This window comes from Schistocerca piceifrons, chromosome 4 (assembly GCF_021461385.2).
Source record: "Schistocerca piceifrons isolate TAMUIC-IGC-003096 chromosome 4, iqSchPice1.1, whole genome shotgun sequence".
NCBI classification, from domain to species: domain Eukaryota; kingdom Metazoa; phylum Arthropoda; class Insecta; order Orthoptera; family Acrididae; genus Schistocerca; species Schistocerca piceifrons.
In genome coordinates this window covers 321,081,710-321,225,888 of record NC_060141.1, presented here as the reverse complement: position 1 = coordinate 321,225,888, position 144,179 = coordinate 321,081,710, and the positions used below count along the sequence as shown (strand labels likewise).

The following is a 144,179-nucleotide window of genomic DNA, read 5'->3' as shown; positions in this document are numbered from 1 at the left end:
GTGGTGCGGTACGTTTGTATTGAGACAGATTTCCAGAACGAAGGTGTCCTGACAGGAAGACGTTCGAAGCAATTGATCGGCGTCTTAGGGAGCACGGAACATTCCAGCCTATGACTCGCGACTGGGGAAGACCTACAACGACGAGGACACCTACAATGGACGAGGCAATTCTTCGTGCAGTTGATGATAACCCTAATGTCAGCGTCAGAGAAGTTGCTGCTGTACAAGGTAACGTTGACCACGTCACTGTATGGAGAGTGCTACGGGAGAACCAGTTGTTTCCGTACCATGTACAGCGTGTGCAGGCACTATCAGCAGCTGATTGGCTACCACGTGTACACTTCTGCGAATTTTTCATCCAACAATGTGTCAATCCTCATTTCAGTGCAAATGTTCTCTTTACGGATGAGGCTTCATTCCAACGTGATCAAATTGTAAATTTTCACAATCAACATGTGTGGGCTGACAAGAATACACACGCAGTTGTGGAATCACGTCATCAACACAGATTTTCTGTGAACGTTTGGGCAGGCATTGTTGGTGATATCTTGATTGGGCCCCATGTTCTTCCACCTACGCTCGATGGAGCACGTTATCATGGTTTCATACGGGATACTCTATCTGTGCTGCTAGAACATGTGCCTTTACAAGTACGACACAACATGTGGATCATGCACAATGGAGCTCCTGCACATTTCAGTCGAAGTGTTCGTACACTTCTCAACAACAGATTCGGTGACCGATGGATTGGTAGAGGCGGACCAATTCCATTGCCTCCACGCTCTCCTGACCTCAACCCTCTTGACTTTCATTTATGGGGGTATTTGAAAGCTCTTGTCTACGCAACCCTGGTACCAAATGTAGAGACTCTTCGTGCTCGTATTGTGGACGGCTGTGATACAATACGCCATTTTCCAGGTCTGCATCAGCGCATCAGGGATTCCATGCGATGGAGGGTGGATGCATGTCTCCTCGCTAGCGGAGGACATTTTGAACATTTCCTGTAACAAAGTGTTTGACGTCACGCTGGTGCGTTCTGTTGCTGTGTGTTTCCATTCCATAATTAATGTGATTTGAAGAGAAGTTATAAAATGAGCTGTAACATGGAAAGTAAGTGTTTCTGGACACATGTCCACATAACATATTTTCTTTTTTCTTTCTTTATGTGTGAGGAATGTTTCCTGAAAGTTTGGCCATAACTTTTTGTAACACCTTATATATATATATATATATATATATATATATATATATATATATATATATATATATATATATGAGCGCAGTAGATTTAAGTTAACTTAAGAGGTGGTAGGCTATATAAGAGAATGAGTTATGAAGAATAGAAAAAGAATGCATTGAGAAGTTATATGAAAAAGATTTGGGCCAAAATGAGTATTGTACAATGAGAAATAATTATTTTGAAAGAGGATATGAACAAAACAGTAGGGTTTAGGGACAACAGGCATAGATAGGACTTTTTGGGAATAATGATGAACGAAGGGAGATCTCCAAGAAGTAAAGAAAGTTTTGTTTGCAAAATACTGCAGTGAAACAAACCCTGTCCTTTCCTTTTGTGTTATTCCGCTGTGTATTTGTGTACCCTTGTGTATTAGTGTTCTTCCTGTCTTTACGTGTTTATCTGATAATAGTTATATTGTAGAAATTTTCTAATAATATGTTATTTACTTTGTAAAGATGTTCAGAAATTATTTATTCTGTTTTGTTTTAATGCTCATGTGTGAAGTTGATGTTTCGAAAGTTATTCTGATCTTTTATGTGTTTACCTATGTCATAATTCCTGTAACACTGATGTATATGTTATTTCGATTCTTTTGTAAAGCCCGTATTACTACAAATGTTATCTGTATTGTTATGTTCTTTAATGATGTATTTTGTACCTTTGTAATTGTATTCTCATGTCGTAAATTTATAATTGTATAGACACCAGATCTTCAAATTAAGTTTCGTTTCACTGCACACGTTTCTGTTGCTCATAGTATATGCACAATATATGAAAAAAATGGACTGTTAGTGCTCGCATGTGTGTTGATAATTCAGCAAGGGACTGGTTAACAGCATTGCTGGTTCTAAGGACATACCAAAAAGTTTGTGAGTGCACACGTGGTGGTTTATGAACTTGCTATATTGTCTGCAAGATGGTGATTGTGCACCTGCACAGTCGCAACAGATGTCTGCTGGCCATCTCTACAAGGACTATAATGGGTCTACACCTTTGATGATCCACCAATACCATTATTTCTACTAGGACTGCAGTGGGTCTGCACCTCTGGTGGCCCATCACTACCATAATCTCTACCAGGACTACAGTGGATCTGCTCTGTGATGACCTACCTACCAATATTCTTCAAAATTTCGACTGACTCTGCTGTGGGTTTGCTCTGTTGTGGTCTATTACCTGTCTGCACGTCAAGAGTCAGCATTGTCTTTCCGTTGGAAGGACAACGCTACTTCTTTAAGACTGCATGGAAATCCACTACTTGCATGTGCATTTTCTTTTGCTGCTCATACTTTGAGAAAAAAAACTACAATTACTACTGTGATGAATGATCAGGACCGTCTTTATGGACTGTGAGAAAATCTTTGCTTTTGACCAACAGTGTATCAATAAGTGTGTTCATTTGATATCTTTGTTATTGTAATTATCAAAAAAATTTTCATATCTGTATTGGCCACTGCCCAAAACAATTTGTAAAATTTTGTTGGGGTGCATGGGCCTATGTAAGTAGGCTGTTTAGGTTTTTATGTTGGTAACATCACGTAGCGCTCTGTATGAAAATCACTGGCCGTGCTGTGTGCAGTCTGTGGCTGGTTGGCATTGTTGGAATATTTGCTATTGTGGTGTTGGGCAATTGGATGTGAACAGCGCATAGCGTTGCGCAGTTGGAGGTGAGCCACCAGCAGTGGTGGATGTGGGGAGAGAGATGACAGAATTTTGAGAGCGGACGATCTGGACATGTGTCCATCAGAAAGAGTAAATTTGTAATACTGGATATCATGAACTGATATATATATATATATATATATATATATATATATATATATATATATATATTGGATGACTTTTGAACATTATTAAGGTAAATACATTACTTGTTCTCTATCAAAATCTTTCATTTGCTATTTATGCCTATCAGTAGTAAATGCCTTCAGTAGTTAGAATCTTTTATTTAGCTGGCAGTATTGGCGCTCGTTGTATTGCAGTAGTTCGAGTAACGAAGAATAACGTAAGAGGTTTATCAGCACAGTAATTCAATAATTTTTCTAAGGGGAGTTATTGTGCCTCGGTTGTTTATAGACACCAATTTTGAAGACGTAGTGCTACTGGTATCTTCGTCCTCGGCTGATATTTTCTGTTGCCGTATCGTTGGTCAGGCGGAAGGGAATTGATTAAGTTGCGGGTTGGTCCTTCAGCCGTCCCTGGTCGAGTTGCCATCCGATTATTTAACCTTACTCTCGGCTGCCTGTCTCACCTCACCTTACATTAGAGCTACCCCCCCCCCCCCCTCCCCAGGTCTGCCGTTGGAACACTTCTGAGCATAACTGTTCTGTTGGTTTTAGATTGTGATTTTCTTTTTAGTCTGAGGTATTGTGCGAGGCCTTCAGCTGTCTATTAATTTACTTTGTTTTTATTTTGAGATAAGGCCTTCAGCCATCTTAAATTAAAATTTGGAGATTCATTTGTTTAAAACTAATTTTTTTTAAAAAATGTGCTCTATCTGAATGTTTTTATCTAGACCCTAAGCCCTGAGTTGTTCTATGTCTTGTGTGTCGCCTGCAGCCGAGTATTTACGTGAAATATTTTTTAAGTAAGGCCTTCAGCCGCGCATATTCTTTAAAGCAATTTTTTTTATAACTTGTGTTCAGGCCCTCAGCCATTCTTGTTTTTGGTATGGTTTTGGGCCTTCAGCCCAGGAGGTATCTCAAGTTTTCTTAACTAGGCCTTCAGCCATATTGCTTTATTTTGATCCTTTTAAGACAATGTGTAATTAAGTGGTTCCTAGGAAAATAAAGATTTGTGTGTTTTGTGCAACTGATTATGGCCCCCTCCACAACCATAACCTGATCCACTCTATCCTGCGAAACCAGATTTCAATTATTTTTAAGAAGTTGGTTCTTTTTTAAAGTCACATAGAGAGGAGGAACGCATCCAGCGCTAGGAATGGAAGGAGAAGCTATGTTCAGCTTATATCACCTACGTAATCGTAAGTGCACAATCCTGCCCTCTAAGTTAGCAGTATGACAAAGCATCTTACATGTACTGTATTCTGATTATGGAATGTATTATTTTATATCTATTTTAAAGTAATCCTTAACAAGTAGAGAAAATAAAATAAATTATGGTCACTTCCGATTTTTGTTTGGCATTACAATTCCTGTTCGATATTCTCGACTCCAATCCTCTTTATCAGTACACCATGTAAGAGCTCTAGGCTCTTCTAGCTGCAGAACAAGTTACAGAGTGCTGACAGGGGATTAGGGGATCTTCCTTCTATGCTTTCTGGGAGCGAATTTCACTGCTGGACGCAGTTTACAAATGTTCAAATGTGTGTGAATTCCTAAGGCACCAAAGTGCTGAGGTCATCAGCCCCTAGATTTACACACTACTTATACTAATTTATGTTAAGAACAACACACACACCGATGCCCGAGGGAGGACTCGAACCTCCGGTGGGAGGGGCTGCGTAATCCGTGACTTGGCGCCTCAAACCGCGCGGCCACTCTACGAGACCACAGGACACCCTTTGGACAAAACGTGCTGGTGACAGGGGAGTGACCAACGACAATGGCAGATTTTGACCATAGAGTAGATATGAAGGGCCATTACCTACACTTTTCTGTCTATAATGCTTCTGAAATTAATGATCCAAACAAACAGAAAGAAAGTTCATCTCTAGCAAGAAGCCATATGCTTGAATATTTCTGGTATCTCAATTGCAGATTTTTCAGCGTTCATTTAACTATAGGACTCTGTATCTCACAATGAACAAAAATGGATTTGTACCACCACTGAAATAAGCCCTTCATATACCCTGACATGAAAAAAAAATTGGAACATCTAGAAGGAGTTGTGAGATATAAACGACAATTGATAGGAGTGTTTCTACGTATGAAAGATGATGTATATACAATTTCCCTTCAGTGACGCTAGTACCGTCACTGTGAGAATGCAAATCAGGTTTGCTTCAAACACACTCTGTAGCGGTCGTGAGTTTTAGTTCTGTTTCAGATTAGACAAAGATGCCATTACCAGCATCTGACTGTGTTTGAACAAGGTCGTGTAATAGGGCTACGAAAAGTGGATGTTCCTTCTACCGTACTTCAGAAAACCTTGGCAGTTATGTAGCCACTTTCCGTGATTGCTGGCAGCGCTGGTCACAAGAATTTATCGTCGCAAGAAGACCTCGCTCAGGACGGCCAAGTGGCACTACATAGAGGTAAGACTATCGTGTTCCCCGTATGCTTCTGATACATCACATTGCATCTGCAGTAGCAGTAGCAATTTGAGCAGTAGTTGGCACCGCAGTGACTCAACGAACTGTTGTAAATTGGTTACTTCAAGGATAGCTACGAGCCAGACGCCCTGTTGCGTGCATTCCACTGACCTCAAAACACAGCCAATTACGATTTCAGTGGTGTCAAGGGAGAGATCATTGGAGGACAGGGTGGAAGTCTGTTATGTTTTCTCATTAAAGCTGCCTCTGTGTAAGTGATGGCCGTGTGTTGGTTAGAAGGCCAGTTGAGGGCCTGTAACCCAACCTGTCTGCGTGCTAGACATATTGGGCCTCCATCTGGTTTTATGATCTGGGGTGTAATTTCATATTACGGGAGGAACACTCTCGTGATTTCCTCACATGGTTACCCCCACATACCCTGACTGTAAATGTGTGCATCAGTCTGGTGATTCGACCTGTTGTGGAGCCAATCATGAACAGCATTCCAGGGGGTGTTTTCAACAGGATAACGCTCGCCCCTATACCGCTGTTGTAACCTAACATGTTCTGTAGCGTGTCGACATGTTGCCTTGGCCTTCTTCATCACCAGATCCGTCTCCAATCGAGCACGTATGGAACATCATTAGACGACAACTCCAGCGACATCCACGGATAGCATTAACCGTCCCTGAATTAACTGACCAAGTGCAACAGCCATGGAAGTACATTCCGCGAACTGACATCAGGCACTTGTATAGCACAATGTGTACGCGTTTGTATGACTGCGTTCAACATTCTGGTGGTTAGCACCGGTTATTAATGTACCAGTATTTCACATTTGCAATGGCTTACCTCGCGCTTACGTTAACCTTTGATCTTGCCTGTTAATCACTTAAATATGTTATCCAGACAAATATATATTTCAAATTTCGTCACGCTATACTAATTATTTTCTGTTGTTGCGTTTTTCTTTTTTTCGTCAGTGAATCTGTCGATTGAGCGTTCACTAAAGCAGAATAAAATTTTTGTCTCCTATAAGTGTTACCTCCAGGGTCATGTACTTTTGATACAGCGTAAGGTTTGTTTTAACCGATCTGCAAATTTCGAAATGCCATTATATCGTTATAAAGGCAGATCCCTGTCAATAGTATCCTGGATTTTGTACAATTGTTTCTTAGGAATTTTAACAATTTGCATTCGATACCGGGAATGAACTTATGTACTGGTGTGAATGGGTGAGGGGATGGCGTTCTCTGATGGAGATGAGGTGGAGGTGCAGAAGATGTAGGCAAACAGTGGTTGACGAAACAATTTATTGACTTTCTTGTTAAAAAGGCGTAGAAAAGGTGAGTCCACAGGCGGTGGGCGTCAGGCGGAGAGAAGTTAACCTCCTATATGGACCGATTAGTATAGTCGCTTCCCGCCCACGCAGCCCTGCAGTGGGCGACGTTACTGCCCGTGCCTACCATACTACCTCGCAATGCCGCGCCAGACGGCGGCGCCTCAGCTCTCGTATCTGTGAGCCACATTCAGCCCAGCGGTAGTCGGCGGCATTGCCCAGGGTCAAAGCCCGGACCGGTGGCTGAAAAGCGGCGGCTGGCATTGGCGAATTCGAATGCCTCGGGGCTGGGAGGGCCTTAGTTCGTCCCTCGGCCCAAACGAGCTGCCACTGAATCACCAGTCGGCGGTCATGTCGAGATGGTGGAAGAATGTTGGCGACCTCACGGTGGAAGTCAACACAGGGCAGAAGCCGATTCGAAGCCCAGCTAGTCTCGTGATCGGCCTGGACAGACGGCTAGCTTTTCTATACGACAGTACAGTCCTCGTTACTGCAGGAGTGAGGTACACGGTTCGTCAAGCGCCGCCGCAACATCTCTAACGCTGTCCTTTAGCCCAGACACCGGGTCGTGGTTGCTGACTGCTGGCATCGCATTATGCCGAGCCAGCGCGTGACAACATGCGTCCGTCATCAGTGTCATTAATTAGCTTGAAACTATGAAGAGATAAACACAGTGGCATTTTGCTTGTTGGCGCCACGCGTCACAGCTCATAAGGGAAACTTCCACTCGCACCCCCTCAGATTTAGTGGTAAGTTGGCCCAGAGAGTAGCCCGTCAAAAACTGAACACAGTTCAAGCATGAAAACAGGAAGAAAGTGTATTGAACTGTGAAAAAAAATAAAAATAGAAATAGTGAACGGCCCAGGAACAACAAATGCAGTAAAGAGCATCCTGAAACAGCAATGGCGTCGTGGTTGAATATTTACGGTGTTGGACTGCCACGCGGGGACAGACGTGTTCAGAACTACCTCATGCCATTTATCTTTTTTTTCCAACATTATGAACTATCGGTCTGGTCATTGAAATGTTTGTTCTATTTCTGGAGTCTTGGCAGTTGTCATACTGTACATCGGTTACAGAATATGATGTACTGTCCTGCGGTCGGCAGGAAGAACTACCAGTCAATTTGAACACATTTTATTACAATTAAAGAAAAGACGCCTTCTTGGCATACAAGGCGTTTTAAACGCAGGACAAACAGAAAAAAAAACCAGAACTCTTTGGTGGCAAAACAGATAAGGAAACAAGACAATGGAAAAAAACTGATAAAAACTACTCTACAAAATACAACGTGCTACTACAAGACTACGGCGCGTGAATACAAGGCTAGGGCCAGCGTAAGTACTGGCCGGAGCTGTTCCTAGTGGTTGGTAAACACTGCCGGTCAGACAGCCTAGGCGTGCTTATAACGCCAGGTCGGCTTATTTGGAAAGTCTTTTGTTTCTGTCCGCTGACGATGTTTCTCTCCGCGCTCCTGAACAGGGATCGGCAACCCATCTTGCGAGTCGGTTATGCGGGCCCTCTAACAATAAGGGGCCGCTACGCCACATGAGTCATGAGGTAAGAATAGGTTACCGTCGCAAGTAAATGTGATGAATACTGAGAGCAGGCGAGATACCACATACACGTCTCACAGAAATGGAAACAACAAATAAACTGGTTTGAACTATGTTACAACAAAGGAATCCAAGAATCAAGACTTCCAAAACAGAATGCAACTTCAAAAACGTTAAAAACACATGTGATTATGAAACTGTTGCGTTCATTTGTTACAGTTTATTTGACAAATTATTATGTTTTCATTATTTCCTTGGGATTGATCACATTCACATTCATACGAACACCTATACCGGGTAAGGAGGCATATCTCACTCACTTACCAGTCGTACAAATTAAGTGCGTCGATAAGAGATCCTATCATATGAGACACGTACTGTCACTAATGTATGATACAGCAGACGTGTTTTCCGGTGGAAGTCTGACTTATTGCCTTGTCATCAAACGTTTGCGATTCCCATTCGAAAGCCACTTCCTTTTGGCTGTTAATGCTGTTGAGTACTTGTGCAAAATCAACTGTCATTATAGGTCTCTACCTTATTCCTTGCTGTTGCAAACGGACTTTACACCATGACAGAGACACAAATTTGAATGAAGCGTACAGCGAAGAAGGAAAAAGCAATTGACACGAAGGAGGTTTGAATACAGCTCGCCCGCTTGGCATTCCAACACCGTATCCACCTACCCAAGACGCCATTGTTGTTGCAGGTTGCTCTTTATTGCACTTCTTGCTCTTGAACCATTCACTGTTCCTGCTTTGCTTCTTTTCACAGTCATTATATCTTCTGTGTACTGCATTTTATCGTATTGCCAAGACTCTGTTTTAATTAATTATCCTGCAACAGAGTTCCTAAATGTCTTCCAAGTGCGCCAAAGTGAAAGCGTCCGGAAAATTATTGAATTTGGATCTATGACATGTAAAAAATAAGGATTTATAACACAATGAAATATTTTTAGGAAAGAAATTGTTCCGTTTACACATAATGGTGCCATAACTTAAATCTCCGTTCATCCTTAGAGGAAGTAAAATATTACTAGGAGATACTTATTCTCCATGTCATGCTTCCTCGTATTACAGTTTTCTGTTGAGAATACCTCAAAATAAGCGCAATTGGAGATCTGTGTAATTCGGAGGAAATGACTCGAGCCGGCCACTGTGGCCGAGCGGTTCTAAGCGCTTCAGTCCAGAACCGCGCTGCTGCTAGGGTCGCAGGTTCGAATCCTACCTCGGACATGGATTTGTGTGATGTCCTTAGGTTAGGTTTAGGTTGGTCTAGTCTAGGGAACTGATGACCTCAGATGTTAAGTCCCATAGCGCTTAGAGCCATTTTTTTAATGATTCGGATTATTATATACTTGGTGGTCAGAAACAGTCTGAAAAGCTTGCAGGGGTGTTGCACGGTAGGTTGTGCTGAGAAATTATTGTTAAGAAAAAAATTCGATGCGCTGTGTCGTTTCCGAGTTAATTAGAAGAATAGAATATTAGCCAGTCACGCTGTTGTGTGAGCAGTTTCAAGCAGCCTGCCAGAAACAATTAGTACCGATGCTCTCCTGCAACAGTTTCAGTGGAACATAATCACCCACCCACCCTATAGTACTGACTTGGCTCCCAGTGACTATCAACTGTTCCCTAGGTTAAAAGAACATTTGGCCGGAAAGCGATTCAGCTCCGACCACGAGGTGAAAGAAGAGGTTCATAACTTTCTGAATAGCATGGCGGCGAGCTTCTATGACATGGGCATACGAAAACTGCCACAGCATCTACAAAAATGCATCGACAGAAATGGTGATTATGTCGGAAAATAGCTAAATGTTCAAGCTGTGAACTGATGTAAACCATTGTAGAAATAAACAGGTCTATGAACCTATAAGAAAATAGAAGACCTTACTTTTGGGATTACCCTCGTATGTCACTTGTTCTCATAGCGTAGATAAAAACTCACGAACTGCTCAGCCTTTGGCTCGGGTTCGATCTTCACTCCCATGCTATGTCCAATATCTGTACCACTCTCTTGGTCGCTTTTACGAAACCAAACTAAGTACACGTTTGGCGACACCGTAACTGGCGGACCGCTTGAATTTCCGCTCCTAGCGACCCGACTGGCTAACTTCAATACTAATTCACTCGGAAACGGCGCAACGTATCGAATCTTTTTCTTGGCAGTCATATGTCAGCACAACCTACCCTGCAACAACCGCACAAACTTTTCATACTGACCAACCTGTATAAATATTATCTGCACGTAAAAACTGCTCTAAATCTGTATACTTTCAACAAATTTACTAATAGCGCTCTGCCAACGATCTGGCTTACCCATCAGTTGCGTTGTAACCCTGTGTCCGAACACTTATATAAGGCAGCCCTACAAATTTAGCTCTTCATTATATTGTGTCTCGACACACATAGAGCACCACGTAGAGAACCTCTTACTTGTGTGACGCAATTATACCTTTGTTACTTCACTATGAAAGGTGAAGTTTTCTCATTTGATGTTTTTCAGTTTGCATCCGTAGGAGCAACAATTATTCACAGTTTCTGCTACTAATAAATTAATGCGTAAAAGCGTAGCAAATAACTATAATATTAAAGTTCCGTTATTAGAACAAAACACAAAAAACAGAAGTCGCATGTCAATTGCTGTTTGATTTTGGCGGCATGAGCCGCAGACTGTTTTCGCTGCACAGATATTCCCAATCTGCGTCTGTAACAACAGGCAGAACCCTCAACGCTGCATCAGATCATTCACATACATCACTCGCCAAACGGCGAGCAGTCATAGCATGCAGAACCACCTCACAACGGGGTACAGCAAGTGAATTTAACCATACATCATTACATATTCAGATACTAGCGTGAGCACAGGAAAACAGTCACTGACTGCTCGAGACCTGAAAAAAGGAGAAAGAGAGAAATTATTGAGTCACTTGTGGGTGTTAACCGCCTCACAAAAAAGTGATGCACACGGAAGACAGGGTCGGATGTAATTGTAATATCATACACGTATACACCGTCAGTGCGTATGTAAATCATTAGACTCGCGGTTCTCTGTAGCATGTAGAACATCCAACAGAATGCAGCAGTGTTGTTTGTGTTTAGTGTTGTTACCAGTTCTGGTAGCGTATACACGAGGCGTGAACAGAGCCAGAAGCTAAGTGATCATTGTGAAGGACAGGGAGATGATGCGTACTCGTGTGCGGCAGCGTTATTAGCGCCCGACACAGTTTAAAAAGGGTCCGCATGTAGCTCTGCATTTGGCTGGTTGGTCGAATTGTGCAATAATCAGATTTGTGGGGCACTCGGATGAGACAGTTGCTCTACGTTGGACTGCATGTTCGCAAGCAGTTCAACATCAGGCCACTGCGAGGGTAGGCATCTAATACGTTCAATGTTGCAATCTTGGGCCCTTTGACAGATTAATCTAGTCCATGGCGAATTTGCCCAGACTTACAGGGACCATAAATTCTCAATTAATATTACTTACGAGCTCTACACATCTACGCAGGAAGCAATGCATTCTATCTAATTCTTCATTTTCCTTTAGTAGTTCTATGACATTAATGCTTCCTGTGGCAAATCTGTAACAAATCGGTAACAACAGAAAGTGTTCGTAGTTTAGTTGGTAACACCTTCATGAGGGGTGCGGCTTGCCTAATTTGTTGCAGGTATATCCCTCAATGGAAACAAAGGCCCACTAAGTTCTACTTTATACTGCCGAAGACTAATTTTGGCACGATGTTTCTCGAAAGAATGTAGCCCAAAAACTGCTGAATACCCGTCGCCTTCAGTGTACTCTTGGAAGTCTCTCGTTTCAGTATTGAAACTGAGGAATGTTCTATCCGCCAACTCTGCGCTATTATCACCCATTCCACTCAATTTATAACGTGGGGACCCCAGTCTCTTCCTGCCTATGAGGTACAGACTGATGACTGACTCGTTTGCACCTGTGTCCACCAAACGTTTATGTCTTTCATCTTTTACACAGCCTGAAAAAAATGCATTTGCACATCTTCTTATGCAATGTTACGTCCTCTTGGGAATGTTCTCCAAAGGTCAAAACCTCCGCTGGCATTTAACAGTTGCCATTTCTTCTCAAAGTCCTGTGGTCAGTGTCCAGTTTGGCCACGCTTTTAGCATCAGGTTGCTGACACTGCTTCTGTATGTGGTTTTAACGTCCTCTTCTATGGGGTGTCCCAGAAATGCAGCAAAACACTTTGAAGGGTTGTCAAGGATGCCTTGAGGAAGAAAACGAGGATAGAAACCTTTGTCCAGAAACCTCATTCAGTGACGTTACACAGGACCGAAATTATAGATGCCAGCCCCTGCCACTATGCCATCCCTTCAGCAGCAAACGTGACTTTGTGCACTGATGCACCACAGGCAGAAGGCCTTGTAATGTTGTTTCTTATTCAGTGATCGCGACTGATTGCCACGATCGCCAGTGAGAAGCTGATGTTGATGCTTATGTTGATTCTGAATCACCATCTGAATTGTTACTTTCTCACTGACAGGCGTTTTCATTTACTGCTATCACCACAGACGTACAATAAATCCAAACAGAACAGAAAGGAAAGGAAAAAAACACAACCTGCCTCCCCCAAACAAAACTTCAAGTCCACACTTACTTAAAAACTTTTACTGATTTCCACTGCTGCTGCATCCTCTTCCGTTGGTCGCCCACAACAGCCTCTAACAGTTGTTCTGACACCAAATGTAACAGGTTGTTGTTATGGGAAGATGCCGACAAGCAGTTCTCTGCTGGAGGCGGGTGAAGGCGCTGACGATGTAGGCAGTCAGTCTGTTGCCAAAACTCTTAATTAATAATCATATACGAACGTAGGGCAATGCATCTGCAACAGGCAGTCAGTAGATGTCAAGTGGTAGCCAAGGCTAGGCAAGCGAGTTCAATAGGACTACCCAGGCGATGAACATGGAGCTGCAGGCTGGAGAGTGGTGGTGGATGGCTGTCGTTGCTGGGTTGTTCAGAACTCGTGGCTAGGCCTGATCGACGGAGACGGTGATAGATGCTAGCAGCCCCAGGCTAAGGCAGTCACCTCTGGTCAGAGATTCATGGCCTGGAGACGGCAAATATAGCAGTGTCTTAAGTATGGCGGAAACTGGAACGGGCTGTATGTCATAGTAAGGACCAGTTGTGCCAATGACAACGAGATGGACCTGGGGATTTAAATACTGCGTTCCAGAGCTGAGTTTGTAGAGGAACAGTGTTTCTGTGTCGCCTAGAAATCTCTGGAATGGAGACCGATAGCTGTTGTAATATATGCAGTGAAATGTTAGCAATTCGTGTTGCTACTAATATTTGTCAGAGATAAAGTAACCATGCACAGGAGCTTGTAGTACGAAATGTGAATTTCTGTCACCTTCGAACATGACAATCTGGTCACTGAAAAATGTGATAAATGTAATTACGTCCATCTTAAATTCCCACTTCACTCCTGTTCTTGATAGCTTACGCTAATTATTGAATCAAGAGAGGTATATGTATTATTAAAGTGATAAAATATTTTACATTAAGAGTCTGTCACGCCTATGACAACTCTTTACCCATCTGCATTCCAAAGCCTCATAATATTTATCAAACAAAGCTAAGGAATTTAAATGCCAGAGAATGGAAAAGACGTCTTAACAATTTGTAGTGTGCTACGTGTCTTACCTGAATCGGAAGTTGTTTGGGACAATATAATCTCAGATCCATCAAGGCAGAAAGAGAGACTTGCAGTCTTGTTATTCAAATCAGAGATTATCTTTTATCGCAAAAGCTCCCAAGAGAATTGATTTCTCTGTTTTCTGTGTACCACCAGATAGGGCAACCAGTGGTAATATCTGTTATTTTGTCTGCTAAATGTTTGCATATTATAAACTATCGACCATGTCCAAAATATGTTTTGAGTTGTTGACGTATTTTGCAGTTTACAGCATTATAAGCTGGCTTGCGTGAACCTTTAAAAAAAACTTTAAGAAATTGGCGAACTGAGATATGATACGTTAAAGGAGTTTTGTAATCATTATTGCAATGTTATGCCAACGGTGTTGACACAGTGATAACACTGGTTCCCATCAGATCACCGAAGCTAAGACCTTGTATAGTCACCATCTGGGTCTGCGGAGTACTGCTGGCAAGTGGAGTGCACTCATCCCTTGTCAGGCCAATTGAGGAGCTACGTGACTGATAAGTAGCAGCTCCAGTTATGGAAACCGACATCGAATGGGAGAGATGTGTGCTGACCATGTGCCCCTCCGCATACGCATCCAGTGACACCTATCGTCCGAGGATGACACGGCGGTCGGTCGATATCATTCAGCCTACCGAGGTCTGTTTGTACAGAGTTTAACGCAATGTTATAAAAAATTCTATGTTTCATGATCTGTTGAGTGGGCAGCCAATAAAGGGAATACAAAAACTGTGGAACATCAAGAGAGGAGAAACGATTGTCTGTGGAGCATCATGTGCAAACTAACAAAAAGTTATGTTTGTTCTTAGTGGCTTACTTGCATCCAAACGGAATGCTTAGAACGCCTCAAAATTCAGTTAAGAGTGCTTTATTGGTTATTAAAGTAGTTTTCGTGTTATATTAATAATTTTCTGCAATTCAAGTGCCAAATTAGCAGTCTGACGCAGCAATAGGCCCAGATGCTTTTAGACTGTTTTTTCGTACGAACTTACCGAGCAGCTACCACCGTCTCGAAAAAGAGAATATAGTAATACGAGTAGATCACAGTATTAATTATTTTGGTATTAAACTCTTTCATTTTCCAATTTTTGACCAGCTCCAGGTTATAGTAAAGATTGCCAAGCAGATGATCATGGAACCTGAACAGGTTAGCGACATAATATTGAATCCTGAAGTGGGAGGAACTAGCACTCAGCACTAGCACTCAGGTAGTTGATGGATCCCATAACAGAACTTTTTAAGCAACTGCAATTAATGTTTTCGACGCTGACCAAATTGGCAAAAAAGCCGGATGCTAAGTCGACAGATATTTGAAAGATGTCTACTGAAACTACGGAGAGTTCAAAAATGCAGGAAGCTATTGCTATCGAAATTAGGGATAACTCAAAAAGACTGGAAGCTACATGTAGCGAAAATTCGAATCTTTCAGAAATCGCAGAAAAACAGAACACACACTAGTCGGGACTTATCGAACTTTCAGAAGGACAAAAGAATTTAGTAAAGGAGTTATCTACTGAAATATCACGATGAAAAGGACGCCCAAGCTATACACTTATTAGATACAAGGGGACATAATTGTTCCGATAGTCAAGCAGGAAATGAACTGTGTAAAAAAATTAGGGCTAAGTTTATCATTATTGAAAGATATTGTAAATAAATTAATAGGAAATGTTAAATGAGAGATAGAAGAAGTAAAACATATGAAAGACATTCAGTCCATTGCACATAGTTCTGTAAACAATTTTACTTCCGAACGAATGTTGATCTGGATGTAGCAAATGCAAGCTGTGCCAGCGACTACTTTATTGCACAATGTGCAGCGCAATATATGGGCTACGTCACTTTATGCCGTGATGTTACTAGAGAATAATTTAATGTGACGTTATCAATTTCAGAATTGTTACCAGACAAGAAGTCTATTCATCCCGTCAGATATATTCGCTTATTTCGTGGGACTATGCCAAAGTCCAGGTCAGATGATCAGAAAATACGTTTTTGTATGGCATTATTCAGGGCGAAGCCACGATGTCGGCCACAGAAGCTGCAAAATAGGACATACGATGAGTCTAAAAAAGCTTTTCTGGCAAAGTATTTGTCCGACAGAATACAGAAAAGTCTTTGTAAAGATGTATTCAACGCAGAACCCGTTTCAAGTCTATCAAGGCAACTTGTGCAAATAGTTCGGAAAATATATTATTAAAACAACATACTTGGATAATCCAGTATTTCACAGAGATGTGCTCCAGATAGTAAAAGCGATACTGTTGGTGCACAAACCGGAAAAATTAATTCCTGTGTCACAGACGAATATGGAAGACTTTTTATCAGTATTGACTTTATACAAGAAGACATTAAGGCCGTGTCCAACAATGGACAATTTATCAGGAATAGTAACAAGAGAAGTGCTTAGACCAGAGTAAAACGATGGTTGATGAGTGAGATAGCAGCGAAAAACTAATCAGTCCAGCCGGTATGATTCGAGGACAGACGTGACATCAGGGTCAAACTACATTCTAATGGTGCTAAATGCGATAGTTGGCGTATAACTGTACCACAGTCCCCTCTAATATTTATGTAGGCGACATCTTAACCACGATGGTACGGATGCTGGTTACCTCCACGTACTTATACTGAAGAATGCGCCAAAATATGCATGCACTCACTTTACCCGTTAACAATTTCAAGAATATGGGTGCAACAGGGACCACATCTGGGAATATCAAATGGCAGATTCGGGTAACAAGCAGAGGTTAGGTTGTGGCTCCATCATCAAAGTCAAACCTAGTACAGTGATGGTATCAACATACTGGTCTCTCATTGGGACAAATGTGTTCCTTTCTAGGGTGGCTATGTTGAAAAATAACCATGAAGTCATGAAGAATAAAGATTGAGAATGTAGACATTCTTTGATAGGCAATATTAATGAAAAATGACATACCATTACAATTCTTGTACGGGGGAAGGTTACTTTATGTGTTCAAAGTGATCTCAGTTAGCAGCCAAACAACGTCGATGCCGCTGAACTGTTGACCAAACTATGGCTGTCAGTGTTGCCAGTGTGACAGGCACACAGGAAACCTTGATAGTTTCTTTACAAGTGGCTTCAGTTAATAAATTTCATTTTTCAACGTCTCCCATAGGTAGAAGGCAAGACCTGTAAGTTTTGCAGACCATGGTGGGTATTCAATGGTTCCTCTTCGACCTTTCTGTCGTCCAGATAGATTTTCATCCAAGTAGGTTCTGACATCTCTGTGATAGTCAGGAGGAGCGCAATCTTTTTATGGTTGATAACTTTTAGTGTCAAACATCTCTCAGATGGCAGGTAAAATAGATGTCTGCAGCATATGAAGACACACCTCATCAGCTATGATACTTTCAAAGAAGACTGTGCGAATTAGATCATGCGAAGGCAAACCGCACCACACATTAATACCTGGTAGATTAATATGTTTGTCCACGTGAATGTGAGGATTTTCAGGAACCCAGTACACTCGTTAGTTGCGGTTTACGGCACTGTTCAGTTTAAATTGCTCCTCGTCAAACCATATAACCATCCCTGCAAACCGTTCCTCCTTATGAAGCATGCCTTCAAACCACTCACAGTACTCCAGCCTTTGATCTGTGTCGTCCTCGTTCATAGCAAGCAACAATCATGAAATGCACACTTTCCACTTTGTAGCCTTCAGAATTCGTAATATGCTTGATTGGCTTACCCTGCTTTCATGCGCACCCTGCTTCACAGGTTTCTAAGGTGACCTAGCAAAATGTTGCAACGCAGCAAATGTTGCATGGCCTGATCTTTCATTGAACATATCCTGAAAAGTGCCATTGGCTTAAAATTTACCCCAAATATGATAAATTGTTGTACATGTTGGTAGCTGAGTTCCATACACATTATGCCATTGCTGCTGTGCCTCCATGACTTCAATATAACCTTGCATAGTTCAAACAACAAACTTACTACATACATTGCTGCACTTTCATCCACTGGGAAATGTGCGCCAAGATCTGGTCTATGCTACGTCGCAAAACTGCAACGATATCTCATTGTATTCCAAAGATATTAATTATGGAAGAGTGTCTACATTTTTCTGGACCCCTCTGTCTGTATATATATAATGTTAAAGAAAAATAAGTTTATGGGTATATCCACATAATAGCAAAGCAATTAAAATAAATTTAGGCAGCAAGAATTATCCATTTTCCATGTAATAAGCTAGATACCGAGGTTTAGCAACTGCTGACTTTGAGTTGTTATGAGTCCTCAAAAGGACCTAAAGGTACTATCAGAATTTTGCTGGTTATTAAGAGGAAGTTCTAATTTTGTTGTACTGCTCAATCTTGCTGGTGATTCATTTTCTTGCTGGGATTGACACAAGTAGGTACAATAGAAAATACATAGTCAAATAACAAATAGCAGCCTATGTGTTCCATATTTAAACAATGCCTGTATGCATACTAGAGACCATCTAAGAGCATATGTAAACCAGCCCTAGGGCAGAGGTGCTTAAAGAGAATCTACATGCTTAGATTAAAAGAAATGCTTGTATAGGTAGCGTAATATTTCATTGGTAACAGGATAATTAGCAATCATGTGAGATTTTGGATAACAGTGTAACAGAAAATTATTTTGTGAGGAAATGATACATGTCAGAGAGATTTGTATATTGCAAATTGACAATATAAAAATCTAAAATGTTAACTAGTCTAACTAAATATATGTGAGCTGGTGCCATGCCATGGACCTGAAGGGAAGGCTTTAGCTGTGGACTCTAAAAATAAATTGCTAATCCAAGTTACTTGCAAGCAGTGGCCTCAATGGTGAAGGCATTTCTTCAGTGATGTATAAATGACAAAAGCACTCAGCCCATGAGCACACCTGCAATATGTCAAGAAGAGCTTTTCTACATGCCACATGTAGACTAAGTGTGATCTCATTACAGCAGGTAACTGTCAATCAGGTTACACGGTGTCATTGTTAAGGAGAACAGTGTGTGCTTCTGAGACTTTTAAATTTGATATTTGATAATGTACATGTGTTGCTAAGACTGCCAGCCAGTTTGCAGTCTTAGCAACACATGTACATTATCAAATATCAAATTTAAAAGTCTCAGAAGCACACACTGTTCTCCTTAACAATGACACCGTGTAACCTGATTGACAGTTACCTGCTGTAATGAGATCTCACTTAGTCTACATGTGGCATGTAGAAAAGCTCTTCTTGACATATTGCAGGTGTGCTCATGGGCTGAGTGCTTTTGTCATTTATACATCACTGAAGAAATGCCTTCACCATTGAGGCCACTGCTTGCAAGTAACTTGGATTAACAATTTATTTTTAGAGTCCACAGCTAAAGCCTTCCCTTCAGGTCCATGGCATGGCACCAGCTCACATATATTTAGTTAGACTAGTTAACGTTTTAGATTTTTATATATATATATATATATGTGTGTGTGTGTGTGTCTGTATGTGTGTGTGTGTGTGTGTGTGTGTGTGTGTGTGTGTGTGTGTGTGTGTAGCAGTCATAAAAAGTAATAAACAATTTGTAAACAGAGAGTGTGTTATACACCAATAGGTGATGGACAATAATTGTTTTTAACAAGGGGACAAATTATGTTATGACAAAACAATAGAATATAATGTAGACCTTACCTCCCTAAGATCACGACTCTGGCTTTGCTGCTAATTAATTATTGCTGTGCTTTTTCCTCCCTAGGAATCTGTTATTATTTATTTGTTCTTGCTGCCACAACCGATTGGTGGCACTCCCACCAGCTGTAGCCTTTGCTGCTGTTGTGAGAGTTCCTTTTCATGTGTCAATATGTACACCTTTGTCTGGAACAACAGAATGCTGATCCACTGACGAATCAAGAGGCCAACAACAACTCCAACTTAACATATGTAATTTAAGCAACTAATGAAAGAATTTGGTAAAACCCACGGCTTTCCCATAAAAATTACTTATCGAAAGAATAAACTTAAGAAACAGTTCAATGTAAGGCCAAAGGTCTCATTCATGATTTTGCCCAGTTTTCTATCGAACATAAACCAAATAGAGAGGTACAGTTAAACTGATCAGAGACTGTATGAGAAATCTGATCTTAAAATCTGTAATGTAAACAAGGATCGACAATGCAAAGAACTATGGACAAGAATGTAACATCAAACCAATCTCTGAAAGAAAAAATCCCATAAAAAAATAATCTAATAATATCCATAACCTAGGTAATCAAAACTGTATCCGCAAAAAAGAAGCTATGACCATATCTATCAGCCAAAAATAATCAGAGTTCCTGAAGAAAAGATAAAACTTGAACTTGGCCATATTAGCAACCATGTAACATGCAAGAGAGTAATGTCAGAAAGGTGTCAGCCTTCTTTATCCTATACATAATGTCTTCTGGCATTCACTTGCACTTCATGGACAGTGGTACAACCACCATCACTTTATATAAATCTTCATCTACAACTTGGTGCATAGTAACAGAATTACTTGTATTAGTGATATGTTTATTGTGTTATTCCTGGTTATAACAATAACCATGTTTAGAAGCTTGTAGCGTGAAATATGAATCTCTGTCACCTTCAAACATGACTCAGTGGCATTAAAAATATAATAAAAGCCATTACAACCGTTTTAAATTTCCACTTTGGTTCTTTCCTTGACAGCTACTGGTATTCATCGGTGCAAGGAAGGTGTATTTATTCTTAAAGCATTAAATTACACACTGATCAGCCAGAATACTACTGTCAATGTAAACCCATCTGAGCGATATCAGGGTCACCAAGTAAGAAATGATCTGCTAGTCAGACACACACATGGCGCATGTGGTATCAGTGAGCGAGCTGTCCATTTGTAGAATGGGCAAATTGCAATCTATCTGAGTTTGACTGAGGGCAGATTGGGATGGCCTGTAGGATCAGCATGTCACATCTTTGAGGAGTGCTGTGGTGAGTGTCCTCAACATGTGGCGAAATCGAGGTGAAACCACATCTAGACGTCGTTGGATCGGGCTGCCATCACTCATTACACATGGCAGATGTTGCAGGTTGGGCAGACTGTTAAAACAGGGCAGGCAGCGAACTGTGGCAAACATCAGACATTAATGCTAGGCAGAGTACAAGTGTATCTGAACACACAGTGCACCAAACACTCGAAACGATGGTCCCACTCAGCCAACGACCCACAGATGTGCCAATGTCAACATCATGACATCAGCAACTATGACTAAAAAGGACGCGTTTAGTACTGGACGTTGACGCAGTGGGAGAGCATTTTGCGGTCTGATGAATCACAGTGCCTTCTTCATCGTGCCGATGTGAGAGTGCTAATCCAATGTCTGCCAGGGTAACAGCACTGCTGGAAGGAGACAAGCTGGCAACGGACGCATTTTGCTCTGGGGAATGTTCACTTAGCCGTCCATGGGTCCAGTGGAGTTCATGCAAGGCACCATGACGGCCAATGAGTATTGTACACTGGCTGCACACCGGTTACACCCCTTCATGACAATCATGTTTCAACAAGATAATGCATCATGTCATAAGGCCAGGAGTGTGATGGAGTGATTCAAGGAACACAATGGCATGTTACAATTGATGTGCTGGTTCCCCAGCTGTCCATATCTGTAACAGAACAAACTCATCTGGGACGTGACTGAACATACGGGAATTAGGTGACTTGTGTGTGCAGATGTGGTGCCAGCTCTCTCCAGCGACCTATCAAGGCTTCATCGCTTCAATGCCCCGACACCCCGCTGCTGTTATCAGTGCAAAAGGTGGGCAGACCAGCCATTACGTAGGTGGTCATAATGTTCTGGCTGATGAGTGTAATCGTGTTAAAGCTTACATACATATTCTATATTCTCATTAGGCTCCTTCACGCCTCACAGTATTTATCAAACGAAACAACGAATTTAAGTCCTAGAGAACGGAAATGAATTTTCAAACAATTTCTAGTTTACTGTGTATTGTGTCTTGTCTGATAGAAGTAGCTAGAGAGGATACAGGCTCGAATCAGTCATGGTAGAAAGACGAACCTGCAGCCTTTAGTGGCCTTCACACACTCAGTATTTATTGAGCAATAATATTGTGTAACTATATTGCGAAAAACTGCAGAGACCATGAACGGCATAAAATTATTGAGTTATGTTTATGTCAGGACATATTGTTAGAACTCTGCCTTTGTGGTGAATGTGTTGCACTTGATGATGTAGAATTCACATGTACTGCATCTGCAATCGCTGTGTGCTAAGAAGAAAAAAGAAAGCATGACAATGGTTGAAAAATTGACTTGGTAGTCGTTCTGCACATGGCCATAATAATATACAGAGACCACTTGAAGCAGAGCCAGATGATTATAGAAAAATTTTAAAAATGATCTAGAAACCTCTCTGTGGATTGGTACCTTATGTAAAGATATTGTTGGCATATACCCGTCGGATTTCACTTTTTGTAATGCTGTGAGCAATCCATAAACATGAAAAGAGGAAGATACATTATTGTAGAGGATAGGTAGGTAGTGCCACTGTGTGTTCCTGCAATAAGCAATTCAAGCCTCTGAAATGAACAAATAACCGGTTGCAGTGTTACTTCCCTGCACTTAAACACTTTTGTTGAACGTTTCTATAGATAATTAGTGGATAAGTATTAAATATGTAATGAAACTTCTTCCCTGAACGCACTTTAACAGACGATTCCTTTCATCTGTCATTCCTGATGTACGCATATTCATGTGACTTTACTGTATCAGTATCCACAAATCATGAGGTCTCAGCAGAAACGGCCTTGTCCTGCACAATACCAGCCTAACACAGTGCAATGTACGATTATTTTACAATATATTGAGCGAGTGTCAATATTTTTAAAGCTCTACAGACTCATTCAAAAATGGTTGGTTCAAATGGCTCTGACCACTATGGGACTTAACTGCTGAGGTCATCAGTCCCCTAGAACTTAGAACTATTTAAACCTAACTAACCTAAAGACATCACACACATCCATGCCCAAGGCAGGATTCGAACCTGCGACCGCACTGGTCGTGCAGTTCCAGACTGTAGCGCCTAGAACCGCTCGGCCACTCCGGCCGGCTCCAGACTCATTCAATGCATCACCCAAATCGTCTATACCACTATCATACAGTAAATATTATTGTACAATACTCAGCATTGTGCAATAAATATTGAGTGCCTGAGGGCCCATTTACTAGTCACCACAGAGATTATCTTTTTTTGCAACACTCAGAAAAGAATTAATTTCCCTGGTTGCCATGTGTCACCAGATAGGGCAGCCAATGGTAATATATGTTATTTTGTCAGCTACATAGATTTGCACGTTATGCTGTGATCTGGCAGCTGTCATGGGTAGTTGGTCATACTGCATAAGCTTCCTGGCACTCCAGATCATTGGTACGCAAATGGATGCTGACGGAGAAGTGGGCAATTTCTACTAACTTTCAGGGGCATCGTCGGTGATGTATCACAGCAGCAGCCTGATTTCATTTCTAGGCTGCTTTCCATGCCGCTAGACATTAAACCGCTACATAAGTAACACAGCTCGATGAAACGTGAGCCATACACAGTAAGAACTACTACAGTACAGTATAGAAGATAACTGAAAGAAACACGCAATTAGACTAATAGAAACGACGCTTTTATTCAAAGACGATAATTACACTGCAGTCACCACGATTTATAATGGTCCCTGGATGTTAGAAAAGGAGCACATGCATCTTAATAGGATGTGTGTTCAACGCAGATGGCAATGCAATGTGCTTCCATGGTCTCCACAAGGTTGGTAAGGAGTTCTTATGATAGGGCTTCCGATTCCTCCACCAACGCATTTGACAACTGTTGAATGGCCGTTGATGCATGTGGATGTGCTGCAGTACATGACTCCATCACACCCTGCACATGCTTTATTGGATGTAAGGTGGATGAATCGGCAGGTCAGTCTATTTGCTGTATATCATCTTGTTCCAGTACCTCTTCCACCAGCATTACTCAAAGTAGTCGCAAATTTTCATCCCTAAAAGTGAAGTCATGGCTGTATGCTCCCCTCAAAACACACATGTAAGGCAGAAGTGAAGTATCATAATAACATTGATCAGTGAGTGTACGTTTTCAAACATTTGGAAGTCAGTATGGGCCTTCAACATTATGCCCCCTCCCCCTACACCATAACATCTGCATCACCAAAACGATCATGTTCAATAATGTTCCTGAGTGTATTTCATGTTCCTACCTCTTATCATGTGAGGGCACATCCGGAATCACTACCCACACTAAATACACTCTCATCTGAGAAGAGCACATGACCCTACTCTCCATTGGTCCAATCTCGCCAATGTGTGGGTGTCAAAAGAACATGACATAGCCAAAGAGGCCACCTGTGTGCAGGTCTGTGCCACTGTTTATTGTAAGATTGTGTGCCTTGCAAGCATGTTAAATACGTTCACAATAGCGTCGACTGTTTAACGTGGGTTCCTCTTTGCCTGTTGCTCAATGTAGCAGACATGTACTCCTGTAGTTAACTGTGGTCAGCCACCTCCTCTGTTTCAGACTGGAGTGCTACATCATCAGACTTCAGTGTGCTTCCAGTACCCTGGCCAGCTTCTCTGCTTCAGACTGGAGTGCTTCATCACCATACTTCACCCTTATTCCAGTACCCTGACGATTCTTCTCCATGTGAAGTCATCCAAATCTTCCTCTGGGCCATGCTGTTATGAGGAACGCTACCACAGCGCACCTTAACTGATCACTGACTGATAAACACTATCTTTTCCCATTCCTTCGAGTGCCTCGGTTTTCTGGACCAGCCTCATTTGGCTCTATAGTCACGCTGACCTTACGCCATGTGGCGTCTAGCTTCATGTGCACGACTGGGCGGCATCTGCCAACATGCTTCCACACTTTCATTCATTTCCACCAAGTTGTTAATATGTTACGTTACTTTATCTATCTTGTCCAAGTCTGGCAAAGCAGTAAATATACAAAAGAAATTTTTCAAGAAGGAATATATAATTTCTGGAATGGAACTACAGTAAGTCTAATGATTTTAATAAGATTTTATTCTGAACTGTTTTCAAATTATTTGGGTGTGCAAAAAATCTTTCTGTTCAGCCATTTTTGTGTTCTACTTTTGAAGATCTTCAGTGGGACATGAGTTTTCAGTGAAAGTTACGACCTAAATAGCTTTGTACTTACACATTTATAAGTATATCTTTAATGCTGATGTACAGAGTGACTTAGGTTATACCACTTATTGTTTTCTTCTGTGTGCAAAAGGTAACTGTTTATAAAGAGTGATAGGACCCATATTACATTTTACGTTTTAAGGTAAAGCTCACAAGATATTTTACTTTGAGAAACTCCAGACATATGTCTGATGGGCCTCTTCTGTTAGGCAAAAATATGTCTTTCCCCTGAAGGAATATGTGCTGAATATCATTCATTCATTCATTCATTCCCGTGATCAGGCCCAGTGAACCACATGCCACCACAGTTAGAGCTCTCTATCTGTCTCTGTCTTCTGCTATCTGTCTCTAGTTTTCCGTGACTCGCAGCCGCAACAAGTCTTCTCTCACTCCATCGATCCACCTGTTTCTAGGTCTTCCCACTGGTCTGCTGCCTGATAGGATCCAGTCCATTGCAACTTTGGGCCACCTTGTTGCCTCCATTCTACTTGTCTAGCCCATTGCAGTCTTTTGCTTCTCACCACTCCCGAGATGTTAGGCTCCTTGTATAGCTCTTCTAATTCTGTATTATGGCATCTTATCCATTCTCCAGTAGCCTCATCTCGGACTGGTCCAGATATTTTCCTGGGGACCTTCCATTCAAATGTAAGCAGTCGGTTAAGTTCTTGTTTTCGAGTGCTCCAAGTTTGAGAACCATAAAGTACTACTGGCATTATTAATGTCTTAGACAACCATAGCTTTAGTTGTCGAGTTTTAATATAGGGTCTAGAGAGTGATAGCATCTGTTTCCCAACTGCAGATGCGCTTTTATCTCTGCTTTAGTTGATGTTACTTCTGTAAAAATTGATCCTAGATATTTGAACTCTTTCACGTGTTTATGCCTGGTGTGGTTCACACTTAAATCTTGAGAGTTTTGGATCTTTCTTCCTATGGTTATATACTCTGTCTTTTGAGAGCTAATTAGTAGACCAATATTAGCTGCCAATAACTCGAAGGTCTGGATACTTCTTTTCAGATCTTTTTGTGTGCTGAAAATGGTGAGTGAATAATGGTTCAAACAGCCCCCCCCCCCCCTCCTTAGTGGGTCATTACCTGCTATACATGTGTTGTAACCTCAAGCCACTGCCTCACAAAAGTCTACCTGTTGATGTCTATAGGTCAATTCGCCCTGGACATCAATGGAACTGAAGGCAACATCACCATCAAATGGAGATGTGTTCACAGATCAAGGAACATCAAGACAGTGTGACTTCACTTATCCCAGTACTAAGGGATAAAACAGAGGTTATGAGACACCGTTATTGGAATGTAGTACGAAAAGTATGGAATTAACAAAGATAGAGTTTACTACTAGGCCTACTCAAAGCAAATTTATGTCCAATGTTCTAGAGAGAGGCTGTTTGTTAAATTTCCTGTATTCAGCTAAGAAGTGAAAGAATAGAAAAAGTGTTTTCTAAACATTTCTAAACATCAACATCTATTTGGTAGAGAGAATATTTACATTTTAAGACATTAATCATTGTGGTTTGTTCTCTTTCTGAGTATCAAATACACTCCTGGAAATGGAAAAAAGAACACATTGACATCGGTGTGTCAGACCCACCATACTTGCTCCGGACACTGCGAGAGGGCTGTACAAGCAATGATCACACGCACGGCACAGCGGACACACCAGGAACCGCGAAGTTGGCAGTCGAATGGCGCTAGCTGCGCAGCATTTGTGCACCGCCGCCGTCAGTGTCAGCCAGTTTGCCGTGGCATACGGAGCTCCATCGCAGTCTTTAACACTGGTAGCATGCCGCGACAGCGTGGACGTGAACCGTATGTGCAGTTGACGGACTTTGAGCGAGGGCGTATAGTGGGTATGCGGGAGGCCGGGTGGACGTACCGCCGAATTGCTCAACACGTGGGGCGTGAGGTCTCCACAGTACATCGATGTTGTCGCCAGTGGTCGGCGGAAGGTGCACGTGCCCGTCGACCTGGGACCGGCCCGCAGCGACGCACGGATGCACGCCAAGACCGTAGGATTCTACGCAGTGCCGTAGGGGACCGCACCGCCACTTCCCAGCAAATTAGGGGCACTGTTGCTCCTGGGGTATCGGCGAGGACCATTCGCAACCGTCTCCATGAAGCTGGGCTACGGTCCCGCACACCGTTAGGCAGTCTTCCGCTCATCCCCAACATCATGCAGCCCGCCTCCAGTGGTGTCGCGACAGGCGTGAATGGAGACGTGTCGTCTTCAGCGATGAGAGTCGCTTCTGCCTTGGTGCCAATGATGGTCGTATGCTTGTTTGACGCCGTGCAGGTGAGCGCCACAATCAGGACTGCATACGACCGAGGCACACAGGGCCAACACCCGGCATCATGGTGTGGGGAGCCATCTCCTACACTGGCCGTACACCACTGGTGATCGTCGAGGGGACACTGAATAGTGCACGGTACATCCAAACCGTCATCGAACCCATCGTTCTACCATTCCTAGACCGGCAAGGGAACTTGCTGTTACAACAGGACAATGCACGTCCGCATATATCCCGTGCCACCCAACGTGCTCTAGAAGGTGTAAGTCAACTACCCTGGCCAGCAAGATCTCCGGATCTGTCCCCCATTGAGCATGTTTGGGACTGGATGAAGCGTCGTCTCACGCGGTCTGCACGTCCAGCACGAACGCTGGTCCAACTGAGGCGCCAGGTGGAAATGGCATGGCAAGCCGTTCCACAGGACTACATCCAGCATCTCTACAATCGTCTCCATGGGAGAATAGCAGCCTGCATTGCTGCGAAAGGTGGATATACACTGTACTAGTGCCGACATTGTGCATGCTCTGTTGCCTGTGTCTATGTGCCTGTGGTTCTGTCAGTGCGATCATGTGATGTATCTGACCCCAGGAATGTGTAAATAAAGTTTCCCCTTCCTGGGACAATGAATTCACGGTGTTCTTATTTCAATTTCCAGGAGTGTAATGTCAAAACGAACTGAACTTTTCATCTTCAATAGATCTTTCTTTTTTCACTGTTCAAAAAGGATTTTCATTGAAACATGTTCCATTAATTTACATCCTCATTTGTGCACACACACCACTGTTGTAGAAGAATACTCATTTAAAAAAATCCGAGTCCTCAGGATACCTTTTGCAACATGTCATGGAAACAAATAGAACAGCAATATAAATATTTAAATAACGCAAAAGAACACAATTCACTATTATAACATGAACGAGTACAACGAGAATACGTCAGATGTTAGTAACTGAAGCCTGTCTCCCCCCCCCCCCCCCCCAACCAACGTCATAGTCAAAATTCTATTCCCAAAAATCGTTGATGTTTCCATCACGTTCCATTGCGATTTGTTGACCATTTGTGCCATTGCCACTCTTTGGAATTCAATGAGGGTTATTTTGACGTTTTGGTCACCAACATCTAGTTGGAATAGACCAATGTGACAGTACATTTGGCAGTAACTAATCGAACAGTCCCATGACAAAAAATCTTTTATGTGCAGACCTTATCACAATTCCAAGCATAACAGACATAAAACTATCTAAGCAAAAGTAGTTAAAGAAATATTTTATGCTCAAGTTCAGTCTTCCTGTGATATTAAGATCACTTCACAGTTGACATGAACGGAATGTCAAAACATTCCAAAATGCATTCCACATAGCAGCGTTCACATAAGCCATCAGTAGAAAGGAATGGGATGTCAACATCGAGGTCTCTCTGGGAGAAAGTAGGTACTGGTGGCTTTGTCTGCTAATATTGGAAATTAAGTGCACGTAGTGCTGACAACATCTAATAAAGTACTTTGTTTCTGTTGCTGACAGTTTGGTATTATCAGGTTTAGTAACCAGTTCAATAGAATATCTGAAACCAGGCCTACATATAACATTGGTGAAATGGAATTGACACTCACTTCTCCCAAACAGGTAGCATCTATCATAAAAACCTTAAAATCAAAGTATTCCAGTGGTTATGGTAAATATCAATGAAATTAAACAAAGAGTGTTCATAAGAATAGAGTTCTATCTTAAGTCATTTGTGTAGCCAATGTCTTATCAGCAGAATATTTCCAGACTGGCCAAAATATGCTGAAGTTACACCTCTTTACAAGAAGGGGATAAAGAAATACCATCAAATCATCGACTGATATTACTTTTGTCAGCTATTTTAAAATATTTGAAATGTTGTGTTCAAATTTCTTCTTAGGTATCTAACTGCAAAAATATATTGTTGAAGCCACAGTTTGGCTTCCTTAACAGTTCCGATATGGAGAAGGCTGTTTACACGTACGGTGAGAATGCACTTAATTCATTAGATAACATATTAGAGGGGATTGGCATTTTCTGTGACTTGTCACAGGCCTTTGACTGTGTGACTCACAGCATTCTCTTAAGTATATCAGAATGTTATGGTGTCACAGGCAGTGCCGCAAAGTGTTTCGAGTCTTACATAACTAACAGGAACAAAAGGTGTCATTGTACAGTACCTCTGGAGTAAGCAATCAGTCTTCATCTGATTGGGAATTAATTAAATATGGTGTTCCTAAGGAGTCCATCTTGGGTCTACTGCTTTTTTGTGTATGTTAACGACCTCTCATCTATTACTTTGCCAGATGCTAAGTTTGCTTTGATTGCAGATGATACAAACATTGCAATAAATAGCAATCCAAGTACAGATTTGGAAATGGCTGCTAATCAAATTATCACTGACATTAATAAATAGTTTAAAGATAATTCACTGAAATTAAACTTTTAAAAGACCCACTATATGCAGTTCAGAACCTGTAAGAGATTTCCTTCCAGCATATGTACAAAATATGAAGACATGCAGACAGAAGCAGTGGACAGTGTTAAATTTCTGGGATTATAACTCAATAGTAAACTCAGTTAGGAATGGCATACCACAAACTGCTGAAGCACCTAAATAGGTCTGTATTTGCAATGATAATGATGCCAGATCTAGGAGATATAAATATTAATAAACTTGCAAACTTTGGTGACTTTCATTCTATTATGTCATATGGGATCATACTCTGGGGTAACTCATCAAACCAAGAAAAAAGTTTTAGAGTGCAAAAGCATAGAGTGCATAAGACTCATTTGTGGTGTAAATTTAAGACCATCATGTAGACACCGGTTCAAGGAATTGGGTATTCTAACCACTGCTTCTCAGTATATTTATTCCTTAATGAAATTTGTTGCAAATAATATGTCTCTAATTCCAACCAATAGCTCAGTACATAGTATCACTATCAGGAATAATCTACATAAAGACCTAAAATCTTACCTTGGTCCAAAAAGGGGTCCAATATTCAGGAACACTCATCTTCAGTAAACTACCAGCAACCATTAAAAACTTGGTTTCAGGTAAAGTACAGTTTAAACAGAGTCTGAAAGACTTTTCAGTAGGCAACTTCTTCTACTGTAGATGAATGTCTTAACAGGGCCTGTTAGATCAGCTTAACTAAAAATGTCTGTTAGATTTCAGTTTTGGACGTAATTGGTCACAACAGTCAAGACTAGGTATTTTGTGTGTGATAAATTTATGAAAAACGTGTAATTATCATTTATTCTGACAGTGTACTAATTCTGTAACTATCAGCAGTTCTAGTTTAGTGTGACATATTCATGAATCTTCACAATCTGCTGATAAATGATCGGGGAAGTGGGCATTATATTCAGATATTTTATGTTTTTTAAGTTACACTTCCTGAGATTTTCCACATGCATGAGAATCATCTCATTTTTGAGTTTATGCAATGAAAACTGAACCTAGTCTAACCTATTCTCACGTCACTTATTCATGTTGCGGCAGTAGATTACATAGCTTCATTTCTTCTTTGTCTTCATTTTAGTGTTTGCTTTGTTTTTGTAATATGCTGCAAATATTTTTAAAACAAGAATCGAAAATTAAGAATTCGTCATTCATCATTTTACAACGAAACAGGCTTCTTCATTGTTGTATAATACAGGATGAAGTAATACTTATGGGTTTATAGTGATATAAAATAACTTCAATTAACTGTAGTACACATATTAAGCATTATAATAATAAAATAAACTTCAGGTAAATTTCTAAGAGCTAGTGTCTGTAAGTTATACTATAGTGTAGTATGGTACAAACACTTTGCAATAATAATTGGACAGAGTATGTAGGACATGATTATACAAAATATACAAGCCTAATTATACAAAGCATAAACATATCACATAATGATGTAGGAGATTATTGTTTAATGTCTCTTCGATAAAACGGTCATTAGAGATGGAGTACAAGCTCGGATCAGAGAAGGATTGGGAAGAAAATCATCCATGCCCTTTCAAAGGAACCATCCCATAATTTTCCTGTAGCGATTTAGGAAAATCATGGGAAACCTAAATCAGAATCTCTGAATATGGGTTTGAACCATCATCCTCACAAATGCGAGTTCAATGTGCTAACCGCTGTGCCACCTGACTCAGTGGACATAATGACATGGTAGATCATAGGAAAATTTGTTTAGTACTAATATCCTCTTCAAGCATCTAAAATAATTATTTAATATGATAAAATGGGTGACCTGATAATCAGATGTACCACATGATTGTAAAAAATTTTAGGTCCATAGACCGAACAGATTGGTACTTTCTTGAAAATTCTGAGTGTATTCACTTTGTGAGAATTTCCTGTACTTGTTAACCTGTATCTTGGTATATCTAAATTAGCCTTAGCTCTGCTGCTGTGTTCATGAGTTTCCCCCCTACAGCAAATCCTGAAATATTATATCTAACATAGAGAAAAAACACATACAAGCATAAATTTATAATTTTGAGTATTCTGAGCCTGGAAAAAATTATACATAGGACTTTTATTGTCTTTTTAAAATGTTCTTAATGTCATGGGATTGTCCCCATACAATCAGACTATACAACATACGTGACTGGAATAGTCCAAAGTATGTCATCCTAAGTTTATCCACAGCTATGTCTATGTGATATAAGGTCAATAAATCCTTAGCTTCGAAATAAAGTATGACACCCAAGACACTTTTTCCGATATGTGATTGATATGGAGTCAGCGGAGTTTGGAGTCAATGTAAATACTTTAAAGTCTTACTGACTTATTTTCTATTTCATTAGACATTCCGTGATTACTTGACTATTTTTTCCATGAGCATTCTTCTAGAGGCCTGATGGCAAAAAAATTATTTAGATATTCTATATTTGGACAAAGGAAAAGCCTATACTGTGTATAAATAAGAACGTAAATAGCGAGAAAACAGATCGATTGAAGTAGAAAGTACAGATGTTTTTATGTTATTCAGTACTTTAAAGAAAAAAATCACAATGGGTAAGCTATTAAATGCTCTATATTTTGGCTTATATATATTATCTGATGTGTCTGTAGGCCATGGTATATTTCCTCTATCAACAACAGCACGATGTTTTCAAATGTTTGGACAATACTTTTCCTATCGTTTCACTTCTCAGCACTTTGTACTACAAACTTCTCTTGTGTAATAGTGGAAAAGAATGAAAAAAGTTATTTAAATTTATGGCTCATCTTGATTAAAAGAAAGGATTGGTTATTGAGTGATGGAACACATCCTGAGTCATCTACGAATCGTCACTTTGGTAATGTAGGGACAGTGAACTAAAAATTAAAGAGGGGGGCAAAAGCTTGACTACAGTAAGCGGGTTCAAACGGATGCACGTTGTAGTCATACTCCTCGCCCTTGGCCTATGACATGGAACTTCAATGTTTGCAGAATCTTGTGTTGGTGGCAGTCAGTGATCTCTATAGTATGGCAGCTGTTGATGACAGAGTGGAGGCAAAGATCCAAACTTGTTTTCGTATGTATAATCTTTGGCACCACGGTGTTTGACTTTGCATGGAGGAAGGAGTTTATTTGTGGGCTGTATGTGTTGTGTACTGTAGAGACACTGAGTTGTTTTGAAAAATACAGTGAAGTTGTCTTTCGAGATACGTTCTTGTAGCATATTTTAGCCTTACCTGTTCTGTATGTGCTGTAATCCAATAGTAGTTGTGTTTCGTGAACATAACCTGTAGGCTTCATTTCCGTCACTAGTGAGCATTTCATTTAATCTTTGCCTTGTAAACAGCTATTAAGTTTTCAGTACCACATAAATATTATTATTTTAGTAAATGCGCGTAGTAATGTACACACTGTAATCACAAGTCTTCGTAGCGGAGGATGTGTTGTTATCGCTCACTATGAAAGTGTTATTAGCTAGATGAGCCTTTAGACATTCTGTCCAGAGGTGAAAATATGCAAATGCGGCCATGAAGGAAAGTAAGACGTTTCAGTTTGTTATTGAATTTCACAAAGAATTCCCAGGGTAAGGAAGAAATGAGACGATCTCGCCCATCATTCAAGTAAACTTAGTCAGTTTATGCAAACCTGATAACCACTCAGTTCATTTGGCACTAAAATCATTCATTTCGTATCAAAGATTATTTTTCGATGAGAATCGTGAGCGAGTGAATACAGTGTGGATTACCCATAATACTTATAGAACATTGTAGAGTGTGATATGTAATTTGCTTCATTTCTGTTATGAGATATCTAACTTATTACATACATTATGATTCCAGTTGTGATCGTTGTTGGAGCGCTCTTGTAACAATGACGTCATACTTGTCAAAAAAAGATGTAGAAGAAATGAAACCATATGTAGACAAAGCAGTCCAAAAGTTTTTGGGCTTTAGTGAACCATCAGTAGTGACTGCAGCTCTTAACTGTCTAGCATCTGGATATGACAAGAGAAAAACCTCAAGTAAGTATTAATATTGTATGATTCGTTCTGTACAAAGTGTTTACAGTGTTACATATCCCATGATTTATGTAATAAGAGAGAATTTAGTATCCATGAATGTTGTTTTTTATGTGTGTGGTATACTTACAGATAGAAACAAAACATAGTATTAGCAGATTCTGTGCTCAAAAGCCCAAGTAACATATATAAATTATGTAACATAAAGTAGGACCAGAGGTACCATACACACAAACTAAGTTGAACTCTGTGCTGTGTCTGATGGGAGGAACTATAAAGGCATTTCTCTTTTACGTTCACTCCCATCAGCCACTGCACCAAGTGGCAGTTTAGTGTGCATACATAGTACTGTTTATCACATCAGAAGTTACAGTGTAAACAACCATAGGCATACTTCACGACATTGATAATTTCGATGTGGAGTAATTACTGCCAGAGACAGGGATGGGAGCTGTGTTATGTATTACTGATTTCTATTATATTCATCAGGCATGAATTGGTTATTGTTATCCCGTGTATAACTGGGCCCACCTGTGTACTTCTTGATCTGGTGAGATGGGACAGTGGGTGAAATGCTGGAGCCGTTTCAAGTGTGCGACTCCAGTTCTTGACTTTGAGCCACGATGTCGCTGTGAGATTATGATTCAAAGGATGTAACTGACTTGTAATTAAATGTTATCAGTAGCTATCTTATTGGAAATACGGAAGTGTCCGATTCCACCCGTCTGCTTTGACCCATGACGTCACAAATATGGCGGAAACGACCATCCACTAAGACTCCAATATGGTGCCTATGATGTCATTACCTAAACATGACAACAAACACGAAAATGCATTGTAAAACCAACAAACACACCTTCCACAAAAGCCTAATCAAACGAACGGGACAAGTATGGGAAATTGGGAGTTTTTGGGTGGAGACAAACTAAATATAAACACATGCCACTACATCCAATGAAAAAAAAACACTAAAATAACAAGACACCATAACCTTCCCATATTCCACTACACATAAAATTCACTGGAATTGATCACTTCCCTTGACCTATGTAGGTCAACAGCAACTAGTGATACCACACTATAAATCTCAAAACTTTCACCACCACCACCACCACCAATTTCGGCCAGCAGTACAGGCATCTGCAAAAATGTTATGAGGGGCGTCGTGTTATCCCCCATCTCAGCATGTAACCACGAACTGTTAAATTTCACTGTCATATCGATCCCTAACAAAAGAAGCCACAAAATAAATTAAATGCCTTACCACATGACAAACGGCAAACCAATACACCAATTGACCTATCAGTCACATAAAAAAAAATAATTAATTGCTAACTCACTGAAACCAATATTCGTTCTTCAACCACAGTCAATACACATTAATTCACACTGTGACCAACGACACTCGGATGAGTCTAATACACTACATAACACGTGGACAATACACACACCACCAGACGACACCACCAACTGCAAGAAGGCGACCTCCGTTGACTCACATTTCCTACAATATACTACTGTATTGCTGTGATTCACGGGTACTTACAGTACATATTAATTTCTCCCCACTCAGAACCCCATTTTCTTGTGGGTTTCTTGTTAGTTTATATATTTACTAGCTGACAAACCTGGCATTGCCTGGACATTCATTTTGCCAATTTTCAAGTAGAAACGAAAACAAAAGAAAAACTGTATTTGTAGTGGAGTATTGAAAAAATTTCATGTGCCTGTAGTCATGTGAAAACCTTTGAATATAAGACAGTCACACAAAGAGATATATTCATGATGCATAAGTATGGTAGTCAGACAAAAAACATGATGCCACGAAGTTTTTGTACACTGGGTGCAGCTGCTTGACTTGTGTCCAGCAGGATTTTCTAAATGTCTGTATGGCAACACCTCTTCGTAGCTCTATAGACGGCTTTCACCATCAGCCTTTTGAGAGCTGTCAAAAGTGCAGCCAGGTGCCAGGCATTTCCTTTAGTTGGCTGAACTTAGTAGAATCTTGCTAGTAAAGAATAAATGTAGTACAACTTCATGCATGATGCAGCAGTTCTTCACACACCTCAGTGTTTATGACATCGTGTCTCCAGAACTATGAGAGGTAGGTGGTTTTTACCTCCACATTTATTGTTGCGCAACTGCAAGGGGTATGTGTACCAATTTTGGTTTAAATTGGTCCAGTGGTTCAAGAGGTACGCGAAAAGCATGTGTACGCACATGGCTACAAGAAGGCAGAGAGAGAACGTTTTAACCTCCACTATTTATAGGCAATTTAATATACATCTTTATCTTTTTTAATTATCATTGTTTGCTTTGATTTATACACTTGCCAACCATACATGTTATTTGCAAAATATAGATAGGCCTACATAATTATCACAGAAACATAAAAATGAAAAAATAATAATAATAATAATAATAATACAGATAAATGTTTCTTTTTTTTCACATATGTTACAATGATTTTGTGAATGTCTTGCCAGGAGACGTCACAAAACACACACAACACACACACACACACACACACACACACACACACACACACACACACACACACACACACACACAACAGACATTTTTATAATATGTGTAGTTTATTAAGAATTAAGTCCCGTGGAAACGTTTACAAATATTGGTCGCTATTTTCAAATCTTGTGCGTTTTGCTTCTTCAGGTCCGATATGATTTTTTCATCAAAGCTGATTTTGTCGGCTCAATTGAGCAGAAAAAAGCAGAGGTTCTGTTTACAGAATATATATGTAAACAGGCCAGACAAATGTGTGGTTCCTGAAGAGGGGCAGCAGCCTTTTCAGTAGTTGCAAGGGCAACAGTCTGGATGATTGACTGATCTGGCCTTGTAACAATAACCAAAACGGCCTTGCTGTGCTGGTATTGTGAACGGCTGAAAGCAAGGGGAAACTACAGCCGTAATTTTTCCCGAGGGCATGCAGCTTTACTGTATGGATAAATGATGATGGCGTCCTCTTGGGTAAAATATTCCGGAGGTAAAATAGTCCCCCATTCGGATCTCCGGGCAGGGACTACTCAAGAGGATGTCGTTATCAGGAGAAAGAAAACTGGTGTTCTACGGATCGGAGCGTGGAATGTCAGATCCCTTAATCGGCAGATAGGTTAGAATATTTAAAAAGGGAAATGGATAGGTTGAAGTTAGATATAGTGGGAATTGGTGAAGTTCGGTGGCAGGAGGAACAAGACTTCTGGTCAGGTGACTACAGGGTTATAAACACAAAATCAAATAGGGGTAATGCAGGAGTTGGTTTAATAATGAATAGGAAAATAGGAATGCGGGTAAGCTACTACAAACAGCATAGTGAAAGCATTATTGTGGCCAAGATAGATACGAAGCCCACACCTACTACAGTAGTACAAGTTTGTGTGCCAACTAGCTCTGCAGATGACGAAGAAATTGAAGAAATGTGTGATGAAATAAAAGGAATTATTCAGATTGTAAAGGGAGACGAAAATTTAATAGTCATGGGTGACTGGAATTCGAGTGTAGGAACAGGGAGAGAAGGAAACATAGTAGGTGAATATGGATTAGGGCTAAGAAATGAAAGAGGAAGCCGCCTGGTAGAATTTTGCACAGAGCACAACATAATCATAACTAACACTTGGTTTAAGAATCATGAAAGAGGGTTGTATACATGGAAGAACCCTGGAGATACTACAAGGTATCAGATAGATTATGTAATGGTAAGACAGAGATTTAGGAACCAGGTTTTAAATTGTAAGACATTTCCAGGGGCAGATGTGGGCTCTGACCACAATCTATTGGTTATGACCTGTAGATTAAAACTGAAGAAACTGCAAAAAGGTGGGAATTCAAGGAGATGGGACCTGGATAAACTGAAAGAACCAGAGGTTGTACAGAGTTTTAGGGAGAGCATAAGGGAACAATTGACAGGAATGGGGGGAAAGAAATACAGTAGAAGAATGGGTAGCTTTGAGGGACGAAGTAGCGAAGGCAGCAGAGGATCAAGTAGGTAAAAAGACGAGGGCTAGTAGAAATCCTTGGGTAACAGAAGAAATATTGAATTTAATTGATGAAAGGAGAAAATACAAAAATGCAGTAAGTGAAACAGGCAAAAAGGAATACAAACGTCTCAAAAATGAGATCGTCAGGAAGTGCAAAATGGCTAAGCAGGGATGGCTAGAGGACAAATGTAAGAATGTAGAGGCCTATCTCACTAGGGGTAAGATAGATACCGCCTACAGGAAAATTACAGAGACCTTTGGAGATAAGAGAACGACTTGTATGAATATCAAGAGCTCAGATGGAAACCCAGTTCTAAGCAAAGAAGGGAAAGCAGAAAGGTGGAAGGAGTATATAGAGGGTCTATACAAGGGCGATGTACTTGAGGACAATATTATGGAAATGGAAGAGGATGTAGATGAAGATGAAATGGGAGATATGATACTGCGTGAAGAGTTTGACAGAGCACTGAAAGACCTGAGTCGAAACAAGGCCTCCGGAGTAGACAACATTCCATTGGAACTACTGACGGCCTTGGGAGAGCCAGTCCTGACAAAATTCTACCATCTGGTGAGCAAGATGTATGAAACAGGCGAAATTCCCCTAGACTTCAAGAAGAATATAACAATTCCAATCCCAAAGAAAGCAGGTGTTGACAGATGTGAAGATTACCGAACTATCAGCTTAATAAGTCACAGCTGCAAAATACTAACACGAATTCTTTACAGACGAATGGAAAAACCAGTAGAAGCCAACCTCGGGGAAGATCAGTTTGGATTCCGTAGAAACACTGGAACACGTGAGGCAGTACTGACCTTACGACTTATCTTAGAAGAAAGATTAAGGAAAGGCAAACCTACATTTCTAGCATTTGTAGACTTAGAGAAAGCTTTTGACAACGTTGACTGGAATACTCTCTTTCAAATTCTAAAGGTGGCAGGGGTAAAATACACGGAGCGAAAGGCTATTTACAATTTGTACAGAAAGCAGATGGCAGTTATAAGAGTCGAGGGACATGAAAGGGAAGCAGTGGTTGGGAAGTGAGTGAGACAGGGTTGTAGTCTCTCCCCAATGTTGTTTAATCTGTATATTGAGCAAGCAGTAAAGGAAACAAAAGAAAAATTCGGAGTAGGTATTAAAATTCATGGAGAAGAAATAAAAACTTTGAGGTTCGCCGATGACATTGTAATTCTGTCAGAGACAGCAAAGGACTTGGAAGAGCAGTTGAACGGAATGGACAGTGTCTTGAAAGGAGGATATAAGATGAACATCAACAAAAGCAAAACAAGGATAATGGAATGTAGTCTAATTAAGTCGGGTGATGCTGAGCGAATTAGATTAGGAAATGAGGCACTTAAAGTAGTAAAGGAGTTTTGCTATTTGGGGAGCAAAATAACTGATGATGGTCGAAGTAGAGCGGATATAAAATGTAGGCTGGCAATGGCAAGGAAAGCGTTTGTGAAGAAGAGAAATTTGTTAACATCCAGTATTGATTTAAGTGTCAGGAAGTCATTTCTGAAAGTATTCGTATGGAGTGTAGCCATGTATGGAAGTGAAACATGGACGATAAATAGTTTGGACAAGAAGAGAATAGAAGCTTTCAAAATGTGGTGCTACAGAAGAATGCTGAAGATTAGATGGGTAGATCACATAACTAATGAGGAAGTATTGAATAGGATTGGGGAGAAGAGAAGTTTGTGGCACAACTTGACCAGAAGAAGGGATCAGTTGGTAGGACATGTTCTGAGGCATCAAGGGATCACCAATTTAGTATTGGAGGGCAGCGTGGAGGGTAAAAATCGTAGAGGGAGACCAAGAGATGAATACACTAAGCAGATTCAGAAGGATGTAGGTTGCAGTAGGTACTGGGAGATGAAAAAGCTTGCACAGGATAGAGTAGCATGGAGAGCTGCATCAAACCAATCTCAGGACTGAAGACCATAACAACAACAACAACATATGTAAACACTTTTTTATTGTGATTCTTCAGATTTTGAAGCATGAAATTAAGCTGATATTGTCATTTTATGTGATAATTTCAGAGCCTCTCTAATGGTCTTCCCACTCTCAGCTGCTCACGGAATGGGCTCTAGCAAAATGAATTGTGCAAGCTGTGTACTTAACATAGATTGTTTCTGGGTGGTGGCAGTAAGGTTCATTAATAATTTCCAGATAAATCAAGTGCCACATCTGCTGTGATACTTAAGTACAAAGTTTCACTCTTTGCTCATTAACTTGTGCAGTTGTGTAATTGTCATCATCATCTCCTTTATTATACATCTCCCAGGAGTTTGGCGCCTGCACATTCTTCAATTGTTGCTCACAAGTCAGTGATCGACAACAGCTGAGTCATTTGGTTTCTTAAGTCTGTTGTGATTTTGGTGTTGTTTATACCTTTTAAATTACAATTTTTTCTGTGTCTACATCTGACAGTGCCATTTTCACAATATCTGGCTTACATCAGGTGTTTGGGGACCATCTTCATCTTAAATGCAGCGCAACAGACAATTCAGTCCTGTTTTAGGACTCAATGTATTATAAGTCACATTTTTCAAGTATTCTACCAACCTACTTGGTGGTTGTGTGTGAGAGGTATGGGAATGCTAGCGCAACAGCCCACTTTTAGGTTTACGAACCTCTTTTAAACACTCCACCAAAGGATTTAGAACTTTGGAAAGTGCTCCACCCGTGGGCTTGACTTTTCCGTCCATCACTTGTAAACCCTTAGCAGTTCTGGTACCATTTCTATCATTGTGTTAATACTAAAAATTAGCATGGACTGATGCAAGTTAATTCTCAAAGGGAGTTCCAGTATCAGCAAAAATCCCATGCTTGCAGTGGACTTGGTTGACTTGACATGTTGACACAAAAGAAACTGATAGAGTTTTTAGATAAGCTGTATAAAAATGTACATTCCCATCATTTTTGAAAATTGTAACTTTTGATCAACATGGTGTAATACAATTTCTCTTGCCATCAAAAAACATTTTGGAGTTATGAAATAAAAATATGCTGTAAACTGAATATAAATTAATTTTGTGTATGAAATTTTGTATGAACCTATCTTGTATAATGTTGCCCATAGCTCAAAACATAGAAGAGTAAAATTGAGGTTGCTTCTAGAGAAACACAGCTATTTCTAGATAGTGTTAAATAGGGAACGGATTTTTATTTGCTAAAAAATTTTGAAATATTTTTGTGTGTGAAAAATATGCTTAAAAATGCACAGTGGTGGGTGGAAACAGTCACTGTTACAGTGAACTACGAAAATTTCCTCCAAGATTTCCATCATAAACCGATATTGATTGTCTCAAAACAACACACAATACTGAGAGAAGGACCTTCCATCATATGATGACAGCCTTCCATATTTCATCACAAGGATGTCACTGGCACACATATTTTCAATTTCACTGCCATCTACTTCCCCCTAGAAAGCCTTGCACAATTTTACACATAGTGTGAAATCCAATTTTTCTCTTTTTTAATGCACTTTTAAGTTTCGTTTAATAGCTTCCACTTTTGGACCTGTGAGTGAATTAATTTTTTTCTCAATGTCCTATACTTCATTAAATCTCTGAAATTAAAAAGTCAGTTGATGTTTCTAATTTATTGGTAGAGAGAAAAAAAAAGAAAATCAAATTAGCAGGTCTTAAAGACAATTCATTTTTTAGCCTTCTGTTGTTAATTTCTGAAGAATTTCAACTGAAGGAGCATCATCCTTATTTAGTTCATCAATCACTGATTTAAAATTTTCAAAATTGTTTGCTTCATACACTGCTGCTTTCAGCCATGCCCTCCAACTGGTAACTATGGGTGTAGGTGGAAGTGCAAGATCTGGACTTTTGGTTCTGAACAAATCAATTCTTGTCGGCATTTTCATTAACACCATCTTGCTATTTGAGATCAATTTGTCCACTTTAGGAAATAATGTTCGTATCTGCTCACGTACTCTATGTGAACCAGGAGATATACAAGTCATATTGTGTGGAAAGCTTACAGACAGGACTTTGGTTGCCTTCTTCATGTGTAGAGCAGCATTTGTAAGGAAGGGCAAAACACTATCAAACTTAACCCCATTTGGCCACAACAACTGCAGAGATTCATTAAATAAGCAAGCCATTGTGACATGATTCAGTGCCGGTATTTTTTTTACATGCTGAAAGAAAACACTGCTTGTAAACTATTTTGTCATTTCCTGGCATGCCTACCACAACATTTCCCACTTTCCTACTTTGAGTCTGATGATTCATCACTGCTTACCCAAATTATTTTCACATTGTGCACTGATATCTTCCTTAGAATTTCTTCATAACAAGTAGTCATATACAATTTTCTTAATGTTGATTCTTCTGGTGTTTCGAAATTTGTGTAATTCTTAAGAAAATTTCTGAACGCTGGACTTGTAAATTTATATAAAAGAGTATCACATCTAAGGAAAGTGTTGCATAAATCTGCATAATATTTGGAACTTTTTGGAACTAGGATATGTGGAAAGGAAGCTGCTTCACCTAAAACGTCATCTCTAGAAGATATATGTGAAGTGGTCATTCTGTGTTAACTACGACCGAGCGAGGTGGCGCTGTGGTTAGCACACTGAACTCACATTCGGGAGGATGGTGGTTCAAACCTGTGTGCAGCCATCCTGATTTAGGTTTTCTGTGATTTCCCTAAATTGCTTCAGGCAAATGCCAGGATGGTTCCTTTGAAAGGGCACAGTCGACTTCCTTCCCCATGCTTCCCTAATCCGATGGGACTGATGACCTCACTGTTTGGTTCCCTTCCCCAAATTAACCAGCTAATCAATGCTAACTACTTGCTAAATGCTGAAAGAGTTGAGATCATTTGGCTGCATTTACTGATTTCCCACATTTTTGGCAGAATAGAATTCTTCCATCATTTGCAAAGATGCCATTAAATTCGGCAACATATTGATGTATAAGGGTGCAAATACTTGACTTTACTTTCGTCTTGTATCACCAATCGTATCATTTAACATACTGTGCTATAATAAATGCTCTGTTTTGAACAAGATAAGGACAGTGACTGAAGACTTGTGCACATTGTGTCAGTCATCCACATTGTAAATAAGGGATTCCCCCAGTTAGCAAGGAACCACGTGTAGTGGAGGCCACTCGCTACGCAATACATTTATAAATGAAGTTCATTCAAATTATGTTCTCATAATATGACAGTATTTAGGAACCAGGTTTTAAATTGTAAGACATTTCCAGGGGCAGATGTGGACTCTGACCACAATCTATTGGTTATGACCTGTAGATTAAAACTGAAGAAACTGCAAAAAGGTGGGAATTTAAGGAGATGGGACCTGGATAAACTAAAAGAACCAGAGGTTGTACAGATATTCAGGGAGAGCATAAGGGAGCAATTGACAGGAATGGGGGAAATAAATACAGTAGAAGAAGAATGGGTAGCTTTGAGGGATGAAGTAGTGAAGGCAGCAGAGGATCAAGTAGGTAAAAAGACGAGGGCTAGTAGAAATCCTTGGGTAACAGAAGAAATATTGAATTTAATTGATGAAAGGAGAAAATATAAAAATGCAGTAAGTGAAACAGGCAAAAAGGAATACAAACGTCTCAAAAATGAGATCGTCAGGAAGTGCAAAATGGCTAAGCAGGGATGGCTAGAGGACAAATGTAAGAATGTAGAGGCCTATCTCACTAGGGGTAAGATAGATACCGCCTACAGGAAAATTACAGAGACCTTTGGAGATAAGAGAACGACTTGTATGAATATCAAGAGCTCAGATGGAAACCCAGTTCTAAGCAAAGAAGGGAAAGCAGAAAGGTGGAAGGAGTATATAGAGGGTCTATACAAGGGCGATGTACTTGAGGACAATATTATGGAAATGGAAGAGGATGTAGATGAAGATGAAATGGGAGATATGATACTGCGTGAAGAGTTTGACAGAGCACTGAAAGACCTGAGTCGAAACAAGGCCCCCGGAGTAGACAATATTCCATTGGAACTACTGACGGCCGTGGGAGAGCCAGTCTTGACAAAACTCTACCATCTGGTGAGCAAGATGTATGAAACAGGCGAAATACCCTCATACTTCAAGAAGAATATAATAATTCCAATCCCAAAGAAAGCAGGTGTTGACAGATGTGAAAATTACCGAACTATCAGCTTAATAAGTCACAGCTGCAAAATACTAACACGAATTCTTTACAGACGAATGGAAAAACTAGTAGAAGCCAACCTCGGGGAAGATCAGTTTGGATTCCGTAGAAACACTGGAACACGTGAGGCAATACTGACCTTACGACTTATCTTAGAAGAAAGATTAAGGAAAGGCAAACCTACGTTTCTAGCATTTGTAGACTTAGAGAAAGCTTTTGACAATGTTGACTGGAATACTCTCTTTCAAATTCTAAAGGTGGCAGGGGTAAAATACAGGGAGCGAAAAGCTATTTACAATTTGTACAGAAAGCAGATGGCAGTTATAAGAGTCGAGGGACATGAAAGGGAAGCAGTGGTTGGGAAGGGAGTAAGACAGGGTTGTAGCCTCTCCCCGATGTTGTTCAATCTGTATATTGAGCAAGCAGTAAAGGAAACAAAAGAAAAATTCGGAGTAGGTATTAAAATTCATGGAGAAGAAATAAAAACTTTGAGGTTCGCTGATGACATTGTAATTCTGTCAGAGACAGCAAAGGACTTGGAAGAGCAGTTGAACGGAATGGACAGTGTCTTGAAAGGAGGATATAAGATGAACATAAACAAAAGCAAAACAAGGATAATGGAATGTAGTCTAATTAAGTTGGGTGATGCTGATGGAATTAGATTAGGAAATGAGGCACTTAAAGTAGTAAAGGAGTTTTGCTATTTGGGGAGCAAAATAACTGATGATGGTCGAAGTAGAGAGGATATAAAATGTAGGCTGGCAATGGCAAGGAAAGCGTTTCTGAAGAAGAGAAATTTGTTAACATCCAGTATTGATTTAAGTGTCAGGAAGTCATTTCTGAAAGTATTCGTATGGAGTGTAGCCATGTATGGAAGTGAAACATGGACGATAAATAGTTTGGACAAGAAGAGAATAGAAGCTTTCAAAATGTGGTGCTACAGAAGAATGCTGAAGATTAGATGGGTAGATCACATAACTAATGAGGAAGTATTGAATAGGATTGGGGAGAAGAGAAGTTTGTGGCACAACTTGACCAGAAGAAGGGATCGGTTGGTAGGACATGTTCTGAGGCATCAAGGGATCACCAATTTAGTATTGGAGGGCAGCGTGGAGGGTAAAAATCGTAGAGGGAGACCAAGAGATGAATACACTAAGCAGATTCAGAAGGATGTAGGTTGCAGTAGGTACTGGGAGATGAAAAAGCTTGCACAGGATAGAGTAGCATGGAGAGCTGCATCAAACCAGTCTCAGGACTGAAGACCACAACAACAATATGACAGTGCACAATTTTTTGTTAAAGTTCAAAATTATAACAAATAAAAACGATAATTTGTTTTCAGAAAAATTATTTAAAATATTTATTTACATAAAATATTACAAAAAATATGTATTTTATGTGAAATAGAATTTAGTATACAACTGAAGTGTGCTGTGTCGGGAATTTCTGCCTTAGTTACAGGTTTTGATCTACAGAAAAAATATTTATTTACATAAAAATTGATTCCCTATTTTGCATGAGTTGCTTTAATTTCAGCCTTTCTGAGGTGTGATATCAAAATTGCCTAAATATCGGGGAAATATTTCCTCGAGAAGATTTTGCTTCCAGTTATCTTGAGAATCGTCCACTCCCGAAAGCTATATTGTGAAAATCCCATGAAGAAACTTAACAGAGAACAGTCTACTAAAAGCCATGCTTTCTGTGACAATTACTTCAGGAAGTAATTTTGTTATTATGAAATGTTTCAATGACTGAGTGCCCCCTGTACAATGAATGCCATATCAAAAATTGTATATCTTGTACTTTCCAAACTGGTGAACTAGTGTACCAACTCTTAGCTATATTATAATTGGATTGATGAAAGCAGTCTACTCACCAAGTGGCACCAGGATAAAAAACACGTAAAGGTTAAATAAATGTGCAAGCTTTTAGAGCTGGTGGCTCCTTCTGGCAGAAGGGTTGAAGTGGAAGGAAGAAGGATTAAGGCAAAAGGACTGCAGAGATGGAGACCTCTTAGGTTTCCAGACCTCATCTGATGCAGTCCTCGTGTGTGTTGTTCTTAGCATAAGTTAGTTTAAGTAGTGCGTAAGTCTAGGAACCGATGATGACCTCCACTGTTTGGTCCTTCAGTAATTCACACACACGCACGCGCGCGCGCGCGCGCGCGCGCACACACACACACACACACACACACACACACACACACACACACACACACACACTCCTAAATACCACCAGTCCTTTTGCTTCAGCCCTCTTCCTTCCCCATCAACCACTCTGCCAACAGGATGAGCCACAGGCCCTGAAAGCTTGCATTTCTTTAACATTTATATGTAAATTCTGGTGCTGCTCAGTAAGCAGATTTTTTTTTTATCTATCCAGTTATATTTTCAAAAATTGGATATTTTCATTGATGCATCAGAATTGGTATGTAGCTTAAATAGTCAGTGTAAGATGTCACTTGAAAAACAACAAAAACTTCTGCATCCTCATTGTACAATTTTGAAAGTCTTGACTTATGGGGATGCTAAAGGTCAGGCACTGCATTTTGAGAGCTAAGAACTTTTGGAATATCTGCAAAATGTACAGGCATTTACAAAATTTGAAGAGAATCTGAGATAGTAAGATGGAGATCACTGGACTATTTGAAATTGAAATTTTGATGCAGTTTTTTTAGAAAATGCAGAGATGTAAGTTTTGATGTCAGAAGTTAAAATGTTTGTGTTGTTGATATTTATTTCATCTGCACCGCAGTAATTATAGTTGGTACTTGGTATTGTGTGTGCCTCAGTGTAAAGAAATTAAAAGGTTTCCTTTCAGAGCATGCTGTTTACATATGTGTAGATAGTTGCAAACTTTATACTTTGAAGTATGACAGAAAGGATCCAACAATCATAGAACAACAGAATGACAGCGATGTTAACAACATGTAGAAATATTAACTTACAAGGAGAAGCCACAACGTTCGGAAAACGGATTTACTTCGGACATTTTACGCTACTAGTAGTCCACTGTGACAACGTAATGTGCAAGTAGTAATGCATACTACATAGGCAATTTTGAGAATATCACAGGAGAAGTTTTATATGTCAGTGATGCACTGGTGTGTTGTGACTTTGAGCACGAGATGGCGGTGGCCTTGTGGTAAGGATTCAAGCTCCATAATTGGTAGATTGCTGGATCAAGTTATCTTCATCGGCCCCCCTCACAACACTAGCGATATTGTTTCACATGTATTATGTTCGAAAGCTATGTTGTTGTTGTGGTCTTCAGTCCTGAGACTAGTTTGATGCAGCTCTCCATGCTACTCTATCCTGTGCAACCTTCATCATCTCCCAGTACCTACTGCAACCTACATCCTTCTGAATCTGCTTAATGTATTCATCTCTTGGTCTCCCTCTAGGATTTTTACCCTCCACGCTGCCCTCTAGTACTAAATTGGCGATCCCTTGATGCCTCAGAACATGTCCTACCAACCGATCCCTTCTTCTAGTCAAGTTGTGCCACAAACTTCTCTTCTCCCCAATCCTATTCAATACCTCCTCATTAGTTATGTGATCTACCTATCTAATCTTCAGCATTTTTCTGTAGCACCACATTTCGAAAACTTCCATTCTCTTCTTGTCCAAACTATTTACCGTCCATGTTTCATTTCCATACATGGCTGCACTCCATACAAATACTTTCAGAAACGACTTCCTGGCAATTCTATATTCTATGTTAACAAATTTCTCTTCTTCAGAAATCCTTTCCTTCCCATTGTCAGGCTACATTTTATATCCTCCCTACTTCGACCATCATCAGTTATTTTGTTCCACAAACAGCAAAACTCCTTTACTACTTTAAGTGTCTTATTTCCTAATCTAATTCCCTCAACATCACCCGACTTACTTTGACTACATTCCATTATCCTCGTTTTGCTTTTGTTGATGTTCATCTTATATCCTCCTTTCAAGACACTGTCCATTCCATTCAACTGCTCTTGCAAGTCCTTTGCTGTCTCTGACAGAATTACACTGTCACCGGCGAACCTCAAAGTTTTTATTTCTTCTCCATGGATTTTAATGCCTACTCCGAACTTTTCTTTTGTTTCCTTTACCGCTTGCTCAATATACAGATTGAATAACATCGGGGAGAGGCTACAACTCTGTCTCACTCCCTTCCCAACCACTGCTTCCCTTTCATGCCCCTCGACTCTTATAACTGCCATCTGGTTTCTGTACAAATTGTAAATAGCCTTTCGCTCCCTGTATTTGGCCCCTGCCACCTTGAGAATTTGAAAGAGAGTATTCCAGTCAGCATTGTCAAAAGCTTTCTCTAAGTCTACAAATGCTAGAAATGTAGGTTTGCCTTTCCTTAATCTAGCTTCTAAGATAAGTCATAGGGTCAGTATTGCCTCACATGTTCCAATATTTCTACGGAATCCAAACTGATCTTCCCCGAGGTCGGCTTCTACTAGTTTTTCCATTCGTCTGTAAAGAATTCGCGTTAGTATTTTGCAGCTGTGGCTTATTAAACTGATAGTTCGGTAATTTTCACATCTGCCAACATCTGCTTTCTTTGGGATTGGAATTGTTATATTCTTCTTGAAGTCTGAATGTATTTGGCCTGTCTCATACATCTTGCTCACCAGATGGTAGAGTTTTGTCAGGTCTGGCTCTCCCAATGCCGTCAGTAGTTCTAATGAAATGTTGTCTACTCCCGGGGCCTTGTTTCAACTCAGGTCTTTCAGTGCTCTGTCAAATTCTTCACGCAGTATCCTATCTCCCATTTCATCTTCATGTACATCCTCTTCAATTTCCATAATATTGTCCTCAAGTACATCACCCTTGTATATACCCTCTATATACTCCTTCAGCCTTTCTGCTTTCCCTTCTTTGCTTAGAACTGGGTTTCCATCTGAGCTCTTGATATTCATACAAGTGGTTCTCTTATCTCCAAAGGTCTCTTTAACTTTCTTGTGGGCAATATCTATCTTACCTCTAGTGAGATAAGCCTCTACATCCTTACATTTGTCCTCCAGCCATCCCTGCTTAGCCATTTTGCACTTCCTGTCGATATCATTTTGAGACATTTGTATTCCTTTTTGCCTGCTTCATTTCCTGCATTTTTGTATTTTCTCCTTTCATCAATTAAATTCAATATTTCTTCTGTTACCAACGGGTTTCTGCTAGCCCTCGTCTTTTTGCCTATTGGATCCTTTGCTGCCTTCACTATTTCATCCCTCAAAGCTACCCATTCTTCTTCTACTGTATTTCTTTCCCCCATTCCTGTCAATTGTTCCCTTATGCTCTCCCTGAAATTCTTTACAACCTCTGGTTCTTTCAGTTTATCCAGGTCCCATCTCCTTAAATTCCCACTTTTTTGCATTTTCTTCAGCTTTAATCTACAGTTCATAACCAATAGATTGTGGTCAGAGTCCACATCTGCCCCTTACAATTTAAAACCTGGTTCCTAAATCTCTGTCTTACGATTACACAGGGTGTTACAAAAAGGTACAGCGAAACTTTCAGAAAACATTCCTCACACACAAAGAAAGAAAATATGTTATGTGGACATGTGGCTTGAAACACTTACTTTCCATGTTAGAGCTCATTTTATTACTTCTCTTCAAATCACATTAATCATGCAATGGAAACACACAGCAACAGAACGTACCAGCGTGACTTCAAACACTTTGTTACAGGAAATGTTCCAAAAGTCTTCCGTTAGTGAGGATACATGCATCCACGCTCCATTGCATCGAATCCCTGATGCGCTGTTGCAGCCCTGGAGAATGGCGAATTGTATCACAGCCGTCCACAACACGAGCACGAAGGGTCTCTACATTTGGTACCGGGTTTGTGTAGACAAGAGCTTTCAAGTGCCCCCATAAATGAAAGTCAAGAGGGTTGAGGTCAGGAGAGCGTGGAGGCCGTAGAGTTGGTCCACCTCTACCGATCCATCGGTCACCGAATCTGTTGTTGAGAAGCGTACAAACACTTAGACTGAAATGTGCATGAGCTCCATCATGCATGAACCACATGTTGTGTCGTACTTGTAAAGGTACATGTTCTAGCAGCCCAGGTCCCCGTATGAAATCATGATGATGTGCTCCATTGAGCGTAGGTGGAAGAACATGGGTCCCAATCAAGACATCACCAACAATGCCTGCCCAAACGTTCACAGAAAATCTGTGTTGATGACGTGATTGCACAATTGCGTGCGGATCCTTGTCAGCCCACCCATGTTGATTGTGAAAATTTATAATTTGATCATATTGGAATGAAGTCTCATCCGTAAAGAGAACATTTGCACTGAAATGAGGATTAACACATTGTTGGATGAACCATTTGCAGAAGTGTACCCGTGGAGGCCAATCAGCTGCTGATAGTGCCTGCACACGCTGTACATGGTACGGAAAGAACTGGTTCTCCCATAGCACTCTCCATACAGTGACGTGGTAAACGTTACCTTGTACAGCAACAACTTCTCTGACGCTGACATTATGGTTATCGTCAACTGCACGAAGAATTGCCTCGTCCATTGCAGGTGTCCTCGTCGTTCTAGGTCTTCCCCAGTCGCAAGTCATAGGCTGGAATGTTCCGTGCTCCCTAAGACGCCGATCAATTGCTTCGAACGTCTTCCTGTCAGGACACCTTCGTTCTGAAAATCTGTCTCGATACTAACGTACCGCACCACGGTTATTGCCCCATGCTAATCCATACATCAAATGGGCATCTGCCAACTCTGCATTTGTAAACATTGCACTGACTGCAAAACCACGTTCGTGATGAACACTAACCTGTTGATGCTACGTACTGATGTGCTTGATGCTAGTACTGTAGAGCAATGAGTCGCATGTAAACACAAGCACCGAAGTCAACATTACCTTCTTTCAATTGGGCCAACTGGCGGTGAATCGAGGAAGTACAGTACATACTGACGAAACTAAAATGAGCTCTAACATGGAAATTAAACGTTTCCGGACATGTGTCTACATAACATATTTTCATTATTTGTCTGTGAGGAATGTTTCCTGAAAGTTTGGCTGTACCTTTTTGTAACACCCTGTATAATCTATCTGAAACCTGTCAGTATCTCCAGGCTTCTTCCACATTATACAACCATCTTTTATGGTTCTTGAACCAAGTGTTAGCTATGATTAAGTTGTGCTCTGTGCAAAATTCTACCAGGCAGCTTCCTCTTTCATTTCTTACCCCCAATCCACATTCACCTATTATGTTTCCTTCTCTCCCTTTTCCTACTGTCGAATTCCAGTCACCCATGACTATTAAATTTTCATGTCCCTTCACTATCTGAATAATTTCTTTTATTTCATCATACATTTCATCAATTTCTTCGTCATCTGCAGAGCTAGTTGGCATATACACTTGTACTACTGTAGTAGGCGTGGGCTTCGTGTCTTATCTTGGCCACAATAATGCGTTCACTATGCCTTACCCGCACTCCTATTTTTTTATTCATTATTAAACCTACTCCTGCATTACCCCTATTTCATTTTGTATTTATAACCCTGTATTCACCTGACCAAAAGTGTTGTTCTTCCTGCCACCGAACTTCAGTAATTCCCACTATATCTAACTTTGACCTATCCATTTCCCTTTTTAAATTTTCTAACCTACCTGCCCGATTAGGGGATCTGACATTACGCACTCCGATCCGTAGAACGCCAGTAGTTCGAAAGCTAATATGATGGAAAAGTTGCATGCATTTGTATGAGCCTATATTGAATTTTTAATTTTATTTGGTTCTTTGCATATTTTTACTATCAAAATGTCTATACATGCAGTCAAATATGGTACCAAGAACTGCTTTGCACCTGGACACTTGAATCTCCAGACACAGTTTTCATGGACAAGGGACAGGCTTCAAAAACCCAACTCAAACATTAATAAATAAAAGTCTAAGTAATTGTATTCCATAATACAGTGAGTTATAGTATACCAGAATATGAGGGTAATTTACAATTAATCGTCAGATGTGCTTTCAAGATTACAAGCTGCAGGATGATATTTTCACAGACTTGGGCAACATAAATTAAAATGACAACTACTGCATCGAATGAATGCGTTTCCTCACATGCATAACGAACTTCAGAGTTTGTAAGGAACAACAAAGTTCATTGACATTTTGAAAAATTTCTCTTTCTTCTGACTATTGGAAGCAAAACATGTATAAAGCACATTTACTTACATATCGGTGCCGAAAATCGGTGATGTCTGATTCAATGTCTCGCGATAGCTTCTTCACGAGAAGCACTTTCTTGTTTGTTGTCAGTCAGAAATGAATAAGTTTGTAGGTACGTGATAAAGTTTTTAACTTGGCTATAGAAATAAGTCACATAATACTTGCTGTAATAATAAAAACTGTTGTTGGTGGTGGTGTTGTGGTCTTCAGTCCGAAGACTGGTTTGATGCAGCTCTCCATGTTACTCTATCCTGTGCAAGCCTCTTCATCTTCGAGTTACTACTTCAACCTGCATCCTTCTGAAACTTGTTTACTGTGTTCATCCTTTGATCTAACCTCCACAGTTTTTCCCCCCAGTACTAAATTCGTGATCCCTCGATGTCTCAGTGTGTCTCCTACCAACTGATCCCTTCCATTAGTCAGGTTGTGCCACAAATTTCTTTTCTCCCCAATTCTATTGAGTACCTCCTAATTAGTTACATGATCTACTCATCTAATCTTCAGCATTCTTCTCTAGCACCACGTTTCAAAAGCTTCTATTCTATTCTCGATTAAACTATTTATTGTCCACATTTCACTTCCGTGCATGGATACAATCCACTTCCATACGTGGCTACACTCCATACAAATACTTTCAGACAAGACTTCACGACACTTAAATCTATATTTGACGTTAGCAAGTTTCTCTTTTTCAGAATACCTTTTCTGTTCACTGCCAGCCTACATTTTATATCCTCTCTACTTACACCATCAGTTATTTTTCCTCCCAAGTGGCAAAACTCATAACTACTTTAAGTGTTTCGTTTCCTGATTTAATTCCCTCAGCATCATCTGATTTAATTTGTCTACATTCCATTACACAGTGAAATAATGTTGGAAATTCAATAAAAGTACATGCAAACATACATGTGTTACCTTTCAAATGTAATATTACTTGTGTTGCAGAAATATAAATGGAAAAAAAAGAGTAGTAGGAGTCAATCCAGCTATCTACTAATTATTGCAAACCACGTGACTGCTGCCAGCTCATGCTCAGTGTCACAATACACCAGTGCATCATAGATGCGTAAAACTTCTCTTGTGATTTTCTCAAAATTAACTAAGTAGTAAGCCTTATTACTTGCACATTGTGTTGTTCTAATGGACTACTGAAAGTGCATGAAGTTTGAAGTAAATCAGTGATGCGAATGTTGTGGCATTCCCTTTTTAGTACTTTTCTTTCTTCTCTTTTTAAAACTGTGATAGCAGTTTTATCTTACTCAGTTATGGCCTAAAAATTCGATGAGAGAATGTGTGCCATGTTTACTCGTGGATAAAGATTAAGAAATTTTTTTTAACAAAACAAGAGCAACATACACTATACTTTACAATGGAACCTTCAATTGAGTTCCTGTAAATCCTCTTACAGTTGTTTATGTCATGTCTCTCTTAACTGTTGAATTACATTAGTACTCCAGTTTCTGTATTTTACAAATTGATATGTGTGTGGTACTCAACTCTTGCATAGTTGAATTCTTGGATTTGAACTCCCTTGATGTTGCGAGAAGAACCTGTAAATAGTACACCCCATTGTTATTCATGCATTATCTTAAACTCTTATTACCTTTTGTGTTGTTAACTCCCTAGATGAAAAACTTCTTCTTTGGAAACCTCAATTTTTCTGCTGATTTTTATGTAGTGTCGTCTGTTTGATAACATCATTCATTTCTGATTTTTGTGTTACTGCTGGTACTACTGCCATTATCGTCAAAGAACTGTCATCCATACTGGTAAATTAGATTGCATTTTGTTCCAGATAAGTTGGCTTCACTCCTCGATGAAAAGAAAGCAGCAAAATTTGCGGAAAAGCTGTTTGATTTGGCTGAAGACATAAAATCTGCACAAAGAAATAGCAGGAAACGCCATCATGAAAATGATACAAGGCAAGAAGATAGTTCCAAAAAGGCAAAAACCAAATTCACTGAGGCTGAGGCTCCAACAATTCCAGCAGCTGCTCAGCCAAGCCCTGGACAGCTTACAGCCATTCAGGTGAGTTCATCTTTTATACATTAAACTCTACAAAACTGTATTTGTCTTTCAGTGTAGACTTATCATGACAGTTTAAAAATGAAACATTGCATTTTGGGGAAAATGCACCGGATGTGTCCTGCCAAAAATTGGCAAATTCAAATAAGGAGCTACCTCATACTTACTTACTATCCGTTGATGTATTGTGTGAATGTAACTTTGCGTAAATAGTAGAAGAAAAACATAAAAGGACTACTAAAGAATACAGTTGATGTTTTTGGTAGTAGAAGAGCTCAATATCAGTAAATGCTATGAAGGCTTGTACAGCTTGGGGGCAATAAGAGCGGAACCCGGAACTATGGCAATGTTGACTCTGCAAAAGAGTTAATCCTTGCTACGATCAGAGTTGTTTGACTCCTTCCATATTGCATTACACTTTGTCTTTCAACCGTGCAAAAAAATTATTTTACTCTTTGTATTAGAGTCCAAGTACTGATTCTGAACAGCTACGGTGGCACACTGCTCTGTTCCTTCCATGAGGAACCAGATAATGTGCCACTTTTACCACACATTTAGCTTTCTGGAGATAAGTTATGACCAGCAATTCTGTCTCATGATTCACTTTTTTTCTTGGTTGAATTTTCCCTTGCTAAAATTGTGGGCTGAGTTGCTCTTGGCTGATCCGTTGTGTGCTGCAATTTTGTAGCGTGTCTTTACAAGCAGTAGATCCAGCGAAAAGAGGAAAGATGCTAAGTTGACTATCAGCCACCTTCTAGTACGTGGTTTAGGATTTAATTATACAGGTTACCTCTAGTGCAACCTCTTCTTCCTTGGTAAATATAATTTGTCCCAGTTAGTGTATTCTTCGTAGATTCTCCTTTTACAGTTCACTCATCAGACAGCTGATCTACACTGCAGCTTAACCCCGTAGCTTCCTCCCGATTTCATTTAACATTTAAAAAAAGAAATTGGATGCATGGTCCTAAAATAATTTTCTAAATAGGACAGGTTTCCAGATTACAGAAAACTCACTGGGCTACATTAAATTTGTCAGGAATCGTGCACAAAAGTGTAAATTTGTAATCGTGCACAGATTTGTGTACTCCTGCTCAGTAGTTGTTCATAAACTGTATATTATACAATAAAACAGTAGACTATTAAACCAAATGATAAATAATATTGCATTTCTGCGTGTTTACTCTAACTTTAATTCGTTTGTTGTTGTATTACATACATATTATTTCTGTATTTATTTGCTTTTTTTCCGCATGTCACAGAAGGTAACAATTTTGAATTTCCTGTTCAAAGTTACTTTTTCTACACAATTTTTTGTATTATACAATAATTCAAACAGCTTGGGAGAATTTGTAGGTGCTGCAATCTGCGCAACATTGTTTATGCATTTATTACTTTCTAGTGGTATTAATTCTTCCACGAACATCATTTTGCTCCTCTTCTACTTCCTTTGTTTCTTCCTGGTCATATTCTTTGTTGCAGATTTCTATTAAATCTGTTGCTGAAGAAAAAGTAGTGTGAGTTGACAGATAGTCACCACTTCGAATATAGTCATCTACACTACATGAAATGTTTCACGTTTTAATTGATTCAGGATTGCTTCTGCATTTTCTTGAGCTTCAATGGCTTACAAACCCTGCTTAATTGAAGCCGTTTTAACAGTTTTGAGCTTTTCCCCCCTTGCTGCATCCAGGACAGAAACTAACCCGCAGGATCAAATGCACTTTTGACTTCTTCAACACTAAGAATAAGAGGCTACATCAATAATTACCTATGATTGGATGTGAGAGTGTAAAAAACACCTTGGTCCATGGGTTGTGTTGATCCTGCGGTCTCAGTGAATCAAGACACAAAAGAATTAAAGACTTAGTTGCCAGTGGGCATTGATTTATGTCATTAGGGAAAGTTGAAAATTTATGCTGGACCAGGATTCGAACCCGGGTCTCTTGCTTCTTGGCAGGTGTGCTGACAACTACTCCATCTGGTCATAGTGGTCAACACAACTGCATGGAATAACCTAACTTGCCTTGTGTCAGACCCAAATTCTTAACTTGTCCACTACATCACTAATGTGTGGATAAGTTGAGACTGTGGATCTGACAGGAGACATACTTGCGTAGTCCATGCAGTTGTGTTGACCACTGTGTCCGAATTGCATAGTGGTCAGCGCATCTGCCTAGTAAGCAGGAGATCTGATTTGAATCCCAGTTTGGCACTGTCACATCCAAATGTCCCACAAATCTGGATATTACATGATTTGACCAACTGGCCAAATTGAGACCCACAATGAGGCCATTTCAAGCTCTGTCAAGTGATGATAGCATTCTGTCATATGAGTACACAGCATCTCTGTGTTTTATCACAGTGATCACTCAACATGTGATGCTGTTTTCGCCCCTTACACACCCTACTAGGCCTGGTAACAACACTGATGCATCCTTATGGCCCATTTACCTGTTGCAGTGAATTGCAGGTCTTAATAATCATTTACATACCCACTGATGATGCCTAAGTGAATGAAGTTACATTCGACCATGTCGTCTGTGTGCTTCATCTTTTTTTGTCAGGTGGAACATACATACAGTAATCAGCAGCTAAGGACTATGACAGTTGTCTATCTGAAGCCAGTAAAAAACATTTGGCAACATCTCTTTTTCAAGTCACACTCCACCAACTTAAGAGCACCAGATCTTGCTATGCCAACAAAGTTGCCATGCTTTGTTAGGTATTGTTGGTCTTGGATTCTACAGCCATTACATCCCACATTACTAGTTGTTGCCATCTGTAATCTTGTTTTAATAATATTGTTTTCACTATTTGATTCTCTATGTGTAAGTTGAAAAGCCTGAGAAGTAAAGCTAACCACTCAATGTAATCTGGAGGTATTTGGTAAACAGGCGCATAAACAAGATTGAACTTACAGCATGTGCAGATTTATTTATTTATTTTTTCATTAAAGATCAATTTTGTGGCCTTTGTACGTCACAACTGCTATAGCGATACCGAAAGGTAGAAACAGACAGTGAAGAGAACCTAAGTACTAACAGCATCATTCAGATTCAGAATTGTTGTAGATTATAGTTGGGGACAAAACTAGATAGGTTCAGTTCTGGTAAAAATGTGTATGAATAAACAAATCCTAATGATATGGGGACTGGTATGAAAACAGAAGTGATTTCTCAAAATAATGTCCACCTGTGTTGTCGTTGTCTCTAAGTTTCATTTAAACCTGTGCATGGATTTCTGCATCCTGATTTCCTGCAGTTCTATAGGAAAACAAGCCATATAAAATTCCTGGATTATTTCTGAAACTGAGTAGTGATTGCAATCAGTAACATCAGTACTGATGCACATGGAGAAAATGTAAATTACACAGAGTAAACTTTGCACTTTTTCTCCTTAGGTTCATTACTGTAACATTAAGGTGTAATGTATCAAGTCATTGTACTGTGTATTTCACCAGATTTCCTAGTGTATTGAGTGACAGTAGTGAGATTTTGTAAATAGTGCATGTAATGGATCTGGGAAATGTGTTATTTTTTACCAGATTTGTCGATACCAAATTGTAAATGTTTTCTTACATTTTTGTCAGAATATTTTTTTATTGTAATTTGCCTTATTATATGCTAATTTACTTATATTTTTGAGAGTGAAAGCATATTGATTACTGTTAGTAATTGTGACGAAGAATATAAAAGAGACTGATTACAAGTGGAAGCTTGTGTGTTGTGTAAAATGTCTTTGACGCTAGAGTCGTTTTTGACTGTAGTCAGTCGGCAGTGAACTCTTGGTGTCCATGGTGTTGACGGTAGAACAATGCACAGGTTGCCGTCATAAATAATTTGTTAGTGAACAGAAAGAATGAATTATGTTACCACTTTTTTTATATAAACTTTAAGAAGAAACCACATTCGAAGAAATGGTATTTGAAGCACCAAAAATGAGGCAAACACATTGAACCAGGTCATTTCTGCAACCGACAAAACTGCATTGTGGAATTATACTTCCACTAGACAACTGAAGCCAAGACAAATATCACTGTGTAAACATTTCACGGAAGAGGTACTGTCACGAAATATGCCAAATTTAAGTAAATAAAAAGTAGTGACCATATTTCAACTGGGGACTGTAGCCGGGATATTGTGTTCACGAGATCTTCAACAGTGCTACGAGGAAGAAAATTTTTGTGTGTTAATACCAGTTTTTTCAGAATGTGTGTTACAGTATTTGTGTTCATCGGGAAGTAAAAGTTTTGGAGAAGAAATGTTTCGGCCAAAAATATAATTTTTGACAGAAGAAGTAATTTCAAGAATTTTGGTCAACAATCACATGGATGGAAAACGTGGATTTGCAACAGTAGAAGAGTGTTCCAGATAAGTCACGAAACCCTCTTATTTTGTTAAAACAATCTTTTTATCTTGTTTTGTATTTTTGTGTATAAATTTTTTTTCTTCGCAATGACTTATGAGATTTTCAAGAGTATTGTGCATAAAGTAGAAAGTAGTAATTTAATGGACTTCGAAAATCAGGACAGGTCAAATGAAACAGAAAGAACCGATCAATTTGATTTAAAAAGTTTTCTTGTGAATTTCACGAAAGAAATTAAACAATCAATTCACGACAATAAGACTTTCTGGGATGAAAAAATTGATAACATTTTGTTGCAAGTCCAAGCAGTCAATACCCAAGTGGGCGATCTTTCGAACAGGGTTGGCAGTGTTTAGGAAAAAATTGAATCTGTGGAAGCAAAAGTAAATGAAATTGATGCTAAATTGAGTGATGAAATTAATACTGTAAAAAATGAGTTACTGGCAGATAGGGAAAGAAATTTAATTGATTTTAATGAGATAAAAGGGGAAATTAAAAATTTGGATGAGAATACAAAAGTTTTAATAAAAAATGTACAACAAGGAACTGACAATCGTTTGGTTACTCTAGAAAAAAAAGTAGAGTGCAATGATTTAGAAAACAAAAAATCTGTCAAAGAACTTGGCGTAAAATTGAAAGTTTTGACATTGAATTTCAAAGCAAAAATAACAATGTCAACACATGCAATCTTGTATCTAATATTCCAGTGAAGCACTTTCGGTAGATGGACCCTTACATCCCATTGATTTTATACAGTATTGTAAGGATTGTTTTTTTACCTCACTCACCAGATGATATGAAAATTAAATTTGTGAAAAAATTCTTGGAAGGGGAAGCTTTGACTTGGGCAAAGCAGATTGTAACTGTGGGGATGACCTTTTCAGAATTTGAATCAAAATTTCTGGAAAATTTGTGGAATGATCTTAAGTAAACTAGAATCAAAAGTAAATTTTTGAATGGGAGAAACTATAGAGAATCAGATGGGAGCATGAAACAATTTTGCAAAAGTGAACTTCAAAAACTTATTCATTTAACAAAACCTTTGGATGACTTGATCAAAATTGATACCTTAAAGAGAAGATTGCCATCAGCAATGCAGTTGAGTTTAGTTCATTGTCCTGATAGTAATGTAGAGCAGTTTCTCAATTATATTGAAATGTTGGATAGGGTAACAACAAGAACACACAGTGGGTTTACTCAGAAAGGTAATGGTCAAAATTGGGGAAATGACAACTTTCAAAAAAGGGAACAAAACAATTATCATGGTTCAGTCAAAATTCAGGGGGATATAACGATTCTCAAAAGAAGGACCATAATTTTCTTCCAAAACAAGAACATGATTTTCGCGGAAATAATCAACAAAATAGAGAATATTTTAGGGATCAAAATCACAAAAATTTTGATAGCGATCAGTACAATAGAAATTACCAACAATCAGGTAATGTTTGGCATAGGAATGGGAACAGAAATGTTGATCAGAGACATTGGCAGAACCACAATCAGCAGTTCAAGCAGGAACAAGTTGTAATTCAGGAAATAAAAAACGAGTAGACGCCCCCTTGAAGGTCCGCAAGGTTGAGGCAGAAGGTGAGCATGATGAAAGGACCAATGGATGTGACTATCATAAACCCAAACATGACAGTTCCAAACCTAAGCTATCACATTAGGTTATTAGTTGTTACTTATTGAAGAAATTTCAAGAGGAAAATAATGATAATATTGATAAAGATAAAATTTTCAGTAAACAAGAACATACAATAGATAAAAGTAATTGTGATTCATTTAATTTGACAGAGTTTTACACTGGGGCAGAAAAGATCAACACTTTGTCAGATGATGTAATTTGTACTAGTTCAGAGACGTGTGTGAATGAAAGAGTGAATGCATGCTGTGAGAATTAAAATATTGGTGAAAGGGATCTGGTAACTTTAGAAAGGGGAAATAATATTTTAGGGGATAATTTGAATGTGTATGACCTGAATATGTATAATGATAATGATGTTGATGATAAAGTTGATAATGATGGTAATGGTATTGATGATGATGTTGTGGAAAGGTGTTTCATTAGTTTAAATAGGGAGTTATACACATGATTGAAAATGGATTAAATAGTGGGAATATTATAGAAATTCCCAGGGATGTTACCAGGATGAATAAGGCTCACAAGCTGGGTGTATGTGAAAGTGTGAATTTTGATGTTGTTGGTAAAGAATCTGACAACACAAATAATGATGACACACGTATAACTTCTAGCCTAAGTGAAACTTTTACAGATACTAATGACACACACACATTTCTTATGAATATATGGCTGAACAGTGAAACTATTTCTTTTGACAAGAACTTTAGAAAGATGCTTATTAATGTATGTGAAACTGTATGTCCTGAGTGGTGGAAAAAGATGAGATATTTTATTTTTGAAAAGCTGAAGGATAAGTACTTCAATAGTATACAATGTGATTTGGATGAAAATTCTTGGCTATTTGAGATAATAGAGAGTACTAATGACAATTTTGTATCTTGTGCAAATTTTATAACTGTGACAAATAATACATATAATGGTATACCATATGATTCTGTTAAGTATAGGGGAAATTGAAAGTGATTTATTACAAGAGGATACAGGTTCTGAGAAAAGTGATCAATTTTGCAGTCCTTATATAAAAGTTCAAATTGGGTCATGGATTGGTAAATGTTTAATTGATACAGGAAGCGAGATCTCGGGAATATCTGAAAGGTTAAGCAAGAAATTGAAAGCGGGGAAAGATTATGTTGAAATGCCAGTTGTTGGGGTAAAGATAAAAGGTGCTACTGGGAAGAGCAGTAAATTGGTAAAAAGCCAGGCTTTAGTGACATTTTTAATTGAAGGCAAGTTGTTCACACATGGATGTTTTGTAATTCAGGAATTTAATGAGGATTTTCTTTTGGGTATGAATTGGATAGTAAAAGTAAATATAGCATTTGATTGGGCTGGAAGAAAACTTTTGATAGAAACTAGTGAAAGGGAATACATTCAGACAAATTTTGTGAACACACTCAGTGATCAGAGTAATGGAAATTTTGACAGTATCAATTTACTAAAAGAAAATAGATTGGAGAATATTGAAACTCATAGATTTGATACTGATGAAGTTGAATTTGGGAATTTAGTAAATTTGAAAATTTCAGAAACACAAAATTTATCTGGGGAGCAAAAACAACAGTTAGAAAATCTGCTGTGGGAATACAGTGATGTTTTCAGTGACATACCTGGTAGGGTAAAGGGTTATCAGTGTGAGCTTCAGGTAAAACCTCATGAACCATTTTTCATAAAACCATACAGTATTGCAATATCAAAAAGACTTGCTGTTGAGAAAGAGCTGAAAAAGATGGAAGGATGTAATATAATAGAAAGGAGTATCAGTGCGTATAATAATCCTCTAGTAGTAGTTTCGAAAAAAGATGGTGGAGTTAGATTGGTTTTGGACTCTAGACACTTAAACAAAATTTTGTTCAGACAGACAGACCATCCCGAAAATATTGATGAGTTACTCTATAAATTTACAGATATAAAATATATGTCAGGTTTGGATCTAACTTCGGGTTTTCATCAGGTACCACTTTCGGTTAATTCTAGAAAATATACTGCTTTCTTGTACAATGGTAAGAGTTACCAATATTGTGTTGTGCCATTTGGGTTAAATTCTTCTGTTTCCGAATTTATAAGATCTTTGGATCATGTACTGGAGCAAGAACTTGCATCTAAACTGATAATTTATGTAGATGACATTTTGGTTACAGGGCAAAATTGGGAGGAACATTTTTCGATTTTGAAGTCAGTTTGTGAAAAACTTAGAAAAGGGGTATGACATTGAAATTAGAGAAATGTAAATTTGCAGTTTCTGAATTAAAATTTTCAGGTCATGTTGTCACAGACAAGGGAATTTTGGCAGATCCAGAAAAAAATTAAAGCAATTTCAGAAATTCCTATTCCTAAGACTAAAAAACAATTAAAGTCGTTCTTTGGGTTATGCGGTTATTACCGAAAACATATAAGTGATCAGAGTCTGAATGCACCATGTTTAAGTCAGTTACTTAAGAAAAACACTGTTTGGGTTTGGGATAAAAGTTGTCAGGAAGAGTTTGATAAAATTAAGCAAGAGTTGAGGAAGCAATACTTATTGCACAGACCTGATTTTAATTTACCATTTTGTTTGAACACTGATAGCAGTAATTATGGGCTTGAAGCAGAGTTATTTCAAGAAAGAGTAGAGAATGGAGTTAAGATACATTGTACTATAGCATTTGCAAGCAGAATGTTGCTCAAGCATGAGAAAAATTATACAGTCACAGAGAAGGAACTTTTGGCAATTCATTGGGCTTTTACAAAATTTAGAATTTACCTTATTGGACATAAAACCATAGTATTTTCAGATCACAAAGCTTTGAGTTACTTACAAGAGTGCAAATTATACCACAGTAGATTGACCAGATGGGCAATATTTCTGCAACAGTTTGACTTTGAAATCAAACACATAAAAGATTCTGAGAATGTAGTAGCTGATTCACTTTCAAGGTTACCAATTGGGGGAGAAAAGGAGATTTTTGAACAAGAGGAGGAAAAGCAATTTAAAATTAGATACTTGAAAGGGGTGGAAAATGAGAAAACAATTAGAACTATGTGTAACAAAATTAGAAAAAAATCAAAATTTAGATCAAAGTTGGAAATTAATCAAAGAATGTTTAGGCAATAAGGGGTATGAGAAACTTGATAAATTTTACAAATTACATAAGGGGATTTTATTTTGGAGATCAGATGTAGATTCTGATAATTGGAAACTGTGTTGGCCAGAGGCAGATGCTGGAAAGCTGATCATTTACATACATGAAAGTTTTGGTCATTGTGGGATACAGAAGTGCATTCAAAAGATACAACAAAATGTTTATTTTTGCAATATTGGAAAGAAGGTAAGAAAATAATTGGCAACCTGTGACAAATGTCAGAGAGTTAAAGTGAGCAATCAAAGATGTGGTGGAGAGATGCAAAACATTATTCTGGAAAAACCTTTAGATCTTATTGCTGTGGACTTATATGGAATGTTACCAAAGAGTAAAGGTGGTCACTGTTACATATTTGTTATGGTAGATGTATTTTCAAAATTAATTAAACTACATCCAGTGAAAAAAGCTACTAGCCATGAAATTATAATAAAAATTGAAGGAGATTATTTCGCAAGGTGGGTAAACCAAAAGCTATATTATCAGATAATGGTTCACAAATTTGGAAAAAGCTTATTGAAAGATCAAAATTGAAGCATGTACTTATATCTGTTTATTCACCATCCACCAATCCTGCAGAAAGATATATGAGGGAAATTGGGAGACTTTGTAGAACCTATTGTAGCCATAAACATCCAACCTGGTTTGAGCACGTTCGAAATTTTGAAGATATTATGAATAGCCTACAATATAGTTCCACAGGATTTTCACCGTATGAGATTATGTTTAATATTAGACCTCCAAATCTTATATCAGAACTTATTGAATTTCCTAAATGTACACCTTTAACTATGCAAGAGAGAGAAGATATTGTCAGGGAAACTGTGAGGAAACAAGGGGAAAAAGGCATAAAATACATAACAATAGGGTAAAATTAACGATTTTCAAAATTGGGGATCTTGTTCTGGTCAAATCTCATGAAAAATCAAAAATGTTAACTTCAGAAATTAAAAAATTCTTTGATATCTATATTCAGCCTTTTGAAGTCATAGAAAATCCACACCCTAATGCTTATCGTTTGGTGTACCCTAAGTCAAAGAAATTATTTGGTCTCAGAAATGTTGTCTCTTTGAAACTGTATAAACAGAAATCATAATTTCAAAATTTAAATAACCTATTATCATCTAAAACAAAAGTCCTCCACTGGAATATGCTTGTTAGAACAAAACTACCTGTACAACCAAGTACGTATATTTGCATGTATAAATTAATAATTTGAAGTCACATGTTAATTGAAACTGACGAAAAAACACTGTTGTAACAAAGAATGAGAGAAAGATTTATTTTTACTTTTTTACAAAAAAAAGTCTCCCTAGTGAGCATTTCTGAATTTTTCTAATTTTTGGAAGCTAAGTCTTCCCTGTGGGTGAAGGCATGCATGTGAGGACATGCATGCAAAGGTATAAGTTTCAAAACCAATTTTAGATAAAGCTTCATGATATATGAGCAGTTTATTATTCTTTATATTGATGTTGTAGGGAGCGAAAGTACTCTTCACAAGAATGTGACTTTTAGTAATATTTTAGTAGAGAGGCAAGTGTACATAAATAATTGCAAAAAATTTAGATAATACTGATGTATCTTTAGCTGTACTAAAAAAAGAAAAAAAGAAAATCATAAGAAAAAAAATATAAAACAAAAAAACATGAGTAAAAAAATATAAAATTCCAAAAAAATCAGAAGTAATATATATATAAAGACAAATATATAGGGAAAAAACCCTACACTATATATGTCCACTATCATTTTTACTGTACAATATGTAAGCATAATGAAATTAACATTAACATTAATATGAAAAAAAATTAAATCTTATTCTAGGAAATGAGTTTTACCTTTCTATTATTTTCAATCTGTATGCTGTATGTTAGAATATTTCTCATGTATGTTTTATACCATGTATATTTGTCATGTTAAATAATTTCTTTACTTGAATTTTTTGTGTATGAAATTGATGGGGAAGTATCATTGCAACAACAGCCAGTAACAAGTCCACAGATTCAAAGAGTCCAAATTTGGAAGAGGTTATCAGACTGCATCATTAATGTACTAATTGTGTAATACACATCCATTACTGAGTGTGGTCGGGATTTTGTTGTATATGTTCATAACAACAAAAGCCCTAGGGAGCAGTTGTAATGGATCTGGGAGATGTGTTACTTTTTACCGGATTTGTTGATACCAAATTGTAAATGTTTTCTTATATTTTTGTCAAAATATTTTTTTATTGTAATTTGCCTTATTATATGCTAATTTACTTATATTTTTGAGAGTGAAAGCATATTGATTACTGTTAGTAATTGTGACGAAGAATATCAAAGAGACTGATTACAAGTGGAAGCTTGTGTGTTGTGTAAAATGTCTTTGACGCTAGAGTCGTTTTTGACTGTAGCCAGTCGGCAGTGAACTCTTGGTGTCCATGGTGTTGACAGTAGAACAATGTGCAGGTCGCCGTCATAAATAATTTGTTAGTGAACAGAAAGAATGAATTATGTTACCACTTTTTTTATATAAACTTTAAGAAGAAACCACATTCGAAGAAATGGTATTTGAAGCACCAAAAATGAGGCAAACACATTGAACCAGGTCATTTCTGCAACTGACAAAACTGCATTGTGGAATCATACTTCCACTAGACAACTGAAGCCAAGACAAATATCGCCTTGTAAACATTTCACAGAAAAGGTACTGTCACGAAATATGCCAAATTTAAATAAGTAAAAAGTAGTGACAATATTTCATGCACCAAGTGGCACAAAGGAAGAACAGTGTGAAAATATCCATCTGGATATCGTGATGTAGACTTTCCGTGAGGATTCTGACCCAGATTCCTACCTTTTTGGCAGTTTTGAAGGATAGGGGTGGACCCAGTAACAAACTGAATCTTTGAATCTGTCAGTCATATGCATCTAAATAGTGTTAAGTAATTTGTAGCACATTGCCCATGAAAGATGTGTGTACATAATAATATTCGTTGCTTTTGGTACTGCAAGTAGGATAAGAGGAAATTGTCAAGATTTCAGAGAGTACCGTTATTATTGTGTGTTTCTGCTATCTGTTTTGGGAGTTTTGCCTTGCAGAAGACTATTATTATATTTAGCAGAGGAAGTGTACAATAACTTACTTTAAACACATCAGCTAAGGAAGATTACCTAATAGAAATGTGCTTCTGAGACAGTTCATGAGACATTCCTTTCAATCGATAAGTATATTTTTAGAGACTTGGATAGTGACAGAGGCCCAGGAAGATTGAAAAAAACAAGGCTTATTATTTCTGTTCCAGAGTTCTTCATTGATATACTAGAGACTCGCCCCAGCTTCGCATAGGTACTACTAAGTATCTTTGGCCAGATGACTCGTTTGGCATAGTGGTAACAAATTATATACAAACATCTCTCATGAATCTGACTACCTGTTGGTGAAAACTGTATCAAAATCGATGTTGAGCGCCCATAAACCCCAACACACACACACTGTATCAAAATCCTAACAGTAATTTCTTAAATGAGCATTTGCATAAAGGGAGAAAAAGACAGCAGGGAACTTTAAATTTTACATATGTATAGATGTGTAGCTATCAGAGTTAAGAACTTGGTGGACAGAATGAGGAACTTGCATTGCTGTGCAAATGATATACTGATGTAAGCTAATAGAAATGGCCCCTGAAGAATGTTCTGTGCATTGATAGTAATGTCAAAAAATTGAATTAAGCATTGGTGCAGTTCAGTTATTTTGATGTTCACAATCATACTCGACATTAACTCAGTCTGATTTCTGGTCTGGACCGCCAGAGATGGCAGTCATATGTGCATGAGGTTTGTGTGTGTGTGTGTGTGTGTGTGTGTGTTGTTCTCTGGAGGAGGCTTTTGATGAAAGCTAAATGTGTAACAATCTCTTTTTGTTGTGCTTGTCTGCAGCTCAACATGTGATCTTTAATTGAGAAGCAATCTATCATTTTTCTAATGTTGTTTATATAAAAAAAAATACTTCTCTAAGGAAACACACTTGTAACTAAAATATATAGAGATTGAAAAGGCAGTAAAGATTCTCAATTTTTGCAGCAACTTTATACACAGAGAATGAAAAATTAGGAAATATTGAAAGGTTTTGCGACAGCATGGTACTTTAATAAACAGAGGAAGAATGATGTTCAAAATTTAAAGGAACAAAGGAATTAGTTACACAATCAACCATTATCTGTTCATATTGTTGGAAGAATAATTGAACACAGTTTCTGACAGTTTTTGTCATGGATACGATAACTGGCTCTTATTAACAAAATAGATTTTTTCATATTTCTTTCACTTTTGTTTAGTAATCTTCAATGTGCATTCTGTTTTTTTCTTTTATAGATCAAAGAGATGATGGCTAATGCTCAAAAGATGATTGAAGAGAGAAAACGTGCATTAAATGCACTTAGAGTTGATGAAATTCCTCCAATGCGCTCTGTGTATGGACGAGATGATACACAATCGATGAGAAGTTCAGCATTTTCTGCAGCTCCACCTAGCCTGTCGTCTGGAATGAATCGTGGTGATCCTGATAAAGCTAGAAAGATTGCACAGTTGCAGGTGAGACCATATCACAGATTGGCAGTAATGTATTTTCACAATGAATGACTATAGAAGTAGCTTCTTTCTCTATTTACTTTTGATAGAACATTGTGTGTACAGTAGGATGCAGAGCCAAGCATCATGCTGCAATAAGGTGCTCCTTAGATTAAGTGTTACATTTCAGCCCTGATGTGACAATGTACATTATGACCTTCATTCCAAGTACTGTAGTGTGACATGTATTGTATTTCTCTTGAACTCAAGTCATCTGAAATATAAAATGGCTGAAGTGTTTGATTGGGTGACACACAATAGTGTAGTGTGATATAGAACTTAATAGAATGATTTGTAATCTACATTAATAAGAAGTTCTCTTAAAGCTACTTATTTAGAGAGGAAATGTATAATGGTGTGCATGTTAGGAAGTAGTTTTGTGATTCATTCGGTGCAGAGAGGGGGAGGGGGTGATACTGTGTGGTGTCACCAATGGGCTACATGTCTCTGACCCACACCACATGTTCCCACGGTCATCAACCCTGATAACTGTCACTGCTGGGGTAGGTGCTACAGCAGCCCACTGTTCCTGTTTCTGACTCTCTGTAGTGGAATTTATACTCTTGGGAAACACTCTCATTTCTTAACTTAATACCTGCCATGTTTGCGTCATGCCACCCATAATGAACATTGTAGTGCCTAGGTAACTCCTCCATAAGTAAACTAACACAAAAATCAACACTAAATGTTGTACACACAGCTTGAAGAGTGTGCTACAAACACTTTTGGCGGAAGCGTCACAGAGTACATTGCTCCTGGCCTCTGTGCATTGCCTCAGAACTTACCTTTCTCTGTAAAATTAACTAAAAAATAAAGTTCGAGAGTATAAGATAAAGCAGCACATTAAACCATATGCTCATGATCACAAGAATGGATTTTCCCAAATTACTCTCAGAAAATACCGAGATGGTTTTATCAATAAAGTTGATTCATTAGGTAAGTTACTCGCATTAATTTAGGCACATTCTGTGACTGGAATGATGCCAATATATTAAACCATTTCAGGCACAAAAACACACTAATATGTCGTAATCATGCACTTTCTGGTTATTCAGCCAAGAAAATGGGAATTATTGGAAGTATTGGACTATTGTACATCCGTGGCTGAGAAAGCTGCATCCTCGTGAATATATCCACCCATAAATCATATTGTTTGCCCTTCAAGTCCGTGAACATGATAATGCTCCTTTAAATGAAGAAACACTATTGGGTGGACACACTTTTTACTGGGAATTAAAACCTGAAGATGTTTGTGCATAATAAACTTTTCTTCCATAATCATCTTTACGTAATTGGTTTTCAATCCTTCCAAACTTTGTATGTGAGGTGACACACTTGCACACATTTGTGACTGGTTACATTATGAGTTTTCTGACAGCTGTGCATGGATTCGCATCTGATCAGAATCACTCATCACATCCTTGGTCATGTTGTCTACATAATCACTTATAGCAGATAGCCGTTGCAAAAAGTCTAGTTGGGCTTTAATATCACATATCCCATTTACCAGTTCTTTACTTAGGGTATCCTTCCTAGATGTGACATTTTCTGCAGCAGCCTGCACTTCTGTGGCTGTCCCTGTTGTCTTGTTCTAAGGATAAATCAGAAACATGGTCTGATAATTGTTTTACTGTTGTAGCTTTACGTTTGTCCTTTACCTCATTAGTTAAAGTTCCAATAACTTCTGATATATGTTGGTTAACGTGGTACAAATCTGGTATTTGTTATCCGGTGTGGGATGTAGTCCAGCAATTTTATTTCACAAAACACTCACTTTTGCCAATCAGATCAATTTATTCTTGCTTAGTTGATCCTTGTTTTTCAGTCATATCCTCCTACTTTTCCGTGAGTAAAGTAACTTGGTTAAACACTGCATTTACTGGTCCACCCATCTTCTCGATCCTGTAGAAAAGTTCCGTCAAAGGATTGTCCATTGGTTTCTGCTGACCAGGTGGTGCAATATTGTGTACAACTGGTTGAACATGAACTTTGTCCCTATCTTCCATTCTAGATTGCTGTCTACTCATAACACAATAAATTCACAATAAATAAAGAAAATCGTTTTCACTCTTAATTAGAGCAATATCAGTCCCCTTCACTCCTATTAGATTTTTGTAATTCAACAATAGGTACAATAACACAACAAACAAAAAATAATGTAGCAACACTTATCAGTCTGCAATGTCACAGTCACAGTTCCAGATAAAAACAAAACTTTCACAAAATAACTTCAGTCTGCTTGAGAATTAAATTACCAAAGCTACTCTGAAATATGAATAAAGTCTCCATCCTTGGTACAAGCAAAGTGAGAAAGAGGATAAGCAGTTGCAGTCTACCACCATAATTGACAGCAGCAGAGCCCTTGTTGATCAGTCGACTCGTGACTTGCTGCTCTCCTGGTCCTCCACTCATACATTGAAACATACAAAAATATAAGGGATTAACACAGTTGCATAAAAATAAGCTTAATTTACTTTGGTAAATTCTATAACAAATTTCCTTTTGGGTCCTGTCTGTCGCCACTTAAAGTATCCCTCTCATAAATAATATTACTCTTAGTAATAATAGTATAGTCTAGTGCCAAATAATAACTACTATAAACTATACCCTTTACAAATCAGTAAATAACAGTCAGCAGTCTTTCAGTGCACCAGATAAATTGTAGTCTAATTGAAGTTTATTGGAAGTTTAATAATCAGTACTTTCCTTATTGGTAAGCAGAAACTCTGTGTCATGCTCTTTGTTGTGTACTACGCCCTATGGTAAGCTTGCATGTTACTTTGTAATAAGTTAGGGTACTAGTCCACATTGTCTCCGGAGACAGATTTTGTAACAGCAGATCATGGGCCACCAGTAATTACCCAATAACTTAAAATAAATTTTCCTATGATGAAATTAGGACTCTGGAAATGAAAAGGACTTAAAATTATGCCACTCTGTACAAGATAGATATTGTTCTTTATACATTCTATAATGATGCTGAGGGAATTAGATTAGCAAATGAGACACTTAAAGTAGTAAAGGAGTTTTGCTATTTGGGGAGCAAAATAACTGATGATGGTCGAAGTAGAGAGGATATAAAATGTAGGCTGGCAATGGGAAGGAAAGCATTTCTGAAGAAGAGAAATTTGTTAACATAGAGTATAGATTTAAGTGTCAGGAAGTCATTTCTGAAAGTATTTGTATGGAGTGTAGCCATGTATGGAAGTGAAACATGGACGATAAATAGTTTGGACAAGAAGAGAATAGAAGTTTTCGAAATGTGGTGCTACAGAAGAGTGCTGAAGATTAGATGGGTACATCACATAACTAATGAGGAAGTATTGAATAGGATTGGGGAGAAGAGAAGTTTGTGGCACAACTTGACTAGAAGAAGGGATCGGTTGGTAGGACATGTGTTGAGGTATCAAGGGATCACCAATTTAGTATTGGAGGGCAGCGTGGAGGGTAAAAATCCTAGAGGGAGACCAAGAGATGAATACACTGAGCAGATTCAGAAGGATGTAGGTTGCGGTAGGTACTGGGAGATGAAGAAGCTTGCACAGGATAAAGTAGCATGGAGAGCTGCATCAAACCAGTCTCAGGACTGAAGACTGCAACAACAACAACAACAATCTATAGTAAATTATGAAATACTTCATTTTAGTCATCAAAAAATAAATAATAGCACAGTAAATATCGGTGATCGGTTAATGCACTAGACTGCTGCAGCATTGATTATATAATCCCTGGTGTATGAAATTACCATGCTTATTTCATGATACACTCTGGTACAGTGTAATGTATGCTCCATGTTTTTCATTTCGTTAAACATATATTGATAAATTATTAATGTTTTCTAAGGCTCAAATCCAGTCCAAGTTATCGTCAGGAGTTCTGCCAAGCCTTCCACCTCTGAGACCGGCTGTTCAGGACAAACCAACACCACTCATTCTGGACGAAGAGGGCAGAACAGTTGATGTTACTGGCAAGGAAGTTCAACTGACACACCTGGTTCCAACCCTTAAGGTAAGAATCTTGAGTGAGGAAGTATTTACGTGCATTATTAGTAAGTGCATGGATAAAAAAATCTACTCACCTAGCACCCACTTGGCGCATAGTTTTTTGTATATCCAATTACTTATATTTTCAAAAATTGATCATTTTCATTGATACATTATGGTATTATTGTAACACAATACATTTATATTAAAGGGATGGTTGTTAATATTGGGGTTGAATGAAAAACAATGCCTCCACCTTTGTTAATTGGGTTTGGGTGGGAATATTTGAATAAATCAAATGCAGAAATAATCCTTAGAATGCGATCTTTAATTAGTAATATTCACTTTTCCACATAATCACCAACCAGTTGGACATATCTGCCAACGATGAACAAGTTTTCTGAAGTCATCATGGAAGAAGTCGACACTCTGTTTCCGCAACCACAGTCTCACAGTACCCTCAACCTCTTTATCAGAAGCATAATGGTGTCCCCGCAGATCGTCTTTCGTTATCGGGAACAGATGGAAGTCAGACAATGCTAAATCTGGACTGTAGGGAGGGTGCCATATGGAGGTGAGATTCAGTCTCTGAAGTTCTGCTGTGGTGGCACATGAAGTGTGTAGTCTGGCATTGTCATGCTGCAGGAAAACATTTTCCTTTTCCTTTCAGACCCTTGTTAGCCGTTATTTCAGAGTTCACAACATTGTGATGTAATGCTCTGAATTTATTATTGTTCCACGATCAAGGAAATCAACATTTTGCTTGTGACACTCAGTGGTTGCTGTCACAGGACGTAATACTTTGTCTGTCACACTGGTCAGATGTTCCCACCTCAACATCTTTAAACTTACTCGCTCAATGACACACACTACTCACATCAACACAATCACCATAAATTGCTTTCATTCTCTGGTGAATCTCCTACAGGGTGACACCTTCTGCTGTCAAGAATTCAATGACTGGCTGTTGCTTTAACTGCATTGACCGACCGTCTGCACAGGGTTCCATACTTGACACTAACACAACCATTCAGTGCTAAGGCTTCCCGCCGACTGGAACTGTAGAGAAGAGACTATGGAACAAGCCAGTACCTGCCGCATACCAATGCTGCCAACTGTTGAATAGTTACGAAGGTGGAGGCATTACTTTTCAGTCAACCTTCGTAACTGTAATGTGTGGCATTTGTTCATGTTTGATTTAATTATTCGTATTTTTGTTATGATCATTATAGTTTGTGTCAGTACTATTGCAACTTTTGTATTGATTGCAAGAACCAGTATTAAATGAAGAATTTTGGAATATTTCACAGTTTCTCATATGTTGCCCCTATAGGAACAAAATTAGACTAATTACAGTCTGCACAAAGGTATTTAAACAGTCTTTCTTCCCACATTCCATACACAATTGGAAAAGGAAGAAAACCTAATGTATAGTACGGCGGAAAGTATTATGTGCTATGCACTTCACAGTGATTTGCAGAGTATGGATGTAGATTTAGATGGTGATTATCAGAGGTGGTCAAAACTGATCTCATTGCAGTGCTTGCAATATAAAATTGTTTCATATAGGAATGGAAATAAATAAATTATGAACTATATGATAACTGTTTCTCCAGTTGACATTATGTTTCAGTTGGAGACATTCAACTTTCTCTTAAATAAAAATGAAAAACTGTGTTATGTAATTGACAGTAGTACATCCTACTCTCTCAACTTATAATGCTTGTAGAACTCTTAGTCATAACTGCAATGTACTGGGAGTTTTGTGATCTGTGCCTCTTCTATGTACCAGTAAAAGCATTTTGTGTTTGCAGAAGACATTATTATACATGTTTATTATGTAAAAATAAAAGATTTTTTTATTTTTACTAATTGATGCATTAAAATTTTGTGATACTAAGGCTTCTTTTTAACATATGGCAGCAAATTCGATTGTTTTTTGATGATGTTCTTCCATGTAACATAACTACCACCACCCTACTCCCCCTCCCCCCCCCCAAAAAAAAAAAAAAAAAAAAAAAAAATCAATTCCCAAGTTCCTACTTGTTCATGGTTCAAAGAGGATCCAACTTTGCATTTTGTATATTAGCTCTTCTATTAATAATAACTCACTAACAGACTTCCTTCATATTTTCCATTCTATATTCCTATTGCTTATTTATATCTTCTTTTTCCACAGGCAAATATCAGAGCTAAAAAACGTGAGGAATTCAGGCAACAGCTACAAGACAGAGTTGTAGAAGATCTCTCTGAAACACAGTTCTTTGACCCCCGTATTGGCGCAAAACCTGCTGTTCGTGGCAAGCGTGCTTTACGTTTCCACGAGCCAGGAAAATTTCAACAGCTGGCCGACAGAATGAGGATGAAGGTAAGCTCCTTTCTTGCTGAACTACTGTCTGGTAAAGAAAGAGTTTGTGCCAAATTTAATGACAACGAAATAATACTTGGAGGTCTGAAGAGGTATATATGACTTTAATAATGGAAGTTATAGTGTAATCGAAACTGTAGGACAAATGCCTCCTTTTGGAAATATCAGGAAACCAAAGGAAGAAATAGATGTAGAACACTTCCCTGTAATAGCAAAGAAAAGTATGTCACTTAGAAGCTTGCATCAGGACCTCTCTCTCCCAGCTGCCAAAGAATTGATTGCTTTTTGGTTGACATTCATGATGACATAATAAAAGCAGAAAGTCTCTGTAACAGCACTGCCTAGTGATTTCACTGAATTGGTCTGTAAGAAGCTCTGTTAACTTTTAAGTTGACCACTTAGGTTCCTGCAAAACCATACTGTCGGACATCACAGTGTATTTGAAAATAAACAGCCAAATATGTATGACAAGCAAGAATATGAATGTTATTGCTGCTTATTCCTCTCACAACAATTTAAGCAGTGCTTTTATGTTCTTGACTTACCCCACCCTGAGAAATCTCACCGTAGGCAGAGAAACGTCCAAATATTTGTGACAAGCCAGAATATAAATGCCATCACTGATCTCTCATTTGCAGCAATTTCATCTCGTTTTTTATATCACAAACTCAAAGAAACTCATTCCTGAGAGGATGTGCTCTTATGTGCTATAATATTGAATATTGCAGTACATGCTTGTATTATATTGCATTATATTACTAAGAATGTCCCAGCATCTGTTACAAATATGAATAAGAAGAAAAAAAATAGTTTAGAGAGTTTAGAGTAGGATGCAAACATACTTCCATGAACTCCATTATCCCATGCCTCTACTCATTATGCCCCGGTGAACATTGGAAATTCAGACATTATCTGTCTTTTTGCAATATCCTGAAAGCATTTACCATAAAGTGCCATTAACTGACATTAAGTATGACAATTTCTACCTAGAGTGACTCATTTGTTATAAATCTTCAGTGCATCATTGCACTGAAACGGCACACGCCATAACACACAACTTATAATATGAATCCAATATGGTGTCTGACTGCAGTCGAATTTTGTATTCACATTGAATCATGAATGTTACTCACTGAGCAAACCCACTTCTTTGGCGTCCTCAAGATGCAGTATGCATCAGTATCACATTATTATATTATCTTAGAGTTCTGTCTTTGTTAAAACAGTAAGGATGGTTTGCTCTTTCCTTTCCTGTCTCTTTGTTTCTATAAATCTTCCTTTCTTCTTATTTTCCTTTATCATTTGTTAGAGGAACATTTATTTAAACTCTGTTTGTTTCCAAAAATGTCTGTTTTCTTCAGTCTGATTTCTACCTTGCTTGTTAGCTGTGTTGTTCCCATTTATTAATTCATACTGTAGTCTTGATGTCAGAGTTAGTTATTTATGTAATATTGAAACTTGCTGTTGACTTACAAAGCTGATTTAAGACCTTATGTGAAATATTGTATACATTTTTCAGGCACAACTCGAGAGACTTCAGAATGAGATTGCACAAATTGCAAAAAAGACAGGAATTACTTCAGCTACAAAACTCGCTCTAATTGCACCCAAGACAGAGCACCAGGAAGATGAAGTACCTAATGTAGAATGGTGGGATGCAGTGATTTTGAAAGATGAAAGGTAAGTCAGGTTATAAATCAGGCACCTGCATGTTTTACACACGTCACCTGACAACATTTTGTGGAAGAGCTACCAGTATTATTTTAATACTTGTTTGCTCTCAGAATGCTAATGTAATAGCTTGAGACAGGAGACGGATTTTCGTTTAACCTTTATACAAGTTGAACATTTGGTATTTGTACTTGACATAATGGTATTGAGATTAAGGTTTGAGAGGTGACTTCAACAGATCAGGAACAATACACATGGAACCATGCTGGTCTCTCTGGGCATGGTGTCCCCTAATTGATTTTTAATGTATTGCAAAGGAATTAAATACTGTCTCTTTGTGACAGCAATTCAAATTGTTTATTCTCATAATCTCAACAAACTTTATAGTGACATATCGTAAACTGTTGATACAATTGGGGAAGGGGTAGGGAGAAGCACTTACTGCCTTGTCAAGATCTCAGCAATCAGTGCTTTGAAGAGCTCTCATAGGGAGGCACACACAAAGCAATTAACTTTTATTGATTTATTTATGTTATGAAATATGGAGGATCTTTTTCGCACAATACTAACATGAAACAAGTTGACACAATAGTTAAGACACTAGATTCACTTTCAGGAGGAGAGGAATTCAAATCTATCTTTGGATATCCAGATTTATGGTTGCAGTGTCTTCCCTGAGCCAAATGGTTCCCTAAAATATCGTCCGATTTCCTGTGCCATTTTTGCCCAGTCTGAACTTGTTCTATATCTCTCATAATTTTGTGTATTAAAACATCCCTGAAGAGCCCTACCAAATGTCTGATTAAAATTAAAATTCAACTTTTATGCCTTCCTTATATTGTTAATTTTTTGACATGTAAAAAGTTTGGCTATGACCTGATGAGTTTCAGATGCGCAATTAATGCAGATCCTGGCTATCAGTTTTGAATCTTTAGCCTTTAAAATGCTGAAGCAGAAAATATACCACAGTGCTTCATACAATTTGTAAAACATGGGGATATGTTAGTTATGGTAATGATCATCCGTTTTTCCTTGCAGGTACTTTCATGTATTTATTTTAAAATTAACTATGTAATCCTTACATTTTGTGTAGGCAGTATTGGATAGTTTTCATAATTGTTTGGAACTGGTTGATACACAATTTTACTACTTTTTTATTTCGACTATCAATTTTAGTCGAATTCGGGCCACCCTTGGGCCATAAAAGTTATATTCAGCTGCAAGAACTAATCATTCTTGAAATATTCTATTTAAATATAACATTAATGTGCCCTGAACAAATTAGCCTACTGTTGTTCCAGGCATATTAATGTTCACTCTGCAAGTCAGAGTACATGTTTTTTGTAACACATGTTATACCTAAATAGGACATTTGCAAAATGATAGTCGTTGCAGTTGTGGAATGGATAATTGAATACTTCTTTTATGGGTGAGGAGGGTGTCAATTTGACCAAAACTGACAGTCAAAATAAAAACAGGAAGTACAACTGTGTATGACATGATGCAGTTCCTAACGTAGTGTTCTTTTGGTAATGTCCCATCACATAAACTGTTTGTCCTCATTTCATTAAATATTCATTGTTGCATTTTTTCTTTGTATGTGTATTACTGCATCATTTTTAGGGCAAAATTGTTAAAACTAAACTAACCATTTAGAACAAAACTACATCACCAAAGGGCAAGGCCTTGATTCTTTATGCTTAGGCTACGATTTTACAAGTATATTTTTAAAATACATTTATCTACTTTTAGGATGAATTTCAGTGTTAATAATTGTTACCTTATTGTCATTTCTCAAACGTCTTTGATAGATAAATGTTTCAAACTTTGTTTGTTCCCTCAAAAGCCACCCTCACATGAGATGTGTTCTTCATCTTGTACGAGGGTTGCCCAGAAAGTAATGCACAACATTTTTTTTTTTCCTGCAACAATTCTTTATTGAACATAATGAGAATTATACACACGAAAGAATGGTGTTTGATCCATACATCCTATTTTTCCACATTATCTCCACCCTGTTCTGTGGCCTTCCTCCAGCATGAAACCAGGGCGCATGTGCCCTGTTGGTACCAGTCCTTGTCCTGGCGGCAGAGACAGTGCTTCACTGTGTGAACTTCCTTTGCTGATTGACAGATGCAGCACCAACTGCCAAGTCGTAATGCGTCTGTCCTTACATCAGCTTGGTGCAACATGTCAGATGTGACAGCCATGGATGGTCTCCTCAGCCGCTGCAAATCGTGAAGCTCTGCCGAACCACATTCTGATAACCTCACCCTCCATCGCCAGCAACTAACTGTACTTTTGTCTACAGCAGATGCTCCATAGACTTTGCATAAGTGTTTGTGAATTTCTCTGCAGTGAGAAATTCAATGAAGGCACAGTGCTTCTGATGTACATCACCTACAGGCACCATTTTGAAACTGTCCTGCAGCTACACTATCTGTCAGAAGTGACGGAAACTTGGCGCAATCACTCAGGAAACTTTGAATAACACATACATAACATTTCGCATATGTAGCATTGTTTTCAGCTGAGAAAAAAAAATGTGGTGTATTCCTTTCTGGGCAACTTTCATAGCACATTGTACATGGTATCCATCATGTTTGATACGCACTCAAAAATGATATACGACATCTTATAGACTGTGCTCCGCACTGTGATTTGTGAATTGGATGCATGTAACATAGTTGCTTTAACTCTGTTAGCCATTGTTGAGGGAAAGGAGAGAAAATCGCAAAGCAGACATTCAACTTAATCAATTCTTGAGCAGCAAATTGCTGGTAGAGGAATGCTACGTATACTGCACAACAGTCTGAGAAATGTACTGGTAGAAGTTATTCATTAACTAAATTTAATCTGCATCACATTTTTTGTTTTAAACTGGATATAGGTAAAGTGCCTAATGTCAGTTGCAGCGTGCATAATATCCATATTCTCGGAGTTGTAATGTCTCCCACCTTTCAGAAGTAACATACTGCATCAAAATAGGTTCCAAGATCGAGATTTGTTTCATAATTTCCAATGTTTTCGTGTCCTGTGAGAGGTCACCTTAACACTAGTCAGGCAAGTATTTAGTCTAAACATCAACTGATGATAACAATGAGCCTGCACCATTTTAGGTACTAACCTCAAACTATCACTTGGATTGAAATTTGTGGTGCTTTTTCTAAAGTAAAATTGGAAATTAGACTTGCAGTGTTCACTCACAAGTGAACCCATTTTTCCTTTTCATCCTCAGAAGTTGTAATTTTTTTACATCAAGCTGTTCTTCACAACATATTCTATAGCATAAAATGCTATTTGTTGAATAATTACACACACACACACACACACACAATAGAATTGTTCATATGATTATAAGCAGGACATTTAGAGATAATTAATCGACTACTTGATTGTTTTGCGAACTTGTCTGGCCTGTAGAAAGAATTTTAAAGTAGAAATGACAGGCACTGACTTTACACACTTTTCAGTTATTTTTCAGACATCCTTCTTGTGTTAAGCTATCAAAAATATTATGGCTTTGTATCTCACATTTGTTTGTGCCTTCAACTATTACTGCTAATATAATTACATACATTTAGCATGTAAAATTTATCAGGTTTCACCATTCTTATTCTTACAATTGATCAGGTATTTGAATTCAGTAATGTAGTTGTACGTGCAACTAAATAAAAATACTACTGATACATTTTGTTTAACAGTGAGGTGGTATTGGTAAAAGAGGTTACACATAATGTTATAATTTAATTCAGCTCATTAATAATAGCGATCCTCCTCACTTTAGTTGTGGCAGTAACCATTAAAATTTTCTGGATTTAAAATATTCAGATTTTTGTGTAACTCGTCCTGCCTAAAGTGTATACCATTTTCAGGTTTACTGTAAAAGATGGAAAATTTGAACTAAAGGATATGGCTATCAGTCACCTGGTGGAACACCCAACACAGATGCGACCTCCAAGTAAGTGAAATGTTTTATAAGATATTGGGAATTAATGTATAATGTGTTTTAGATTAAAATTAGCATGTCAATGCTTTTTGCAGTAAGAGAGCTTAAAAGCTTAAAAACAGTGAATTTTGACAGCAAATCTAATGAAAAATAAAATATGTATGCTGTTTCATGTAATGTTTATTATAGACATTCAATAAATGGAGGTAGTAACACCACTCCAACCTCCAGCCTGTGTTTTCGTAGGCATGCGGGGGAACCGAAATGTCTTTCCCCAAGCTAATGGCATACTGATGTCTGAATTGATTCATAAATCTTTGTGTGATAGCAAGTTACTGTAATTCTTAAACCTGTATCAGATCCTTCTGTGCCACTTCAGCTATTATTGCTGCTACCATTATCATGAACTCGGGAAAATTCGTTTCAGAAAACTATGAAATTTCAGAGAGACAGAATGGCTGGTCAGTACTTATATGAGGGGTGACTGAAAAGTAATGCCTACACCTTCGTAAATCTTCAGTAGGTGGCAGCCTTGGTATGCGGCAGGTACAGGCCTGTTCTGTAGCCTCTTCTCTACAGCTCCAGTTAGCAGGAAGCCTTAGCATTGAATGGTTGTGTTGTTACAGTGTAAAGTATAGAACCTTGCGCAGACGGTCGGTCAATGCTATTTAAACAATATGCAGTCATTGAATTCTTGACAGCAGAAGGTGTCACCCCAAAGGAGATTCATCAGAGAATGAAAGCAGTTTATGGTGATTGTGTAAGTGTGAGTACTGTGCATCATTGGGCAAGTAAGTTTAAAGATGTTGAGGCGGGAACATCTGACCTGCTTGACAAACAAAGAGTTGGACGTCCTGTGACAGCAGTCACTTAGTTTCACAAGTAAAATGGTGACAGATTGATTCAGGATGATCATCATATTGTTACGTCACAATGCTGCAAACTCTGAAACGATGGCTAAAAAGGGTCCAAAAGGCCAATGCCCAACCACGCACTTCATGTGTCACCACAGCAGAACTTCAGAGACTGTTCTGCTGTAATTTCTGCACAGCGAATTATGAGGCCATGGTCACTACCAAACTGTGGCCAAGTGCAGAGTTTACCACCTTTGACAGAACCCGCTGCCGAGCAAAGTGTGCTCAATGTCAATGGCTGTTTCAGAACCTGTGCTGCTTGGAACCTTCTCTACAACACCACCATTTCTGAAGTAAATAAATGGGAGTTGTCCTTGCAACACATCCTTCGGTGCTGTAACTCTCCTGACCTCAGTCTTTGCCAGGCCCTGCCCCACATCCACCTCCACCCTTGCCCCCCTTACCATAACTTCACTCATCCTGCACCCACATCCTCTTCTCCACAGGTTCCCTCCTCTTCTGTTCTGTCTGAACCTCCCAGTTCATTGCTTCACATCAATGTACACTCTGTCTAACACACACCGTCTGTGGCCTGGGTGAGTGCGGTGGGTGCACGGGCACTCGTGCCCTCTGAGTATGTACCTCATTCTAGCTCTGAAGAGAATTCGTCCAGAAGCTAGCAAAGTTCTCCGTCTTGGTTTTGTGACTGTTGAAGGCTTGGCATCACAGCTATTCAGTGAGTCGTCTTTACTCTTTAAACTATTTATATTCTACCAAGGACTCTCCATTACAAAAAATACTTTATGTTAACTGCACTGTGTGAATTTCATGTAAATCATATAACAGTCTTCTCATTTTTATCTCTGTCCTTTTACCAAGAATAATTTGCTCCCGTGTGATTGTCACAAACCAAGAAGAATAAAAATAAAATAGTATTTGGTGGCAGAAAGATATTTTATCCCAAGAACATTAAATAATTGTTTCTCTCCATTTGGCAAACAGTTGTTTATTTTTATTGTGTTTCTTTTTCTGTAACTTGTGACTATTTAGTAAGATTTTCTTACCCAACCTCTGTCACCTTTGCATATTACCTAGTTAACTGATTCTCATGACACTCAGATGGTAAAAGATATTCTACTTTTTATGCAGCGGATCCTTTAAAGCCCGTGTACATGCCTGTGTTCCTTACAAAAAAAGAAAGGAAAAAGCTTCGTAGACAAAACAGAAGAGAAGCGTGGAAGGAAGAGCAGGAGAAGATCAGATTGGGCTTGGAGCCACCACCTGAACCAAAGGTAGTATAATTGGACATACAGATTGATGTGTTTAATGACATCAACTTATAATGATTTTCCAGCAAAAAAAAAAAACTGTTGTTTTTATAACAGGACTAAAATTACATGTAATGTTTACAGTTTATAGTTATTAAATTTAATCAATAAAATAAACAGTATGAATATCAACTCAGATTAAGGTTTTGCCATTGATTTTTTAATAATCAAACTGTTGTATTTGTAATTAGCATCTGCACATCTTCAGAGTTGTCATGTTGACATTTTCGAAGATTGACATACTTAAAAAATAAGTTTCCATGTCTTAACAAGTAACCTGCTGGTAATGGGAGTGCAGCCATGTTCTGTTATTGAACCAGACTCATGGTTAAAACAAGGGAAAGAGAAATACTGCGAAACAGGTTGTCCCAGAAAATTTAATTTGCATATTGAATGACACCAAATGTACTATTCGCTATCATGAATATAAGGTGTATGATTTATGTCAAAGAACAGATAACTGTTGCCCCCATATGTGTCCGCTTGTGTTCGCTCGTGTGTGTCTATGTTCTAACCGGCCTGATAATGCTGGGCACTTCAATCAAAAACTGTATGAAATGGTTTTATTGATATTTAACATTGTATTTTCCATTTTCTACTTTAAACCTTTCAACTATTGATAGTTTTGCCACAGAAACTGTATCTTAAAAATACTTCATTAAAGAGAAGTCTATTGGTGTGCAATGAACAAGCAAGTTAATCAGCAGAACTTTGCCAACCAATCCATATCTTCAGAATATCTGCATTAATACAGATAATTAAATCATTGTGATTATTGGGAAATGCTCTAACTTTTTGTAAACAGGTCTCTACTTCTCCAAACCTTTTACCAGTGAAATTTTTGTCAAGAAATGAAGCCGTAAGATGACAGTTACTCGTGTACTATACGTAACCTTTTGTAACTTAACATTAATTTTATAGCAGCATGCAATTTTGGTGGGACTCTGCAGTTGTGTCTGTAAATTGTATCACTCAGCTCAAATGTCTTGTCAGTCAATTTAATATAAGAATGTTGCATTTTCTGCACAATGTTCCAGCTAACACTTTCATTGACAGTTGGATTAAATTTGCAATATATCTTTTACAGTGACCCACTTTAAAATCAGACAAGTACTTGACTTTGAAATTTCTGGCTCATTAACCATTTGCTGTGTAGACTTCTTTTGGAATTGGAGGAGGATGCTGAGTAGTTGCCATTTTCGTACAACACAGGCCTTCCAGCAGATTATTCATGGAGGTCTTGAATACTTCTAGTTACTCGAGACTTTTCTCATGCATGAGAAGTTATGTATTCTTTTGTTAGAATTTTGTTTCATTCGATTCTAAACTCTGTTTTCACTTAAGTGGTATTTCATATTTCCATTAAAACTGCAGTACAATTATCCTTTTCCTCAGAGATTGGCAATACTTATGCCAATATTTCAAGTTAGTTATGCCTGTAAAAACAAGAAACCCTGAGCCAAATTATAGACAATCAAAGTAATTTTTTTTTTAGAGTAATCAGTGTCCCTTGCTGTTTTCTTGTATTGGCTTTATTACATTGATATTCCTGGAACAATACCCCGTGGAAAAAGAATGGATCTGCACAAATACCCAAACAACAGAGACTGATGTTATTGATTGGCAAAGTAGTTCTGTAAAGCTTAGAAATATGAACAGTTAACATTTTGCTATGACTAACCACTTAAGTTTTAGACCAATGTTGCTCCTGTGCTGTTGAGAAATAATTAGCAGTATATGATCATAACCTGTTATGCAGGTTTTTCCATGTGCAGTCTTGTGGATTTGTGGGTAATTTCCTGTAGCACAGTCATACCTTGTACCTTGCTCTTGCAAAACAATTCTTCATTGATTTTAGTATATGAACCAAAACTAAAATGGATTAGGATCAAATAGAAGAGAACAGAATTTTATTTTCACATATTTATGTGTCATGTTTTGTGAGAAAGACTGTAAAACATGATGCTGTGCAGAGAGGAACACCACATTCTGCACACCAGTAAGATGTCTCTTTCGAAAAATTTCTTCTCAGGCAATGTCCACACATCCTTGTCGGGCTTTCCTCTTTTGCGGTTGACAAAAATTCTGGAAAATGCCTTGCTATGGGGTGAGTCACTTTTAATGTTTGAGGAATATGTCCGGTTGATGAACTTTGTGGAGAGGGGTACAACTAACTGTTTTCCAGAACTAATCATGAGTCATTATAGCAACTATGACTATAAAAGTTTAATGAATCAGTCAAGAAGACTAGGAGAGTGTTTCTGCTAGATAGAGCAGATAAGCAGTTATTAGCATCTTACTTAGACATTGAACTGGCATCACTTAGTTCCAGTAAGATGGATGTAGAAGAATTATGGGCAAAGTTTAAGCAGATTGTAAATTATGGTCTGGAGAGTTATGTGCCTAGTAAGTGGATTAAAGGATGGGAAAAATCCACAATGGTTTGGAGGACACTGAGAAGGCAGAGGCTGTTGTGCTCTCGGTTCAAAATGGAACTCACAAATGACAAGTGAGGGTTGTTAAGAGATTCGGACATCTGTGAAAAGATCTATCCACAAACACCACTACCTGCCACCGTTACACATTAACAAAAGACCTGGCAGAGAACCCGAGGAAATTCTGGTCTTATGTAAAACCATGAAGTGGGTCTAAAGCTCCCATTCAGTCCCTTGTTGATCAGTCTTGTATGGCAGTTGAAGATAGCAAAACAAAAACCGAAGTTTTAAATTTCACATTCAAGAAACTGTTCATACAGGAGAATCATACAGACATACTGTCATTTGACCATCGGACAGACTCGTATATGGATGACATAGTAATAAGCATCCCTGGTGTAGAGAAACAACTGAAAGATTTGAAAGTAAGTAAATCACCAGATCAAGGTGGAATCCCAGTTCAATTTTACAAAGAATACTCTAAGGCATTGGCTCCTTACGTAGCTTGCTTTTATTATGAATCTCTCGCCCAGCACAGATTCCCAAGTGACTTGATAAAGGCACAGGTCACTCCAGTATATAAGAAGGGTAAAAAAACGGACCCACAAAATTACGGACCAACACCCCTAACTTGGACATAATCTCAGATCAAATATAATAAACTTCCTTGAGACTGAGGAGCTTATGTCCACAGTTCAGCAGTGCTTTAGAAAGCATCGGTTGTGCAAAACTCAGATTGCCCTTTTCTTATGTGATACATTGAAAACTATGGCTGAAGAGCAACAGGCAGATTGCACATATCTAGATTTTCAGAAAGCATTTGACATGGTGGCCCATTGCAGGCTGTTGATGAAGGTACAAGCATATGGAATAAGTTCACATATATGTCCGTGGCTCAAAGACTTCTTAAATAATAGAACCCAGTATGTTGTCCTCGATGGTGAGTGTTCGTCAGAAACAAGGGTATCGTCAGGAGTGCCCCAGGGGAGTGTGTTAGGACTGCTGTTCTCTATGTACATAAATGATTTGGCAGGCAGGGTGGGCAGCAATCTGTGATTGTTTGCTGATGGTGTACAGTAAGGTGTCGAAGTTGAGTGTCTATAGGAAATGTACAAGATGACTTAGACAAAATTTCCAGTTAGCCCTAAATATGGGAAAATATAAGTTACTACGAATCAGTAGGAAGAGCAAGCCTGTAATGTTTAAATACAGTATTGCTAGTGTCCTGCTTGACACAGTCAAGTCATTTAACTATCTGGGTGTAACATTGCAAAGCGATGTGAGATGGAACAAGGATGTGAGAACTGGTAGGGAATGCGAATGGTCGACTTCAGTTTATTGGCAGAATTTTAGGAAAGTGTGATTCACCACTAAAGGAAACCGAATATAGGACACTGGTGTGACCTGTTCTTGATTACTACTCGAGCGTTTGGGATCAGTACCAGGTCAGATTGAAGGAAGACATTGAAGCAGTTCAGAGGTGGGCTGCTAGATTTGTAACCAGTAGGTTCGAACGACATGTAAGCGTTACTGAGATTTTTCGGGAACTCGAATGGGAATCCCTGGAGGGTGGGTGATTTTCTTTTCGAGAAACACTCGTGAGAAAATTTAAAGAACCAGCATTGTAGCTGACTGCCGAACAATTCTGTTGCTTCCAACATGCATTGCTCGCAAAGACCACAAAAATATGAGAAATTGGATCTCATACGAAAGCATATTGACAGTCATTTGTCCCTCGCCTATTTGCAAGTGGAATAGGAAAAGAAATTAGTAGTAGTGGTACAGGGTACCCTCAGCTCTGTACTTTATGGTGGCTTGTTGGAGTATCTATTTAGATGTATACATAGATGGGCTGAGTCCCAATTGCTGTTTTTCACTACCATGGATTTTCTAAAGAATATATGCATTGAAGTGTACATACGTCATCCAGTAAATGATGAAAAAGATTCTGATAATATCTTTTAGTCTGTTCCTGGCCATTTTATAGCTTTGCAGATGAGAATTGCTCCTATCTGTGCCTTCTATATTTGTACTGTAATCCATGATAACACTTGGCTCTTGTATGATGCCATTCTCTGAATTTACTTTAGGAAATGAATTGTAATGTAACATACAGTCCAAACAGCATCACTCTTGTAGTGTGTCATCAGCATCTGCTTTTTACTGTAGGCCATCACATATTCACCCTTCTTTAGTTTGTGATTTTTATGAAGTCAGAAAACTCCTTTCTATTCTGCCACATGGTGCCATCAACATTGGCATTCTTACATCGAAGTAAATACAATAACTCTTTCCAAACAAATCACCAGCAAGCTCCAAAACAATGCAAGAAATTATTTTCTCTTTAAGTTGCTGCCTGCCATAATGTGTGTCCTTACCAGTACGAACAATGAAGTCCTGTGTATATCCTGAACAGTTTTCACATAGTTTATAAAACTTGACAGCAAATATGCTACACTTTCAAGGAGTAAATTGCCTCCATTCAATGCATCTTTTCCAGTGCAGCAGAGGTTCATCAACATGCAAACTGATTTGAATCTCCATTGCTGATGTTCCATAACTGTCTGAAATTGGAATAGTTTTCTGCTCACAGCACCTAAGAGATCATATGATGTATTGTCCGCAAAGTGGAGAAATTTTACCAAGAGAGGAAACTTTTTTTTTTTTTTTTCATGATTTATTTTCCTAAAGAATGGTGTGCTGGCTTGCGCAAAATTCATTGAAGATTAAACATCCTTTGGATGTTGATCTTTCTTTTCATGCTTGTGGAGAAAAATTGGAAAGATATTCCATCTTACGCCAGACACCATTTGCTTGGTTTTTCTTTACGCAATCATGCTTCAGCGTTTTCTGTGCTGTCTTCAACAGTTTTTCTTTTATTATTTATTTATTTGTTGCTCACCCTTACATGAAGTTAACCAGTTATTTTGTGCTTGTACCTCTATAACTACTATACATTTTACAGACCATCGTGATTTTTGATTGTGTTGCATTATTTCCTGATATTTTCAATGTGTTAGGACACTTACTTGAATTGTTAATAGAAATTTTGGTAGTTACACATGCATTTTTATTTATTTTATCACACAAACACAAGATTTCAGTAATTGTATAGTGAGTTAAAACAAATCTTTGAAGAAAGTCTTCACTTCATCATATGTTGTGTCTTGCCAGGAACAAAAGATAGACCCTGCTGCTAAATTGGGATGAAAAGCTATGCATTGATATACGCATAAAATTGTTTGGTCAGTTGTTATTTTGCACTTCATTCTGTAAAATAATGATACATTTATGACACTCTTACCAGGAAACAAAAAGTACTGGCGAGCTGAACTAACATGCACAAAAGCATTTTGCGGCATCTGTTGCAATACTGCATGATCATAAGATGACATTGAATCCAAATCACTCTCTGTTTTCTTCACCCTCTGTCTCTTACAGACTATCAAAGCTGTTACCAAAGTAGTCATCGCTGTCTAAAAGCAACTATTATATCTCTGGGTCCAATAAATGAATGGCTCCTTTTTCCCATTGCTGAAGGTCATCATCTTGTAAAAATAAAGCTAACGACACAAAAAGCATGGTTTTTGTCACTTGGCTCAACAAGTGTGCTAGTAAAAACATTGCAACTAGCTGAGAAAACATTACCATATTTACTCGAATCTAAGCTGCACTTTTTTTCCGGTTTTTGTAATCCAAAAAACCGCCTGCGGCTTAGAATCGAGTGCAAAGCATGCGGAAGTTCTAAAAAATGTTGGTGGGTGCCGCCACAGCTAACTTCTGCCGTCGAATATATGTAGCACTACACAGGCACGCTTTGTAGGCACAAAGATAAATACTGGCACCAAATCCTCTGCGTCAGTATATAAATTTAAAAAAAAAAGTGGAAGACGAGCTTTTTTTCTCCGCCCAGAGTATCGACCACTGCATTTTCATACAGGGTGTTTCAAAAATGACCGGTATATTTGAAATGGCAATAAAAACTAAACGAGCAGCGATAGAAATACACCGTTTGTTGCAATATGCTTGGGACATCAGTACATTTTCAGGCGGACAAACTTTCGAAATTACAGTAGTTACAATTTTCAACAACAGATGGCGCTGCAAGTGACGTGAAAGATATAGAAGACAACGCAGTCTGTGGGTGCGCCATTCTGTACGTCGTCTTTCTGCTGTAAGCGTGCGCTGTTCACAACGTGTAGGTGTGCTGTAGACAACATGGTTTATTCCTTAGAACAGAGGATTTTTCTGGTGTTGGAATTCCACCGCCTAGAACACAGTGTTGTTGCAACAAGACAAAGTTTTCAACGGAGGTTTAATGTAACCAAAGAACCGAAAAGCGATACAATAAAGGATCTGTTTGAAAAATTTCAACGGACTGGGAACGAGACGGATGAACGTGCTGGAAAGGTAGGGCGACCGCGTACCGCAACCACAGAGGGCAACGCGCAGCTAGTGCAGCAGGTGATCCAACAGCGGCCTCGGGTTTCCGTTCGCCGTGTTGCAGCTGTGGTCCAAATGACGCCAACGTCCACGTATCGTCTCATGCGCCAGAGTTTACACCTCTATCCATACAAAATTCAAACGCGGCAACCCCTCAGTGCCGCTACCATTGCTGCACGAGAGACATTCGGTAACGATATAGTGCACAGGATTGATGACGGCGATATGCATGTGGGCAGCCTTTGGTTTACTGACGAAGCTTATTTTTACCTGGACGGCTTCGTCAATAAACAGAACTGGCGTATATGGGGAACCGAAAAGCCCCATGTTGCAGTCCCATCGTCCCTGCATCCTCAAAAAGTACTGGTCTGGGCCGCCATTTCTTCCAAAGGAATCATTGGCCCATTTTTCAGATCCGAAACGATTACTGCATCACGCTATCTGGACATTCTTCGTGAATTTGTGGCGGTACAAACTGCCTTAGACGACACTGCGAACACCTCGTGGTTTATGCAAGATGGTGCCCGGCCACATCGCACGGCCGACGTCTTTAATTTCCTGAATGAATATTTCGATGATCGTGTGATTGCTTTGGGCTATTCGAAACATACAGGAGGCGGTGTGGATTGGCCTCCCTATTCGCCAGACATGAACCCCTGTGACTTCTCTTTCTGTGGGGACACTTGAAAGACCAGGTGTACCGCCAGAATCCAGAAACAATTGAACAGCTGAAGCAGTACATCTCATCTGCATGTGAAGCCATTCCGCCAGACACGTTGTCAAAGGTTTCGGGTCATTTCATTCAGAGACTACGCCATATTATTGCTACGCATGGTGGATATGTGGAAAATATCGTACTATAGAGTTTCCCAGACCGCAGCACCATCTGTTGTTGAAAATTGTAACTACTGTATTTCGAAAGTTTGTCTGCCTGAAAATGTACTGTTGTCCCAAGCATATTGCAACAAACGGTGTATTTCTATCGCTGCTCGTTTAGTTTTTATTGCCGTTTCAAATATACCGGTCATTTTTGAAACACCCTGTACATTATGCAACGAAGTAAATACAAATTGCGTAATGTTCATCTTCGAATGAAGCAGTATTTTAATGTACTACGAAAATCCGACTGGCAAGACTGTTTGGGATGTTTGTCAATATGGCCAACTCTACTCATCAATATGGCCAACTCTACGTTCTGAATGTTTTCCTACCTGTGAGAAGAGATGGTTGCTAATAGCAACTTTTATGAGTTGTGAATTACATGCAGTATTCTCTTCACCGTAAGAATAATACGAATATAAACATTTTGCCATGTATTGTTTCATGTTTGCTGCTATCTCATTTAAATCCTGTCTGCTTAATAAACTAAGAAACTAGAGTGAGACAACAGCAAACGCGGAAGAATATACATGTCATGTTTATATTCGTATTTTTCTTATACCTAATAGTGATACAGTCAGAAATGAAGCACAGCAATTGACTAGATTTTTAAATCTAAGATGACTAATTTCTGTGCAGAATGTAATGTACTAAAGAGGCGTCTGCAAAGATTTTCAAACTGAGAAAAATTTTCGCTAAACTCTCGTTCAGAACATCTTCTATCATACGCAGTCTATCATTTGGTTCTTGTTGATCATTATCAAAGAAAGCTGCAGTGTAAGTAACAACAAATGGAAGTCTCTTGCCATTGTTTCGCTAATGAGACGATTCCTCTCTCTCTCTCTTTTTAAAAAAAGCGGCGGTAGCGTGCACAAAAGCAAGCCATGCCGCGAGCGGCGACAGGCCTTAAACACGCACTATCAGAATGCGACAAACAATTCATTAATGAATTTTCAGCTTAGAGTGACGTAAACACCAATAACAAAGAAAACAGCGCTTATCAGATCAAAGAAAAATAAGCAATCAATACAAACCAGACGAAGCACATGAAAAAGTGGCACATGAAAAAGGAAGGGTACCCGTATAAATACGGACGGAGCGCCTGAGACATAGCAATGGCTACCTGGTAAAGCTTAACTGCTAAGCTTACGACTCGAACCAAACTACTGTAGCGTCATTCGTTCGACCTAAATTGTGTCTCGTATTACAATGGACCAACTTTGTTTCGATTTGGAGATGCGGCCTAAAACTGTTCTCTCCCCTTGAATTTAGAGTCCCAAATTTCAGGTGCGGCTTAGATTCGGGAATTATTCTTTTTTTTTTTTTTTTCTTTTTTTTTTTTTTTTTTTTTTTTTTTTTTTTTTTTTTTTTTTTTTTTTTTTTTTTTTTTTTTTCGAGTCTCATTTTTCATGTGCGGCTTAGATTCGAGTAAATACGGTATTTTGTCCGACGAGTGGCAGCATATAGTGGGGGAAGCATCAGCTAATTACATTATAAAACCTGCCAGCCTGAAGCTCATCATTCCTATTAGCTATAGCTATAGAATGCTGCAGACGAATATATCTGTCGAACTCACTGAGAATGAGCAGGCCATTGATGATATAGCTGTAATGTCCAGTTAAAAGTTTATGGTGAAAATATATGTAAGTTTGAAAATACTTCTTCATCTTAAAACAATTTGTTTGATATTTCTGTTTAGAACTATAGTTACAAAAATATTACTTCATGTGCATGTGTTTCAAGTGTTACTCTTTCATGTTTTGCTTGAATGACTCAAAACTGTCATATTACTTTTCTTTTATTTATTTTTAATTTTATACTTTTCCTTTCCTGCAGCTGAGAATATCAAATCTCATGCGAGTATTGGGAACAGAAGCAGTTCAGGACCCCACAAAAATTGAAGCTCATGTCCGAGAACAAATGGCAAAAAGACAGAAAGCTCACCAAGAAGCTAATGCTGCCAGACAGTTAACAGCAGAACAAAAGAGAGAAAAGAAAGTACGGAAACTGAAGGAAGACACAACTCTTGGTGTATTTGTTTCAGTGTATAGGTATGACAAGTTTTATTATAGGTTTAAAATACTGTTAATGTTTCTTGTTTCTGAGTGTACCCCCAAAGACATGAACTATTTCGTAAATTTCACATAGGTATTGGGATTACTTTATCCTCAGTAATGTTTGGTGTTTCTTAAAATACTTGAAAAGATAGGCCAAAAACTCTTTCTGATTGCATAAGGCCATGCCAGTTTTGATATCATTTGTATTGAATATTATTTACGCTTGTCATAGCCAGTATTCCTTTATATTTAGATCATTATTTACTGTGTCAAACTAGCTATTTATAAAGCGGTCATTATGTTTGCTGGAATAACAATGTATATGTAATATGCTGTTTAGAGTCAGGTTTCAGTAAATATTGTGTGGTGGGTTTCTAAACAAAGAACTAGCTGAATAAACTCGGTACAACTGGGTATCAAACACCACAGCTCAGCTTCCTGGCAGATTAATACTGTGTGCCTGACCGAGACTCGAACGCGGGACCTTTGCCTTTCGCGGGCTAGTGCTCTACCATCTGAGCTACTGAAGCACGACTCACGCCCGGTACTCACAGCTTTACTTCTGCCAGTATCTCGTCTCCTACCTTCCAAACTTTACAGAAGCTCTCCTGCAAACCTTGCAGAAAGGATATGAAGGATTGAAAGAAAGGATATTGCGGAGACATGGCTTAGTCACAGCCTGGGGGATGTTTCCAGAATGAGATTTTCACTCTGCAGCGGAGTGTGCGCTGATATGAAACTTCCTGTTAAGTGGACCACAGCTCAGGAACTGTATTCTTGGTATTTGCCGAAGTCTGAAATAACTCCACTCTTAACTTTTTATGGTTTTTTTGCTACACTGATTAATAGTTTACTGAGCATTTATAATGCATTTGTGGCCAGCTGTAGCATTTATAATAATGATAAACTGATAATTAATATTATTATTGTTGTGGTATAAGGTAAGTGATTTAGTAAAAAATACTGTCTGTAAACTGAAATTAAATGTTTGCTCTGTAAATCTTGAGGTTGTTTCTATTAACTGCTCTCAACCTTCTAAGTTGGGGGAGGGAGAGTTATTTAGTTTTTAGGATTATAATTGGAACAACATAAAGTGAGGCTAAGTTAATTTGATTCATTACTGTTCTTTTATTCATTTCTGAGTCCTGTTTATTGGATGTCACCTACTATCTTTCTTGCTTTATATTTACAAGCACAATTTATTCCTCAAAAGGAATTTTATCCTAGAAAAATGGAATCTTAGGAATAAAATAATACAAACACATCAGCATTGTTGTTATTATTTTAAAAATTCAGACATTTGTGATACTTAGCATGAAATATGCTATTGAATAGGTTTGGTCTTTAAGTTTTAGCTGCTGATGTAAACGTATTTCCATATTTGTGTAGATGAGTCTGGTGTTAATCCAATCTCACTGACATGTATGTAATTATCATTTACAATTTTTTATAGTTTGTATGTTTCACCAGTAGCTGGTCTCATACTAATTACTGGCCTTTAATAACTTACAGTGACATACTAGTTAAAACAGTCAATTTTTGACAAAATAATTTAATTGAATAGATAAAAAATTCCACTCAGCAAGCGACGGCAGAACACACACATAAAAGAGGGTTGTAATTAGACAAGCTTTCAGAACCAGTTTCTCCTCCTTCAGACAGAAGGGTTGAAGGGGAAGAAAGACAGGTGAAGGAAAATGACTGGAGAGGTCAAGCAAAAGGGGTAGATTTCAGGAAAGTCACCCAGAACCACAGGTCAGGGGACACTGACCGCACAGGATGAGAATAGTCTTTCCTTATCATCCCGTGCAGTAAGTCTTCCCTGACCGGAGGTTCTGGATGAATATCTCAAAATCTACTCCTTTTCCTGTACCTCTCCAATTCTTTTCCATCACCCCCGTCCGCAGCTCATGGTCGTGCGGTAGCGTTCTCGCTTCCCACGCCCGGGTTCGATTCCCGGCGGGGTCAGGGATTTTCTCTTCCTCATAATGACTGGGTGTTGTGTGCTGTCCTTAGGTTAGTTAGGTTTAAGTAGTTCTAAGTTCTAGGGGACTCATGACCATAGATGTTAAGTCCCATAGTGCTCAGAGCTATTTGAACCATCACCACTCTTCCTTCCTCTTCAACCCTTCTGCCTGGAGGAGGAGCCACTGGCTCCAAAAGCTTGCCTAATTACAACCCTCTTTTATATGTGTTTTCTGCTGCCACTTGATGAGTAGATTTTTTTATCTGTCCAATTAAATTAGAATGACATACATATTTTGTTTCGTAGATTGTGTAAAACTTCAAATGGAGAACCTGTAAATTCTCTTTCTGTGAATGATGCAGTTAATATTTGAAATAAATTATTGTACATGACATTTGTAAAATATAGTAAGCTGTGCCCTTTCATACCATGTCATTCATTTTTATAACACTCCATCACAAGGAAAAACCTCCACCTCCCGGTAGCTGAGTGGTCAGCGTGACAGAATGTCAATCCTAAGGGCCTGAGTTCGATTCCTGGCTGAGTCGTAGATTTTCTCCGCTCAGGGACTGGGTGTTGTGTTGTCCTAATCATCATCATGTCATCCCCATCGACGTGAAAGTCGCCGAAGTGGCGTCAAATCTAAAGACTTGCACCCGGCGAACAGTCTACCCGATGGGAGACCCTAGTCACATGACATTTACATTTAAAAGGAAAAACAATTAAATCATAGCTATTTAAATCAAATTTAATCTGTTTAATGGATTTTGTTACTGTTTTGCAACTGTTAATCTCCTACATTATTTTGTTCCAGGGTAAATGAATTATCAAATCCTGCAAAGAAATATAAAGTTGAAACAAATGCAAAACAGTTATTTATGACAGGTTGTGTAGTCCTTTTTAAAGACTGTAATGTTGTAGTTGTGGAAGGTGGTGCTAAACAACAGAAGAAATACAAAAGATTGATGTTGAATAGGATAAAGTGGGAAGAAGATACTGTGAAAGATAGTGAAGGAAACGAGCACCCAAACAAATGTGTGTTAGTGTGGGAGGTAAGTGCAGACAATGAAGTTTGGAAATGTCATTGGCGGATCTTATTACTTATTTGTGAAGGATTGTAATGTACACAATACAAGCTAAGATCCATGGTTTTGTAGGCATTGTAGTCCATATAATTTTATTGTCCCCACTCTCTCTCTCTCTCTCTCTCTCTCTCTCTCTCTCTCTCACACACACACACACACACACACACACACACACACACACACACACACACACACAGTGTTGCATCCAAGTGTTTTTCGTGAAACTTAAGTAGTTTTTCTATGTTTACATACATCATGTGCATGTGCGCGTCCACAGACATTGTTGTATCCAAGTGTTGCTCATTAAACTTAAGTAGATTTTCTACATTTACATGCATCATCTGCATAGGGTTTCTTACCATTCAGTTCACATATGGAACAAGCGAAGAATGAATGCTTATGTGCCCACTGCTCATAGTCTAATCTTGCTTCCATGGACCCTACGGGGATGAATGTAGGGGCCAAAAGCGTATTCTTAGACTCCTTATTTACAGTTTTGTGCACATAAGAGGGCAGGTGTGGCAAGGAGCAGTGTACCACAGTAATGTCATTCTGCCCCGTCACCCTGTAAGTGTTTGCTTCAAGGTACACAGAGAACATTTAGCATTGCTTTTCATGTTAGTATATGTATGGTGAAGTTACTTAACCAGTGTAATGCTCATTATTGGTGGCATAAAGCAAGCATGACAAATATTACATAAAGAAGTGACGGAGGTATTTTCCCAGGCACATAAATTCTACTAGGGAGTGTCAGAAGCAGACACACCAGTCTGGCATAGTGCCTCCAGTGTTGGCAGTTGCAAGAGTAGGCAACACGTGGAAGGTGAGGCATGGGACAGAGATGGAGGGTGCATTGGTGACACCCCAGGTTATCTCCTTCTCTCTTTGTGCAGAATGCTTCACATGCTGTCATCTTAAGTGCCCATCACTATGGTGGTTATTTTCAAGACTTCATAGGCAGGATCTTGTAGGTTAGTTGATCTAATAAAGTTTCTGCCAGTTCACATTTTTCAGCATTTCTGTGATTCTCTTTAGTATGTACAACAAACTGGTGACCATTCGTGCTGACCTACATTGTACTCATTCAGTATTCACTGTCAGTCCTATGTGGTATGTGCCTCACAAATGCTGGGAGCAGTCTACTTTATAGGCTGACCGCCTTATCACAGTATTTTACCGATGAACTGAAGTCTTCCAGTTTTGAACATGGCTGTCTCTCAACAACCGTGTATAAGTTTCAATGGAGAAATACTACAGCAAACCAGTTGGCTGTGATATTTCTCCATCGGAACCGAAGTTTGTCATTTGCTTGTTCAATGACTGAACCTTTCTGAACATTCCATTTCATATTCCCATAATTATTACACCTAGATATTTGTACGAATTGGCTGATTGCAATTCTGACTCAGTGATACTGTAGTCATCAACTGCTTTGTTTTTCAATTTTGTGAAGTGAACAACTTTACTTCTATGGTGAATTACCAGTCTTCCCACCAGCTTGAAATCTTATCAAGATCTGCCTCTACATTTATGTAGCTTTTGTCAAATAGTATTCGTTACAGTTAAGCGCATCATCTGCAAAAGGTTATAAATATTTTCTGCGAAGTCATAGATGTACGTGTACATGCAAATTAAGGGCCATGGGACACACCTGAAATTATTACTACATCTGTTGATGAGTCTCCATTCAAGATAACGAACTGTGTCTTATTTACGAAGAAATCCTCAACTCACTCAATTTTGTTTAATATCCCATTTGATTGCAGATTCATTAATAAGCTTTCACATGGTAATGAGTCAAATGTTTTGCAGAATTAGTGTGAGATGTTGCTATAATAACTACATAATATTTATACAAAGAAGGTGCTCACCATCTTCACATACTGATTTCAGCTAGAGAGCTGTTTGTGGTGAGCCAATCAATACAATAAATTCTTAGAAAATTGCAGGGGCCAAGAGGAATGAAATGGCTGTAATTTCGTAACAAGGGAATTTAACATCCAGAGACACCTATTGGAGAAAATTAGTTACAGAATCCACAGTAGGTAATTTGGGAAGTTCAGTCACAGGCAGCAGACTCAGTCATAAGTGCCTCTGCAAAATTGTTATTGATAGACCAGCCATCCTGGCCTAGAGCAACTACCGGTATTTTCTTGTCAGATTCATTGTTCTGCCACCTGTGATGATTAATTGATTCTCTGCACATATTTGACTACTTCTGTAAGATAAAATTCCAATAATCTACAACCTGCAGTTACATTTCCAATGTTGCATGGCTCAGATTCCCCATTGTGAAGATTCAGATGGCTTACCCTTTGATGATGATACAGCCTCTTCCTCCTCGTCCAAGCACCTTTGCTTTTCCAGCTGGCTGTTATAGAAATTGACTTGCCAGCACAGCTCTCTACATAGTATCAGCACTTGAACACGATGAGCAGGTGTCTTACGGAAGTAGTGTGGCAATTGCAGCAACATCTGACATTGTGCTCAAGTAACATCTAAACAATATCAGAAATGCAGTCCCTTCTTTCACATTTTGCCAAATTTTGAAATTTCTGAAAGTATTCGTATGGAGTGTAGCCATGTATGGAAGTGAAACATGGACGATAAATAGTTTGGACAAGAAGAGAATAGAAGCTTTCGAAATGTGGTGCTACAGAAGAATGCTGAAGATTAGATGGGTAGATCACATAACTAATGAGGAAGTATTGAATAGGATTGGGGAGAAGAGAAGTTTGTGGCACAACTTGACCAGAAGAAGTGATCGGTTGGTAGGACATGTTCTGAGGCATCAAGGGATCACCAATTTAGTATTGGAGGGCAGTGTGGAGGGTAAAAATCGTAGAGGGAGACCAAGAGATGAATACTCTAAGCAGATTCAGAAGGATGTAGGTTGCAGTAGGTACTGGGAGATGAAAAAGCTTGCACAGGATAGAGTAGCATGGAGAGCTGCATCAAACCAGTCTCAGGACTGAAGACCACAACAACAACAACAACATTGTGTAGAAAAGTAGTGACGATATGAAGTCAGCAGTTGCGTGTGTGACACAGAAACTGCTAACAGATAGAAATTTGCATTTTACGATAAATGCAAATATAGTTGCACATTCTGCCTCAAAATGCAAAAATACAGAATTATCTAACAGGTGCTGTTTCATTGAAGATTGTATCTAGATGATCAGTTTCATCAGGGATAGTTTGAAATAGTTTTATTTTCTGAATTTAATTATCACAGATGTAACCAGTTTTCTGTTCATGGTATAGCATATCATCTGGTGAAGCCCAGTTTGGAATGATAATGACATAAGAACGTGATAGCAAAATAAAAAATGCACAATCACTATGATGTGTCAGTGTGCTCGATGCTCTGGTGCAGTGCCAGCTCTGGGCAGTTGAATAGTGTCTATAAGGTACATCCCATGTAATATGGTTCAGCGGCACCCTCAGCATTGCGTTTGCTTGACCCATTGCACCATTGCAGAGTTCGACTAGCGACAGGAGCTTTTAGGACGAGTCCGGTGACAAGCATACCGGTGGAGGCTGTAGTCCCTCCATTGAAGATCAGATGTGCACAACTGCTCGGCAGTTACATTGCACACATTAATAGCTTTCCTGAATATCCTAATTACCGTCTTCTTTTCCCAACCACGGCGGTTCATCTCCTGCATAGGTGGCCCAGGTCAGGGCTAATGATTGCAGTTCACGTGCGATCGCTTCTGTCTGAACTTGAGTCCTTCCCTTCCCCTCCTCTCCACGAGGTCCATTCACGTACACCTCCGTGGTGTAGCTGTAGGCTGAAGCTTTGCCTTGTTCTTTCAAGTGGCCCTAAAGACTCCGTTAACCCTGCGGCTCTCCGCTGTCACTTTCTCTCGATTCTTTAAGTGTCTGGGGCTCTGAAGTGATTTACACTGATGGTTCGATGGCTGATGGTAATGTTGGCTTCGCCTGTGTCCACAAAGGCCATATTGAACAGCATTCTTTGCCTGATGGCTGCAGTGTATTCACTGCAGAGCTGGTGGCCATATCTCGTGCTCTCCAGTATATCCGTTCATGCCCTGAGGAATCGTTTCTGCTGTGTACTGACTCCTTGAGCAGCCTACAAGCTATCGACCAGTGCTACCCTCACCATCCTTTGGTGGTGTCCATCCAGGAGTCCATCTATGCCCTGGACCGGTCCCGTCGTTCAGTGGTGTTTGTGTGGACCCCAGGACATGGCATTCCAGGCAACGAACTGGCCAAACAGTCTACGCGGAAACTGCTTCTGCAGATGGGCATCTCTGAACCTGATCTGCGTTCTGACTTACGCCGTAGGGTTTTTCAGCTTTGGGAGACGGAATGGCATAACAGTACGCACAACAAACTGTGTGTCATTAAGGAGACCTTGAATGTGTGGAAGTCTTCCATGCGGGCCTCTCGCAGGGAATCAGTTGTCCTCTGCCGGTCCCGCGTTGGCCCCACTTGGGCGAGCCACAGTTACCTCTTGCGCCGTGAAGACCCGCCTCAGTGTCGGTGCGGTGCCCGCTTGACAGTGGCCCATACTCTGGTGCACTGTCCCACTTTGACTGTATAGGGATGAAATCTTGTGTTACCGGACTCGTTGCTGCTCATTTTGTCTGACAACTCCTCATTGGCTGGTTTTTAGTTTTACATTTTATTCGTGAAGGCGGGTTTTATCATTTGATCTAAGTTTTAGCGCATGTCCTTTGTCCCTCTGTGTCCTCCACCCTAGTGCTTTTAGGGTGGAGGTTTTAATGTGTTGCAGAGTGGCTGGCTTTTCCTTTTTATTCTTGTGGCCGGCCAGCCACTGCAATCTGCTTTCTTGTTTTAATCTCTTCTGTTTCTAGCGTATGTTGTTTTCTTGTCCTCTTTTGTTCCTTGTGTTTGTTGCCTTTCCTTCGTTCTTGTGGTTTTTCCTTTCTTTCCGTTTTGTGTTATGTATCTCATCTGTTTTATTCTCACACTTATGGCATTGTTTTATTAGAGACAAGGGACTGATGACCTCCCCTCTTTTAAACTAACCAACAACCATGTAATACAACATAGTGCTCAGCTGTGATACCTAACAGCTCAGAGCAAAGAAATGTGTGCATTTGGCTGCTAGCTACAGTTCAGAAGTTAATATAATGTGAATGCATTGAACATGATAGTTTTAAGTGGCAGGTGTTTTGAACTGATGTTGCATCAAGCACTGGTAGAGGTTGGGCCTGAACTATTTCTGTTTAAGGCACTGCCAGTGTCAGCAAGCAATTTTGCAGTAGCCATTACCAAATGCTCTTTGTGCGTTGCTCATTGTTTTCTTTTCTTACTTTGAAATAAGTGAAGATACCAATTATGATCCACCACTCTTATAACACCATCTGCAACTATACTGCAAACCACCATGTCCCATTGTACCACTTATTAGGGTTTATTCCTGTTCAATTCACATATGGTGTGCGGGAAAAATTATTGTTGGAATGTATCTGTGTGTGCAGTAATTGTTCCAATCATATCTTAAAGATTCCTATTTGAGCAATATGTAGGGGTCTGTAGTTTATTCCTAGAGTAATGATTTAAAGCCAGTTCTTGGAACTTTGTTAACTTCCTCGATACAGTTTACATCTATCTTTAAGAGTCTTCCAATTCATTTCCTTCAGTATCTCTGACACACTCCCAAGGATTAACCAGACCTGTGACCATTCATGCTGTCCATCTGAATATGTTAAATATCCTTTCCACACACTTGAGTAATATTCTAGAACTGGTTGCATGAGTGATTTGTAAACAATTTTGATTGCACTTCCCCAGTATTCTACCAATGAACAGAGGTCTACCACCTACTGTACCTACTAGTGAACCTATGTGATCATTCCATTTCATATCCCCACGAAGTGCTGCACACAGGTATTTGTATGAATTGACCAATTCCAACAGTGATTCATTGATATTATAGTCATAAGATACTACCTTTTTTGAGTAGAGGGCAAAATTTTACATTTCGCCCCCTCTGGCAGTAATAATTGTAATTCATTTACAGTTGGTTGGACTGCTAGTTTATAGTGTTCAGACTAGAAACCAGACAAAACAAAACCTGTCAATGCATTTTGACCATGTCTAAATTCATCCCCTAACATGTGAATAATTTTCAGTTCTGTGTCTATACCTTGCCTTGTCAGTTCTGTCTGTACAGCATTCTACATATTCAGGTCCCAACACATAGCCAGTCTGCATTTGGCACATTGTGTGGTGTTTCTAAATGTGCTTTTAGGTGGGCCATTTTGGATGCAGTAGCACTGCTGTCAGTCGACGTTGCTACAGTGTGGCTGCAGTATGGCTGGGCAGTTTTCGCAGGTAGCTGCTGAGGGGTTGGCAGTGTTCTTCACCAAGGGTGGGAATATTTCATATAACAGGGCAATATCTCTATCCTCGTTTGAAAATGTTTTCCTCTGTCCCAACCTCTGCTTCTTACTTCTCTCACCAACAGCACTGCAGTCATAGGTATGAGTGAAAACAATACAAATTTGCTATTCTTTGAAAGATTTTTGTGTGCATTTGTATTGCCACATGTTTTGTTATTGTGAGTTTGTGGTTTACAGCAATGGAGAAGTGGACAAATAAGGAAACTGTTAATTTTATAAATGTGATTTATCCACAACCAGAGCTAAAGATTGGAATATGAAAAATCAGTTTATGATCTGTTGCCAGTGAGTTCGGAATTACGCTTGATGACACACAACCAAAAATTCCATAGTCTTCGAAGCTTAAGCCAGATGCGAACCAAAAAAATTGTGTAAAAGGAGTGAAATCATAGATGGCTCTTCATCCAAATGGTTTACATTTGATGCGGTGATGTTCATACTATCTCGAGACATACCTGAAACACATATTGATAGTGCTGGTGGATAAAAATAAAATTTTAGAAGATTGTGTTCTTATTTCGAACTTCCCTTAATGAAAGTTCATTAAATGTTCCATAAAACATTTGATCAATTCTTTTATCAAAATGATGTGGGATGAGCCAGTTTACAGGATATAAATACAAAATTAGTGTTAACATTAATGAACACATTATTATTATTATTATTATTATTATTATTATTATTATCTAAATGCACAAGCTACCAGTTTTAAAAGGAAATTTATCCATGAAGCAGGAGGAGTTGTCCAGGAGAAATGACTTTAGAGTAGATTTAAAATTTGCGTTACTGTCCGTCAGACATTTCATGTTATTGAGGAAATGTTCATATATTTCTGTTGCTGCATATTGAACTCCTTTCTGAGCCACTGATAGCTTTTATAATGGATAATACATGTCATCTTTTCCTGTAGTGCTGTAGGTGTGGACCTTACTGCTCTTGTCAAGCTGTAATGGATTATTTGTGACAAATTTCATTAGCAAATACATGTATTCTGAAAGTGCAGTTAAAATATCTGTTTCCTTGAAGAGGTACCTACGTGACATCTGTAGGTAAACACCACATATTATTCTTACTGCTCATTTTTGTACTATCATTTCTTTCTTACTAAGTGGTGAGTTACCCCAGAAAATTATTCCGTAATACATGGGTGAGTGGAAATATACAAAATATTTCAGGAGGTTAAGTTGTTTGTGTCCAAGATTAACAATTATATGGAGAGCAAAAGTAGCTGAACCCTCGAGCGGGATTGCCTACGTATAAAGTGCACCAAGCACAAATAACATTGTTTTGTACCGTTCTGTTGTCGTTATACAATTACAAGCCTGCATCTATTCCTTCATTATTGCTTCAACTAACACAGTGTTGAGCTGTGTCATTATACTCTGAGGTGAGCAGCAGACCCAGATTCCAAGCTAGCAGTACAACACCCTAAGGAGGCAATTGCCTGCGTGATTATTAGTAATCGAATAAGTGTTGGGCAGGAACTGAAATAACTGTGCTGTTTAATGCGCAAAGTGGGTCATTAATGTGTGGTAACACCTGTTCGTGGCAACTGAGTACAATGAAAGTTTATTTTATTATTGTTTAATTACACAATGATTAGCTCATCAAGTATAAGTTTATTTTATTGTTGTTTAATTAAACTGTGATTTTGCTCATACATTTGTATACTTTGGTAGCATAAAGACAGCTGTCCTTCACATGTGTACGCCCTCTCATTTTACGAAAATCAGTGCACCTGCTGGATGGTTAATAGTTTGAGAAGCTCAGTAATATTTCAGACCCTCCACCAAAGCATTAAAGTACACACTTCTGGTACCATAAGGCTTGTTGATGAATAGTGAACTTGAAAGCGGTACATTAAACTTCTGCATTAATCATAACAACTAAAAACTGATGGATTATCTCCAGTTGGGTTGTAACTTGTATACACTCTTTCATATCTGTATGGGTTTTAGAAATTCTCAGACAAACTGTTTGTATGAGATAGTCGAAATCATGTTTCAGCATTCTGCTAAAATTCAGTATCTGGTATCCAGCGTCAGGTCATTAGTTAAATTTTTTGAAGCATTCCACTTCCCTAAATAATAACAATTATTATTATTATTATTATTATTATTATTATTATTATTATTATTATTATTATTATTATATTTGCATCCTTGAAGCCTGATTCCTCTTCTTCTTTCTAACTTTGATTTCTTGTGTGGTGGAAAAGCTGTCGAGCCGCACTCACTTCCACTAGCTTGCGTTCTTTCATTTTGTGGCAATACTGTGATCCTTTGTAAACACTTCTGGCCTGGAAATATATTGCTGGGCAGTACTGGCTGGTAATGTTGTAGTCATATGGCTGCAGTGTTGCCGGACGACATTGTCAGGATATATTGTCAGAATATGCAATGTTTATGGCCCATTGTATGTGCCTTAATAAATAAAGCAAATTATTAAGTGCTGCTTGACTCTAGCACACTCAGATTCCTTCATTCACAATAAAAACAGGCGACTGTGTAACACAAAAATCATGCAAATGTGTTTGTTTCCTAGTGGTGCACTTACAAACCTGTTCTGCCAAATTCTCTTCTCTTTTTTCCAGTAAAGAATGTTAGGTAATGGGAGTGCCACTTTGCATAGAAGTTGTGTGTGCTGCTCACATTTTTTGTTTCATTATCAGAGGGAGACTAGCTGGATGGCACAGTTTGGGCCAGTTTATATCATTATCAGAAAGGGAGGATGTGTCCTCTAAGGCAGAGTTAGTGAAAATCTCACTTGCTATAGTCAGGGAGACATAGAAATTTGTTATTTTGCCACCTGTACTTGGTACCTATACTGGATATGACTATAATGTGATATACAGGGTGATTCAAAAAGAATACCACAACTTTAGGAATTTAAAACTCTGCAACGACAAAAGGCAGAGCTAAGCACTATCTGTCGGCGAATTAAGGGAGCTATAAAGTTTCATTTAGTTGTACATTTGTTCGCTTGAGGCGCTGTTGACTAGGCGTCAGCGTCAGTTGATGCTAAGATGGCGACCGCTCAACAGAAAGCTTTTTGTGTTATTGAGTACGGCAGAAGTGAATCGACGACAGTTGTTCAGCATGCATTTCGAACGAAGTATGGTGTTAAACCTCCTGATAGGTGGTGTATTAAACGTTGGTATAAACACTTTACAGAGAACGGGTGTTTGTGCAAAGGGAAAAGTTCTGGACGGCCTCCAAGAAGCCCTGATCTTACCCCCTGCGATTTTTTCTTATGGGGGTATGTTAAGGATATGGTTTTTCGGCCACCTCTCCCAGCCACCATTGATGATTTGAAACGAGAAATAACAGCAGCTATCCAAACTGTTACACCTGATATGCTGCAGAGAGTGTGGAACGAGTTGGAGTATCGGGTTGATATTGCTCGAGTGTCTGGAGGGGGCCATATTGAACATCTCTGAACTCGTTTTTGAGTGAAAAAAAATCTTTTTAAATACTCTTTGTAATGACGTACAACAGAAGGTTATATTATGTTTCTTTCATTAAATACACATTTTTAAAGTTGTGGTATTCTTTTTGAATCACCCTGTATTATGAAACACTGTAGAAGTTGACATACAGTGATTTACTGCGTACCACTGTAGAACTTGGCAGGAAACATACAGAAAAAAAATAAAAAGTCATGGAAGAATCCAAGAACTCACTTAAATTACTATATTAACACCAGATTACTTCTTTTCTTTATGCTGAGACTTATCAGTAACATGGATGACTTTCAACTATCCAGTATGTAGGTGTTATCTTCTGTCACTTGATAATGAATCTTACTAATCTTTGTTCTGTAATGTCGTAAAGTCTCTGAATGTATGTTTCAACATTAATAGTGGTTTTTACTGCTAATATGTTTTGAAGTTCCCAAACAGATGGATTCTGTTTCATGCCCAATGTTTTGATGTCTGACCCAGCAGGTTGAAGGCCAGGTGACATGCACAAATAAGACCATCACTTTGAGCAACTGACTTAGGTCACTTAAAGTATTGTGTACAAAGCTGAAATTGTCTACTAAGCCTTACCCCTGAAAACGTGATGAATCAGTCACACTGAGAAAAGTCAGAGATTGCCAAGAATTTTATTGTTTAGTACTTTTTTTATTAATACATGAATTAATTGTATAATACATCTTTCCTGCACCTCTCAGAAACTCATGACGATCCTTTGGTGGTTCTTTGCATGTTTTTCCATGTCCTCACATTTAACTGAATAGACCGGAAGCTATTTGTTTAGCAAGCGTCGTCAGTTGTGTTTACTAATGTCAGCCGCCAGTGACTAATGTGTCTCAGCTACTGGTTGTGCCTTGGATTTTAATGCAACATTTCCTGTGTTGTCTTGTTGTGATAGATACACTCAAGGCAAGCCTCATCACTGTAATTATCAACTAGTATGATATAAAATAGAGAAGAGTTTTGCACTGAAACCTAGTTGGATTCTAATGGTTTGTTAAGGCCTGATTTTTCATAAGAGACAATCGGAAAGTTTACGTTAAAGGGCTTTGCAGCAGCGTATCTGTAACATAATGCAACTCTGGCACAAATATATAAGCACTGACATCTAGGCAAGGGATTAGTGTGCATTTGTGTCTTTCAGAATGTGCATGTAGTAAATGTGGAAAAATGAACTATAGCAATGTTATTACTGAGTGTTTCCACCACATGCTATTATTCATCTCCTGGCTGCCGAAGGCAAACAACGATAGACATCCATCAGAGAATGAAGAATGTGTCTGTTGAAAACCACTATTGTGGAATTATCCACCAATTTCTGTGCTGCTGCTGCTGCTGCATAACAACACCAATCTCCCCGTTGCAAATGTCATAATGCAGAAGTTACACAAACTCAGGTGCAACACACTCGCACTCGCCCTGTAGTCCCGATCATTCATTATGTGAATATAATGCCTTCACTTCCTTAAAAGAAAAAGAGCCTTAAAGGTTCAACGATTCCTGTCAGGCGATGATGTGCAGCAGGTAGGTGCAGATTTCTTCATACAGTAGGACATGCTGTTCTTATACCTGAAGTGTCAGTGGGATGACTGCCTCATTGCTCACAGCGAGTTCACGTGATATACTGATTCTGGACAGTATGGCCTTCAAATGGAAACTTTTTGATATGGCCCTTTATGTTTATTAGTTGCTAGTACTGATGAATGTTCTTGAAATGTTAGTTCATAAAAATTATTTATTGTTTTATGTAATATGCCCATTGTTTTTCTTCTCACATAAATAACTGAATTTTTGTTTTCTTTTCAGGGAACGGTAAAACAGAGAAATTTTGGGGAAATGAAATTCAAAGTTTGTCCTAGTGAAAAACTTGCACGGGAACATTTTAAAAAACATTCTGTAGAACATTACTGGGATCTAGCATACAGTGGTGCTGTCCTAGAAGCAACAGACGATGTCTAGTCATGAGTTCTCCGGACATGTGGAGAACATATTTCACATATGTAGTTGTTACAAACTACTCTAATAGTGAAAGCAAATAAATTATTGACTATTCATAAATTCATGTGTTTTATCAAAGTGGCTCAGATTATTATTGAAAGCAGTGAAACAGTTTACTGTTCTGTTCATAAGATTTTTGTATTTGTTGAGTATATGTACATACAAAATGTATACTAAAGAATAAATTGTCAACATCGCCAATGTTATTGACATTGTCAGCATGAGGAAGTGTACATTATTTTCAGTGATAGGGTAAGGACAACTTGTGAACTGGAACAAAGAACCAAGAGTATCAAGAAGAGAGTAGCCATTAGAACATGAAGGCTTCAGTTCAAAAGAATGCTGAAAGGTGATTAATTGCATCAAAAGGAAAATTTCCTTGACAAAATTTCTGGAAGAGAGAATGACTGTCTGCTAATTACCTTGAATAGGTGAAATTGTAAGTTGTGAGTGACAAGATGTATTATCCTAGCTTTTGAAACTGTTAGTTGCTTTGTCAGGTAGGAAGAAGGGATAGGCTGGGGGAATGTTAAAAGGAGAGATATGTCAGTCAGACCCCAATATCAGAGGGATCTCCCATGTGATCCCTCAACCTGTGAGCTAAGTGACTTGCCCCCCTTTCTAATCACTCTTTCTTCCACAGGGATGGACTGTTTCAAAAGCTATGATGTCTGTTGTAATACTTGAAATTTTGCATCCTGAAGGTAGTTAATGGCCATCCATTCTGTCTCCATGTAATTTTATAGTTGCAATAACATCAGCATAAATGAAAAATAATCTTCTTGTTCTAAATCAGTACAACAGTCTGATATTCACATCCATAAATATTTTAGAATATTGCTGTTTTTATATTATTCTTTGATGCCAATTTCTCTCAGCTTCCTCAGCCAAACTGTTCCATTCTCCTTTATGTGATCAACCTTATACTTTCAGAATCATATTTATTTGTTCATAAGATTCTGTAAACACCATCACTGAAGAGAAACTTAGTAGATGTATTCTGTTGACAAGCCCAAGATTTTTCAAATGACAACCATTCTAGAGTTCTGCTCACTGAACAGTGATGAAATAAAAATCACAATCAATCAAGAGCACAACTTAAAGCATATGGTTGTTTATTTAGAAGACAACACCAGTGGCTCTGAGGCAGTCAGTCACTGGGTGGGCAGTTTGTGAACTCCTTCAGTGATAGCTGTAAGAAAGGCAAGTGCCAGATTTGATTCAATGACCAAACCCTAATTAAATGTATTTGGACAATGATGCAGAATGCTTGCAAAACACTCTTGGACTTATTACTGGGTATTGTTCATTGGAACATTATTAGTTAACATTAATAGAGGTATAGGAAAGACTGAAAAGAGAGCTGTGAGTTTCATTGCAATTTTCTTTACTAGGAGTAAAGGCATCAATGATGCAATTTCAGTGACAGATGCTACAAGAAAGGCATATGCAACACAGAGGCTTATTGTTGAAATCACACAAACGCATTTCCCAGGAAAAGACAAGACGCACAGGTTTCTTTCGTTTATTCATTCTTATGAAACGACCACAGCCATAAAATCAAATAGACTAAAACGTACCGTATTTACTCGAATCTAAGCCGCACTCGAATCTAAGCCGCACCTGAAAAATGAGACTCGAAATAAAGGGAAAAAAAATTTCCCGAATCTAAGCCGCACCTGAAATTTGAGACTCGAAATTCAAGGGGAGAGAAAAGTTTTAGGCCGCACCTCCAAATCGAAACAAAGTTGGTCCATTGTAATATGAGACACAATGTCAGGCGCTCCGTTTGTATTTATACGGGTACCCTTCCTTTTTCACGTGCTTCGTCTCGTTTGAATCGATTGCTTATTTTGCTTTGATCTGATAAATGCCGTTTTCTTTGTTATAGGTGTTTGCGTCACTCTTAAACTCAAAATGCATTACTACACTGTGTCATGCATTGTTTGTCGCATTCTGATAGTGCGTGTTTACGGCCTGTCGCGGCTCGCGGCATGGCTTGCATTTGTGCGCGCTACCGCCGCGTACAATTAAAATAAAAAAAAAGTGAGGAATCGTCTCATTAGCTAAACAATGGCAAGAGACTGCTATTTGTTGTTACTTACACTGCTGCTTTCTTTGATAATGATCAACAAGAATCAAATAATAGACTGCGTATGATAGAACATGTTCTGAACGAGAGTTAGGCGAAAATTTTTCTCCGTTTGAAAATCTTTGCGGCCGCTTTTTTATTACATCAAATTCTGCACAGAAATTAGAGTCATCTTAGATTTAAAAATCTAGTCACTTGCCGTGCTTCATTTCTGACTGTATCACTATTAGGCATAAGAATAATACGAATATAAACATGACACGATACGTATATTCTTCCGCGTTTGCTGTTGTCTCACTCTAGTTTCGTAGTTTATAAGGCAGACAGGATTTAAATGAGATAGCAGCAAACACGAAAGAATACATGGCAACATGTTTATATTCGTATTATTCTTATGGTGAAGAGAATACTGTATGTGATTCAAATTTCATCAGGTTCCTATTAGCAACCATCTCTTCTCACAGATTTGAAAAAATTCTGAACGTAGAGTTGGCCATATTGACAAACATCCAAAACAGTCTTGCCAGTCAGATTTTCGTAGTACACTGAAATTGTGCTACATTCGAAGATGAACAATGCGGAATTTGTATTTACTTCGTTGGATAATGTATGAAAATGCAGTGGTTGAAACTCGCGGCGGAGAAAAAAAGCTCGTCTTCCACTTTTTTTAAAAAAATTTATTTACTAACGCAGAGGTTTTGGCGCCAGTATTTATCTTTGTGCCTACAAAGCATGCCTGCGTAGCGCTACATATATTCGACAGCATAAGTTAGTTGTGGCGGCACGTACCAACATTTTTCATAACTTCCACTTGCTTTGCACTCGATTCTAAGCCGCAGGCGGTTTTTTGGATTACGAAAACCGGAAAAAAAGTGCGGCTTAGATTCGAGTAAATACGGTACATAAGAGTTCACTGACAGCTGTTCCCTTCTAGATGCACTTTTTTGTGGGGAGGGGGCTAGGAGATCATGAAAGTATTACAAGATCTGTCCTCTGATACACACTCTCAGGTAAGTTGCTGAGTACAATTCTAGTATGTAGGTTAACAACAACAAAAAAAGATTTTCAGTATTTAATTGTTACAGGAAACAGTTTTCTGCACAGTACGAGTGGAGATGGCTAATTCAGGTGCCAGCCCTTCAGTTGCTCATGAGAAACAATCACCTTCGACACACATTCCTACATTAACAATGACCATTTTCTAATGTGTACACTGGCTTGCATCCCAAAACCATTTAAATATGCACCTTCATCAAAAGTAAAATCAAACGTCACCAGAAGAGTGGAACAAATAGTATTGTTTATTGTGAAAACTGTAAGAATTTTGTAAAGAAGTTGTTTTAATAATAGTTAACAACTTCTGTTGACAAATGTCACCACAGCTTGTATCAGCATTGCACATGTAAGCCCATCCTCTACAAACAGTCTTAGCAATCACAGCAGGATCTTTTCAACATGTCCACCACTTGCAGTAGCGAGATTTTAATTTTCAGACTGAAGTGTCGTATGAAAGTTTGTACCAAGGCCAAGATTCGAACCTGTATCACCTGTTCACTGGGCAGATAAGCTAACCACTTTGCCATTATGGCACAGAGGCTTTGCACAACTGCACAAACTACCCTAGCACACCTCCCTCCTCGGTCCAAATTTCCACTCGTGCCCCAGCCCATTTGGTATTCCTCCTAAACTTGAAGAGCATTGCAAAGGCTCTCCAATTGTATTGCAATAGCACGTCAGCATCTAATAAAATGGAGGACCCTGCCAGAAACCCAGGCATAGGTGCTCTAATCAAATGAAATTATATGGTTCCAGAGGCATGTTCAAGTTGCAAACATCTACGGTGTATATATGCAGACTGAAGCCACGAATGAAAATTTGTACCAAGGGCTTGTTACAAACTTTCATTCATTGCTTCAGTGTGCATATATACACTGATCAGCCAGAACACTATGACCACCTACCTAATAGCCAGTATGTTTACCTTTGGCATAGATAACAGCAGCAATGTCTTGTGGCGTGGAATAAATGAGATGTGTTTGATTGGGTTCAGATATGGCGAGTTGGGGGGCCAGTATGTCAATTAGAACTCACCACCATGTTCCACAAACCACTCCATCACACTCCTGGTGTGTGACGTAGTGCATTATCATGTTGAGAAGTGCCACTGCAATCAGGTAACATGATCATCATGAAGGGGTGTACGTGGACTGTAACCAGTGTAAGATACTCCTTGCCCATCATAGTGCCTTTCAAGAACTCCACTGGACCCATGGATGTCCACATAAATGTTCCCCAAAGCATAATGGAGCCGCCACCAGCCTGTCTCTGTCCTGTGTACAGGTGTCAAGGAGCTGTTCCCTCAGAAGATGACCGATTCGCACCCTCCCATTGGCTTGACGAAGAAGGTTTCAGGATTCATCAGACCATGCAACCCTCTGCCACTGTGCCAACATCCACTGCTGATGGTCACATGCACATTTCAGTCATAGTTGCCGATGTTGTGATGTTAACATTGGCGCACGCATGGGTCGTCAGCTGCAGAGGCCCATCGTTAGGAGTGTTTGGTGCACTGTGTGTTTACACACACTTACACTCTGCCCAGCATTAAACTCTGATGTTAGTTCTGCCATAGTTCATCACCTGTGTTACCAGTCTGCCCAGCCGATATCTGTAATCAGGGGTGGCTGCCCAACCTCACAATGCCTGGACCTGGTTTCACATTTAGTTTGATTTGAGTTAAATTTGGCATCACATCTTGTAGGTTTCAAAGAAAATGGATTCAGTTGCCACACAGATTTTTGATTTAAGCTTGTCCAGCATAGTGGAATATTTCTGGCTGCCTCACGAAAAGTAGTTGCAAGGAGTCAGACTGGGTGAATATGACTGCCAGTCCAACACTGCAACAGCAAATCTGGGGTGATCCATCATAATTATTATTCCAAAGCATACATTAAGAAAGCTAAACACAGTTCGGTACAATGTGCTCAGGTCCTGTCTTGCGTGAACCACTCGGTGTCTTGTTGATCTTCTACTGTATGCTGTGCGGCTGTAAATTGTTCCAAAAATTGCAATGTAACGTTCACTTGTTATCAATTAAAGGGCTGATAGTACCCCAAACAGTAACTTTGAGAGAATACAGTAGTTTAGCTTCTCATAAAGGAGGATTTTCAGAATCCTGAAATTGCTTGTTTTATGTATTCAGAAATTCATTCAGATGAAAGTGTGCTTCATGAACCAAATGTGCCAAGCATGAAATCCTTCATTATCAATAATTGTGAGAATCTAGTTCCCAAGATCCACTCTTTTGACTAAAGTAGGTATAAGTAGGACACAATGATTTTGAATGGAAACATGTAGACTGTTTCTCAGAATCAGTCTCTGCTGTTCTCAGATCAGTCTCTGCTGCAGTTCTTGAGATGGAGTTCCTTGGATGTTGCTGTGTAAGCCCAGGAAACTGTGACAACATTTTGGGAGTAACTACAGTTGGACTAGGATTAACTTTCCCCAATAGATCATCAACCAAAGTGCTTGTCCGTTCAACTTCAGGAAAGAGCTTGCGAATAGTTTCCACTCGGCTGCGTTTGGTACACTGAGTAATGTGTGAACTCTGCACCTCCATGTCAATGTAATAATGTGTTCTAACCTGTAGCATTCTAGTACTAGTAACAAATGTAAAATGGATTAATAAATGAAAAGCACCAGTTTGCTTTTGCAAACTGGTGCTTTTCATTTATAATAATGTTGTTCTGCCAAGAACCAACAGAAGATTCTGTTAACATGTTAAAATGGATTAAATGATTTCAACCTCTATCTGTGGCATGCTAACATCCTTTCACATTTCAGCAGTGGATCTGATTGCTGCAGGCTTCAGAGTACAAGTTGTGATTACACCACCATCTGTTAGCAGCTTTTGTGACTAATAGTTAAACATTTCTGTATAAAGTTCTTAGAGTTTTCACAATAATGTTCATTGGATTCTTCTATTGATATTTCTTTTTGTGTTATTTAACTTGAAAATTAGGGAGTCCTTTGTTTAACACCCTTTATAACTGAATGAATTAAACAGATCTGCCAGCTGTTGATAAAAATTAGCTCTACAGTTGGCCACTTCTAAATGAAAGTAACTGATGTTTTGTCATGCTTCTTATGTTTCATGTGGACAATTTTGCATTGTATCATCATAGTGAGGTTGTCAAGTGTTCATAGGAAATTTAATATTGCTAGAAAACTTGATGTTCAAAACTAGTGAACAGGGCCATATTTGAAACTATATTCCTCCAATAGTCTAGAAATTGTAAGTTCCAAGTAGTTGAATATACAAACATCAAAAAAAGTTTTGCATCACCTTGATTCTGAGAGTTCCGGAGCCTGTACAGAAAATTGGAATATAGATCAACATAAACATCATTTCCGCCCTTTTCATTGCTCATGAAAACCACACATCGCATGTTGTACCACCATACAGCGAGACCTTCAGAGGTGGTGGTCCAGACTGCCTTAGACACTGGAACCTCCAATAACCAGTAGGATGTCCTCTTGCATTGATGCATGCTTGTATTCGTTGTGGCATACTATCCACAAGTTCATCAATGCACTGTTGGTCCAGATTGTCCCACTCCTCAAAGGCGAGCCAGCGTAGATCCCTCAGAGTGGTTGGTGGGTCACATCGTCCATAAACAGCCATTTTCAATCTATTCCAGGCATGTTCGATAGGGTTCATGTCTGGAGAACATGCTGGCCACTCTAGTCGCAAGACTTGCACGATAGGGGAGCGAATTATTGTTCATGAAGACGAATGCCTCTCCAGTATGCTGCCGATATGGTTGCATTGTCGGTCGGTGGATGGCATTCACGTATCGTACAGCCATTACGGCGCCTTCCATGACCACCAGCAGCGTATGTTGGCCCCACATAATGGCCACCCCAAAACTTCAGGGAATCCCCACCTTGCTGCATTCACTGAACAGTGTGTCTAAGGCGTTCAGCCTGACCGGGTTGCCTCCAAACACGTCTCTGACAATTGTCTGGTTGAAGGCATATGCAACACTCATCGGTGAAGAGAACGTGGCTGCACGAAACGCATTATTCAACATGGTGGCGTTGTTTTCAGGGTTTCTCTGAGCCATAATCCGTAGGTAGCAGTCATCCACTGCAGTAGTAGCCCTCAGGCAGCCTGAGTGAGGCATGTCATCGACAGTTCCTGTCCCTCTGTATCTCCTCCATGTCCAAACAACATCACTTTGGTTCACTCTGAGACACCTGGACACTTCCCTTGTTGAGAGCCCTTCCTGGCACAAAGTAACAATGTGAACATGATCAAACTGCAGTACTGACCGTCTAGGCATGGTTGAACTACAGACAACAGGAGCCGTGTACCTCCTTTCTGGTGGAATGACTGGAACTGATCGGCTGTTGGACCCCCTCTGTCTAATAGGCACTGCTCATGCGTGGTTGTGTACATCTGTGGCCAGGTTTAGTGACATGTATGAACAGTCAAAGGGACTGTGTCTGTGATACAATATCCATAGTCAATGTCTGTCTTCAGGAGTTCTGGGAACCGGGTTGATGCAAAACTATTTTGATGTGTGTAATTAAAGAAAGGTGCAAATAATTAAGAAACTGACTGATTGTCAGTTTTGTGTGAGGTGACTAAGGTCATGAAGCAGTCTGCACATCTCACATCTATTGACACACAGTTCTTGATATCTTTGAGTGTTTCTGCATGTAACACAAATCGTACTTAATGAGACTTCCTAGTCCCAAGACTGGAATGAGCTTTGCTTCAAACATACTGCTTTAACTGAAGATAACTATCTACTGTACAAGAACTTTCATTAGAGATTTGGGAGGACAAGAGACAAACACATGGGGCATGCTAAGCAAGATATCTTAAAAGCAAATAATCCAACTTCCTGCAAAACTTGATAAATGTGTGAGGCCATGCCAAAAAGTAATGCCTCAGAATTTTTTATGTGGAAACTCTTACAGCTTTTTAACTAAAACAAAACAAACTGATTACTCTTCATATCTACATATTAATTTCTCGACAGTCACCCTGGCAGTGAACATGTTTCTCCCAACCAGAGACCAGTTTGGTTATACGGTCACTGTAGAAGGTTTGTTGACGGAGCCACAATCTCAGCTGTGCTTGCATACTTCATCACTATTAAAGTGAAGTCCTTGAAAACTACTCCTGCACAGGCCATGAAGGCCCAAAGGTACCGACTGGCCACCGTGTCACCCTCAGCCCACAGGCGTCACTGGATGCGGATATGGAGGGGCATGTGGTCAGCACACCACTCTTTCGGCCGTATGTCAGTTTCTGAGACCAGAGTCGCCACTTCTCAATCAAGTAGCTCCTCAGTTTGCCTCACAAGGGCTGAGTGCACCCCCGCTTGCCAACAACGCTCGGCAGACCACATGGTCACCCATCCAAGTGCTAGCCCAGCCCGAAAGCGATCTGACGGGAACCAGTGTTACCACTGCGGCAAGGCCGTTGGCTAAGTCTTTGAAGGCATTCTTTAAATTCTGAAAACATGAAAATGAGATGGGGCCACATTGGGACTGTGGGGAGGATGATCAATGATAGTGAACCCAAGGCATTGGATTGTTGTTGCGGATGTCACAGCATTCGTGTGTGGTCTGGCATTGTGGTTCTGAAGGAGAGGGTGGTACACATGCGAGTGAATCCTGGTCCTATGTAAAATTGCTAAGTGGGTGTAAGGCTTCCATCCAGTCACTTGTTGGCCAGTCTGGTGTGGGAGTTGAAGGTAGCAAAACAAAAGCTGAAGTTTTAAACTATATATTGAAGAAATTGTTCATGCAGGAGAATCTTACAAACATACTGTTGTTTGATCATTGAACAGACTCGAAATGAGTAAGTCACCATGTCCGGCTGGAATCCCAATTCGATTTTTCAAAGAGTATGCTACAGCATGGCTCCTTACTTAGCATGCGCTTATCATGAATCTCTTGCCCAGCACAAAGTTCCAAGTGACTGGAAAAAAGCGTAGGTGACTCCTGTGTACAAGAAGGGCAAAAGAACAGACCCAAAAAATTACAGACCAATATCTGTAATATCGGTTTGGTGCAGAATCATTGAACATATTATCAGTTTAAATTTAATAAATTTTCTTGAGACAAAGAAGCCTACATCCACAAATCAGAATGGTTTTAGAAAGCTTCACTTGTGCAAAACTCAGCTTGCCCTTTCCTCCCACAATACACTGCGAACTATGGATGAAGGGCAACAGGCAGATCCGCATTTCTAGGTTTCTGGAGAACATTTGACACAGTGTCCCATTGCACGCTGTTAATGAAGGTACATGCTTATGGAATAAGTTCACAGATATTTGATTGGCTCAAAAGACTTCTTAAGTAATAGAACACAGTATGATGTCCTCGATGGTGAGTGTTTATCAGAGATAATTGTATCGTCAGGAGTGCCCCAGAGAAGTGTGGTAGGACCACTGTTATTCTCTATACACATAAATGATTGGGTGGGCAGCAATCTGCGGTTGTTTGTTGATGATGATGCAGTGTATGGTAAGATGTCGAAGTTGAGTGACTGTAGGAGGATGCAAGATGACTTACACAAAATTTCTATGTGGTGTGATGAATCTCAGCCAGCTCTAAATGTTGAAAAAGGTAAATTAATGTGGATGAGTAGGATAAATAAACCTGTAATGTTCAGATATAGCATCAGTAGTGTCCTGCTTGACACAGTCATGTCATTTAAATATCTGGGTGTAACGCTGCATTATGAAATTGAATGAGCCTATGAGGATTGTGGTAGGAAAGGTGAATGGTTGACTTCGGTTAATTGGGAGAATTCTAGGAAAGTATGACTCATCTGTAAAGGAGACCGTGTATAGGACACTAGTGCGACCTGTTCTTGGGTACTTCTTGAGTGTTTGGGATCTGTACAAGGTCAGATTAAAGGAAGACATCGATGCAATTCGGAGGCAGGCTACTGGATTTGTTGCAGGTAGGTTCAAACAACATGCAAGTGTTATGGAGATGCTTCAGGAACTCAAATTGGAATCCCTGGAGGGAAGGTAACATTCTTTTCGTGGAACATTATTGAGAAAATTTAGAAGCTGCACAACATAGGTTTTGTGTAGGGACCGTGAAAAGATATGAGAAATTAGGGGGTCATATGCAGGTATATAGACAGTCGTTTTTCCCTCATTCTATTTGCGAGTGGAACAGGAAAGGAAATGACTAGCAGTGGTACGGGTAGACTACACTACATGCCGTAAGATGAATTGTGGAGCGTCAATGTAGATATAGATGAACGAACTTTTCAAATTCAAAACTTGATTACAGCACACTGTTTTTCACACACCAACATAGTTACATTACACACTGCCATGCTATGTGCAACAATTTGGAGACCCCCCCTGTTGTGACAGAGCTGAAAATACGTAGACATGAACTTTAAATATGTAGTGTGTTCATAATGTTTGTTTTATTTAAAAATCTTTAAGCATTTTCACATAAACTCAGAGACATTACTTTCAGTATACTCTTGTATCTCTTATCACATCAAGTCTCATCACATTTATTAGTGTTGAGGATGGTGGTCACATTGTTTTTCTCAAGACATGATGTCTAAGGGCTCTGTGACCAGTTTTAATATAACGAGGATAGGAACTGTACGGGTTATTTTGTATGTTTTTTTAATTAACAATTTTGACCTTCGTTATGGGTCATTCTCTTACCCAGTACGTAATTATGTAAAAGCAGGGCTTGTCAGCAGGACAAAGATTCAGTTAAAACTCAATCTGAATCCTAGCCCTGCTCAAGAGCTGTGCTTTGCAATAATTATATTTTGAATCTACATCTACGTGATTACTCTGCTATTCACAATTAAGTGCCTGGCAGAGGGTTCAATGAATCTGAGGATGATAATCCTAATTAAGTACAGATGGGGCAAATAAAGTGGCCCAGAGAACAGTGCTCCAGAGTACAAAGAAACACAGCGGAGGAAAGGAAATACATTACTAACCTGACAATAGCAGATGTTGAAAGTGACCATCATGCATGTCTTGGCACATTCGGGGCTTGGTCAGCAAGTTGCTGAAGGCAAATCAAAGCTGGACTACTGCAGTCACATCCAAAATGTTCTGCTGCTGTTCTTGAAGACTGTTAGGGTTGTTGCGATCCACTGTAGACTTTGAGGGCTTCCCAGACAAAGTAATCACACACGTACAGATCAGGTGACCTGGGTGGCAAACTAGAGCCGTGACCACATGCACTACTCGTCTGCCTGATCAACATGATATGCCGGTCTCTTGTGGCAGGCATCCGGTTGATTTGGTAGGTCTCTGAAGCATTTCCTGGTGAACTGCAGCCACAATTTTTTGTATGCGGGCACATTTTGGAATGTTTTTCGAATTGCTTGAAACAGATCATGTCTGATGCCCTTTTCAAACTAAGTGTTGCATGGCACTCTTTTCTGGCACTTTGGCACAGTTAAAACATTCAGCAAACAACTGACCACACTATTTCCATGATTTTGTTGTCACACACATTTCAACAAGGAACACCCACAGCTCCACTATGAGTACCATCTCCCCTTTGAACTACTCCACTTGTGCTGACACACACTGAACCAGTGTGGACCATGTGGCAGGTGAACACGTGGTGTGCGCATCATGGGGTGCAGTTATATGCATATATTCAAGTCCATTCGTATCCACTTGTCTGGACCACTTTTATTTGTCCCACCCTATGTTACTAGCGTCAAATGCATAGAACCTTTAAATAGTGTAAGATCTTTAGCACTGTGTTTTCTCTGGCATATCAAAGACATGCCAGCTAACAGACTGATAGTGCCCATCACTACTGTGGAAATCATAAAAATTGTGAACAGACGTATGAGGTGTGATTATAAAATAATAGAACTATTGCCATAAAACATTTTATTTCAAAAATGTACATGTTCAGTTACTGTCACCTTCAATATACTTCCCTCCTATATGCGCATTTTCCATTAATGGAAAAAGTGCTAGAAATCTTACTCTGTGAGCTCCTTGATGACACATGCCACTCTTTTTTCCAGTACTCCTATGGACTGAAATCTTCTTCCTTTTAATGCAGATTTGACCTTGTGGAACAGACAAAACTCACATGGTGCTAGGTCGAGTGAATAATACGGGTGCTGTGCTTCATTGGAGACCTCTTGACAGACTAATCGGTATAAGCCTGTGAATTATCTTGATGCAGAACTTGTAACTTATTCTTTTAGAATTTGGGTCGTTTTTTCTTATTTTCTCACAGAGTTGAGCAAGAACGTCAAGGTAGTATGTTGATTAACAATTTGACCTCCAGGGATCCAGTGAAGATACAAAATTCCATGAATATCAAACCAAAAAAAAAATTGGTCATTGCATTGAATCTTAATATGCCCTTTCGAACTTTCTGCTCTCGGTGAAGCTGGGCCCTTCCAGTACATGGATTGGTACTTAGTTTCTGGAGAATACGTGCAAAATCAAAAATTTAGGATCATTTCAAATGGTATTCAAAGTGTCAGTACAAACATTTTCATGAGCTGCTTTTTGTTCATCGTGACAGTTTTGCACATTCTTTTCTGATGTTAAATTATTTAGGTAAAATTTGCCTTATGCATATTTTGTCTACAGTTTCAGCAATCAATTGAATATTCAACCGATGGTCAGGCCGAATCAAATTATCTACATTTTCAATATTTTCATCCATTTTGAAGTTGAAGGGTGTGAGTTATCTCCAACATCATCTAGGCCATCTTGGAAATGCTTGAACCACTCAAAAACTCGAGTATGTGATACAATTTTTGCCATATGCTTCTTTTAGTAAAACATAGGTTTTGTGATGTTCACCTGCTTTATTTCTTTGTTGATAGTCCTCGGTGTTGACGTATTGTATTGCTATATTGGCTGAAAAATGGGGGGGGGGGGGGGGGTGGAAGTACAACACTGATTACTGCAAATGATGTAGCCGACAGTTGCACAGTTGTGTTTCACAGTTCTTTACTTTCACTGTTTACCCCCCCCCCCCCCCCAGTTTTACACAGTTATATGGCCACTTCACTATGCAATGAATATCTAACCACACACTGTATGACACTATTTTTCAAATACATTGAACAGACACTGTCATTGTTTTAACACACGGCCCATTTGTTTTACACTAATTTCACTGTTAAATTAACGCATTATTGTTACTCTAACTGGTACAGACATCCTGTCTGAAAATCAGCCGTGAACTGACTGTGTTGGGATCAAAAATCCATCCTTTATATATCCTCACAATAGTAGGCAGTGAAACTATACATTGTTCAAGGTTTAAGTTACAGAAATTACAATTAAAACATAACTCATTCAATTAACTGAATACATATAAAATTTGCTCCTTTTTAATAGTTCCTTCTATCACAAAGGTTAGACCGAATTATTTGTTTAAATAATGAAATTAACAGATGTAGTTATGCATACAATGCTTTTGACAAGGCTTATAATTATTTTGGAATTAATTAAGGGCTGGCTTTTCTAAAATGTTTTCGAATAGAGCCACAAAAATACTTAGACTCCTAGTAGTTCTTCTTCCAAATGTTTATAGTTAGTACAGGATTTATAATTGTTTACTGGTCAACAATAGAATTTAAGTCACAAAACAATTACTGATTTCATCCTTTAACAAAAGATATTAATTAGGAATAGTCAAAGATAAATTAGGAAATTAATTACATACACAAAACTAAGCACAGAATTAGATCTGGTGCTGTATTTCTCAAGACTGAGTGCCAACTTTTCTCTTTTATGAAAATGCAGATTATACTCATGTATGTTGATTAGTCAAAAATGTATTTAAGGAGGCAGATGGCAAAACAAGAGAGGAAGTAAAGAGATCCCAGCTTCTGTCGTCACAGTTTCAGTAGCAGATATTTTCAAGTTTCATGTGAAACTTAGCGATAATTTGATGATCTGTTATTATACTTACCATTTTTCTGGCAAAACAAAACAACAGCTGTTAAAAAAACAAAGGCGACAGCCACACTGATTTGTCTACAGACAACAGAGATGCCGCATTCAGCCGAGAATGCTTCACACTGCACAGCTATTTGTTGTTCATCGTTGGTGGATGCGTACTTATTCTGTGACAGTATCAGTCCCATTTTTTTATAGTCACACATTGTATGAAGGAATCTGGCCTAGATCATGTAATAGTAAAATTTTGGCTGTTAAAGGAAATCCTGAACTATCTGACTGATTTCACTTATTCATAACAATACTCATTATGTGCTGATCTTCAATAAGGGAGGGGGGGGGGGGGTCAACTAAGCTGAACATTCAAACTATTTGCGTTCTTACAATTAAGCTTACACCTCCATGCACTTCAGTCAGTGCTTCCTTCACAGATTGTTTAACTGACCAAAAAGACCAAGAAATGTTGGACCAATATACACAGCATAATATGCATTTCTAGAATTAGAGAAGACACTCAAGTCTCTCAGATGAATAAGTTGATGTACTACCTGTGGCCAGTCTGTTGTTAATATTCTTACATAGCACCCTGATCCAGCCAGTGAGTATTTAACCACAATGATCTCTGACCAGCTGGCTTTCTCCAACACTTCTCTTGTGACAATCTGAATACATCAAATATCAGTATCATCGAAATCAATGCTGTCCCGTTTGCTGAAGAGATTTGCAGTAGCACATACCACTGACATTGCTGCATACTGTTGATGTTAAAACTGTCAATCTCCCTAGGAAAAAAAAAATGTGGAATCCTACCTATGATGTTATTAAGTTTGAAATTTGAACACCACAAAACAGAACATCTGGAATGTTCCTACTCCTGAACATTCTAAATCAAAGAATAAAATAAACAGATGATCAACATAAATCAATACGGTAGCCTACCTTGGTTCCTATTTACAAAGTCATGAATGAGCTCAGAGCAAAGCAGTCCGTATGTGGTGGTGGCAGCTCATTAATGTTACAACAAACACATATGTATGCATCAAACATATCCATCCATTTCATGAACTGTTATGGTCTACATTCTAATCATCCAACCTTAACATTTTTGCTCTCCATAGCATCTTGCAAATTATGCTGACAGTGATAATCATTGTCAAAAGTGCTTCACTGTTAGGTAAGTAAACATGCTTTATTTTAAACCAGGCATTCATTTTGCAACTTCAAAATATAACTAGTGACATTGCTCAACACATTTGGTCCATCTTTCATTACACTAAAAGTGACTGGAGGCTTGCTGGTTGGGGCATGTCTGCACAGTGGCATCCACTACTGGACGAAATTGTATAACCTGCCAGTTAATGACAGGTGACAGTGTGGATTACCTAAACAGAAATAGCAGGACATTCTAATTGCTTTCATGATGCTGAATATTAGGCACTGAAGCCGTGAATTATTTTACTATGGAGCACAAAATTTTTTTCACATTAATGTTCCACTCTGGTATATTTGTTGCTTGCTTTATTTGCAGTTGATTGTGAAGCCTTCTACACTTTCATCTTAAACACATGCATATAAATACAAAGTAAGTTAGTCCTCAGCATAAACATTAAGATGTGAAATACAGTTTACAAGCTGAGTTGTCTTCCAGAGCATAAACAAGTCTGATAGTGTCACAAACACCCTTGCCTGTATGGCATTGTCCATGCTGACTACATTGTGTCAGCACAGCAGCTTGGTGGAGGTGTGGTGCTGTAGGGAGAAAGGGGGAAAAGCAGCTGAAACTGGGACAGAGAGGTAGCTAGAGCAAGGGGTAGGAATGTGGTGCTAGTGACCTCCTTACAGATGCAGGCAGGCGAAGTTGTGTGCAGCACATGATGACATGGAGGAGTGGATTAGGAAATAGAAACAGAGGAAAGGGAGGCTACAGTGAAGAGGGTGTTGCTTAAGGATGAATGGAGCAAGGGTTTAGGTGGGTTACGGGCAGAGACTTGTGGAGACAGATCGGGAGGATTACAGGATCAAAGAATACATCGTAAGGACAGCTCACATCTGTGTGTTGCAAATAAGGTGACATTGGAAGGGAGGGGGATCCAGATGACAAGCTGGAAAGCACCCACAGAAATCAAGTACACTGGGGAGGGGAAAAAATCACAACACAAAGAAGAAATTGTGTGACACAATTGGTAGGTGTGTTTCAAAATCTGAAAGATGTCTTTTCCAATTTCACCACAGTCACATAAGAGTGGTACTAGTAATACCCACTGTGAGGATGAAAATCAGGTTTTCTTTAAATATACACTGTTACCAGAATGAAATTTTCACTCTGCAGCGGAGTGTGTACTGATATTGAACTACCTGGCAGATTAAAACTTTGGAAGATAGTAGACAAGGTACTGGCAGAACTGAAGCTGTGATGACAGGCCATGAGTCATGCTTGGGTAGCTCAGTTGGTAGCACTTGACCGTGTAAGGCAAAGGTCCCGAGTTCGAGTCTCGGTTCGGCACACAGTTTTAATCTCCCAGGAAGTTTCACACACTTCACAGTTGTGAGCATTAGTCACCTTTTGAGACTGGTGTGATGAGTTGGTGTTAGTCAAGAATGCCTTTTACGGCAACAAAGATATCGTTATCAGCACCTAACTAAGTTTGAATGAGGTCATGCAATAGGGCTACAAGAAGCTGGATCTTCCTTCTGTGATATTGCAGAAAGATTTGGCGCAAATGTAGCCACTGCACATGACTGCTGGCAGCAGTGGTCAGGGGAATATAGAGTCACAAGGAGACTGGGTTCCAGGTGGCCACATGCCAATGCCAAGAGGGAAGACCATCAAGTTCAGTGTATGACTCTAGCACATTGTACTACCTCTGCAGCAGAGGTAGTACAAACCAAACCCCTGCCATTTGCAACTTAAGTGGCATCAAGCAGAAGCTCCTTGGAGGACAGGGTGGAGGTCTGTTTTGTTTTCTGATGAAAACTGGTTCTGCCTTGGTGCCAGTGATGGTCATGTGTTGGTTTGGAGGAGGTCAGTTGAGGACCTGCAACCAATCTGTCCACATGCTAGGCACACTGGACCTACATCTGAAGTATTGGTCTGGGGTGCAATTTCATATAACAACAGGAGCACTCTTGTGGTTGTCCAACACAACCTGACTGAAAATTTGTATATCAGCCTGGTGATTCAACCTGTTGTGCTGCCATTCATGAACAGCATTCCAAGGGTGTTTTTCAACAGGTTAACACCTGGCCTCATACCACTGTCATAACTCAACATGCTCTACAGCATGCAGACATGTTGCAAACTTGAGCATCATTCACAGCCATCATTAACCGTCCCTGTATTGACCAACCAAGTTCAAGAAGCATGAAACTCCACCCCACAAACTGATAAGCATCACCTGTGCAACTCAACGCAAGCGCACATTCTGGTGGTTACACCTATTATTATTAATCCATCAGCATTTCACATTTGCAAACCTGTGATATTGTAATGTTAATCACTTAAATATATTATCTAGACAAATGTATTCTTGTAATTTCTTCACTCTACATTAATTATTTTTCGGTGTTGCAATTTTTTTGCCATCAGACTATGTTGTGCTAACCAGTCTTTTCTGCCCCTGGATGGGCAACTCTGCTCTAGGCCACATTTTAGCAGTGGCAATTCATTTGGTTGGACACTAGGTTGGTGATCATGCCCGTATACAATGATGAGCTAAAATTTCACAGGACCTGGTATATGATATGATTGCTTTCACAGGTGTCCCTGTCCCCTACAGAACGGGATAAGCATGTGATAGGACTGGAGGATATGCTGAGTGGGTGTATGGGACAGGTCTTGCACCTGTGTATGACCCAAATGACAAGAGTTCAGCATGCATCCTATCCAGAGATAACTCTATTCAAATGTGTGTGAATGCCTAAGAGACGAAACTGCTTAAGTTATTGGTCCCAAGACTTACACACTACTTAAGCTAACTTATGCTAAGAACAATGTGACCATAACACTGATTAAGAACAATAGAGAAAGGTTAAGAGTGCTACTCACCACATACAGGGGGAATTGAATCAGACAGGCACACTGAAAAAGAATGCTAGATGTATTTAGTTATCTCAAAAAGGCCTTCATCAAACACAGAAAACATACACATTCACACAAGCTTACTTTAGACACGTGACCACTGTTGTCCTTGTGTGCTAAGGCCTTAGTGCCGGTAGATGACAATGGCCATGTATGTGAGTTGAGCTTGTGGGTGTTTTCTCTACATCTGATGAAAGACTTATTCCAATATACCAGGTGATCAAAAAGTCAGTATAAATTTGAAAACTGAATAAATCACAGAATAATGTAGATAGAGAGGTACTAATTGACACACATGTTTGGAATGACATGGGGTTTTATTAGAACCAGAAAAATACAAACGTTCAAAAAATGTCCGACAGATGGCACTTCATCTGATCAGAATAGCAATAATTAGCATAACAAAGAAAGACAAAGCAATGATGATGTTCTTTACAGGAAATGCTCAATATGTCCACCATCATTCCTCAACAATACCTGTAGTCAAGGAATAATGTTGTGAACAGCACTGTAAAGCATGTCCAGAGTTATGGTAAGGCATTGGCATGGGATGTTGTCTTTCAGCACCCCTAGAGATGTCGGTTGATCACGATACACTTGCGACTTCAGGTACCCCAAAGCCAATAATCACAGGACTGAGGTCTGGGGACCTGGGAGGCCAAGCATGACGAAAGTGTCGGCAGAGCATACGATCATCACCAAACAACGCGCGCAAGAGATCTTTCACACTTCTACGAGGGCCGTTCAGAAAGTAACCTCCGGTTGATTTAAAAAAATACACCAAGTTAAATAAAAATATTTTAATATATACATCTTACAACTACATCTTTGCACTATTTTTCCACATAGTCTCCATAGCGATTGAGGCACTTATCGTATCTCTTCACAAGCTTTGAAATTCCTTCTGCATAAAAATCACCCGCTTGTGCCTGGAGCCAGCCTGTGACCGCATCTTTGAGCTCTTCGTCATCATCAAACCGCTGTTACCCGAGCCATTTCTTCAAATGCATGAAGAGGTGATAATCACTTGGCGCCAGGTCTGGGCTGTAAGGTGGATGGTTGATAACGTCCCACTTGAAGGACTCAAGAAGGGCCGTTGTTCTGCGAGCAGAGTGAGGACGGGCGTTATCGTGCAAAAAAACGGTACCGGAAGTCAGCATACCACGGCGTTTGTTCTGTATAGCCCGTCGTAACTTTTTTATTGTTTCACAGTACACGTCTTGATTCATGGTCGTACCACGTTCCATGAATTCAACCAACAACACCCCTTTGGCATCCCAAAACATCGTTGCCATCAGTTTTCTGGCAGAAAAATCTTGCGAGGCTTTTCTTGGTTTGGTAGGCGAATTTGAATGTGCCCACATCTTTGATTGTTCTTTTGTCTCAGGGTTCACGTACTTAATCCAGGTTTCGTCACCGGTCACGATTCTGTTTAACAATGGTTCTCCTTCGTCCTCATAACGTGACAGAAAGTCTAATGCAGAGGCCATTCTTTGAGTTTTGTGGTGGTCGGTAAGAATTTTGGGCACCCATCGTGCGCAGAACTTACGGTAACCCAATCTTGCTGTCACTATCTCGTACAAGAGAGTCTTAGAAATCTGTGGAAAACCAGTAGACAACTCCGACATTGAGAAACGTCGATTTTCACGAACTTTTGCATCAACTGTCTGAACGAGTTCGTCAGTCACCAATGATGGTCTACCACTCCTCTCTTCATCATGAACGTTTTCTCGTCCACTTTTAAATAAACGTACCCATTCACGGACAACTCCTTCACTCATAACTCTTGGTCCGTACACGGCACAAAGCTCACGATGAATAGCTGCTGCAGAATATCCTTTGGCTGTAAAAAACCTTATGACAGCACGCACTTCACATTTGGCGGGGTTTTCTATTGCAGCACACATTTCAAACTGCCACAAAAACTAAACTAGCGCAGGTACGACGTTCACTCGACCACGGCTTGATGCCGACTGACCTGTTGAGTGCGTGAACGCACAGATGGCGTCGCTCCTCCCCCCACAACCCGCACTGTGACCAATCGGAGGTTACTTTCTGAACCGCCCTCGTAGCAAGATGGGGTGGTTCCCCCCCCCCCCCCCTCCCCCCTAATAAAACCCCATGTCATTCCCAGGATGTGTGTCAATTTTTACCTCTCTATCTACATTATTCCGTGGTTTATTAAGTTTTCAAATTTATACTGACTTTTTGATCACCTGGTATGAATATATCTAGCATTCTTTTTCATTGTGCCCATCTGCAACTCAGTGCCTCCTCTATGTGATGAGCAGAAATATGTCCTTTCCGTATTGATACTAATAGATTTTCCACTTTTTTATTAACTCTTTCTGAGGGTTAAATACACTAACCATTATTTCATCACATTCTCTCCCATGTATAGTTAATGCCTGTTTAACAGGATGTGGCTATGCCTTCCGAGTCCATCCTGCTTTCCGTGTAATGCATTAATGGTGGTGTCTGACTCCTTTCCCATCACCTTCTTTTACAGTTCTTGCCACTAATTTTATATCAGGACATTAACATATTCAGTAATTTTTGAGAACATTGCTCATGGAGACCTGGGGTCTGGCAAAAATTATTTTAAATATGAGCAAAACAGTCTTGACTGCATAAAAACATTTATTTTGTGGTAACTGGTTTCAGTCAGTTTTTGACCATCTTCAGACCTCATACCACGACAGTAGGCAGTGGTGGTGACTGGAGTGGCTGTTATAACTCCTCAAAGGTCAACATTGACATTTGTGGACTTATAATAGCTGCTCCATTCACTGCCACAGCCTACCATCACGATACAAGATCTGAAGAGGGTCAAAAACTGACCATAACCAGTGCCCAAAAAAAGTATTTTGCAGTCAAGTCTGTGCTCATTTTTAAAATTAACATATTCCTATTGAGTAGTCCATTTTCACAATGTGGCATGTTTAGATTCTTAGCTTTAGATTTGTGCTATGATTGCAGTGATAATGTAGGTACATAATGCTTCTCATTATTTTGCATCATAATGGCTATGTTGTCCGCCTGCTTAGCTGGGTGGTAACATGCTTGCCTCCCATGCACTGGGCCTGCTTTGGAGATTTGCTCCGCTCAGGGACAGGGCGTTGTGTTGCCCTCTTCATCATTTCATTTCATGCTCATCACCAACCGCAAGTCACCCAATGTGGCGCAGAATGAAATAAGAACTTGCACTTGGTGGCTGAACCCGACTGGGACATCCCAGTCAACAATGCCATATGATCATTTCATTTTTTAATATTTCATGGCTATGTTGATGACTATTACTTACTTTGTATTAACATGCAGTTGTCTGATGATATGACCATAAAAGGCTTTCGAATCAATTGAAAATAAAGTAAACAAACACAGGTGGAAAATTAGTACGAATAGAACCCTTTGCACTCAATAACAAAGTTTACAACTCCACAAAGATCAGCCACATAATTCAACAGATTCAGCAGAGTTCTATTCAGAGACCAGAAGCACACTCTGAATATGTGGAACAATGTTGGTAAAAGTATGTGAAAGTTACCTAGGTATAGTGAATCAGACACTGATAGCTCAAGTAATTCTGACACAGTCAAACACTTCTCTCAAGCAGACTGTGTGGACAAGCATTATCAGCAATCAACAACTTCAAATTCCAAGTTCCGGTAAAAACTGAATCTTGCGAAACAATGTCTTCTCACCAAAACCAGCTTTTCTGAATTGCACAGGTAGGAACTTTCCCTGCAATATATCCCATGTTCCTGTAACCTACCAGGCCTCAACCTTCGTTAGTCATTGTCCTCACCCAGCCAGCCCCTTCCGTGTTCCCATTCTATCACTACACAGCCCTTATTCCACCATCGCACCCGTCTTTTTAGTCCTCTCCTTTTTCACTGCCCCTCCCCCCCCCCCCTCTTGCCTGCCCTCCATCTAACCTGCAGCACTTCACTGTTCCACCACCCCTACCCTACTATCCCTCCCCCTCTCCACCCCAGCCTCCTCCTTGCCCCCATCTAGTCACCACACCCATCATGCTCACAATATTTTGCAGTGTCTAGAGAAATGGATCTGCTGCACAAGCTACCCCTATTGTAATGCACGCTATAAAAGCAACAGTAACATAACTATAATTTTATCACAACAAGTCCTTTCATAAAAGCTGTACTGTGATCTAATACCAAAAAAAACCTCTATATTCCAGCAGCCTTACCAATATGTAGTCACGTGTACATGTGTGAAAATGAATCATTTTCCTAGCTAATAATACATTGAAGCTCTGCTGGTTTTTTCACTATATAATGTTAAACTATTGCTAACATATTGCTGAAGTGTAGAGTTATAGTATCAAATAGAGTTTTTGCTGTCATTGTAACTGAGCAATAATTTCTTAATAGTGGCCAATTGTAGCTGTCTTCGTTTTGGTCTCATACAATACACAGTACAAAAGTTGGAGGGAGGGGGGGAGGTAGAGAGGAGTATGAAAAATGGTTTGGTCTATGCAGTAAAAATGCAAGAACAGGAGAGTTGTTTGCACAGGTCAGTATGGAAAAAAAGTGTCCTTTACCTCAAAGCAATTAGAAGGGGACACCATTATACAAAAAGTATTGACTGAAAGTAGTGTGATCGTAAATTTAGCTGATAAATTTGCCATAGCGGATTTCTTGTATTCAATAAAATAATAATAACCACAATTAAGTAATTGCATTGATCACACTGGATTTTGGCAAAGGAACTTCAGTTTCATAAATAAACTACATATCTATTTGAATAAAGGAACAGAAGCAGAAAAATATTCAGAAGGAATTTTTTTTTTAAAAAAAAAAAAAAAAGGTTGACAGACAGCTGGAAAGATGAGATGCACACTGTGTGTAAAGTTTGAATGGTGATATATCTCTCCCCACCAATGTTGCATTACACTTTAATTTTATATAGAGCATACAGAATGTCAATGTAAATCCAAGAATAACTGTACAGTATGAAGGAGCCAAAACATTACTGACAATACCAACATGTAGTCAACTGAACTAACGTTTACTCCAATAGCCTCTCTAAACCGCCATGACCTTACTTGAGCATGCGCCCAGAATTCTTTTTGATTTCATCATGTTATATGTAGTTTAGTCACAGCAAGCATTTCATGGGCCACTGTTTAATATAAGCAGAGTACTACACTATCATCTGCTACACCTCACATAAATTGTACCACATTTCATACAATCACATGAACCTAAGAAATTATAACAAACTCTGAAAGTAACACTATCTCAGCTCATTTTCTATGAAAAGGAAAATATTGCTGATTTTTACTGTGTGCTACAGAAAACATTTGTTGTTATTTTCATCCTGCAGTAGAACCTGTGTGTCATTAGTGAATGATCATTATCATATACGTTATGGCTCAGAAGATATAATTTGATATGGTTCATTTTGAAGATAACTTTAAAAACAGCTCTTGTACGTCAACAAAAACCATTTCCAAGTGACTACAGTGAGCACTATAAAGGTTAAAGGAATAAAACACAGGAAATTTCCATTCTAATTCGTGGCACATGGCCACAAATATATACTGGAAACAATTTTTAATACCTAAAACATACTATTTTTATACATTTTTTTAGGTATGAAGGTTTTTGTTTAGATTTACATTGTTATTAATTATGTACAGTGCTTTACTAAAATATTTTTTAGTATTTTGCAGATCTGCACATAAAGTCACTAAAATTAAGCTATACAAACCAGGGTTACATCACTGTCAAGTCATACATGCATTGTATAAAATAATACAACCTTGCCGTTACTTAACGTAATAAATGGAACACTTAGTTCCCATGTTTACTTTACTTAAAGACAATTTTGTACCTTTATAGGCTTTCATGACACACAAGAGTAATTTATGAGTTATTCAAAGAGCACAGCTTTGACATTAAAAAACTGTTCAGGAGGGGAGGGGGGTAGCACTTTCAAGTGGACTCCAAATCACTTCCCTTTACTGCTCAATCTGTAAAAGAGCGTAGGTTTCCAAAAATCGGCTTTAATTTCATTACCAATGAAAGGAGACCAGGTCTTATATGCACCCAAGTCAGTTAGCTTGAGCCACTGCCATTACAAGTAATAACAGGTTTATGAGTGAAAATTCATTTTCTTTCTAAGAGCTGCATTATTACATATCAGTTGCTATGAGTATCTTCTTTCTCCTTCAGTGCATTCACCTCTCTCCTGATGTCAAGTATTACTTGTGCAAGGGCTTCAGGATGAGCACCACGCTCAATCAGTCGAATGCAGAACGCCAGTGTGACAGGATCCAAGCCTGTATCTAACAGTTTTGACATCTCCTGAAGAATTTGGAATGCCTCATATGACTCAACAATGTTCTCGACACCAGAGTCATTTCTTGTAGACATTTTCATTTTACCTGGGAAACTACAGAAAACTGTAATCAGTGCACTAGCATCAACAGTTCTTCTAGATACTATAAAAACAGTATTGCAACAGAATCCAGTATTCTATCAGAAAATAGATTACTGTTTCAATGTAGGAAAAAAGAGGTGGGGATGGAATGGGGACATTTCAACAAATTTTTGGTTATAACTCCTCTTCTTATGAAACATGAATTTACTTAATAATTTAATTTTTTTTCTTTTTGAATTGGCACTATTAATTTCTTTAGCATGTTACACAAGGTTTTATGTTTACCCCTACCATGGAGCACTATTCAACAGAAGATTAGTTACCTTTCAGCACCTACATAACAACAGCTCTTCTTATTTTTAAATGAAATTAATATATATTTGATTGGTTATGTGCATCATTATCATTACTAATACAAAATTGAAGAACAGAAATATAACTGACCCCACAAATTGTACTTAGTAATTTTTGTCCTTTTCTCTTCAACTTGCCCGATATATAGGACTTTGCTGCAAACTCCATATCTTTCACTTGCACTTGCTTACATTTTTCTGTTGCAGACCAAGGAATGAAGCTTAAACACCTAGATTTTGTTTGCTAGTACTAAGTTGATATTCAATTGTTCATTTAATTACAATGCTGCTGTGTGATAGTAGTTCCCCTCCTTGAAATTTCATTGTAGTGGAAGCCTAATCTGTAAGATTGCAACATTTTTTACAGGTTTTGTTATAGTAAACACTAAAAGTGAAAGGTAAATTGAGACACACTATCTTAGTGGACAAATCTCCGACACATACTCTGATGTATATTATGTACATTTACTGTACATAAACTACAGAAACTGCAAAAAGGGGAGGGGTGGATGATGATTTCACTACCTAACTTTTACAATATACTGCATTTAAAGTACCAAATATAACATTCCTGCTGTATATTCAGTTTTCTGTGAAATTTACGTGAATAGTTCATTCATAACAGTCAAAATAATTCTGCAACATTTGCTTTATTAAAACCTGCTGCTCATGATTTCAGGTTTTCTTAAGGTGCACTGTTGATATTGGCTCATGAAACCTTTTAACCTATTCTGTTTATGTCCCAAGTACTTTGTAAGCTGTCATACTTATAAGTTAGTGAACTGCTAATATTTTTAACTTTTGATCATCAAGCTCACTGCCTTCATCAGCAGTGAATACTTCATACTTTGGGTGGAAATTTGCTAACATTTGTGTCTGATTCATGGCCTTTGCAATACTGTCATATTCACTTCCAGTTTAATATCTTCTTTTTTGAGTTCAGGTCTTATTACCCAACCTAAATGCAAACAAATTACTTTCCATTTATTATTCCATATATAAACATATTACTGCCAAAATAAATTATTTCAATGAGCTGAGATTACATTTCAACCATGTGAAATCATCACCCCCCCCCCTTTCCCCTGTTCGAGCACTTACTTAAATTAAGGTGTTTCATGTGGTTTATACTGTGTTTTTCAATGCAGAATCTTGTAATTGGGTGACAATCTGATTTACCTCAGTTAATACTAAGTAACAAAAATGCACTGTTGAGAAATAGAACTGAACTTTTACCCTTTGAAAACTGCACCACCAAACAGGATTTATAGAATAGCTTTTCCTATTATGGATAATGATGGAGTGAAATCCATTCTTAGCTATTGTCCTTATGGTGAACTTATAGTTTTCCTTTCATTCAAACACATATTACAGTATGGAAATATTGAAACTGTTAAAAAGTGGCCTAATTCAAATGTACCTCCTTCACTACCTCAGAGTTAAGACTGTCATGTTGCATCCTCTCCACTGCCTACTTATTATTAAAATTAATTCATTTAATTTTTTTGCCAATGAGAACTGCTACAGTTCATCTGGATGTGCATTATTGGTAATGCATGCATAACAACTGGTGAACTTCCCACTGAAATTCATTTGCTGTTTGCTTAGCAATTTGATACTCTTGTCAATCGCCCGGGAAATAAAGCATGTATGAAACACTAAAGAAAATGGGTTCAACTGTAAACAAAATTCAAAAGGATCGAATATAATATGGGCAATTTTAGCTTTGGCAAAATATATTTTGGAAAAAAAAAAAACAAGAATGGCGTGAAGCTGTAAAATTTGGAACAATGTTCAAAGAAACAAATGACCTATAAAAATACAGGCTGAATCATAGTACAGCTGATTCAGTTCATGGCTTGCGTTATTGAACAGCAGCACCCTTAAAATTGGGATTAAAAACACAAGGAGAAAGATAGCTGTTCCTAAATTACAACTGTTGTAACCTCATTAATGCGCCAATGTGGTACCTTTACAAATAAAAATGAACGTATATAACAAGATAGGCAGATTACACATAACATTGAGGAGAAAGGTTGCCGCCCACTGTATTATCATTGTCTTACACAATTATGGGAAATACCCAAGGAAGCACACCACGCATGTACATTTATAATGGACTGACACAACAAGAAATGTCGTGTGCCATCGTTGCTCACAACGAATCACGCTATTAATTGTGTAATGTCTGCTGACGTTCTGCCTCCTCGTACATCTTCCCAACAGTTGCTATCACTTGACAGATACACCACATTCTACGAGACTAAAATACGCTCATGACATTCGTTGTTGTTAAATCTACTCCCAAAAATCTAATGTGTACCTGTCAAAATTAATTCCAGGAACATATGTATGCGTATTATTTTTCAGCAGGCTAGATTATTGGCTCAAGATGTCGTCAATTAGGTTTTATTGCATGAACCACTGGTACAGCAGGAGTACGCCCAAGGTATATTCAATTCCAGAATTTACGTTAAATGTGGATAATTGGATATATTGTATACAGCTCTTGTTTTAAATACACAAGTAATTTAAATACTACCACTTCCATTCGAATTACCAAAGCAGTTCACTACAAATATATTTCGCATACCCTGAAATTTCACACTGCATCGGATCGAATACATATCGAACGAAAATAATCAGTACTACAGTACTGCACTTGATTGTGAAAGTTTCAAAACACTGTAGGGATAAGGCTTCCGCATTTCCCTTAAATCACTTAAGGTTATAATCTAGATGTTTCTTAGCAACTAGAAGTAAATTTACAAACACTAGACAGCTCAGTTGTGTGTCTTACGAAAGACTGATGCAAAGGGAATGAAATCTCACATTTAGCCTTAACCACATATGAACTTGCTTGTTTCTACAGTAGACTCTCCATGAAAGATGGGGGTTCATGTATTTATGTAAAGACATATTTCATTTAAAGACAGAAATGACCCTACTGCATTAACAGTTGATAAACATTTTGAACTCTCAGGTACTGAAGTAACAGAACACAGCATTAATGGTAATTTGTGTGTTCCGATCACCGAGTGGTGATGTGGATATTTTTTTCTTAAAACTAAATCATACACCGATGAGGTACCTCGCTCAGAAACAAGCACAATCGTCTGTAGGGGGCCTCAATATCAATACCACGAAGTCAGATGAAATCAGCCATGCTTATTTAAATGTTTTCTACAGTTATGGCATGACTTCACTTGTAAACTGTCCCATTAGAGTAGCCAAACAATCTTATACATTGATAGACCATGTAGCAACAGATATAGACAGAAAAAAATGCTATGTACATGTTCAAGATCAAGGCTTATCAGATATTAAAAGTAAATATTTGAGCAGAAAAGCCCCCTAAATTAAAAGTATACAAAAGGCTCTAGTCAAAGAGTCAAAGTCAAGTCTGCATGAATTTTCATCCAAAGATATAATATGAAGGATGGGAGGAAGTCTATGCGGAAACAAATGTGAACAAAATGTTTAATAATTTCATGTCCAAGCGTTCCCCAAAACTTTGCATACCATTGCAACTTGAGAAAAAATATATGGATTACCATAGGTATAAAAAAATCCTCTGAAACTGTTAGGTATTTCGTTTCAATCAAAAACAGACTGACACAGCCTTTTTGCAATTTATAAAAACTGCAAGAGAACCTACAGAAAGGTACTACTAGCCGCTAAATCACAAATTAAGAACAAAAATAGACAAATGAACCACCCAAAAGAAACGGCTAACTTTGTAAATGTGTAATTCAACAGTATCATTAAGAAATTACAACAGAACTTTCCAGACACTTGTGTCTTACTCACACAGAACCATCCACCAAAATAAATGGCACTCAATGCAGCAACTGAGAAAGAGGTTGCACAAGTTATACATCAATTAACAATTAAAAAATCAACTGGTCTAAATGGAACCCAAGCTTTTATCTTTAAAGAACGTGAAAATTCCATAAAAGCTCCATTAAGAAAAATAATCAATGAATCATTCAAATCTGACTGTTTTTTCTAAGCACCTAAAACAAGTGAAAGTAATACCCATACTTAGGACCACCCAATTAGCCCTGTAGTCTAACGCAGTCTGTGGCCGCTTTTTAAAGTGGTTTTCCATCTGGCGAATGAGGGCTGGTTCCCATTATTCCGCCTTAGTTACATCTCAGCAATTGCTGCGCAAACGCTGTCTCCATGTACACACACACCACCATTACTCTACCATAGGAACATTTGGAGCCACACTCGTCTGGTGTGAGATGTTCCATGGAGGAGGGGTGGGGGGCGGGGTCCACAGGGGGCCGAACCGCACAATAACCCTTGGTTCAGTGTGTGCCGGCAGTAGGGTGAGTGGACTGCTGTAGCCTGTTGTGGGGTTGTGAACCACTGGGGGCTATGGCATGGACGAAATCTCTCCATCGTTTCTGGGTCCCCACTTCAATACAATACAATACTTAAAAATGGTGATACAGAAAATGTAGAAAACTACATACCACTCTCTATGCTGTCCACTATTTCCAAAATTAAAGTACTGAAAAATACCTTAATGCAGTATCTGAATAAGTTTAACCTTATTTGCAGAGGACAACATGGTTTTGGGCCCAAAAGAGATACAGAATCGCCTATTACACAGCTTACAAAGCTCATTATTGAGGTACTGGATGAAGGTAACCATGTAAATGTAATTTTCTTTGACTTATAAAAGGCATTTGGTACAGTGGACCACATAATCTTACTATACAAATTAGAGTTAATAGGAATAAGAGGTGTGGTTAAGAAGTGATGTTAGTCCTACCTAGAAACCCGGATGCAGCATTTTGAGATTTCACATACTGCAGAAGGATTTCTAGTAAAACACTTATCAGATCCAAAAACTTTTAATATAGGCGTCCCACAAGGTAGTATATTATGTCCAATCCTTTTTCTTATTTACATTAGTGATTTTCTGCAGAGTATCAGATGTGGGGGAAAATACTCTTTGTTGATTACAGAAACATAGTGACCACAGCCAAGATTCCAACCCAGCAGACATCAAAGGCAAATGCAGCCCTCAAAGATGTTCATGAGTGGTCACTGAAAAATAAAATAACTTTAAAAGTAAAAAAACTAATTGTATGTACTTCCGGTTGAATAAATTAACAATTAATGTTGATGTACTAGAATGTTAATAGATGCAAAATCTTAAGGGGTGAAGACAAATTATCAGTTGAAATGGACAGAACATGTAAAAGCTTTAACAAAGAGACTAGCCACAGCATGTTACGCTGCATGAGTACTTTCCTCAAAATGACATATTTTGGATACATGTACTCAATCTGAGAATATTCAGTCTGTCTTCAAGGTACAGAAGATAGCTGTATGGGTAATAAAAAATAGCAGTAATAGAGCTCATTGTACTGATTCTAACTGTCCCATGTGAATACATTTTCCAGACTGTAATGTATGTAAGGAAAAATATTCATCTGTGTTCTACAAACAGTCCAATACATGACCATGAAACTAGATCCAGCTACTACTTATACCTACAGGAAAACGAAGTCCAAAACACAGAACAGTATGCTATATAATGGCCTAAAACTGTACAACAGGCTGCCACAGGAAATAAAAGGTGTAAATGAACTTCATATCTTTAGCGAAAAGCCAAAAACATATTTCTTAAGTAAAATCTGTTATAAGGTAAATGAGTATTTAGAATAATTGTAGATAGCAATTTAGTAGACACAAATACACATAGGCCTGTATAAAGCAACAGTATATGGCATGATTATAAATACTGTAAGAATTGACCTGTAAAAATTGTAAGAATTGAATTGTAAACATTGTAAGAACCCATGTATATTTTAGTTCATAAGACATAATTGACGACATCCATACATCGTTGTTATATGGATGAATAAACATAACAATCAGTCAGTTTGAACAAGTTCACAGCCATGCTTACTATCCTTGCTTCATTTTTTAGATCTGAAACGCACCATGAGTTAAAAGAAAGAGGACAAATCGATCGAAAGGCATCCACTATGCACTTAAAGTGGTTTTCTTATATCATGGAATTCAATGGTTCATGCACACTTTTTCTTTTTCTCTCTGTTGCCATCCACTCCTGAATGTAGGCCAGCACCTAATCCGCATACATGCTCTGCAAACAAATGTGAAGTGTATGACAGATTTTAGTTAGAATTGTCCCAAGTATTAAGATGTCTCCCTGCTCCCATCACATGCTCAGTGCATGAAGAATGACTGCTTGAATGCCTCTATACACGCTGTAAGTAGTCTACTTCTGTTTTCATGGTTCCTACTAGAGCAAGTAGAATCTCTAGATTCTGCACTTAATGCTGGTTATTGAAATTTTGTAAACTGTCATAGGATAGTTTCAAGAGTCTGGCAATCCACCATTTTCCTTTCAGTAACACCCTCCTGTGAGTCAAAGAAGCTTGTGACCATTCTAATCCTACATCTAATTGATACTCTGCAAAATACTTTAAAGTACTAATTATTAGGACTTCTTCCTATTCCATTCACGTATGGAGCTCTGGAAGAATGGCCATGTGGCAACTACAACAGCAATAAAGTTGAATTTTGGAAATAACGAAGTCGAGCGGTATCGATTTTTGGACAGGCAAGACTTTCCTGCAAAGGTGGTCTGAGATGTGGTACGTTTTGGCCAGTGATCGGATCTGAAGCTCTCTGGCTTTAATGCTGACGTGACTTTTGCTAATGTGCTTCTATCGACCTTTGAATAATAAAAAGTTACCAGAGTTCACAACCATATGATAATTACAGTACTTTTGCGATAATTTCATGCCTGCGTAAGATACGCAAAAGCATATTACTATCGTATACAGATGTAAGATAATTTCGAATGTAATACAAAATTGGACAATACATTGTACTATTCGTGCAAACAAAGTTCACACTCAGTGCGGTGGCTGATGTGAGCAACTGTAAATGGGAAATGCCTTTACAGCCGCTCCCATTAGCCACCACGCCGAGTTTCAACTTTGTACTCTTACGCTGATCGACAACAATTAAATGACAAAGATATAATTTTTCTCACAGCCCTACTGCCTTGTTACTTTGGTAGGTACACTTTTTGTCTTTTATCTCAGTGGCTGTGGACATTTACCGATCAGTGAGCGAGAATGTAATGATGTTGTTTGGTATGAATAATTTGACTGTTGTTCGCTCTTTACACATTTCGCATATTTTGTACTGGAGTGTTGGCAGTTGCGTTAAACCTGTTTGAAGCGTGCGATCTTATGACGCGGCTGGTGGCGCTGAAGTTTAACGTGTTCATTAAAGGAAGCGATATTCTGAGGCAACACGCCATGGGGCCTGGGTTCGATTCCTGGCTGGGTCAAGAGATTTTCTCTGTTCAGGGACTGGGTGTTGTTTTGTCCTCATCATCCTTTCATTCCCATCTCCGGCATGCAAGTCCCCCAATGTGGTGTCGAATGCAATAATTACTTGCCCTCAGCGGCCGAACGTCCCCGAATGGGGGACTCCCGGCCCACAATGCCATACGCTCATTTCATTTCTGAGGCAACAAGGAACTAAGTTCTTAAAATAAAAGTGCTGCTCAATTTCTTCAAACTTTAGGGTGCACGACATGTACCTTTCCATGGATTTTCTGCAAGTCGCATTTAAGTGCCTGGCAGAGGGTTCATCGACCCACCTTCACAACAATTCTCTATTATCCCAGTCTCGAACAGCACTCGGTGAAATCGGACACATATATCTTTCCGTGCGAGCTCTTATTTCCCGTATTTTATTATGATGATCGTCTCTCCCTATGTAGGTGGGTGTCAACAAAACATTTTCGCGTTCTGAGGAGAAAGTTGGTGATTGAAATACCGTTAGAAGATTCTGCCACAACGAAAAACGCCTTCGTTTTAATGATATCCGCAGAAATCCTGTACCATGTCAGTGACACTCTCTCCCCTATTTCTAGATGATACTAAACATGCTGCTCTTCTTTGAACGTTCTCGATGTACTTCATTAATACCATCTAGTAAGGATCCCATAACATGCAGCAGTTCTCCAAAAGAGGACAGAGAAGCGTAGTGTAGGCAGTCTCTTTAGTAGATCTGTTACCTTTGCTAAGTGGTTTGCCTTCCCCACAACATTTTTTATTTGGTCTTTCCATTTTAAGTTGTTCGTAATTGTAATTCCTAGATATTTAGTTGAATTTATGGCCTTTAAATCTGGCTGATTTATTGTGTAACCGAAGTTAAACGGATTCCTTTTAGCATTCATGTAGGTGATCTCACACTTTTCATTATTTAGGGTCAATTGCCAATTTTCACACCATATGGATATCTTTTCTAATCGTTTTGAAATTTGTTTTGATCTTCTGATGATTTTACTAGACAATCAATGACAGCATCATCTGCTAACAACCTAATATGGCTGCTCAGATTGTCTCCTAAATCGATCAGGAACAGCAGAGGGCCTATAACACTACCTTGAGGGATAGGCACAGCAGATGTTTAGTGTGTTGTGTAAACAGCGTTTGAGTTGCTGAGACTGGTGGAATCCTTCTCCACTCGACGTGTCATGCCTCTCGCCAGCATTTGTTTTTCCCTTTCATCTCGGTTTATTCATCATAACTGAATACCAAAAGGTAAAGGAGTCACGTCTCATATTTTTCCCTGAGTGTGGGGAAACATGTGAGAGTAAATTGACGTGCTCAAAGCTCGGCACTGACAATCCACATTGTGCATGTGACTTGTAGAGCTAGTGCATTTCCGCATCGATCAGTTGTTAAGGTTTCGATGTACATTGAACTAACATTGCTTCGTGAAAGCCTATTTTCCAGATGATCGTCTACAGATGCACAACTACGTAATAACAAGGAGTACAACACTTATTGTTAGTTCCAGTCACGAAACTACTGCGCCACAATTGTTAGGTCGCTGGTGTTGGTAGCAATAAGAAAAAGCAAGAGTGGGTGCAAAGTGTTTGGCATGGAACCAACACATGACAGGACTTAATCAGGGGGCCACTGCACAACTTTTCATGGAATGGTTGTATATGTCATGGATAAAACATTAATTCTCATTCCAAAAAACTCTGTTGATTCGAAAACAGTAGTATATTTTACAAGAGATACACAAACAGATTTGACACTCAGTATTATGTATTATAGTCATTATGCTGATAAGTACGATAATTTTGGTTAATTTGGCTCATTTACAATAATTTTACACCCTTGGTAAGATAGCTGCCTTGTTTCAGTTTTGGAACACTGCTAGTTACTGTGTGTTTAAACGGTGTTGATCGTACTTACTTCCAACTGTATATGCCAATTAACTACAACTATTTAAATGCCTCTGCTTGCACTTTAATTAATCCAATATTGTCCTGATGATCTCTACTCCAACAATACCAAGGGAGTTGTAGTATATTCATAGATTCATCAAGGTTCTTGAAATTTTGTAAGTAGGTTTTCTTGGGATAGTTTGCATCTATTTTATAGTACCATCCAGTTCAGTTTTGTAGTATTTTTATGACACTCTTTCACTGGTCAAACAAACTCCTGACCATTTGTGCTGCCCTGCTCAGTATATGTTCAACAAGCCCTTTTGATCCTACTTAGAACAGGTCCTCCATACTTCAGCAATATTCTAGCATAGATCACACAAGTGATTTGTAATAAATCTCCTTTGCAGATGGGTTGCATTTCCCTAATCTTCTGCTAATGAAATGTGATCTGCCACCTGCTTTATGTACAACTGAGCCTTTGCCATCCTTCCATTTAATATGACTACCGATTTACACCCAAGTAATTATATGAGTTGAGCGATTGTAGCTATGACTCATTAGTATTATAAACATAGTGTACAACGTTTTTTCATTTTGTGAAGTGCAAACTTTTACATTTCTGAACATTAAACAAAGTCGCCAATTTTTCTGTTACTTTGAAATCTTATCAATATTTGACAGAATCCTTGAGCAATTTTTCAGACAGTAGTTCATTATACATAACTGCACCATCAGCAAAAAATCTGAGATTATTATTAATATCGTCAGCAAGGTTATCGGTATACAACATGAACAAGAAGGGTCCCAGCACACTTCTTTGGGCTACATGTTTTTCAGGTAAAAGAAAGGGAGGTGGTGGATTACAGTTTATGATTATCAGACTGGGTTAAATTCAAAATCTTTCTAGAATGTCTTATAAAGTTTGAACATGTGACACAGTTGATGGTGACCCATCAGTCAGATAGGTACATTGGACTTAGTAATCTTCTATCTACTATGTAACAGAATTATACCAAATGATAATACTGGTTGTGACCCTGAAGCTTAACCTTAAATAACAAAAAATGACATCCCAAAAAACTACTAGGTACCAATAGTCACACAAATTAAATTAGTGCACTCACATAGTATAAACCAAATGAGTTAGTTTGCACAAATGAGAGATATCATTCCTCTGTGCAGCTGGTAGTCGATTCCTGTTAGCTAGCAGACTATCATATACTAACTCTTCTGTCTTTTCAAGGATTAAATCGAATCTGTAAGGAAATTAAAAATTTTATTTAATGAATGGCCACTCAAATAACTGAGAGGAAAATAATGTTAGTGTGAATTTCACAGTTAACGCTAAATTCACTCTTATTGTTGACCACAATTGTAATTAGGGCATGAATGTGTTGGCATTTGATTTGTTCCAAGGGTGACACTAATTCTGGTTTTTGTAACAAGGTTGGCACCACTCTGCTTCTGTGAGTCACTGGACAGAGATGGTGTTTATTTATTTATTGTATTTCTTTGCATGGAGCCACCAATTAATGGTTTTTGCAAACATCATAACAATGTTTTACAAGTTTCATGCAAACAGAGTAGATGCATTTTATATATGCATAAGTTATTAGAACAATATGATACAAAAATAGATATACTTAGTAAGATAACAGAATGTACAGGTTTCAAATAGACAGAGAACAGACACGTTTTATATATTCATAAGGGATATCATGTACATGGTACAAATGTCTATGTACTTAGAAAGACAACAGAATTGGATATTACATCATAATTATTACAAATATTCAGTTTTTATGTAACAAAACATACAGAGATTTCAGTTTACTTTAATACAGCAAGTACACTTCTCGGATTTGCCACCAGATCGTATTTTGTAACTCGCACAATATTTCATTGATGCAACTGCTCGACGTTATCAGGTGGTGGTAGCTGCTGCTGTCACTGTTGTAAGGCGCGACTGAAGATAATCGCGTGGCGGCGTCGAAATTTATCACACCGGGAGCAGGCAATATGCACTCGCCGGAAAACACTTATAGTTGGAGGCGCTCCTAGTGCCCCCTGTTGGGAGCCACGGAAAGGCTATAGACGATGACTGTGCTGCCGAATGCTCTAGCGGTTAAAGGCTGAACTAAATTCTAGTAGCACGTGCGTCACGTGATGAATCGGAAGTTCTTGTTTTCCCAGTTTTGTTTTAATGGCGGCCAGTGCTGGATTCCAGGCTGCACTTAGTTGAAAACCTGCATCGCTGTTAATGAGATTGTCCGCTGTACGGATATGTATGGCCTCCTTAACAACACAGTCCCAGAAAGATGACGCTGGGGATAAGATTTACGTCTGTTCGTAAAGCATACGATGTCCCGATGTCCCGCTTCCAGGCAATGCTCTGCCACTGCTGATTTATCAGGTTGTCCCAAGCGCGTATGACGATGGTGTTCGACGCAACGTTCTTGCACGGTTCGGCATTTCTGTCCAATATAAAATTTTCCACATTGGCACAGGATTTTATATACGCCACGTTTCCTCAGGCCAGGGTCGTCTTTGACCGAGCACAATAAATTCCTCAAATTTACTGGTGGCCGAAAAACACACTTGATGTAGTGTTTTTTGAGGATTCTTTCTATTCTCGAAGACATGCCACCAAAACAGGGCAAGAACGCTGTTGCAGTGGGTGCCTCGGCATCTTCATTTGCATCCCTGCTTCGAGTTTGCTTAGAACGGAATGCACAGCGTATCTGCCTATAGGACTAGCCATTCTGTTGGAATACCATTCTCAGGTGTTGTAGCTCACCAGGCAGACTGTCAGCATCTGAGAGTACATGTGCTCTATGCACCAAAGAGCATAGGACACTACCGCGTTGCGCAGGGTGTTGACAACTTGTGGCCTGCAAATATAGCTCCGTATGAGTTGATTTGCGATAAACGCTGTGTCCCAGTGTACCATCAGCTTTTCTTCGGACTATGACGTCCAGAAATGGTAAGATGCCATCCTTTTCCACTTCCATTATGAACTGTATATTGGGATGGATCGAGTTCAGA

At 38.9% G+C, this 144,179-nt stretch overlaps 1 protein-coding gene across 3 annotated transcripts; it reads left to right on the top strand.

The window, feature by feature from the left end:
• Positions 1–33,085: 33,085 nt before the first annotated feature.
• Positions 33,086–107,176, top strand: LOC124794892 (U4/U6 small nuclear ribonucleoprotein Prp3). Of its 3 annotated transcripts, none has more exons than XM_047258590.1 (12): positions 33,086–33,164; positions 33,821–34,002; positions 54,124–54,356; positions 67,829–68,047; positions 71,927–72,091; positions 74,246–74,434; positions 75,954–76,114; positions 79,981–80,066; positions 82,058–82,200; positions 91,830–92,044; positions 94,831–95,068; positions 106,784–107,176. In XM_047258590.1, exons 2-12 carry the CDS (start codon positions 33,852–33,854, stop codon positions 106,934–106,936), a joined length of 1,953 nt encoding a protein of 650 aa, XP_047114546.1. In that variant the 5' UTR covers positions 33,086–33,164; positions 33,821–33,851; the 3' UTR covers positions 106,937–107,176. The 3 variants fall into 3 exon arrangements, with proteins under 3 accessions (XP_047114546.1, XP_047114545.1, XP_047114547.1); XM_047258589.1 differs by having other exon boundaries at positions 33,086–33,292; XM_047258591.1 differs by having other exon boundaries at positions 33,104–33,122.
• Positions 107,177–144,179: the final 37,003 nt, after the last annotated feature.

What these genes read in the sequence shown, in the direction of transcription:
- LOC124794892 (XM_047258590.1), top strand. Translation starts at nt 33,852, where the DNA reads ATGACGTCATACTTGTCAAAAAAAGATGTAGAAGAAATGAAACCATAT. An exon ending in CCGACAGAATGAGGATGAAG is followed by an intron (nt 74,435 to 75,953) that starts GTAAGCTCCTTT and finishes TACATTTTTCAG; the next exon opens with GCACAACTCGAGAGACTTCA. An exon ending in GTATTTGTTTCAGTGTATAG is followed by an intron (nt 92,045 to 94,830) that starts GTATGACAAGTT and finishes ATTTTGTTCCAG; the next exon opens with GGTAAATGAATTATCAAATC.